At 41.6% G+C, this 108,118-nt stretch overlaps 1 protein-coding gene and 1 long non-coding RNA gene across 2 annotated transcripts; one reads left to right on the top strand and one right to left on the bottom strand.

Annotated features, from left to right (window-relative positions):
- Nucleotides 1-13,500: 13,500 nt before the first annotated feature.
- On the bottom strand, nt 13,501-98,614 carry NIPAL2 (NIPA like domain containing 2). The gene is made up of 12 exons (XM_086695164.1): nt 98,594-98,614; nt 97,389-98,024; nt 73,181-73,249; nt 71,760-71,931; nt 53,373-53,432; nt 39,777-39,898; nt 32,756-32,852; nt 25,319-25,454; nt 23,346-23,434; nt 18,923-18,986; nt 17,662-17,756; nt 13,501-16,273 (listed from the first exon to the last, which is right to left on the bottom strand). Exons 1-12 carry the CDS (start codon nt 98,612-98,614, stop codon nt 16,161-16,163), a joined length of 1,674 nt encoding a protein of 557 aa, XP_086551290.1. The 3' UTR covers nt 13,501-16,160.
- Nucleotides 98,615-101,768: 3,154 nt separating this feature from the next.
- LOC147571967 (uncharacterized) lies at nt 101,769-106,765 on the top strand. Its single transcript, XR_015246551.1, has 3 exons — nt 101,769-101,920; nt 102,925-103,019; nt 106,622-106,765. It is a non-coding gene; the product is annotated as an uncharacterized LOC147571967 (long non-coding RNA).
- Nucleotides 106,766-108,118: the final 1,353 nt, after the last annotated feature.

Below are 108,118 nucleotides of genomic sequence, written 5' to 3'. Positions count from 1 at the left end.
CCTCAGAATGACAACTCCCTTACTGACACCTTGATTTGGGACCTCTCGTCTCCAGAACCATACGAAATACATTTCTGTTGTTTAAGTCACCCCGTCTATGGCATTTTGTTATGGCAGTCAGAGCAGACTAAGACAGTCACCTCGCTTAATCCTTAAATCCCCACGTCAGTGCCATTAGACCCATTTTCTAGATGAAAAACTGAGGCAAAGAGCATTTCGGGGGCATGACCTGGGCAAGACAGCTGCACAAGCTCCAGTTCTAACCCCGGCTCGGAACCGCACCTCCCTGAGGCAGATGGGAGCGTGGCTGCCAGGGTTCAAGTCTCTTGAGCCCTGACTCTTTATTGCCCATGACAAGTTCCCTTTCCTCAGCTCAACTCAGGAGTCTCATCTGTGAGAGGAGCAGAGTTTGGAAAGGTTAATTATGACAGCGACATTGAGTACAAGCAAGTGCAGGTTCTCTGTCGGGATCTGAGCCCAGATCCATGAGTTACATGAGAAAGACCTGGGGGTGCTGATAGGGCTTTGCAGCGTGGTTGCTTTCGCTAATCCTTCTACTGCTATTAGCTGTTACATAATAACTGGTTCAGAAAATGGTATGGTGCTTTCTCACAAAAGTAAAAATAGAATTACCACATGAGGGGCGCCTGGGTGGCTCAGTCAGGCAAGCGTCTGAGTCTTGATTTCAGCTCAGGTCATGACCTCGAGGTTTGTGAGTTCGAGCCCCACATCATGCTCTGTGCTGACAGCATGGAACCTGCTGGGGATTCTGTCTCTCCCTCTCTCTGCCCTTCCTCTCTGCTCTCTCACTCTCTCTCAGAATAAGTAAATAAACGTAAAAAAAAAAAAAAGACAATTATCATATGATTCAGCAATGTTATACTTCTGATATAAATCCGAAAGAATTGAAAGCAGATACTTGACTATGAGGAGGGACTCGTATATATATTCATGTTCACAGCAGCCTTATTGACAACAGCCAAGACGGAGAAGCAATTCATGGATCAATCAACAGATGAATGGATAAACAAAATGCGGTATACGCATACAATGAGATATTACTCAGCCTTAAAAAAGAAGGAAATTCTGACACGCTGCACCATGAATGAACCCCGAGGCCATTTTGCTAAGTGAAATACGTCAGCGCAAAAAGGCAAACACCTTGCAGTGACTGTGACAATTCTCATGGTAAGAACTAGCGTAAACATCCAGCCAGAGAGGCTGGCACTGGGCCTTTGGAAGACCGTCCCCTGGGCGAGGGCGGTTTGCCCAGATGGGACTGGGTGAAGATGGCTACCGAGGTTTGCCTCTCCGGTTCTGGAGGTGACAGGACGGACAGCCGCCAGCCTGTGGTCCCGCCTGGGCTTCATGTTGGTAAGCGGCAGTGGTGTCTCTGCCTGCTCCCGGCCATCTGCCAGCCTGTGGTTCCAGGCTCACCTCCCTGCGACGGCCAGAGAGCCGTGTCCCGCGTGAGTCGGCCAATGTGCTGTTTGGTGGCCGGAGGTTAGAAAACTTGGCTGTGACTTCCTTTGACAGGGCATGAGATGCTCAGCCTTTTCTGCTTATTTCTCCATCTGTATAAAGACTGGGAAAGCTCACTTTGATGCCTCCTCTATGAAGCCCTCCTGGTCTCCCCCACCGCAGACTCCATGCAGTTCTTCCTCTGTGCTCCTGTTGGACCTTGATACCCACATGGGAACAGAAGTCACCTGGAACTCTAAACTTGGATGGGAGGGCTGGGTCACTGCAGGGCCCCTAACACACCATGGTGCAATCCCTGTTTGTTCTAGAGGCGAATGAATGAGCAGGGGAGCCCTGGGCATGCAGGAGAGAAGACCCTTGTTCAGCTTTTCCCTGTTTCCTTTGGATCTCACTTCCTTTCCCACGTCTCCCACCACCCCCCCCCCCCATTCACTGTCATGTTTGTTTAGCCTCCCCTTAGACTTTCCCTCATGTCTGGGGAAATAAAACCCAGTTAGAAGTCAGTTCCAATAGGGTAAGAATTGGGTTGACATGATTTAATTACTGCCTTTCCCAGAGGCCCTTGTGGGCAATGACTGGATGTCACAGAAGACAGGGTGGTGGGGCACCTGGTGACTCAGTTGGTTAAGCGTCCGACTCTTGTTTTCAGCTCAGGTTATGATCTCACAGTTTGTCAGTTCAAGCCCTGCTTCTGTCAGCACAGAGCCTGCATGGGATTATCTCTCCCTGTCCCTCTCCTCTCCTCTCCTACTCATACTCCCTACTTCTCTCAAAAAAAAAAAAAAAAAAAAAAAAAAAGACCGGTGGTAACTGGCTTCCAAGGGAGCTCCCAGGGCACTCACCTCTGGGTATCCCTCTCCACATTGAATTGGGGCTGGCCTGCATGATGAATAGACTATGATAGAAGTGATGGGGGGTGACTTCCAAGATCAGGTCAAAAAGGCACCGCACCCTTGGTCCTCAGATCACTTGCTCTGGAGAGAACCAGCCGCTATGACATGGGGAGACTCAAGCTGTCAGTCCTGGGGAGAGCCCCACGTGGGCGGGAGCACAGGCCCCACGTCCACAGCCAGCAGCAATTTGCCAGTCACATGTGGGCTATTTTAGAAGTGCATCCTCCAGCCCCGCCACGTCTTCAAACGATGGCTGCCTTCCCTGGTATCCACCTGCAACTTCATGACCGTCCCCTGAGCCAGAAATGCCCACCTAAGCTGTTCTTGAATTCCCGACCCACAGAAATGATTAGAGATAATCAATGGGTATTGGTGTTTACGTCTCTTAAGTTTTGGAAGGACTTGTTATGCAGCAGTAGCTAATTAATACACATAGGACTCAAAGGGTAGAATTTCAGACATGAAGACCCTTCCTGTAATTGAACTGCCCACTTCTGCAGTGCAGTCTGGGAGTGTTTTATTTTGTATTTTTAAAATTTTTTTTAGTGTTTATTTATTTTTGACAGAGAGAGAGACAGAGCATGAGCAGGGGAGGGGCAGACAGAGAGAGGGAGACTCAGAATCTGAAACAGGCTCCAGGCTCTGAGCTGTCAGCACAGAGCCTGACTCAGGGCTCGAAACCACAGACGGTGAGATCATGACCTGAGCTGAAGTTGGACGCTCAACCGACTGAGCCACCCAGGCGCCCCTGGGAGTGTTTTAAAGTCACAAGTTCCACGTTGTGGCCCCACCACCAGGCGTCCCGTTCAGCAGCCGTGGATTCCCGCCCTCATCTGCTGACCTTCAACCCTTCCCTCCTAAGGGGGCCCCGGGAGTATTACACGCGAAGCCCTTGGCTGGGATTGCAGGGACACAGGGGCTCCCCGCTCCCATCCTGGACACACGCTCTCCCAGGAGCCATGAGGAGCCTCGCTATTGCTTGTCCACTGGAGCCCCACATGTGAGCACCAGGCTGGATGCACCATGCACTCCGGGAGCTGGTGGAGTGCAGGTTCTGTGCAGGGGCAGAGAAGAGGCCATCTTCCCCTGCCTGTGTCGCCTAGGGGAACTGCACAGCCACACTCTTGGGGCTCCAGGGACCTTAGTCTCTCCACCAAGCAGCATCTACGGCTTGCCTCTCAGCTATCTGAAAGCTCACACGCAGAACCTCGGACCTTCCTCTGCTCAGTTTGGCATTCTTTTGCCCAATAGGACTCTGTCCTACTCCTTCTGACACCAAATGGCCAGATTCTGGCAGGGACTGGAGGTGATGGAGTGCCGTCAATACCAGCAGTGTCTGAGGGCCCAGGCCAGCCAGCCAAATGCCCTGGGATGCTCACACGGGGCCGCTGGCATTACTGCCCTGAGATCCTGTCCACTCTCCTCTTTGCTTGTCACACTCCATTTCCTGTGACCGCCTTGCAGCTCCTGGAAGGTGGCTGCGGGCTCCTATTCTGCCCTGCAGACCCTTCTTGTTTCTTCAGCACCTACCAGGTTGTGCTGGTGGCGGACTTTCATCGTACTACTTAATATCTGACTCACGGAATCGGTGCTTGAGACCAACTTTGCTTGATAACCCTGGACACATTAGGTGTTCTCTCTGTGTGCTTCTGACTCCCACACTTTGCATGCCGTGTGGGTGCCCACAGCACAGCGTCCTCGTCCCTTTGCCCAGCAGCATTCAAGCCGGGCTGTTATCCTTGCTGCTCCAACACGGTCTCCTTGCCATTGTTTTCTTCTTCATTCCTCAGACCTCATCTGAGATAAATCTTCAAGCCCTCCACTCCTCCCCGAGCTGGTCTATGACTCACGAAGCCCCATACTTCAGAACAAACAGGCCGTCCCCAGCCTCCCCGCTCTGCCCTCCCTGACCCAGTGCTCTCTCTCCAGCGATGATGGACTTTATTGCAGCGCCGGGTTAGGGTTTGGTCCTGGATTGGTGATGTTATTAAAAACAGATTTAGTAATGCTCCAAGCAGTCAGTCCGCCTGTCCAGTAATGGTTCATCATTGTCATAAAGCTGAGGGGTCAGCTCATCTCTGCTTTTAGGCACGACCACACATACGTCATGCCAGAGAGAAGGGCTGATCTTTTATTTGTTGTTAGTTTTCAAAGACCTCCGGAGAGAGTTCGGCCTCCCTCGGAAACCTACTCCGGTGAGAGCCAGCGGCCCCCAGGCCGTGCCGCTGAGCCGTGTGAGTGCATGTGTGCGATGTGCACGCTCCAGGGGTGCTGCAGAGACAGGGACCTTCTGCCCCCACCGCTTGCCCCCTGCCCCCTTCTGCAGATGCAAGGGTGGGAGACAGCTGCAGCAGAGGGAAGCAAGCAAGGAGGGCGGGAGCAGTGCGCCGAGGACTGCGCCGTGCCTTGGGTCCCCACACCACTGAACTCTGTGACCTAAGGCATGCTGATCAGTTTCCTTGCGCCTTAGGCCCTCAACTGTGGTGGGGGAATGATAATGGTTACTTTGCAGTGTTCTGAGGCTTGCAGATGATACACGCGAAGTGCCTTGTCCTTAGAAAGTGCATCATAAATGTCTGCTATTATTGGGAATAGAGAAAAAAAAAATGATGCCTGGGGGAGGCAATGGGAACTTTTGGACTTGAGAATCTCCTGAGAACAGAATGTGTGGTCTGTGTGGGCAGACGTCAGCCGGGGGTGAATCCTCCAGGGAGACTCCTCTGCTCACTGCACCGGGTCACGGAGAAAGCCTGAGGCCGCTCCAGCCGGTAGAGGGGCCTGTCCCTCTCTTGTTTGCATCCTGGATACTTCCAGCTGACTGGCCATGGCATCATGTCCTCAGGCCGTGGGGGGCACGGGCACACTGCTGTGTGTTCTGTAGGGGGGGGCAGTGGGGGGGGCGATACACATTGCCTGACTTGATGAGAAGCAACTTGTCCCTGGGCTGTTGGTTACCATGGCAGCACCAGGAAGAGCAGCCAAGCAACCAGGCAGTTATGCTTGAAAAAAAAAAAAGTAGTATGATTTGGGAACCTAGTGACTGTCATAGCCCTGTGTATGCAGAATACAGAAATTCATTTATGTAACAAATATTTGATGAGCATCTACCACATTCGAGGCATCGGAGGGCATAACAAAGATCCCTGTTCTTGGGGAGTTCCCACTGTGGCAGGCGAGGGTGAAGAGGCAGACAGCAAACAATAAACATAATAAAGACACAAATTATACAGTATTTTAGGAGGTAAGTGATGCTATGGAGAAAAAGAGGAGGAAGAGAAAAAGCTCATGGGAACTAAGAGTGCTGGGTGAAGGTGGGATGGGTTGCAGCATTAAATACGGTGGTCAGTGACATTTGAGCAAAGATTTAGACAACTTTCAGGGTTAGCATGGTTGCGAGAACAGCATGTGCAAAGGCCCTGAGGCAGAAGTAGGTGTGGTATGTTCAAGGACCAGGGAGAAGGCAGTGAGGCTGGAGGGGAATTGGAGAAGGAGGTAGGAGGGGGCCTTCAGGGCAGAGAGGTCATGGAGGTCAGATCACATAAGGTCTTTGGACTTGGGCCTTTCTACATGAATGACCAGTCAGAGGCTATAGCAATAATCCAGTGGGAGATGATAGTTATGACAGTGGAGGTGGTGACAAGTCCAGGGCAAATCCTGTTCCACAAAGAGTTATAATTAGATACCAGGAATCAGATGAGCTTGTAGATGACTAACTCTAAGTGGAATAACCTAAGAGTTGCACCAAAACAACAGCAAAAGAAAGAAGGGATTCTCAAGAGGGAAGGAGCACATCTGGCTGATAAAATCATTAAATCTTCAAGTGTTAGAGATGGGCTTTGAAGGGTGGAGGGTTCCAACGGGGAACAGATGTGGGAAGTCAGTTAGGGCAGGAGATGCAGCCTGGGAAAAGCAGGAAGGGCAGAGAGGCCGGGACAGGCTGAGGCCTTTCTCTCTCCATCTCTACTCTGCTGCCACAGCCTGAATCTGAGGGAACAGATTGGGGCAGACTGGTGGGGGAGCTGGGGAGCTGTTTCAGGTAGGAGGTCAGGAGGACCTAAAATGAGGGCAGCAGCTAGGGGTCTAGGAAGAAGGGGAAGCATGGGCAGGATGCTTGGGAGAGAGGTCTAATGTGATCTGTGCGGTGATTGGCTGGCAGACAAGGGAGGAGTCAGAGATGGCCCTGAGGCCCAGCTTGGGCCTAGGGAGCATAGGGGTGCCCCTAAAAGAAGTAGCTGGGTGGCAGGGGTGCAGAAGAGAGGAGAGGTGGTTGGGCGATGACTTTGCTTTTGGACATACTGACATCAAGATGTCCAGGGGGGCCGTGGTCAAGCAGGGGTTGGGAATGCCGGTCAAAGCTCCACGGCCACACTCCGCTCTCTGCTGATCTGCGCCGATTTGTTGAGGAGATCACAGAAGCGGCGGGAAGTCTGCAGGACTAGGCTGGGAAAAGGGGCAGGAGCCAGGTGAAACCAACTGGCTGGCTTCGGCAAGCACTGAGTGGTGTCACCCGCACGGGCGCACTGGCGTGACAACTGAACGTCGGATGCCGACCCCTGCCGGTGACAAATGAATACAATCTTACCCGTCTCGTGCTTCAGACTCCGTGTTCCGGGAGAGAGCGTGAACTTCCGGGGGTTGGGGACAGGGGGTCTTGCCTTACGGCTTTCAGAGTGGGAGGAGGGGGGAGTTTCCGCTTCCCAGCAAGGTCTGTGCCATGGAGGTTCCCCAAACAGGAGGGGTCACGTGCTGGAAGCCACAGGAGACACAAGCCCCTAGGTTACTTGGTTAGTTCTGCTGTGACCACAGATTGGGGTGCATAAATACAGAAGTGTATTAGCTCATAGTTCTGGGGTCTGGAAGTCCAAGACCAAGGTGGGAACAGGATCGGTCGCTTCGGAGGGCGGTAGGGCAGAATCTTTCTATGCCTCCCTCCTAGCTTCTGGGAGCCTCAGGTGTTCTTGGGGTCATAGATGGCTGTCTCCTCCCTGCATCTTCACATTGTTTTCCCTCTGTGGACCTCTGTGTCTAAATTTCCCAGTTTTTTCCACAAGGACACCAGCGGTAACTGGATCAGGGCCTGCCCTAACTGATCTCATTTTTAACTTGATTACCTCTGTAAAGACCCTCTTTCCATATAAAGTCACATTCTGAGGTAGTGGGGGTTAGGACTTCAGCGCCTACTTTGAGTGGGGGGTGGGGGGTGGGGGACACAATTCAGCCCATAACCGTCCCCTACAGTGGCACGTTGGTTTGGCTCTTTTTTGTCACTTCATTTCTCTTCCTCTCAAGAACAGGATGGTTTTCATCCTGATGACTTTAGAAAGCTATTTATGTAATTGTCAATTGCTAAATTATGGAAATGAAATAAATCTGCTTTGCTGCTTCAATCATTCATAAAAATCAGTTAATAAGCTTTGGTTTGCTCTCAGCAACTTCTGTTGATAGAGTGTGGATCCAACACTCTGGTAGTGGAGAGTGTCCCTAGCCACGGGATAAATGTTTTTTCCATTATTAACTTTATTGTTGTGGTGCAAAAGTCAGTCGGCAAAGTGAGGCTGTTCTCATTGCTTTTGGACGGGAAAACATGTTCGGCACGTGGGCCATGCACAGGGGCCATATACCAATTTGCAGCGAGGGCCCGTCACCCCCAGCCCACCCAGGCACCGCTGGTTCGCCACTCAGACCTTTTCTCCAAACCTGTCTGACGTCCCCACGGTTGTCAGAAAGGACTTAAAGTCACACATGTGTCCTTAGGCCCGATATATTCGGCGCCTCTGCTTAGTCCTTTTGAATAAACTTTTTCTGTCTTGTCACCTTGGGCCTTTGCTGGGGACCCCGGGCTCTGCCTGCATTATTCTGAAGGAGGACGTGAGGTCTTTGTTCCAGCCCTCAAGCCCCCTCTTTCTAGCAGTCACCCAGTCCCTCCTGTATCTTCTCTGAGGTCCAGCAGGCCAGAAATAATGAGCTCTGCTGTATAAGTGGGGAAACGGGGTCACCAGAGGCAGACAGGCACCCAGAAATCTGTTTCCCTCTAAATAGAGCTAGAAAAAGGAGATTTGGGGATTCATCCAGCAGACCCCCCAAGATAAACCTACAAGCAACCAAAGAAAAGGAAGTGGGAACACGGAAGAGAAGAAATCATCACTTTTATGTTCTTTGGAGGGGGTGTTCTCTCCAGATGTCCAGAGAAGCCCCTGGCCTACAGAGAGCAGCGGCGCTGAGTAAACAGGAAACGCCAGGAATCTATTTTTATTTGGTGCTGTCTTTACTTTCCCTTGTTTCAGTGGAAAATGAGTCTGGATTCCACAAAACTCCTTAGTGAACAACAAATATAAGCGGAGGCAATGCCAAGGCTCTCGATCCTCAGCGGTGGTTTGGATCAGTTTCTTCTTTGCGGAGACCTTGGAGGCTGGGGCTGGCTGTGCAGGAAGCAGGTGGCTTGCTTTAGAGGGGGCCCGTGGAAAGGCAATCGAGGGGAGCACTTGGGCCCCTGTAGCAGATTTCGGTCCTCCTCCTCAGAAGCCTGCCCTCCCCACCCCGCTCCACGGCAGCAGCGGAGAAGGGGGGCGCTCCTGCTCATGTCCCCTCCTGATCACGTCCCCATCAGAGTCAGCCCCTGGGGCTGGAGGCTGGAGACCTCTGCGCCATGGGGAGAGCGTGGCCATGGCTCTGAGGTCTGCAGGGATGTCCGACTGGTCCCGAAGCAGGGCAAACTCCGCAGGAGGAACTCCTCGTTTGGCCAAAGGGCTGCATTGCTTGGAGATGCCTTCCTCCACCCCTGCCCTGTTCATTTCTCTGGTGTTGCTGTGGGGCCACCTGTAGGGAGCTGGTGGATAGTCAAGGAATGAGGTTATCATAAGCCTCTTTTGCTACTGAACTCGGGACTTTTTCTTGTCTGTATGTTTAGGTGTGACTGATGTTTCCCTCTTCATTGGGAAGGTTTCCCATTATGTCTGCTGCTCCCCTCGGAACACCTGTCTTCATCCCACTGCCCTCCTCCAGCATCGCCCCCCCCCCCCCCCCCCCCCGCCAAGCAGATGCCTTGGCTATTCTTAAATTGCCATATATCAGGTTTACTACACTTTTAAAAAAGAACAAGGATATGATGTTCATTAAGATTAAACGTAGGAGCCACCAGAAACTTGTGGTCATTTTCTTGGGCCCACCTTCTCCTGTCTCCTATCTGAAGACCGCCCCCTACTGGTTACGGACTGTCATTGAACAGTGCTGCCCTGTAATTTGAATGCTGGGAAGAGCTTCTTCCTGAATTTCATGAAGCGATTCTCAAATGGGCTCATCTTTTCCCCTTATGTGCTAGCAGCAGCCACATCTAACTAATGTTTTCTGTTAACCCCATGAGTGTTGGGAAAAATCAGACCCTTCCTGTGGCCAGGAACGCAGTCTCTCCAGCCAGCTGGAGAAGGGGTTGGCTGTTATTTTTTTTAATGCTTATTTTGAGACGGCAAGTGCAGGAGGGGCAGAGAGATGGAGAAAGAGAGAGAGAATCCCAAGCAGGCCCTGTGCTGTCAGAGAAGAGCCCAATGTGGGGTTCGATCCCACGAACTGTGAGATCATGACCTGAGCCGAAATCAAGAGTGGCACGCTAAACCCACTGAGCCCCCCAGGGCGCCCTGGCGGTTGGCTGTTTATTATAAACATGCCTCTGAGTGGAAGGAGGTGAGCTTCACTCACCTGGACCTTGCCATGTTGGGCCTGGGCCTTGGCTATCTGTCACCGAAACTCGCTGGTCAACCCCACTCTGGATCTACTTCTCTTATAGTATTGCTTACTGCCTCTCTTGCTTTGCCAACAGATTTGGTTCTTCTATGCTCACAATTCCTTCTTCTCTGTAACTTCAGTCTCCTACTGACCATGGCTTGCTATGGCCCTTGCTGTCCCTTCTGCCTTCACACCTCCCCAGGAGGGCTCCCAGCCTCAGCTCCCCGCCTAACCCCTTGACGCTCTCCACATCTCCCAATTCAGGTTCTGGGGAGTGCAGTTCTGGCTGGCCCGGCACATCCTTCTCTGGGCCCAGCTTTTCTGCCCAAGGCCATTTCAGGGGTCACCACCCAGCCTTTATGGCCTGGCTACACTGGTCATTTCTGGTAGGATGTGATGTGCCACAAATGCAAAGCCTGAATTCAGTCCTTGCTTCTTGAATGTTTAATATGCCATGTAATATCGATGGTGAATGACTAAGAAAGATAAAGGGGAATGTCATGAAATTCTGAGAGGCGAGTTTCTTATTATGTCCTTAGGTCCACCCTGCACCCCCAGAACTGAAGTTAATGCCATCATTTCCTTCACAAATTAAACCCAAGCCCTTAATTCTGTGTCAGAGCTGGCCACTCAAGGCCTTCTAACCTGCCTTTCTTGTCCTATCAATTGCCTTCCTCTTCGCGTGACTCCATGTTGCAGACATTTCCAAGCTTACTCTGAGCTATTCAGCTTCTCTTTTGCTCACGGGCTTCCATCTAGGTCTAAATTCTATATGGACTTTGAAGGCCAGCTCAATACCTGCGTGAGTTTCCTAGGGTACCGCAGCAAAGTACCACAGACTGGGCTGCTTTAAATAATAGAAAGGTATCCTCTGATCAATCAAGGTGTTGGCAGGCTGTGCTCCTTCCCAGGGATCTAGGAGAGAATCTGTCCTTGCCTCTTCTCATTTCATGGTTGAATGAATGGGTTGGGACTCATTAACTCTCAATAAGGACCAGGCTCCTGGCATTCCTTGGCTTACGGCTTCGTGACTCCAATCTCTGTCTCTATCTTCATGTGTCTGTTATCTTTTCCTGTTCCATCTCTTATAAGGACCCTATTATTGGATTGAGTAGTCCAGAATGTAATCTAGGATGACATTGTCTCAAGATCCTTAATTTAATTACATCTATAACCCTTTGGCCAAAGAGGTCAAATTCATACGTTCTGGGTGTTAGGAGGTAGACAAATCTTTGGGGGGGGGCACCATTTAACCCACCATAATCCCCAATTTCTTTTTGAAGACTGCCTCCTAGTAAAAAATGACCGCTTTCCCCTCTGGGCTCCCATAGCCTTTATTCAAGTCTTTTAAGGAACTGTTGATGTTGTCTTGTGCAGTGTAGGTATAGCGATACTAGTGATAAGAGTGTGGATTGCAGAGTTAGATGTCCTGGGTTCAAATCCCAGCTCTGCCAGTCGCCAGCTGAATGACACTGGTTGAACCACTTCACTTTTTTTGCTAGAGCTAGGATGCAAGGAGGTGCTTAGGGCACAGCATTTAAGGAGCTACTCACTCTCAGGGCCCCGCAGGTGCTGGGTCAGCCCTGTCACCATACTGAGAGTAAGATTTCCGTGATCTTTCTTCAATTTCATGCCCCAGGTGCCTCTCTTGACTTACCCTAGTCCCTGCCCTGCCTCTTGCCCTGTTTTTTTAATCTCTAAGATAGGGATAATGACCTCCCTGGTACAGAAATGATAAGGGTTAAGTGAGTAGCACAAGTGAAAGACTTAGCACAGCGCCTGGCACATCATAGGGGCTCAAGAAATGAAAGCTGTTGTTTACCAGACAGAAGTTCCTGCAGAGCTGGTCTTCATGTCGAATTCATTTTTATACTCCTAATAACCTTAAACACACTGCATCGAAAATAGTATGTGATCAATTATGTTTAAGCGAATTAATCAGTCTTTGGGAAGTTTGAGGCATGTGGTGATTGGGTCTATAATCAGGCAAACAACTCAAACTTCAAGACCCTGGATCAAGAGGGCTTGAGTTGGGTCATTTCCTTGTTCGTGTTTAGCGTTTTAGAAGGTTTAGGTGAGGAACTTTGGACGGAAGGAGTAGAGCCCAAACCTCAGAAAATTGCTGAGGTTGGTTTTCAAATTAGAACCATGAAGGAAAAGTCTCCCAAAGTGGGATGTGTGCACACTGGAAGGATTAGCTTGCGTCTGGGTAGCAGCAGCTCAAATGTGCAAAGTGGCTTTGGTTCACGCGTGCTGGTCACGTCAGGAGTGGAGGGGCTCCTTCTCTGGCACTTGCCAGCTCCCTGGGAAGGAGATTCTTTCCTGGAACACGGGGGCTGTCTTGCACCTTGCCTGGAACTCTGTGAAACTGTTGGCAACATCTGGCTCAGCTGGGTGCACCCCAAAACACCACATTTATTTGATACTGGAGTTGATATGCCTCTCTTACATTGTGGTTGGGACTCATTAACTCTCAATAAGGACCAACACTGAGGGAGGAGTTTCCTCTCTTTCTTGCAAAAAATGTTTCCTTGGACGGGTCGTAGCTCCTGTAACTGATTTGCTCTCCTGGCACAGGGCTGCATGTTGTGTGGTACCCTGAGGCTGGTAAGAAAGGGGACAGACTCAAGAATTCCCGGGTGGGAAGGCTTTTCCCTGCACTTACCACAACTGCTAAAAACGCGACGTTGAATAGCCCAAGATTGGTCTGTATTTGCATGGAAACCATGTTTGTGTGGATTTTTTTCTTTTTTAATTCCAAGACAGCCATAATAAGAGCCAGACTGTTGATGAGTCCAACGATTAGAAGCAGCTCCTAAATTTCCCACACAATCACGTTAGGCTCAATTCTGAGATCTTCTTCTAAAAGTTCAACACGTGTGGTGTTTATCTAGCAACTTCACTAAAGCACTCAGATTCACTAGCGCCAGACATGTGAATTAGGTAGGCAGTGGCCAGCGCAAGGATTATCTCCATAACCAGCCCTGGAATTTAAGGAAAGCAGTCTGGCGGGGGGGGTGGGGGGTGGGAAGGTTCATTTTAATTACTGCTACGTTTATGTCCATAACATCACTATTAAATTGGCAAGTATGAAGCAGCCTTTAGCGTGGCCGAGCGCAGACGGTTACCATCCCTGGATGAGCTGTGCGCTTGGAAACAAGGAGCATAGAGAGGGTTCTTGGCTTCCAGGAACTTGGCTCAGTGTTTCAATCCATTTAAGTCATACCCACCATTTACACCTGCTTCTTTTGGAGCCAAACTTGCACATTATCACCATTACTCTTCACTAGCACTGACATTGCAATAATCTACGAAATCTGCCTTTTCCTGTTCTTTCTTTGCCACAAAATAGAATTTCCAGGAGCTTGTGGGGGTGGGATGGGGGTGTTGAAAAATACATTCTGAGTCACTGCTTGAGAAGTTTTTATTGTATTTTTTTCCCAAGTGATTCTGGTAGTGAAAGTATTATGGTTATAGACTAAGCAAACACTTAAAGTGAAAACAATCAGATGGTAAAGTCCTCTGCTTTGATGAAAGGTAGCTCATACGCGCTTCTGAGGCTATTATCAACTTGGACTATGGGACTGGAAAGGCTCTTCCCGTTCAGGTAGTGGTGCTCACAAAAGAACCACTGCTTTCAAGAGAAACTTGGGCACCCATAATGAACTCACCACTTCCATCTGTATCTTATATAAGCAACAAGATCCTAATGTAAATATCAAGACATGGCTCCACCATGCCATAGCATCCTAGTTTGTCATGGACCATGAAGTGCCACTTTTTCAACTCCTGAATGTCCAAGGAACAAGAAAGACACTGCATAGCAAGGGCAAGGGAGTCTGGATTAGGGCTTGGCAAACTACAGGCCTAGGGCTGACCACCTGTTTTGTAAATAAAGTTTTACTGGCATACAGACGTGCTCATTCATTAAGTATCATCTATGATTGCTTTCATGCTATCATGGCTGAGCTGAGTGGCTGCGACAAGCAACATTGGCCAACAGACCCAAAAATATTTACTCTGTGTGTCTTTACAGGAAAATTTTGCAGGCCCCTCGTCTAGACAAACAGTCAAATGAGTCAAGTGTTGGCTAAAGGTCCCCAATTCACAATGCCAAGAGAAGGACTGGGTTGGCTTTGGTTGTTGTCATGCACTTTGTAATTTAAAAAATCTTATGAGCCAATACAACTAAAACTCCTATTCACCTGGCTTTGAAGAAGCAATGTGGAAAGTAAAATTAGGTCTCGATATATTTTGTACGTTGCCTGGACTTCTAAAGCGTTGCTGGATTGCTCAAATGTGCATAAGTCAATGTCATTTCACAAAATTTTTAAAAGATGCGAATGTTGGCAACTACTAAAGTATTGGCATCATGCTTGTGTCTGTGCAAAATTCTGCAGTGCTCAAAACCACGTGCTGTAGCTATAAATGGAGTCCCACTTCAAGTACAACTCTTTAGTCTAAATATTTTCGCAATCTTTGAAACCAGTTTTAAGAGTCATCAGAAATCTGTAGTTTAAGACACCAGACACATTTCTTAGCTGAGCCTTCAAGTGCCAACATGTTGGACCGATTCAGTAAAACATGCCATAAATTATAGGACTGTTTTATTTGAATTAGGGGGATACTTTCCACAATAGCAGGAATTCTTACCAGGAGTTCAAAAGCCAGACATGGGCTCTAGGCTATTATTCATACGTGGGTGATAGATTCGGATCTTGCCTTTGTGGCCAGGTTTGGTCAGGAGCATAGGTTACGACAAGGAACGAGGCTGAAAGACCCAAAGCAGTTCAGACGACAGTCTCAAGAGCTCCGGGATAAACAACCTTTACAAATGCCAGACAACTGGCCTGAACAATTTTGGACTGGCATGTCAGACGTGATCTGAAGGTTTTGAAATGTCATTAGGGATAGGGCTTATTACTTGATTTTGGTTACAGTGAAGGCTAGCTTTTTTCTTCTCATTTAAATATATTAGCAGTTCATAAATAACAGATATGACTATGGACTCTCCCTACAAATATATCTAGTAGGTATCTGACTAGTCACAGCAGTGGAGCCAGGCAGGGTACAGCGGCACATGGCCTTCCTCTCTGGTCTCAGCTTGGGCCACCTGGCTATGTCTACAGACTTCAATGGCTAAAATCCAGGTCTCTAATCATAGCTGTCCTTTTGCCTAGAAGAATTTATAAAGCTCGAGATAATAACTTGGGGAAGACATGGTATGCTAGTGAAGGTAACACTAAGAACTTAAGTATGAATTTTGACCCTTGTGTCAGGAGTTAAAATATACCTAGTAGATAAGTCATAAGAACTAAACAAATACAGGCATAGGATATGAAGTTTTCAATTTCAACTCAAGTATAATAGGATCATACAGCTGAAGAAAATGTTCATCATTCTATGTTTTTTGAAAAATTGGTCCTAATTCTGAGTTGGTTCCTTTCTTAATCTGAAAAAGTTCACCAGCCAAGGTACACACCATCACAGAATGCCACTTACAAACTCTAATTTTAAAGATAAAAGGATGGTTATAATAGGGCTCATTTTCAGGAAAGATGATTCACCATTCTAACTTAGGAATAGAAAGGTGAGATCTTTATGGGGGAGGCTCATAAAAGATGTCGTAGGAGAAATGAATGTTCTCAAACCTTTGGTACCAGAATGAGGTTGTGGGATTAACATGTCTCTTTAAAGCAAAGCAGCTGACGCTCTAAGTCGAGTGGGAAGAGCAGCCTATGTGCTCTGTAGCCAAATCGTGAACGCACATTTTTGTGTGACAGTCCTGCTTGAGTAGCCAGGCCCTAATTAAGATCTAGCCAGTTAGAAGTTCACTAGGGGCAAGTCCAGGGTGTGGGGAACACTTCAAATTACATTCCATGAAGACATGAGGCTGTCAAGGCTTAGGAAGGCCCCGCTGTCCGCACAAATGGAGACACGGTGAAGGACCGGTAATGCTAGCTAGCACATGTCAGCACAGAAAAGCTGTGGACACAAATGGAACATGTGCAGTTTTTTTCAAAGGTGATATCGAATAACAGGCCAGAAGCCATCCCTCTCGGCATTTTAGACCTCTTTCTTCTCTCCACTTTGGCTCTTCGTTGAGTCACTTCCATCAGGCAAAGTTCCATAGGATAAGCCATTTGAATCTGGTTGTATTTTGTCCAGTGTTTGTTTCCCTGTGGAGATAGTAATCACAGAAAATCTTTTGTGCTCATACAAAAGGATAAGTCTTAATAATTTCTCCTCTCTCCAAGCCACATTTTATTCCCCCCCACCTTTTTTTTATAATATGTGGTCACCCTCTAAACAAGAGATAAACACCGGGAAGAAAAGGCCTCAGAACTCCATGTCTCTTGACTGTGAGCATGCGCCGTCCACAGGAGAGAGCTGTCTCCCCACCGCACAGGGCCTACTGTGCTGGGCATGGAAACCAGGTTGGATCAGTCACGGGGGGGACATGAAGCATCCACTCATCTCCACACCTTCCTGCCCGGTGTCCTTCCCCCTTTTCCATGTTTGTTCTAAGTATATAACAACAGAGAAAACAGACTTTCATAGCAGATTCTGGAAGCTGCTACGGATCCTATGTATGGGGCTTTGTGAAATGAAAACTCGGGTTAAAAATATGAAAACTTTATTTTCCACCCAAGAACTTCTAACCATACACGTCATTTATAATGCACACCCTTGCTGTGAATGCCAATTCTTGCCCTGAATGCTCTTAGCTGATCAGGGGACTCAAGAGGGAAAGAGAACACAGAACTTCTTGGGCCATATTTTCCCAGTCATAGGGAGAAGGCTTTAATGAATTTTGCTTCGAAGGTTTGGGCCTAACAGAATGGTAAAGGAAGCTGTCAGATCACCATTACTTCCGTCTAGAAACCTATAGGTCACCCCAAATCCCTAGCAAAGCTGGAGATACTGGGTGGGCAGGAGAGGGGGTGAGGACACAGCAAACTTTGCTTTGTTCTGAACATTGCTTCTGTTGTCTACGTGACTAAAGCAAGTTATTTCCCAGTGAGAGTGGGGGGCTGGGAAGACGGTGCATGTTATGTGGATCAGGATGAAGGCAAATGTGGGGGAGGGGAAGAAGCTATTCATGTTCAGGTGACTGTGAAGAACATCCCTTTTGGCCCCACAGTGCAGAGGCCACTGCAGTCTTTCCAGGAACTATATTCCTTAGCAGCCCAACCTCCTGCCCTTAGATGTTCCTTCAAAGGCTCCCCAAGCAGCAGGGGTCTGCTGTTGGCAGCCATTCCCCACTCCTACCCCTCACCCTTTTTCAGTTTAAGGAAATCCAAAAAGGAAATTTGTGACATCACCCAAATCAAGAAAACAGGGCCAGTTCTTTTATATCCCCAGTGTTCTGTGCGAAATTGACATTCAAATAAATGATTACTAACACTTACAGTTACAACATCACTCCTGGTTTCATCGCTAAATGTACATTTTTTAAGGATAAGAATTATGTTTTATATTAATTTTAACAACCCAAATAATAGCAGCGACTACTAATTTATATGGATAAAGTTTTCCATCATAAATTAAAGAATAGACAGTTTACCAGGAATATTTCCAAAATCAATGTAAGACTGTGGCAGATGTTCCTTATCTCGATTTCTTGTGATCAGAAACACACCAAGGAATGACAGAAAACACCTGTAAGAGTAATATTAATAAGGAACACAAGAACATGAAACAACTCAGGGTGTTAAATAACCGAGCTCCATATTCTACATGATGACACAAATTCCGTTGGTCTTGTTTTTTCTGTTTTTCATGGTAAGCCTTCTAGAACTTGTCTTAATTGCTGCAGCCAATAATACTTTCCCCCAGAACCAAGACCTGGGCAGCTTCCAATAAATCTCTGCCCCAGGTTTTTACCATCTGGAGGCTAAATCAGGCTCTAAACCCTTTGGGTAGACACTAGGTCTCATTTTCTATCCATGCATGCCCAGACCCATTACTGGCATGCAACACAAGCAAAAAAAAAAACAAAAACAAAAAAAAAAAACAAAGTTCTTTAATTTTCTAAGAAATTTAATTGTCCTTGGCCATAAGAATAGTCATAGTTTCCAGATCCTAGAAGTTTAGGCTCGCCCAAGCATCTTATGAAATTGAATTTTCAAGCTAGATGGTTTTCTACACTGAAAATAGTCTGGGCTCAAGTCTGCGTAACAATGGTCATGCAGAACACCAGATCAAGAAACAGCTAAAGTGCTAAGGGAGTGCCAGCTGGAACCAACAGAGGATCTTAGACATTGGTGACATTCTGTCAACATTCTGCCCTCTGTTTGCAAGAATGTCAGCAATCATGCCCACCAAATCTCCAGGAAGGGGGAATGATGGGCGTCCAGATACAAGGAAGGGGTACCACCAATCTGATGTTATTAGGTCCAAAGCTAATAATCTGTCCTAGACTTGGCCTTTTATTCTAGATAATCCCAGAGGCATCTGTGGTTCCTGAGTGAGATCTAACCTAGAATTTTCCAAGAGTGAGGTAAATCTGATTTAGTACAAAAAGGTCATGGAGTAGCTACAACAACCAGTGGATTTATCGAGACTTTGGCTGGACCTGAACATCCCCAGTTTTAGAACCCTCAGAGAGATACCCAAATCACCAAGTCAAAGACACGGAGTCCTGTGTAGGGTCATATAACACCCTGTGTAGGGTGTTAAATTGAAAAATATGTTTCTTTTAAGAGCTCAGGAAACTCATTTTTCTTATATTACCTTCCAATTTTCTATACCTGAGGTACAATGCCAAAAATCCTACATAAAAGTAACAGGATTTCACATTCCTTACTTCTGAGACACTTACTCACCCAAAAATATATATAAATATGGTAAGAAAAGCTGCACCAAGGAATTCCTGATAAAATATGATACCTATAAAGGGAACGAAAGACAAACTTAATTTTAGGGTAAGAATATATATAAAAGCTACACACTGTTTTTTAAATTATGTTAATGTATTATTTTTTCTAGGCATAGGTACCCTTAAAATGCACATCCAGTAGCTTAGTTTGAAAATATTTGCAAGCCACACTCAGATTTTCAGTGATTTCAAAAAGAACATAGATTCGTAGGCTCTATGTAATGTATTCTTATTATACAATCAACACAATTAACATAACTTTTGCAAATAGAAATTTCTTATCCAGTTTAGGATTTAGCCCACTGGAACACGCAAGAAAACAAAACTCTAGTGCCATTTCCTACCTACAGTTTTAGGCCAGGGGTCAGCAAGCCTGACCTGAGAGCCTGCGTGGACTCTGGGGCCTCTGACACAGCATTCCCTTCAGGGCAGTTGTTGGCCGCCCAGGCTGTCACTCTTGGCAATGCCCCGTGTGCACTCAGCCACTGGAGGGCACCGTAGTCGTTCCACCCAGCCCCATTTCTCACTGTCAACCCCCTCTCCCTTCTCTTTCTTCTGGTCGCCCTTTTGGGGGAAGGAAAACTTGGATGCGTTGTTTACTATGAGGAACTTTTCTTCTCTCCTTGTTGGTCTCAAGAATTTCTTCTTGGTCTAAGGTCCCAAAGCCTTCATAGAACTGTTTTTTTTCTTAAAGCCATCTTTAAATTATGTATTACTTGGAATTGGATTTTTGTGTGTGTGGTGTTATCCTTGCTGGTTAGCCAACGAATATTTACTGAGTCCTTTGGGCCAGCTACTGTTCGGGGTGCTACAGACACCACGATGAACAAGACAGAGCCCTATATGAAAGGAGTGCTCTCAGAAGCCCATCTCCTCACCTGGAGAATAAACTTCATACAGGAAGGAACCACGTTCAGTCCTAATACATATCTGTTGAATGGATGAGCAGGTTTGGAAGCATTTTTCCATGTTATTGCACACTTTTGTGTAATCATTTCAATGTTTCCATGTTATTCTAAGTAACTGCCCTATAATATTCATTTCTTTTAAGGGCATTTTCAGCTGTTTTGAAATTTTTTTGCTGTAGAAAATTAGTGATAAACTTCTTCATACGTATTTTTTTCTCAGCGTTTTAGGATTTTTCATTTATTTATTTGTTAATTTGCTTGTTTGTTTATTTGTTTAGAGAGCTCGCACATGTGCAGATGGGGGGAGGGAGAGGCGGGTGGAGAGAATCCCAAGCAGGTTCCACGCTGTCAGTGCAGAGCCTGATGCAGGGCTCGATCTCACAAACTGTGAGATCATGACCTGGGCTGAAATCAAGAGTTGGTTGCTGAACTGACTGAGCTACTCAGGCACCCCAGGATTTTTCTTGTTACTGCTGCTTAACGCAGAATTTCTGCTTCAAAGAGTAGAAACATCTTTTTTAAAATCCATAGTAAAATACAAATGACAAAAAGTTCACCATCATAACCATTTTTAAGTTTGTAGTTGTGTTAAGTATATTCACATTATTGTACACCTAACGTCCAGACCCCTCTCACCTTGCAAAACTGGAAGTCTCTACCCATTATATGACACGTCCCCATTTCCCCCTCCTCTAGCCTCTAACAATCACCATGCTACTTTCCGTACCTGTAAGTTTGACTACTCCGATACCTAATATAGGTGGGATCATACAGCATTTGTCTTTTTGTGACTGGCTTATCTCATAATGTCCTCAAGGTTCATCCATGTTGTAGCATGTCTCAGCATGTCCTACCTTTTTAAGGCTGGATAATAATATTTCATTGTATGACATACTATTCCACTCATCTGTTGATGGACATTTGAGTTTCTTCCACCTTTTGGCTGTTGTGAATAATGCTGCTGTAATCCAAGCATACAAATATCTGTTCAAGTCCCTGCTTTCAATTCTTTTGGATATGGACCTAGAGGTGGAATTTCTGGACTGTATGGTAATTCTATGTTTAATTTTTTGAGGAATAGTGTTTTCCAGAGTGGCTACTCCATTTTATATCCCCATCAACAATGCACAGAGTTCAAATTTTTCCACATCCTCACTGACACTTGTTAATTCTTTTTTCTTTTTTCTTTTTTGCTAGTAGCCATCCTAATGGGTAAAAGGTGGTGTGTCCTTGTGGTTTTGATTTACATTTCCCTAATGATTAGTGATGTTGAGCATCTTCTCGTGTGCTTATTGGTCATTCATACATCTTCTTTGGAGAAATGTCTGTTCAAGTCCTTTGCCCATTTTTAAATTGGGTTATTTTTGTTGTTGTTGTTGTTAAGTTGTGGGATCAAAGATTAGAAACATTTTTAAGGCTCTTGATGAAGACAATGAAACCCAGTTCTCGGAGGGTAGTGCCATGCTACCCAACTCCATGAGAGTGCCAGTAATACTGCAGCCTTCTTGGTGTTAGTTATTGCGATAAAAAGAACAAAACAAAAACTTCACTAGTTCGTAGGCAAAATATGATATCACATTGTAATTTTAAGCTAGACTTTTTGATGGGGGCAAAAAAGGAAAATTAGTCAAGAAGCTTCATCTCCATTCCATACTTCAGTAATAGCAGATGAACCATTATCACTTCCAGAAAGTTCCAGCCTCTCTGACTCATCAATTACTTGGCGTGCTAAATATTGAGATTCCAGCCCTGTTGGTCCTACTACAGAAATGTTCTTTTCAAGGGAAGTACATTTTTTACACGTCTTTACAACATTAACTATTAGGCTGTATGTCATGCCTGTACCTCTTTTGGGGCCCTATTATTTTTGTTTCTAACAATTCTAGGGCACACTAATGTGCCATCTTTTCATACTTTCTTTTGTCAGCAAGCATAAAATTCTAAAAAAAAAAATCAGATGTCTTGGTATATGATCTTTCTCTTTAAACGTAAGGTTCAGTTTTGGGAAATAAAAAATGCATCGATTACTTTTAGAAACTGCCCACTGGCAGTCACATTGCCATGAAATAAGAAAGGTGTGTCAATTAGGAAACATAATCCCTAATTGCTTCCAAAATACATAAACTTTGCTTTGGGAAATGAACTTCCAATATAAGAAGGTAGTAAATATATCCAACAAGCCAATAAACTAGGGCATAACAGTACTAACCTTAGGAGTGATATACTGGAATCTATTATATTTTGGTTTGGACCAAGTTTCAAATTTATGCTTTTTTTTTTTTTTTGATCTCTTCTTTTTTTTTAAAATTTAATTTATTTTTTAAATTTACATCCAAGTTAGTTAGCATACAGTGCAACAATGATTTCAGGAGTAGATTCCTTCATGCCCCTTACCCATTTAGCCCACCCCTCCTCCCACAACCCCTCCAGTAACCCTCTGTTTGTTTTCCATATTTAAGAGTCTCTTACGTTTTTGTCTCCCTCACTGTTTTTATATTGTTTTTGCTTCCCTTCCCTTATATTCATCTGTCTTGTATCTTAAAGTCCTCATATGAGTGAAGTCAAATTTATGCTTAAAAAAAAAATGCTATTGTGTCTCACATATATATGTTTCTGAATTGTCAATAAATACAAAAGGACTGTAATAGTAGAAAAATAGAGGCCAGAGCAGTGAAGATAGTAGCTTCTATTCTCATCTGCCTGCCTTTCCCTGGAACACTGGATTCAGTTTTGGACCCCAGTCTTTGATCTAGGTGATCAGTGGTAAGGGGCAAGGAAGGAGGAGTTAATGGAAAGAGGAATGTTTGGCCCAGAGACAAGACACAAGAGGACCCTTCAGCTGCTTTGATTATCAGAAGGGCTGGCAAGGAGGGGCGCCTGGGTGGCTCAGTTGGACTTCGGCTCAGGTCATGATCTCGCGGTCTGCGAGTTCGAGCCCCGTGTCGGGCTCTGTGCTGACAGCTCAGGGCCTGGAGCCTGCTTCAGATTCTGTGTCTCCCTCTCTCTCTGACCCTCCCCCGCTTGTGCTCTCTCTCTCTCTCTCTCTCTCTGTCAAAAATAAACATTAAAAAAAAATTAAAAGAAGGGCTGGCAAGGAGAAGACTCCAGAAAGCAGAACTAAGATGAGAGTCTTGAATTTACAGGGAGGCTAGTTTCAACCCCACTATAAGGAAACACTTTCTAATAATTAGAGCACTCCAAATAATTAGGGGGATCCAAAACAGGACCGAGCTGTCTCGGGAGACAGAGAGCACTGGGAAGCCTTCCCACAAAGCAGAATAACCTGTCTGCGAGGATGTTATGGAGCAAATTCAGATCCGGGTGGAGGTGAGCAGGGTATGATACCGGCTACATAGGTCCTTTTAACTGAAGATTGCTTGGCTGTCTTGTTTACTCCGAGAGAAACTTTATTTATGCTTCTGTGGGGGTCGAATCACCCGAGCAGAGAAAACCCAAGCTCACCTGCGATAATGGCGCTGGTCGTGAAGAAAACATGGTTAATGGGCACCACCATCGCTGTGTTGTAGAGCTTCGTGGCATGATTCAGGAACCTAGAGCAGAAGGCACTTACTGAAGCTCTGGCTTTAAGAGACGTTCAGCAACAAGTTAACAGTAACCTCAAGAAATGCATGTCCTTAAGCTACAACTACAAAGGGAAAGGAAGTGCAGTAAAAGGGCATTTCCAATCAGCAGTCATAGCTTATATGCATCTGATGTATGAGATCAGATGTCAGGTTTTATGGTCTGTTTAAACCAACAACAGTAACAATGAAAAGCAATTAATCATATTCTGAGGCCACAGAAGTTTGAGTTGGAAGTGAGTCAAGCTGCTGGACCAGTATCACACTGGAGCTGATTCATTAGGATAGACCCTAGAATCTGTTAAATATCATATCTGGGGAATAGTGTAGCTATCCATTGACATGCCACATGCCAAGAAGGAAGATGGAGAAGTAAAGGAATGTTTAATGTTTCAAAAACAATGCTCCGTGCTCCAGCTGCACAGCACATGTGGGGAGCTCAGTTTCGCACTCTGGCCACCAGCGCGACTCAGGTTCCCACAGTGAAGCCGTGCTGCCCTGTCATTGACGTCAACTGAGCAATTTTAAAAAGCACTGACGTTTAGGTCCTGTCTTAGCACAATTAAAAAGAAATGCTTTGTGGGTAGATCCCAGGTGTGCCTGAGCACATGTGTGTGTACATGCATGCATGTATATGTGTGTGTGTATATGTACCTATCTATGAACAAACAAGACCACTCCTCAGGCGGTTTTGATGGGTGGCCAGTTCTACAGTTCTAGTGCATTCACGGGGCACCAGTGTGGAAGAGGCAGGGACTGGGACAAGGGTGGTGGGAATGCAGGGTGCCTTGGGTTGGACCTGCCTCTTAAATTCATAAAGCTGAGTTTAAAGATAACGATGCTAATCACCAAATTCCAAAAAGATGTTATAGCCATGCTGATGAATTCGGAAGAAGAAAGGGAGATGAAACAAAGTGGCAAGTCTCAAGCATTAGAAACACACTCATTCTCATAAGGAAATGACAAATGAAACAGTGACAAAACACTGGGTTTTTCCAGTCACTCTCCACCTTCTTTGCAACAGGCCCATGTCCGACCCAGAACTATTAGGCTTTGCTGCTAGCATCTATGGAGGGAACTCTTCCCTAAACTCTTCCCAAGTTTAGGCCCTGATTTCCCAGCTGGCTCCGGGATGGAGCTTTTGCACAGCATTTTGGGATAAACAGAAAACTTCCTGGCTGGCTAAAGACAGCCTCGCAGGCAAAGGCATAATCATGATGTGAAACGGAGGGGAAGTGACTGGAGCAGAAGGAGGTGGCGGAGGGTGGGGGGGAGAGAAGAACAGAAATTTAAAATGTTCCATGTCACCACTCTTAGGCCCCAAGAGAAACATAAAACAATCATTCCGCGATCCCATGGGTACAAAGAAAATTCTGGCCAAGGATGCAAAGTTCTGGGGAAAGGATTTCCCTCCCGGCCAAACGTCTGGTTTTGTCCATCCCTGGGCAATTAATGAGCATGAGCTAAGAATGAAGGTGAAGGGTTCATGTATTTCCTATATTTAGAATGAAATCCTGGATGTGGACCTTCCCCTTTGATTTATTGCTAATGACAACCTGCGTACGATGGATATTAATTACAAGCGGAAGAGCATCAGGAAAGTATCAAAGTGCACTTAGCTAGATTGCGGCCATACTTTAGAACTCACAAGACATGAAGGCAAAGCTTAGCAAAAACTTATTATTGGACGCGAAGGAGAAAGCAAGGCGTGCTGGCTGAGGACAAGCTGAAGGCCCTTCACCCTCAGAAATCAGTTACACCTCATTTTAATTATCCACGGATGCCAATAAAGATTAATGCTCAGAGAAGCACGGGAATGTTGAAAGATTAGTGAATAGGTAGAAGCTAACTTACTTGACTTGGAAAACACAAGACGCTATCATGATGACAAACATGATATAGAAGATGGGATAAGTTAGTTGCATTTTATCCGTCACAGAAAAAGTGATCATGCCTGAGACTGCTTTTACTGAAATGACAGTCAACGAGGCTGAAAAAGAAAACAGGAGACACAAATAAAATACATTTTTGAGACAGAATTACCAACAAATATCTGAAGCTTACACAGTAGAGTGGTCAATACTCCAGTCACGCTTTCAGGACGCAGGCTCGTGAGAGGCGGGGGTAGGACGTGGCTCCGGACAAGGGGTAGCCCGGCCGCTCAAGCCGCGCGGCACTTTGAATTTGCCTAAATCAGCTAAAGATCTGCTACGCGACTGGGTGCTTTTTATCTTGGGAGCAAGATGCTTATTTTCCAGCCCTCACTGCTGAAAGGATGTCGCAGAGGTTATAATTACTAGGAGATGGGAGAGGAGAAAACAATGAAGGTGGGGGAGAGAAGCAAAGTCAGACGGTCCATGTGACGTGAGTGGGAAAATAACTATTAAACGATACTGAAAAATCGAAAGCCAAATAGATGAGAAAACTGGCGAGTGGAAAGCGACTCCCTCTGTGAGTTTACTAAGAATTGTACTGAGTCTATGTCTGAGCCTTTTTGTTCATAAATGTCTAGAAGTCTCATGAAAAAAAAATTTTTTTGAAGACAGTAATAGGAAGCAGGACCAGAGCTGAGTATCCATCTCTCAGAGTCAACCATAAATCTAAGGGTCACATAAGCACTTTCTATTTATACTCTTATGCTAAAGAGGAACCTGGCCTTAGGCAAACCAATTTTTCATAGGTTCCCAACAGCAATGAAGAAGTGACTTGATAAGGTTATAATATGAAAGCAATGAGGCATTTTCTAGAAACACCATGTCTCTGTAGGAAGAAAATAGCGTTTTCTTTTGGTTTTAGGTTGCTTAAATTTAATGTCGCATCTAATTCCGTAACTAAGCTGAAACCTACAGAAAGTGAAAAAAATCATTTTTACGTGAAATCAAATAACTCTAAGTCAAAGGCAATGCGAACAAGAAACATTTTCTTTGTGCTGTTGGTCTACCTGGTCATGATATATCTGAGCTTTATCCCTTTTAGCTTTTGAAAAGGCATTATATATAGAGAATGTTTAAAATAGCAGCTGATGGCCAACCAGGGAAAGCCTCCCATAACCTCCTTTTCCAAAAACTGAAAATATACTTCAACTTGAAGAGTACCAGGGCACACTTCCAAATCAGGCATTTTCCTTTCCACTAAAAATCGTAGCAGAGAACAGGTGACAAATTCTAAAAACAAACCCCCAATCTGAACAAAGAGGCCCTTACAACTGGGTCCCTCTTCATCTTTAAATAGCTTTTGACCTGATCATCTTACATGTTTTCTACCGATTATGACAATAGTCCTATCTCAGCTAATCTAGGAATTTTATCTGCAGTGATGTGCGCCACTTGATGGTTTAAGTTTGTAAGGTTAGCTCTTGAGGGACCTTGATTTCCTCTTCAAAATTTTGCTTGAAATTAGAGTACAATGTGGTTATGGCCTTGTGGTCTGAACAACCAGGTTTCCCAAAGGGATCATTAATGGGGAAGGAGTTGAACACACTATTCCATTAGCCTCAGAACCTCAGGATTGCAAAGGCCCTTCAAGGTCATCTAATGCAACTACCATCTGATGTTAAATTATACTTGACCGCAAAACAAAAACAAAACTAGACTTTTTATTAAATAGCTAAACCAACTATTGGTTTGCTAATATAATCACTGTATTTCCAAAGCATGTACAATCACCAACCAATTAATCACTCTTTATTGTAACTCTGCAAGTTATTTCTAGGCTGGTGACAAGTACTTCTGTTTTATTTTTGGGTGGGAATGTGGTTGGTGAGGACAGGTGAAAATACAAAATTTAATATGCTATCATTCTAATGTATACATAAAAAATATAAAGTGCTTATATATTTTCTCTTTTTATATACAGAAAAAAAAAAAGCTAGGAAAAAATGCCAGAAGAAACAACGTCAAGATCCTATTGGTAGTTATCTCTAGGCACTGGGATTATGAAGAGCCTTTAAACTCATTTTTTAAAACTATAAAAGTTTATATGTTCCTTTAAGAAAATTTGGAAAAATGCAGAAAAGCCTGGAAAGAAAAATGAAAATCACCTGTAATCTCAACACTCATCCCCAAGTCATTTTTAACATTTGGGGATATTTCTTTGTAGCTATTTTCCTGTCTCTGGATATGAATACATTATAACATATGTATATACATATGTTATATATATATAACAAATAGTATATACTATTTAGGAACCTAGTTTCAACTGCCATCAAGTATTTTCTATGCCATTAAATATTCTTCTGAGCATGATTTTCATCAGCTGTGAAGTATGCCTTTGCATGAATTATACTTCATCTTGGTAATTCCCTATTTTTTGCATATTTAGGTTATTTAGGTACATCCTTTTTTTCCCTGGAATTAAAAATGAGGTTGTGATGAATATCCCTGAACATATATCTTTGCAAAGCACTCTGCCAATTGCCCTAGGAAAATGAGCTATGGGGCGGGGGAGCGGGGTGGGGCTCTGGTGACAGATGCTGTTCTTCTGAAATATACTGGCAAGCTGCCTTCTACAGACTATCAGTCACATTCCCATAGTACTGTGAGGCAGTGCTCAGTTACATGGATTTTTACCTTTTTCTTGATGGCCCTCTCTGTTTTTCTTATTTCTCAACAATAGACATGTATTACTTTCGTCATCACAGTGGTACTGCTTTTGCCTGACATAGCTGACCTGTGTTTGAAATCTGGCCTTCTCGGTTTCCTCCGACTTCATCAACTGTTCCTTCCAGAGACTTTCCCAAATTGCTACGAATGTCTCCTTATTAGAGCCACAAATATTTCACTTATTAATTTGGCTTCCATAATCTGAGTATGCTAAGCATAGAGAAGGACTTCCTAGCTTTCTCAGCTTCCTGATCAGTTGAAAGCATCTTTTTAAAAAAATTTTATTTATTTATTTTGAGAGAGAGAGCGGGAGAGGGGCAGAGAGAGAGGGAGAGACCGAGACTCTCAAGTAGGTTCGGTACCATCAGTGTGGAACCTGATGTGGGTCTCGAACCCACAAACCGTGAGACCATGACCTGAGCTGAAACCAAGAGTCGGACGCTTAACCAACTGAGCCACCCAGGTGCCCCTAGTTGGAAGTATTCGGTTGGGAGTTTTAAGACTTAAGAAAGACTGCAGCCACAGGCCTGGGGAGCCCCTCACCAGAAGCCAGTTTCCTTTCTTCCTGGTTGCCCTCACTTTCTATTTTCTTTTTAGTTCATTTTTTTTTATCTATCACATAAACAATATTAACAATAAAGTAAAAACAAATCCACCTGCATACTACTGTTACCTCTCACTCATCTCCAGCGTCTGCTTCATGCGCCCTTTTAATCACAACGAAGGTAGGTACCATGTTGTGTGCTACATTTTCCATTTAATTTGACACTATAACTATTTTTCAAAGCTGCTACATGGTTTCCATAATCATTTTTTCTTGTAGAAGTCATTAGTGATCATTGTAAAATGCCTAACCAGCACAGGTAAGTATAAAGGGAAGAGTGGGCAATCTTTTTCTCATTTCTTAGTATGATGACAGCACTTGTGCTATTTCTCCAGCATGTAGGCTTCAGCTTTTGGTTTAAGAGAAATATATTTTTCCAATTTCACAGAAACAGAGACTAGAATGGTGGTTCTGAGGGGCAGGGAGTAGGGGGAAGGGAGTGATGTAGGTCAAAGGGTCTAAATGTTTAGTTTAAGAACAGTAAATTCTGAGGATCTAAGACACAGCATGGTGACTACAGTTAATAATGCGGTATTGTATACTTCAGAGTTGCTCAGAGATCTTAAGCATTCTCATTACACACACACACACACACACACACACACACACACACAGTTCACTATGTTAACTATAGGGGGTGATAAATGCGTTCATTATCATGAGCTCGGTAATCATTCTGTGATGTATATGCGCATCAAATTACCACGTGGCATACTTAAATACATACACTCTATGTGTCAATAATTTCCCAATAAAGTGAAAATTATTAAAAAGAGAGAAATATGTTTTTAACACAGATATCTTTCTATTCTGATTACATTTCAAATTCTTTATTAGGAACGGATATTAAATTTTAACATGTCTTTTCAGCATCTGGATATTTACATGATATTTCCCTTTTTGAGCCATTAACATGATGAACTATATCAATGGATTTCTTTTTTTTTTTTTAAATGTGTATTTATTTTTGAGACAGAGAGAGACGGAGCATGAACAGGGGAGGGTCAGAGAGAGAGGGAGACACAGAATCCAAGGCAGGCTCCAGGCTCTGAGCTGTCAGCACAGAGCCTGATGCGGGGCTTGAACTCACGGATGGTGAGATCATGACCTGAGCTGAAGTCCGACGCTAACTGACTAAGCCACCCAGGCGCCCCATATCAATGGATTTCTTAAAGAACCATGCTTTCATTCCCATAATTAATTTAGTTAATTCAAATGTTTTCTCTGTGCTCACCGTCCTCAGTTCTAGGTAATTATATACAGTGTAACTAGAACAGACATGGCTGTGTCCTCATAGAACTGATTAGGTGGAGAAGATGAGCAATATCAGAATGTAAATATGTAAGTAGGATATGTAAGTATAAATTGTAAGCGTTACAGAGAAAAAGAACCGGTTTCATTAAGACCACTTGGTCATGAAGTATGTCGGGTTTTTTTTTTTTTTCTGGATTCTACTTGCTAATTTTTTGAGACTTTTACATTAATATTGAGTGGGGAAATTAGTACAGGGTATTCTTACTGTGTGCTACTTGGGATCAGTATTGATAATCATTATGTAAACAAAACGGGAAAGCTTTCTTATGTCCTCAAATAGTGTGAACAACAACAACAACAAAACAGAATCTGTTTCTTAAAGATTTAACCTTCTAGGTTGAAAGTAAAGATGGGGGGTGGGAGGGAGGGGAGGGTGGGTGATGGGTATTGAAGAGGGCATCTTTTGGGATGAGCACTGGGTGTTGTATGGAAACTAATTTGACAATGAATTTCATATAATAAAAAAAAAAGAAAGTCAAGTATGTAGGCCTGGTTCTTTTCAGGATGTAGCATTTTAAACCGTTCTTCCATGTCCTCCATATCTATTTTCCTTTAAAAAATAATCAATTTAATCAAATTTTCATCTTTGTTGTCGCTTTTATTTCTAATTTTGTATATTTGAGATTTTTCCTTTTTTTTTTGTCTTATGAAGGATATATTTTAATGTCTTTTAAGAATAGATTCTTGGGTTTATTTATCAATCCATTGTTTTTCTGTGCTTTATTTCATTAATTTTTACCTTTATTAATCACTCCTTTCTGCTTGCTTCAGCTTTATTTCAGTGTTTTTTTCCCTCCCGTTTTGAGCTGAGTGCTTGACTTACATTTAATGTAATGAATTTCCTTCTGAATACAGCATTAGTCATAAACTACAGGTTTAATACTAAGTGTTTTCATAATAATTTAAAAATATATGCTGCAATGAAAGCTTGGTTTCTACTTGGGCCCAGCTGCAGTTTAAAAGTAGTGTCAGCATTTCCAGATGTTACAGTTTTACTGGTTTCTGTTATTTTTGTTATTATTTTCTGTTTTTATTTCACTGTGATCTGAGAATGTGGTCCATACTTCAACTTCCTGGAATTTATCAAGGATTTCTTTGTGGGCAATTACACAATTAACTTCTGTAAATGTCACACAGGCACTTGAAGGCAGGTGTATGGTCTGTTTTCAGGATTTAGAGTTCAACGTTAGAGCAACGTTGAGGACTCATTCTTCTGTCCTTATAGATCTTTCTGTCTACCTACCTTCCATGAACTAAGAGAAGTCTTCTACTCCTCTCATATTTCTATTAACATCGTTTTCAAAAGAGCTGCTGCCTGAATCTCCTGAGGGCCCCTGGCCTTGGTGTCTCCCCCTCCCAACCCTCAATTCTGCTACGATGAGCAGCTAAATACTAATATGGGGCCTCCAGGAGCCTTTGCTTCTGCCTGGATTTTAACTTAGATAGTAATAGTATGCCCTTTTGCTTTCTTTTCCTTTCAGTCTGAGTTAACTTGTTTTAGATGACATTTATGTATGAAGTCAGAGTATTTCACAACCAGCAAGGGCCGGTTAGAAAGGTCACCATTTCTACAACTCTTGTGGAGCTAAACCAGAGAACTGTGGATGAATCCAATTTCAGAATCTTTGTTCAAAATCAATCTGGGAATTTTTCTGAAGCCCAATATGGGAATCTTTCTTTATTATTAGGTGAATTTACCCTATTTACATTTATGATCATAACTGCTATGTATGATCTTAATTCTGTTATCTTATTTTCCTATTTAAAATGTCCTTTATTTTCAATATTTTCCTATATAATGTGCATTTTATCTCTTAGTTGTTTGCTTTTGTTCTCCCTATCTGGCAATTTGGAAAGAAGCAACAATAAAGTTTTTCTTCTATTCTTTTCATCAACAGCATACCTGACTGTGGTATAAATTCATTTCTACAAGTAATTATCACAGGTACAATTCTTCCAATTCAAAGGAGAGAACTAGTTTGTGAAATGAAGATGGACAAATGAAACTCAGCCCCTCCTTAGCATGAAGGTTGCTGCCTGTCCCAGTGGTATAGGTATAATCTACAGAATCATAGCAAACAACACACGACGTATGGTTCATTTTATTGGCAAGGAAGAGGAAAAAAAAATTATAAATAACTTTTTAAAAGGCAATTTTCCAAGTGATTACTGAGAGCTCCTGAGAGAGTGTTGATTTATATGAAGATGTGTGTGTGTGTGTGTGTGTGTGTGTGCGTGTGTGTGTGTGTAAGAGAAGGGGAAAGGGCAGATTTAAAAATACACAGTGGGCTTACGGAACCATCAGTTTTCAAATCCTGGGGAAAAAAAGGAAATGGGTAGATAAACAATGAATGAAAGAAATGTTGTATTTAAGAAAATCACACTGCTTACATTTACATTTCATATTAGCTATATTTTGGTAAGTAATTCCTGATGAAAAAAGTTTCAATTGGGATCATTCTTTTGTTCCTCTTTTAATATTTTTCAATTACATCCTAAGAAACAAAATCCTCCAACTGTCAGAGAGCAAATAAAATTACTCAGAAGTAAAAACGCTGACATGTTTTTAAAGGAACTAAACAGACACCACTTGTAGATATGGATGTGCAAAATACAGTTTGCGTGATTGAGCCTGGGTTTCTTTCTGCAGATCAGAGTTGAAAAGTAGAAACAATGAGAAAGGAACAGAATGCTTAAGTGTTCTCCTTCAAACCTCTTTTCTCACTTAGCATGGTTAGATTGGAGAATGAGAGAACAGTACGTTCTTACCTAGAAGTGCCACCAGGCTTAGCAGGATCACCATGTGCTTCATTGCTTTTCTTTTATGGAAATAGAGGAGGGTGCAGAAAATTAATATTTCGAAAATCTAGAAGTGAAAAAGATGCAAAAGAGTAGAGTATCAATTATTTTACACACAGTCTTCTGAATGCCACATTTCTCTTTCTGGTTTTGCAACAGTTCGTTCCCCTGTGAGAATTGAGGGTGCCTGGCGTTCCTGAGGACAATTACAAACATATGCGGACAATATATGGAACTTCAGCCATCCAGACCCAGAGCTCTAACCTCACCTATATGCCAACGATGCCGAGATCGGCAACCCTGATCTCATTTACCCAACTATCTTCTAGACATCTCCACGCGTACATTTAATAGCATAGCACACAAACGCGGGCAGTAAATTCCTGAAGGCCTTCCTTCCCCACCTATCCCTCGTGGGGCCTTCACCCCTGCAATGAATGGCCTCACCACACACCTTTTGCACCAGCCAGCAACTCCTTCCTTTCCATCACTCCCTGCCGCCCTCTCTCTGACCACTGCAACAGCTTCCAATTCGTCTCGGATTCTACTCTTGCCTCTACAACCCAGCCATTCAGCGGCCAGAGGAATCATTTAAAAGCACAATTTGAATAATGAACTAGGTCATTCATAGAGAGTGTATATGATACATATATAAGGTATTTACATAATATGACAAGTAGTCATGTGCCCTGCACCTAGCCAGAGAAAAAGAACCTACCCATACTTTGAGGTCTCCTGTGCACCCCACCCCAATTGCACCCCCCTCCTCCTCGGCTCTCCCCAGCAACCACTACACTGAATTCTGTGTTTACTCTTCATTTTCTTTATGGTTTACCACCTTTCATGTGTCTCCCAACAGCGCCTTGTTTATTTTTGCACATGTCTGGACTTTATACATGTAGAATCATACTTGGTTTTGATTACTTGCTTTTTTCCCCCACTGTGCATTGTTTATGAGATTTATCCAGGATGATATATGTAATAGAATTATATATTATATCCAGTCATTCCTTTGCTTAAATCTCCTATGGTTTTCTATCACATTAGGAATAAAATCCTGGATGGCCCACTTCTGCCAGGCACAGATCCCCCACCCCCTGCCAGTTCTCTGCAATGCTCAGATTGCTCTGGCCTTTGCACTAACTGCACTAACTGCTGGAGTTGCCTGGAATACTCCTTCCCTGATCTCCCTACAATGGCTCCTTCTAGTCACTCTAGTCACCCAAAGGAGTCACTCAGCTTACACATCACTTCCTCCAAGATGTCTTCTCTGACTGCTCTAACAGAGCCACCCCTCATTTACTGTGGAGTGTAGAATATTTCCTGTTCATGCATTTGTATGTTTCTTGTCTGTCTCCCCAACTAGCACATCACTTCTATGAGAACAGGGGCTTTATCTGTCCTGTTTGCTACTGTCTTTCGTGCCTGGGCACAGTCGGTTACTCAATGAGTATTTATGGAATTAATGAATAAATTACACCTCAAATTTATTATGAACACCTTGCCAAAGACCAAGACTTAATGTCTAATAAACTGAGTGTTCAATAAATATTAATTGACTGAATGTCTAAAATTTTCCTGCCCATAAGAAAACTCTAATGTCACTTGGAGTTCTCAGTTTTATTTTTGTTTTCACTTTTTTCTTTTTTGAAGTCCTTAAGATAGCCTGATGCAAGTTATTTTTTTTCAAAGAGGTAGTATCCCTGGCCTGAAATCGTAAATATGAATGTTTACTTTTCTGACATAAAAACACCACCACTGGGGCGCCTGGGTGGCGCAGTCGGTTAAGCGTCCGACTTCAGCCAGGTCACGATCTCGCGGTCCGTGAGTTCGAGCCCCGCGTCAGGCGCTGGGCTGATGGCTCAGAGCCTGGAGCCTGTTTCCGATTCTGTGTCTCCCTCTCTCTCTGCCCCTCCCCCGTTCATGCTCTGTCTCTCTCTGTCCCAAAAATAAATAAACGTTGAAAAAAAAAATTAAAAAAAAAAAGAAAAAAGAAAAAAGAAAAAAAAAACACCACCACTAATTTTTTCCTTAAAAATTACTAGAGTTACGGACTTCAGTACATTCAGGACTATATTTTACTTATGGAGCCATCTCTAAATCAACATGAATCTCTACTGTTTCAGTTCAAGGTTTGCTTTTTTCTTTTTTTAATCCTCTGTGGGCATGGAAAGCAGCAAGACCATATCTTCCTCATTTAAAAACCTTTCATCTCATGTGGAAGATTAAGTCATCCCTCAGCTTTTTCCTGGTAAATTAAACCAATTACTTTAACTTTTTCTTAAAGGACTTTTTGCCAGGTCTTTAATTGAATCAAGCCATGCTACAAAGGCTATTAAACTCCTATCACTTTGTCTTCCCCCAAACTGCCATCACAACATGGGTTGGGTGTCCCCACCTCTGTGCAGCTCATCAATCGTTAGCAGAAATACCCCTGTCGGCTTCACTCCCCTCTCAACCACAGGCTTCCATTTCTCACACTGACATAAACAACTCACGGCAGCATTTGGGACCACTGTATTTGTTGCTGGAAAGAAGGTGGCTCAGCCTGCATTAATGCACAGAGTGTCTTAGCTAAATCTGTTAGCGGGAGGATTATTAATTGGGGGGAAGGGAGAAATGAGGGTAGTTATCAGTTCTAAATATCAAATATGACTTTCTTTCTTTCTTTCTTTCTTTCTTTCTTTCTTTCTTTCTTTCTTTCTTCCTTCCTTCCTTCCTTCCTTCCTTCCTTCCTTCCTTTCTTTCTTTCCTTTCTTTCTCTTCCAAATTCCATCTCTACGGTTAACACGAGCTCCTATGACTCACAGAATGGCTGTCACGTCATTGCCCTGCATTCTGCCTTGTGGCAAGAGGTCACGGAGCTCCCAGGAATAAAATATTCAAGCAGCATGAATTAATGTTCATTTTTTTTCCTAGCAACATTTCTCCCCCTCTCTGAAAATATCACTGTTAAAGCGGCTGTGATTTCTACAGGTTGCTGAGACCCAGGGAGAGGCTGCTTTGCTGCTTGCTGTCTCAGAGGTCAGAAATAATAACAGCACTTAACTGCAGGCTCACCACCCGCTCTACTTGTACCAATTCACTCAATCCTCACAACCTGAGGAAGCAGGCACTATTTTACAGATGAAGAAACCAAGGCTCAGAGGGGTTAAATGACGTAGGTCTGGTAGGCAGAATAATGGCCTCCCAAAGATGCCCATGTCCTAATCTCTGTAACTTGTGTGTATGTTACTTTACATGGCAGAGGGGCTTTGGAGATGCAATTAAGGCTATGGACCTTGAGATGGGGAGATTATCCTGGATTATCCAAGAGGGTTCAAAGTAATCATACGAGTCCTAAAAAGCAGAGAACCATCCCAGGCATGGTCAGAGAGAGATGGAACATGAGAAAGAACAGCGTCAAGGAAGGCTGGCGGCCTCTAGAAGGTGGAAAAGGCAAGGAAATGGATTCTCCTCCAGAGGCACAGGCAAGGAATATAACCCTGCCAATACCTTGATTTTAGCCCTGTGAGACCCGTGTTGGACTTCTGACCTTTAAAACTGTAAGATAATAAATCTGTATTGCTTTAAGTCACTAAGTCTGTGGCAATTCGTTATGGAAGTAATTGGAAGCTAACTTAGGTTCTGGTATCTGAAGTCCTTCCAGAAGAACAGAATCTTCAGGATGAGTTTTCTGAATTGACTCTGGGTTTTTCTGGATTGGTTCTCTCATCTAATTAGATTTAAAGGCACTCATCACCCTGTTTTTGGTGGTGAGGAGTACTGGCGGGCCATGGGATGATGTGACAAAAGAGATACAGGCTCCTGGGCCTTGTTTCTGAGGCTTCTACTTCACGCAAGCCTTAAACGTAACACGAACATGGACGTTCCATGGACATCCATCTGGTGCTGGTAAACACCCGAGACAGGGAGATGCTGTTAGCCAGCCTGGGATACAATTTTACAATCCTTTTTTGAGAAATGTACAGCTTATTCAGACTCTAAAATGCTTTCTTATTCATTTTAGTAGTTATTTGATCAGTCCTAAAAAGCAATTCAGGTACTGCATTTCTATTCAGTGTAATACAAGAGTAGCTAGATGAATGATCCTTCAAAGAATAGCCTTAATTGCTGTAATTATGATCTCTGCAGTCATGGTTTGCAGAAAAAGCATGGAAATCTCCATCTCTAAGGATTAAATATTAATTACCTCGATGTTTAAGCCAAACTTAAACATCGATGTCAGATTTAAGCCAAACTTCAGCTCAAGAGCTTAGCATGTAATTGGTAACATCTAGAGTCTTTAGAGAGGTAACATAAAATGGATTAAATTCCAAACTAAGATAATGTAGATATATTCCCTTTAGAGTCTAAAGCCAATAGTGTTATTAAAAAAATATTTTTTTAAGGTTTATTCAGTTTTCAGAGACAGAGACAGAGCGTGAGAGGGGGAGGGGCAGAGAGAGAGAGAGAGAGAGAGAGAGAGAGAGACATAGAATCTGAAGCAGCCTCCAGGCTCTGGGCCGTCAGCACAGAGCCTGACACGAGTTTCGAACTCACAGACCGTGAGAGGCGCTCCCCCATAGTGTTATTCAAATGTGACTTTATTAAAGATTTATTTTATGCTATCTTATAATATCTGGAATTAGTTACATTTTTGGATGACATTTACTTTCAAACATACTTTCATTATTTTATGGGAATATGGGTCTCTCCCAGGGCTGTAAAATTCCTGTTACAGGACTTCTTCTCTATACCCTGGATGTCCAGTCTGTTGAATGAACTAGTGAATAAATGAATGAATGAATTTAAGAGTTGACTTTGGAAAACAGCAAAATACAAGTAATGTCAGAGTTTCTTTTGTGGAAATAGAAGGTTTAAGAATGAGTAGTTTCGTTCTTTTAAATGTTTTCTCTGGTGTTAAAATAATATAAGACACGTCATCATCAAACACTGCTGCTTATTCCAAGAAATCAAACCTTGCTGCATATTTAATCTCCCAAGGATTCAACTCGGGCTATTCATTTTCTGGTCGCCGACTGGGTGACCCTTTTCTTACTGGATGAAGAATCTGTTTTGCCTGTAGGCAAATAATAATAATACGTTGGTAGGACTTCAAGTCTCAGCTATCATGAAAATGGATTTGATTGATAAAATCTGTGATTCTTAACGGGCTGGGTCTGCTGGACAAGCAGGAAGTTACAATGGGGCAGAGGAGAGACACAAAGAATGACAGACCTGAAGAAGGCTAATCTGCATTAGGCAGTCCAATCCTAAAGTCTGATGTACAGGGGAAGGGGAGCCTTCCAATATAAAAAGGAGGAGAGTTCAGGAGAGAAGACACTGAGTTCAATTTTTGAGACGTTACATTCGAGGAACCCATGACACGTCCAAGACAGGGATGAGCAATCAGTGGACAGATGAGAACACAGAACTGCAGCTCAGAAGACGCCTGGGAGAGAGATGTAGACTGGATTTAGAAGTCTTTCTAAAGGATGATGGGGGTTGTCAATGAGATCACACTAGAAAACCTTGGAAGAATATGTAGCATGAAGAGATCAAGAGTGGTTGGCATGAGAGAAGGATGCGCCCACAAAGAGTATTGGATGGCCTAGTCCGAGAGGAAGAGGAGAAATCGGGAAAATAAATTGAGAAAGCCACGGAAGAGAGGGGTTCAAGGAGAAGATGGTGGGTTATGAGTAAATGCTGCACAAGGTTCAAAAACAGCAGGACCAAAAAAGCAATTCCATTTGGCAATTTGTTGGGGGGGGGGCACGGATCTATCAGATGATAAAGAGTGAGGAGTGAATAGGAGTTGGGAAAGTAGAGGGGAGAGTAGAGTGGAAGGGAAATAGGACAGTTGATTGAAGAGTGTGTATGGATGAGGATTTAAAAACAAAAACAAAAACAGAGAAACCTAATTTGTTTAAGTAAAAGAAAGCAGTATAGAGGGAGACTAGAAAGAGATAACACCTGTAAGCATTTGTGTTCTGGTGGTCGGAATTATATATCAGAGATGGCGAGATATATAGAATTCCTGTCACAAAGATTAAGGACTGCCAGATAATAATGTAATATCACATAGTTCCCACGGTAATATCCTGGGTTACACTTAAAGCAAAGTTCACCAGTAAACATGTCCCTGCAAATGCCAATGGCACAGTTTTGAATAACAGGTATATGAAGTAGGGTCATACTATTTTACCTATTTCAATAGCAGAGGACTAGATCAGATAGTTTTTCAAAATCATTTCTGATGCTAAATATGTATGATTCTCTGTGCTTTGATTCTTCTTGTTGAATTCACAATTATTTTACTAATATAGTTCTCGGTTAAAGGTCACGTAGTCTATCCCAGTTTTCTTCTTACCACCTGCCCCTCCTGGAATACTCTTTTTCTTCAATATAAACTGACTTCTGAAACAAGTTACACATCAACCACCACAAGCACGTTCTCTCTATACTCACGGGGTACAGCCACTACATCAAATAAAGCATCCCAGTTAGTGGCTTCAAATTTCTGTATCAGCTCATTCCATTCTTTCTTTTACGCATCTCTCAGCATTATCCTTCTGCTGTCTACTTCTCCCCAGACAATCTGGTACATGTTCTCAGTGAACACTTTTTTGAAGAAAATATCTATCTTGAATTAAAGCCAATGAATTAAAATGTGTCTTCAGGTATTTCCCTTTGACCTGGGAAGAGAGGTTTTTGGGGTTTGTGTTTTTACTTTGAGTTGTCCTAAAACACATTGCTTTGGAATTTGTTGGATTAAATATTGTGGAAATTGTTCCAGTGACAGGTCAAGAATAGGATACTTGGGAAACTGGGGGTGCTCTATTGCTGATTTAGTGTTTCAAATACTTTGGTATTAGTCAAATATATTTATGGTTTAATGAGAGATTAATGTTGAGAGGCAAAGATTATATTCATTCTCTAACATCTGTAGGTACAAGTGGTCTAGATAATATAGTTTATGGGATAGTAAAAAATTTTTTTAAATTCTTACCACATAGATCAGGAACTGCCAGCCAACAAAGTAATACTGTACTGTTCTTGCAGAGATAGACTGAGTTCTATTTGGAGCAAAGTTCACCAATAAATAGGTTCCTGCAAATCCCAGTGTCATACCTTTAAATAAAATTGAAAAGACAAACCAAGTTGAAAAGGGATATTTAAGCCTTTTTGTCAATGCAAACATTACCTATAGACGGAGTACTGCTTGTAAAAATGCCTACAGCCCCTCCCTGTTAAAATACAATTCATCAAACCATCCCTAGATAGCATCCTGCATTCACATGATAGCATTATCTTTAAAAGGGGGATAAGGGCCAGGGAAAGGATGGGGTAGGACATGACTTCTGATTTTTCTTGTTGTTTCAGATGAATCCTTGCCTCCTCAGAAAACCTTTCCCCAAAGATGGGAAAGATCAGAACACGTGCATTTGGAGACATGAAAACACATCCAAGCTGGCTGTTTGTTTCCACATGGACCACTAAGAGAATGATAGATCCATCAGAGCCCAGAGAGTGGGGAAGTTCAACACCTGATGATCTACTCACTCATCTTTGCAGCTTGTACACACACACACACACACACACACACACACACACACACACACACACACGTGATTTTACACTTTGAAACTCTGGTAAAAGAGCACCTTAATCATTGCCATTTATTAGAGACCTTTTAACAGAAATGACAAAGGTGAATGCTGACTTTGCTGTAAGATTTATTTAATCCAATTTAGAATCTAGAATTCTAGGAGTAACTTAGTAAAATATCACATTATAAACCTATGTAAGCCATGTGTTACTGTCATGCCTTTCACATTACTTAAAATAATGGAGGAAACCTCATCAGAGAAATACAAATCAAAACCACACTGAGATACCACCTCATGCCAGTCAGAGTGGCCAAAATGAACAAATCAGGAGACTATAGATGCTGGAGAGGATGTGGAGAAACGGGAACCCTCTTGCACTGTTGGTGGGAATGCAAATTGGTGCAGCCACTCTGGAAAACTGTGGAGGTTCCTCAAAAAATTAAAAATAGACCTACCCTATGACCCAGCAATAGCACTGCTAGGAATTTACCCAAGGGATACAGGAATACTGATGCATAGGGGCACTTGTACCCCAATGTTTATAGCAGCACTCTCAACAATAGCCAAATTATGGAAAGAGCCTAAATGTCCATCAACTGATGAATGGATAAAAAAATTGTGGTTTACATACACAATGGAGTACTACGTGGCAATGAGAAAGAATGAAATATGGCCCTTTGTAGCAACATGGATGGAACTGGACAGTGTTATGCTAAGTGAAATAAGCCATACAGAGAAAGACAGATACCATATGTTTTCACTCTTATGTGGATCCTGAGAAGCTTAACAGAAGACCATGGGGTAGGGGAAGGGGAAAAAAAAGTTAGAGAGGGAGGAAGCCAAAACATAAGAGACTCTTAAAAACTGAGAATAAACTGAGCGTTGATGGGAGGTGGGAGGGAGGGGAAAGTGGGTGATGGGCATTGAGGAGGGCACCTGTTGGGGATGAGCACTGGGTATCGTATGGAAACCAATTTGACAATAAATTTCATATTAAAAAAATAATGGAGGAAAGAAATGTGTATGGGAAGAGGGGCCACATAAGGAGGAGTAGAGGGAGGCCTTGACCTTGCAAATAACACTGAAGACTACTTATTTATTAATAATCAGCAAAGAAAAATGATATAGGTAGCATTTTTCAGATAGCACCCTTGAAAACATAATTCAACTTGTTTCATAACTGAGGTCAGTGTTGTTGTGTACATAATTTACAACCAGCACTGACTCCAACCTGAAGCAATTTGGTTTGTCTATAAAATCTCACAAATTCAAAGACACCAATTTCCTGTTCCTCTTAATCAAATGATTTAGGGTTTTGAACTCTAGTTTTTGAGAACAAATAGCATTTGACTTTTCACACAAGCAAGACAATAGCTATTCAAGGTATTTGTAGAAGCTATAAAACAAGCTTCTTCTAATGTAAGAACTTACTCTGTAATACTTTGTGAAGGCAGAAATTACATACAAAATTGTAAAAGCTATTTCTAATGAGAATTTTAAAAATGAAAAAACAATATACATTATTAAGCATTGCAATAAAGAGAAAATAATAAAAATCGTACATAAGAACTTGGGCAAAATTATTGTTCAGCCCTGTCCTTTCTCTGGAAAAGAAAAAAAGATCTTGTAAGAAAATTGTTCAATATTAGGTTCCTAGGAGGATGGAATGAAAACACACACACAAACAGTTTTCTAAACTTGGTATACTGAAGTAGAATAAATCCATTGAATACAACTTAAAAATCTCAGAGACTTCCAACTTCCTTTTGTGAAGTCCAAATTTCTTATTTTTATTGAATTCCTCTGCCAGTAATTTTTTTTATCTCCTATAACTGTATCTAGTGTCAATTAAATTTTTTTTTAATTTTTTAAATTTTTATTTATTTATTTATTTTTTAATATATGAAATTTATTGTCAAATTGGTTTCCATACAACACCCAGCGCTCATCCCAAAAGATGCCCTCTTCAATGACCATCACCCACCCTCGCCTTAAATTTCTTTTTTTAAAGTTAGTTTTGAATGGGTAACGTAAGGTGAAAAAAATCTGAAAGACACACAAGGGTGGTGAGTGAAAAGTTAAATCTTTCTCACACCCTTATGGCACACTAGTTCCCCTCCTGGAAGTTAATACTGCCACCAAATCTTAGATTTCCTTTTCCAGGTATGTTTTATGCAGGTGTGTGAGAGACTGCATAAGTTTTGGTTTTCTACACAAATGATAGCATATTATACACACTTGCTTTTGTTCTACTTAACAGAATATCTTGGAGAACATTTCACATCAGTGTATGTAGGACAGCCTCATTCTTTTCAAGTCTGCATAATATCTCATTTTTGGATGTTGCATTATTTCACTTAACTTTCCAAAAGGGTCCCTGGTTCACATCCTGACATCTCCTTTCTTGCCTCACATCTGCTTCCTCATTTGCATACTGTGCCCATTTTCACCAAGGTAGATCTTCGCTTCATTTCAAAACTCCTTGAACACAAATGAAATGACTGATGATTTTGCAATTGTACTTTCAAAGTACTTTTGTACATACATTATTTCACTTGAGCCCCATATCAGTGGGAATCTAGTAAAGAACTCTATGGCAGCTCAGTAGGTCGCACATTCTTTCTTTTTATAATCTTAATTTCAGCTTCCTGTGACAATTACAAAGGCAGTTCTAGAGAGCTGCTACCTGTTATATGCTTGTCTACTTGGTATCATTTGTATTTGTGTGATTCACTGTCTCCTGTATGGATCATTTGCACATTTTCCATAAGTGTGTAAAAGTGTTGAAGATAGTCATTAGCAGCTCCTTAAATAAATTTCCTTAAAATGTATTTATAGCCCATCTTTTTCTAAAAGTGGCATCTAAAATATGTCATTTCCTGATATTTTTTTTCTCAGTGAAGCCACACATATTCTTTCATTTGAAAGACACAGATTTCTAAGTTAGAAACTTGCTAATTTACCTTCTGCTGGCCCACTTGCCCAAGGGAGTAATCTGGTAGCATAAGATACTCCAGGAAGGGAAGCAGCCCTTGGCATGCCCTTTGCCCATGGAAATGATAAAATTACAGATCAAAACTTGGATCATGAAAGGCTAATCCATGCTGAAACTGCCCCCACAGATTTCAAATTTCGCTGCTACTTGCTGGCTGGAAGAGCTTAGGCATGTTATTTATCCCTCTGTGACCTAGTCTCCTCATCTCTGGGTACAATGAACTTATCACACCTGCTAGACTCCAGAATTTGGCTGAGCAAGAGGCCAAATTCAGCTCTGGAGAGCTGAATAGATTTGAAACCTCACCCGGAAGCCTGATGTGACAGAGGACCCTGGAACAGATCTACCTCAGGATACAGACCACTGGGAGTCAAAAGCTATCTCAGAAAAGCTTAAAAATTAATCCCAAACTGGCAGCTCTTTCTGCCCCTGGGTCCTGTCCCTGGGCTATAATAAAAGCGCCTTTTTGCACTGAAAGTATCTTAAGAATTCTTTCTTGACTGTTCACTCAGCAGCCCCACAACATTTCTGGTGCCCAACCTAGGGCTGTTCTTCTTTCTAGACTTCGAGCCTTGGTACAAACTTAAGTTACTCCCTCTTTTCTTTAACTCCAGGGGCTTTTCAAGAAATATGGTCTTATTGGAACAATCTCATGTTGACTGCTCTGGCTGCAACCTTCGAGCCTGTGACTACTCTCCAGGGAGGATAAAGGCCTACCTTTTGACTGGAAGCTAGTACCCTGGCCAGAATGGTAACAAGACCCAGAACTTGATGCCCTTTCTTTATCCACCCCTTCTTTTTTTTTTTAGACAGAGAAAGAGAGAGCGAGTGTCGCAGGGGAGAGGAGCAGAGGGAGACAGAGAGAATCTTAAGCAGGCTCCACACTCAGCACGGAGCCTGACACAGGATTTGATCCCACAACTCTGGGATCATGAACTGAGCCAAAATCGAGAGCAGATGCTCAAACGACTAAGCCACCCAGGCACTCTTATCCCTGTTCTTATACAAAGCATGGGACAGACACCTGTCACTAGGATTGCTGACAACCTTAAGACTTCCATGCGAGGTTTCCTCCTCATTGGTCCAATGTGATCCCCTCCACATCCCCGGTCTAGCCACTTCTGGCCATGAGACCACTGGGAACCAGCCAAAACCAATGTCAATATCAATTGAATTAAAACCCAACTGGGGACCATTTCCTGGGAAGTTGTCTGTAAAGACTACATGTATTGGAATGTCACTTAGACCCATGATGGATTTCTATCTTTACTATTCTTCATCAATGTCCCCTACTAACTACTTGAATTACAGTATTAGGTAATTTCGCCTTGTAGAACTTTTTTAGTGCCTCCCTTGGTTAAAAATGGCAGGTTCTCCATGGTATTTCAGTCTATTCACTGGCACCAATATGTAGTCTAGAATGCAATGGGGGAATTGCAGGGATATTGACATCTCTTCAGTAGACAGGCTGGTATTCATTAACAACTTTTTGAGGGAAGCTCTGGTTGCTCTGAACACTAGGAACCCTTGATATGACCCTGAGTGGAATGCCATCCAACAGTCAGGGGGATTATGGTAATGGACTTTTCTTCTTCATTCCCCAAAAACTCCCCCTTGGGATGTCTCTTAACCCACTGGAGACAATTTGGATTGCAAGATTTAATGAAGAAAGGACTCATCTTCTTCTGCAATAACACATACCCTCAGTACTCCATAGGAGACAAAGAAAAATGGCCCATTAACAGATACTTAAACTTCAATACTATTTATCAATTAGAATTTTTTTGTAAATGTCAGGGAAAATGGACCGAAATCCCATATGGCCAGGCCTTTATGGTGCTGTACCCAAACTCTGATCTGCCCATATTCTTTTACAGGGCTTGAGGACCCCCCTCTCCTCACCCTCGACCCTCAACCCACCAGCTCAGCTGCCTTGGGCCCCTCTACCACCTTACCTGTGTCTTGTCCTGTTCTCTATGTGCCAATCCTTTGTCTCCCCTGTAAACAGGTTGCTGCCAGGATCCTGTACATGCCTCTCTCTTTTTCCCGAATTACTCATCTTTGTTTACTTCTTCTCAAAATATATCTTGAGAGGACGAAACAAATGAGGCTTCTTATTGCATGTGGGGGCTTCTGCCTGAATTATTAATGGCTATGATAATTGGAGCCAATTGTCTGTGGTAGTCGCTAAACCTCAGGACAGGGGCTTAAAGAATATTCCTAAGCAGAGGCCAGAACTCCTTTTGTTTCAGGGAGATTCCCTGTCTTCTCTGGCCTGACATGGACTGGCTGTTTTCACCTTTTGTCGGTGGAAAGAAAATATGTGTCTGTTCATCTGTCCGAGCTTGGTCTTTAGGACCAGGGATCCTCTTTCTCTGCCCTCAGGGCTGTTACCTGCCTCCAGCCTTGCTAGCAGCACCTCACCTATTCTGCTTCCCCTGCCCTCCTCCTGTTTCTGCACAGCCCGAATAACCTGCTCCTATACCATCCTCCGTGCCTCTGGTGTTACTGGCTCCTGCTCCTCCTACCCTGCTATCAAAGAGCAAAGAGTACCCCCTTGGACTTAAACCACCCACTTCAGATTTCCCCAGGTAAAAAACTGACAGCGGGGAACAAATTGATTGGCTTTTAAGTGGACCTAGGTGCAACATATTCGGTAAACTAATTTAAGTTTGTTGGATTAATTAAGATAGACATGTCCTTAGAGTTATCAGCATGAAATAGAAAACTTTTATTCTACCAAGGATTACTGAAAGTTAAATAAGCCTGTGTTATCTTTGTTGCAATTTGTCAGCAAAAAGATGACTTAAAATGACGGTTAATTTTGTCTTAAAGTTCTCATGGGTAATTGTTAAAAAAAACCCAACTAGGTTGAATAAATGAAAATGTTTATAACTTTCAAAGTCTTTGATAATCTGAAACCTTAAAGTTTTGCTTGTATGATAAATTGGATTGGATTCATTGGCTATCTAAGTCTTTTCCAACAAAGATAAAATACTAACACATTAATTACTAAACATACGTTTGTGCTTTTGGTTTCTTACAGCAGAGAAACTGAGGATACTTGGGTCTGTTGGTAAACATGCTTTATGCTTTGTTGAAATAGTGGACGGCTCCACTTTCCTTATGATCTCGTTAAAAAAAATGTATTCAAAATTGTATCTTTAATCTTATGATCCAGGGAAGATCATAGACTGTCACTGGGGCTGTCTCTAAAAGGGTAAAAATCCAGTTTGAGAATGGAAGGACTGAACAGGAAGGAACTGGTTGGTGTTTTCTGACTGCCTGGTGAAGACTTCTCCCCACTGGTCTTAAGAAGACAGAAGAAAGGAAATAACGCACTTAACAGAACACAGAGAATGCTAGTGGGACTATGTTTGCTACCCACTGCTAATCTCAGCAGACTAGTGCACAAAGCACCAAGAGCTGAGCCTCAGAGGGAACCAAAGACGGAGCAGTCAGGCAGCTGTGGGTGAGCGGCAGGTGGGGTCAGTGAATGGGTGCTGGACATGATGCATCTGCCACCCTCATGGCCAGTCCTGTATAAAATATACTTTCTCATCAAATACAAACTCAAGTCACTTAAATTTCTACAGTGATCTTGTGGGAGTTTCAGATTTAGCTTGACACAATACACAGATGTTAATAAAATTTCTTCCTATGAACTTGTCACATATGCACAACAGGGAAACAAGCTCATCTCTGCTCTTTATAGTAAACGGACTAGGTATGGTGGGAAGGTACATGCCAAGTGAGGGTAATCTTTTTTTTTTTGGAAGTAGTGTTCTTAAAACTGTTAATTTCATTGACAAGTATGGCTGACATGAGAGTTACATTACATCACCATCATACTAAAATGTGATGATAATAATAATAGTAATACCTAATACTTCTAAGCACAATTCTAAATGCTTTATATATAATTAACTTAATGCTTACAACAAATCTGTGAAAAATAACTATACTGTTAAAATATTATACTATATATGTGCTATATAATGATCTTGTTTGGGATGTTCTTGCTAAGTGGAGAGCTTGGATGAAAACCTAGGTAGTCCATTTGCTTAACGATTACACTCTCCCACCTCTTGTATCCATAAAGAGCCAGGGCTGATGAACGGACAACTCAGGGCTGTCATTCATGTTGTAGGCTCAGTGGGTGGTGCCCCAGCCTAGGTATACAGGCCAGAAGCTGTACAAAGCATAACCTAAAGACAGATGCAACATCCCCACTGGGGATACACAGAATCAACTCTCCCTGGCAGTGGTCCCTGGGCTTCATGACTAGCCCTGAGGTTCCTTTAGAAAAACATCTTCAAACTGGTATTCCCTGGAACCAGCTTCATAAGGCAGATGCTCCACCAAAAAGAGTCTCAAGTCAAATCTATTTGGGAAGAGATGAGTTAGACAAACTTGAATAGTTCTTTTACTAGAAGACCCCCTCAGATCCTCAATGTGCTAGTGTTCACTGTGAATCTCCTAGAAGAGGATATGATTGTAATATTTTCTAAACATATCTGACCATTTATATCATCCTGAAGGAGTGTTTTGAGGAATATTTTATACTTCGGGAAATGCCTTACATTTAACTGGATCCAGCTGTGAGAACGCAGCCTCTGTTTCAAGAGGCTACTGATCTTCTGTTGTAAAAGTCTCTCTCCTATGGATACTTGTGGGCTAAGAATGAAGTATAAAAGTGGTCAAAGGGAAAACAGCCTGGAATCAGGTTCCTCTGATGCTTCTGTTCACTGGCACCTAGAAGCTGACTTCCTCACGTACGGAAGCCTTGGGTTCTAAGATCTTTTTGTACAGTTCTTCAGCTGACATCTGGTTTCCCAACCCACCCTTCCCCTTAGGTAAAACCTGAAATACCCCACTCCCCAACTGGATGCCAGCTAGTGTTAATTAACTAGTGTCTAGCTTCTGGACTCTGGCTTGACCTGACTTCTGGTAGCCTTAAGAGTTTTTTAATGTTCAGCTAACCTGATTCCAACACAAATATTGCGTCTAATTCTCTTGGTCCTTATAGTATGTCTCCTGATCAATGGGGGTCTCGCTGTTGCTTTTGTAACCAGGAGTCACAGAATAAACTGGTTCCCTTAACACCAAACCATTTGGGATGTCTTCCCCTCAGAACAATCTCTCCAGATTCCTCAGGCTCATAGTAGCTATATATATATATATATATTATATATATATATATATATTTATTATATTTATATATATAATATATATAATATATATTTATAATAAATATATTATATTTATTTATATAGTAGCTATTTATTTATTATATTTATTTATATATTTATTTATATTATATTTATTTATTATATTTATATTTATATATTTATATTATATTTATATTATTATAGTATTTATTTATTATATTTATATATAATATATAATATATATTTATAATAAATATATTATATTTATTTATATAGTAGCTATATATATATATATATATATTTTTTTTTTTTTTTTTTTTTTTAGAAAGAGAGAGAGCAAGCATGTACTTGCTGTGACTGGGGGAGGGGCAGAGGGGGAGAGAATCCCTAAGCAGGTCCCTTGCCCAGTGTGGAGCCCAGCACAGGTCTCAATCTCATGACCTTAAGATCATGACTGTGAGATCATGACCTGAGCTGAAATCCAGAGTTGGACGCTTAAGCCACTGAGCCATCCAGGCGCTCCATAATACATAAGTCTTAAAGCAGCCCTGGATTGGGAAGTCTCAATAATGTAGTGAGTCCAAATAGTCCTGAACCTACCACCAGAAAGTCTCCCATTCTTGAGGCAACCCTGAAACCAAAATAGCCAATCTGTTCCCTCAACCAGAAATGATGGTTTGTTTGGCTACATTAGTATTCTAGATACTAGCCCTAAATCAAGCCGACCATTTGGTGTGGAAGAAAGAAGGAAAGAGATGGTCTTCATGTCATTTTTAATCTCTTGACATCCTAGCCAGGGAAGCCATTTATAGGTGACTTAAAATAATCAAGTTACTGGTCTCTGAAGAGTACTGATGAATTGACTGTCATTTTTTTTTTTTTTTTCTTATGATGATACTATCTGGACTTAAGTCAACTAGGTTCTCACAGCCTATTAGATTTAGTACTTTTGATGACTAAGGGAGGAGAGAGGGGGAAATACTATAGGTTTTGGCTGAATGAAGGGGAGAGAAATCTGGTGCTTTTTAAAGGAAAAATAATCATTAAAATAATTTAAAGTTATTAATCCACTAAGAATCAGAGCACAGTCCAAACCCTGTCATTGAGTTAATAATAGTTGGCAATTCCTTTCAGACATAGCTTTTGTGAGGTCATTTTTTGAGGCTAGTGGTGAAAAGCTTCATAGCCACAGAGCAACATTTGGCAATAAATTAGTTCAGCTTGTTTCCACATGGCCCAAAAAATCTTCATTTGTTCCATCATGAAAAACAAACTTTCATTTGCTTGAGGCAGGGAAAAATAAATGATTTTCTTTTGCACATTTTGACAATTTAATTTTTAGCATGCTTATATGCTAATCTTTTTTTTTTTTTTTTTTAAGCCACTAACTACTCTTTTCTCTGTTTGGTTTTAGTCCCTGTAAAGAAAAAAAAGGCATTTTTAGCTTTTAACAGAAAGAGCTAAATTTTCCCAAGGCAACAACAATACAGACACAAAGAAAATACATGTGATTTAACACATTACTGAGTGAGGTTGGGGAAAAATCCTTCTCCGTAAGTATGAAATGGGTTATTACATTTCAGATCAAGATAATTTTATGACTTGCTCTTGGAGGCATGGGTATGGGATAGGTGGCTACAATTTTTCTTATTCCTATGACAACAGATTAAAGTTAAGAATTGATCACTTTTAACTATAGTCCAAAACAAATATGGGATCAGCTACAGAGCCCTACTCACAAAGCATTAAATTAGGAAGGCAAAAATACCCAATTAGAATTGTGGAAAATATTAGCTGAATTATTAAAGTTTGCAAAAATATCCTAATCAATGTTTCCTTTGATGAACCATTAGAGTGTAGGGATGTGTGACTGTGGTAGCAGCAATAATGATCAAAGCTGGGGGTTCCTAGGTGGCTCAGTCAGTTAACCATCTGTCTTTGGCTCAGGTCATTATCTTAGTGGTCCCTGAGTTTGAGCCCCACATCGGGTTCTGTGTTGACAGCTCAGAGCCTGGAGCTTCCTTCAGATTCTGCGTCTCTCTCTCTCTGCCCCTCCCCTGCTCACACTCTCTCTCTCTCCCTCTCTCAAAAATAAATAAACATTAAAAAAAATCATGATCATAGCTAACATGGAAGATTTATTACATGACAGGCCCTGTTCTAAGACTTCTACCTCTAGGAACTCACTTAATCCTACAAGATAGGTAATATTATCTTCATTTGAAACGTGAGGAAAATGAAGCTTAAGGAGAGTAAGTAACTTTGAAAGGTCACACAGTTCTCTGTCACTAGAGACTCACCCTCAACCATTACGCTATGCTTATATCAGGCTGCCATTATTAGAATACTGGTCCACCATTTACTAGTTATATGACCTTGGACAAGCTATTTAACCTAAGTATCAGTTCTGTAAATAGGTTGTTCCTACATTTAAATGAGATAGTTCATGTAAAACACTGATAGTACCTGGAAAGAGGAAATGTTTAATAAATATTAGCTATTATTAAAATAAGAGAAATTAGCAAAGAATCAAAGAATTAATAGAGGTTTAATTTACTATTATTACTTTTTGGTGTGTGTGTGTATATGTCTGTTTCTTATTCCCTATATTACATTTTTAATATTACCTTTCAGGAATGAAGCTGATTGTAGAAATGACAATTACATCAACAGGGCTTTATATTTCTCAGAGTACTTATATGAATTATCCAGTTTGATCCTTAGAACAGTCTTCTATGTTTGTCAACAAACTGAGGCTTAGAGAAGTTAGGTAATATCATGTCAGCCACACAGCTGACAGCGAAAGTTGAATCCAGATTTGAACCTATGAAAGTGAGTTTAATTTACATCCTTTGACATTGAGCTAGTTTCTTGCTTTTAGTAATGTTCTGTTGATCTCGGATTTTCCAAGTATATAATCAAATCATCTGCATACACTGATATTTCTATTTCTTCCCTTTCCATAATTGTGACTTTCATTAATTTTTCCCGATCCTAACTGGCAGCAGTTGAGTGCCATATTAAATAGAAAACTTACCCTGCCTTTTTGCACCTTTGTGCAAAACGAACACACTTCTTGTGTTCGTCCCTCTGTACACCCTCCTCCAAATGCTTGGGTATTGCCTGTGCCTGTCCTATCCAGCTATCAGAACTGATTCGAATGTTACCTCTGCTATAAAAAAAATCTCTCTGAGCTTCTCAACTAGAGTAACCTCTCTTTATTCTAAACCAGTGGTTCTCAACTGGGGGTGGTTTTGTCCCTCGGGGGACATTTGGCAATATCTGAAGTTGTTTTTGGTTGTCATTACTAGGGCGGAGGGTGCTCCTGTCATCTAATGGGTAAAAGCCAGGCAGGACGCTGGTAAGCAGCCTACAACACACAGGACAGCTCCCCGCAGAGAAGAATTCTCCAGCCTAAAATGTCAGCAGTGCTGAGGTTAAGAGATCCTGTTCTTAACTAAAGCCTCAAGGCATTAGGATACATACTGCTTTCTGCTTTTAAAAAACTTATTTATGTATATATTTTATCACCAACTGTATTATTTGAGGGCAGAGATTCCGTCTTCGCCATCTTTTTATCACCAGTATTCACAATCGTTAGCAAGTCTCCCTATATATCCATCTGTATTTCTTCATCAAATACTTTTGATTAATTTAAACATTAATCAACCATTAACTATAAAAGATGGCATATGTTAGATAAAATGATTTAGAGTTTCCTTAAGGCATTTGACAAATGAGAAAAATAATGTAAGATGTAATTTGTTTTTAATTTATAAAATTCAGGCATTGCTCATTCTTATTTCTAATTCTGTACATCTTCCCCAAATGATTCCACAAACCAAGATATATTAAAAAAAGTATAGAAAAATAATATATTTGAAAAGATACAATGCATATATGAGTGCATTTGGAAAAACATTTCAACCATGACAAATTTGATGATGTGGACTAAAAACTCTACTAGCAGAATCAAACCAAGGAGGAAAAAGAAAAAGTGAAAACACTTTCAAGACAACAGGCTCAAGGGAAACACAATCAGGGAAAACAAATGCTCAACATACCAACACTGGCGTCACATTTAAAGCTCAAATTTTTTTAAAAATGTGATCTCCTTGGAAGTGAGCAGACACTCTATTTAAAGTGCCTAAAGTATCATATTCGTTATCATATGTCAGCAGCAATTCAGAGAAGACTTTGTCAAGGAAGAAAATATGAACCTCCAGAATTCTTCTCACAAATGATATTTCTAGTAAAACGTAGAAGATATAATCAATAACATGATGGCTCTGCTATATAATAGCAACCCTTCTTATAGCCAGGAAGGCTGTTATTATTTTCTACTAACAGCTGTATTTCTAAATGAAAATCTGAAGGGGAATGTTCTCTGTTGTTTTTGGAAAGAGCAAAATACAAATTAGGTGGTTAATTGGTGCATCTAATTTTTGTGTGGTTTTCATTTTTATGCAGAACTCGCACTTGACAATGTAACAAATACATCCTTTGAAGTGGAAGACTCTATTAGGTAATACAGATGTTTTCTTGGATTTTATTATGCTCATGAAAATTTCATAACATTCATAATAATAGTATAAAATAATAATTCGCTGTGGTCAATAGCATGGGCAGTGGGCACAATGAAAACAGAAATACTTCACATGAAAGTGCAGATGGCAACTCCAAGAAAGAATCCTGGTCACCTCTAAATGAGATTTATCCATTTCAGCAATTTGTTCCCTGTTTTTAAAGCACATATTTTTTTTATGGATAATATTATTTATTTCCTGATCAAGCAGTGCTATAATTACATGACTTAAATAATTACTTACCTAGTAAATCTGAAGCTCTTAAATTTTCTTTCAGAAACATAACAGAAATAATGGCACTACCTAGAAAGGAAATGGCCATCAGTGGTGTTTCCAATATAAAAAACATACATTACACGGTACCATCTGAAAGAAATTAAGCTCTTTGTGTCTTATACCTGATTAGCTATGTCCTGGTCAGAGACACCCAGCAGCTGTGGCTGTGAAAACAACTCCCTCTCGCCCCCTCATGGTTGAGGATACATAAAAACTGGCCTGGTTTACAATGGACCTAGGACAGTGGCTGGGATAATGCCCCATGGACAGCAAGGGCAAAATAAAGGTTACTAAATAACTAAATGAATAGATGAATAGATAGATAGGTGATAGATAGGTAGATAGAGCAGGAAGGGATGGAAAGGCAGAAAGAGAAAGAAGGGAAGGAAAGAAAGAATGGAAAGAAGGAAGTTTTAATTTTCGATATATGCCAGACTGAAACTCATTATTTCCCTTCATCTCCTCCTGTAATTCCTATTCCAAGGGGCACCTGGATGGCTCAGTTGGTAAAGTCTATTCCAATGACACCTCTAAGGAGCCCCAGAATCCTAGGACTCCTGCCAGTCTCCACTCTCCTTCACGCGACACATCCAACAGCATCCTGGGTCTGTCAGGTCCAGATTTTACCAACTGTCCAGTTCACCCTCCTCTTCAGTCCACTGTCACTGGGCTTCATCTCAGGCGTAGACCTCAAGCTCCTGCCACTTTCCTCACACATTTGTCCTCGATCTCTTTTATATTCTATGCCCACCCTTACTAAAATCATCATAATTCCCAGAACCATCATTTAGTTTCATCCTAATTTTTTTTCAATTTTTTTTATTTTTTGAGAGACAGAGACAGATAGAGCACTAGTTGGGGAGGGGCAGAGAGAGAGGGAGACACAGAATCTGAAGCAGGCTCCAGGCTCTGAGCTGTCAGCACACAGCCCAACGCAGGGCTCGAACCCACAAACTGTGAGATCATGATCTGAGCTGAAGTCAGGCTCTTAACTGACTGAGCCACCCAGGCACCCCTCATTTAGTTTCATTCTAAAGGACTTTTATTCATGTTACTCCCTTTGCAACTCTGCCTCCATTTTTGAGACCAACTCTAGACTCAAGTATCACCTCTGGATTCCCCCAGACCCAGTCGACCAATCCACTCTTTGGTGTGATTGATTACCCCTTGTCATATAGCTTTCATGTTACACGGAAGATTTATTTGCCTATCCCCCACCCCCAACAAAGACTATCAGTTCCTTTTACTCTGAGATGTCTTATTTTTCTAAGATCTCCCAGGTGTAGCTAGCACATAGATAACAGAGTTGGTGGGATCTCTGCCCTGCATTTACTGGCCCTCATAGTATAAGACCCTCTTTCCCATTACTGAGGCTACTGAATCCTCAGCCTCTAACTGAGCCTTGACCTGTTTCTATGGCCTCAGGTTGTGTAGGGTAAGTTGAATCTCTCTGAGTTGTTCCTCTTATGGAGCCATTCCTCTATGAGTAGAGGCATGGGAAAACCCAAACTTGCAATACTACAAAATAATACACATCATAATTTGAATTTTAAATTTTTAACAGAAATTATTAGCAAGGCTTTTAAGTTTGTTTTTTAAAGTAAAACTATACAGAAGAAAATAGGGAAGAAAAGTCATCATAAAAATAACTCATCACCTAGAGAAAATTGTAGTTAGTATGTTGGCACGTTTATTTTACCTTAGCAGCGTTGAAACTATAATGCAATTTTTTTTTCAGTTTCCTTAGCTACCATATTACAAACAATTTGCAACATCATTAAAATTTTTTCATAGATAAAAATTTTAATAAGCCTGTATAATAATCCATTAAATCAATTAAATTTGAATATAACTATATCTGTTATTCTGGCAATTGATTTAAAACAAAATAAATCCATACCAGAAACCCTCATTCAAGATAAGCTGGGATTTTCATATGTTTTCTCCATCTTTTTCTCAACCTCGCTCTCTCTTATTCAAGTTGAGCTATTATTCAAGTCCTTGCAAAATTCTCCTGGGCAGGTTATTTATCGGAATGGACATTTCACACAGAATAAACGGAGTGTGAAAAATGTCCACCAAGCATGAACTTAATTGGGTGATATGACTTTAAAACATTAAAGCAATGTTTCCTGTACAGATACATAGCCCATTAGGTTAAGAATTGAGTTCAGGACAGGGGTAAAAATGTACGAAAATTTTCCATTTCATATTTGCACCAAAACAATTCAGGGAAACTAATTTAACATTTCAGAGAATTAGAAAAAGTATAAAAAACAAGACCCCATTCCCATCCCATCACTGACCTCCTGTGTAATTACATAAGGAATGTTTTCGAGTGGAGGGAGATCGATCAATAAAAAATAGGTGAATTATCACTACTAATGCGTACCAAATCCAAATGTATTCCATTATAACAATCCTTAAGATGACTATTTCACAGCAAAGGAGTCTAGTAAGAAGGCAGACATTGCTTACATGGAATGAGGAAACCTTAGAGCTGATAGGAGATACAAAGACAATGTACTTCAGGTTCTAAACTTTATATCTGGGAGACAGGTCCAGAGGAGTTGTTTGTTCATTCGTTGATCCATTCACTTAATAAACATTTATATTACAGGGCACCTGGGTGGCTCAGTCAGCTAAGCGTCTGACTTCGGCTCAGGTCATGGTCTCATGGTTTGTGAGTTCGAGCCCCACGTGGGGCTCTGTGCTGACAACTCAGAGCCTGGAGCCTGCTTGGGATTCTGTGTCTCCTTCTCTCTCCGCCGCCCCCCCTCAAAAATAAATAATCACTAACAAACATTTATATTACAGCAGAATCAGAACCAAAGCCCACATTTCCTTATCCCCAGTCCAGAGCTCTTTCTTGTACACTACACTCCATTGCCTCCCTTGAAGGTAGAAAGGCATCATTTTCCTTCTTTTCTTGTTGCTCAACCAGTTTCAAAAATAATTTCATTTTTAGAACCCATGGGGGCCACCTGGGTGGCTCAGTCAGTTAAGCATCCAACTTTGGCTCAGGTCATGATGTTGTGGTTCGCGGGTTCAAGCCCCACATCGAGCTCTGTGCTGACAGCTCAGGGCCTGGAGCCTGCTTCGGATTCTGTGTCTCCCTTTCTCTCTGACCCTCCCCCTCTTGCTCTCTGTCTCTCTCTCTCAAAAATACATAAACATAAAAAAAAAAAAAAAAGAACGGATAGGGGAAAAGAGGTAGGTGACAATTTCATTGCTAAAAGAAAAATGGGACATGATTGGTAACAATAAGCTTGACATATACTTATATGCATCAAATTATATCAATCGGCTACAAAATATTTATCAGAGTTTTAAGAACATTAATATGCTTTTACTTTCTTTTTTTTTTTTTTTAATTTTTTTTTTCAATGTTTATTTATTTTTGGGACAGAGAGAGACAGAGCATGAACGGGGGAGGGGCAGAGAGAGAGGGAGACACAGAATCGGAAACAGGCTCCAGGCTCTGAGCCATCAGCCCAGAGCCTGACGCGGGGCTCGAACTCCCGGACCGCGAGATCGTGACCTGGCTGAAGTCGGACGCTTAACCGACTGCGCCACCCAGGCGCCCCGCTTTTACTTTCTAAAAGAACTTATATCTAATGCATTTCCATACACATTTTTTTTCTGTTTTAAGAGAATATGAGGTTTTCTACAAAACTGTTAGATAAGAGAATAAGATTTTTTAGTTTTATTTATCTAGCAAACGAAGCAATAAAAAAGAACATTCTGTTAAGGAACATTTACTTGTAATTCATTTATCTTTCAAAATATGGTTAAAATGAGAGCTGTGCTGAGCAAAAAGACAGTATCTGAGCAACAGCTAATAACATAACTTCTAAGTAGAACAGTAAATTTTTAAAATGAGAAAAAATAAACTGAAGTGCCTCATATATAGTTGCAATCAGAGATTTGTCAAACTCAACCCTGTCTAGTTGTTGCTATAATCACCACCACTGCCTGATGAACATCTAGGAAGAGGAAAGAACCACTATGCTTTTGCTCCTGTAGTGAAACTTAATATTCAAAAATAGAGCATTTCAAGATGAATAGTTTTTTTGGTTTTTGCTTTTTTTTTTTTAAATTTGAGAGAGAGGGCATGTAAGAGGGGGAGGGACAGAGGGAGAAGGAGAGAGAATCTTAAGCAGGCCCCACGCTCAACGCAGAGCCTGAGGTGGGGCTCAATCCTCCTGGGATCATGACCTGAACCCAAATCAAGAGTCAGACGCTCAACTGACTGAGCCACCCAGGCACCCCAAGATCAATAGTTTAAAAAGCATTAAAACAGGACACAGTTGTAAACTAAACAGATTTGGACTAGGTATGATCAACCTATAGTTACTACTGAGCATTTATGTCAGCACTCACATTTTGTGTGCATTTTTGACTTGAGGCATATTTGGGCAAGAGGTTCAAGAACGCTTTTCCATTCTAGCCTTCATACGGACACAGATGGATACAGAGTGCTCACAGACATGGGTCTACACAGAGAGTACTTGTGGATGCTGGATTAAATTCATTACACAGTGTCATATGGTGACCCCAGAGGCAGACACTGAACCACAATGACCACAATGCATTAAAAAAGAAAAGGTGAAAGGTAGCATATGAAAGATAATGTTCCAAAATATAATCAGTGGTTATGTAGAAGTTGGGTGGCGGGGGGAAGATAGCAGGAATATTTTCTGTTAGGAGAAAAAAACAAAAAAAGCTTCTACAGTGTTCCTATGGAGCCATTTATTAATGTATTCATTTGGCCCTAAAGTTGTAATGCTTCATTATCAGGAAGACTCTCAACAACAATTATTATGGGTGAGTCAACTGCTCTGTTTTTGGCCATTAAATGTCACTCAGATTAGTAATCAGAACAGAGTATCCTGTCCAGTCAAGGTTGATATAAAGAAATGTACATGTGGGAATTCTGATTTGGATTTCCAGAAGAAATTAGATAAAGGCCAACCAAGATTCTGGTGGCTTCAGCTAAACCAAGTCTAGATGTGGGCGAGAGTGCCAGGTCCAGGGGTCGGCTGTGACCTGGTATTGAGCTTCCTAACGCTCCCTGAAATGAATCCCACATTTGTCCCTGATTTGCCTCCTTTGACATCATTCAGATTTAGTCCAAGGACTGGCTGTTATAAGAGTTGATGCTCTAAAATCCATAGCAGGCCTCAGGTGAAAGGGAAAAAAAAAAAAACTATAAATTAATCTGGTGCATGAGAATTCAGAAAGACTGTACAAACTTGATTTGGATTTTCTTCTGTAATAGCTACTAATGGGGATCAGTAAAACAGAAGTTAAGCATCAAACTTCTAGATGTTAACAATCAAACTCAAGGGTAGATTTTTACAGGTGAGTTTAGATCTTTGTGTCTGTAGAATAGATAAGTGAGGATTCCCTTTTTACATTAAGATATATGTGCACTTTACTAAACTCTCTTTACCCCCCAAATAATGATTTTTTACTAAAGGTTTAATGGCACAGAAGAGCTCAATAACTATTTAATGCATTATACTATGGCCATTGAAAAATATCTTGCTCACATTTATTTACTACTTTTCATTTTTTACCCTTTATGACAACTTAATTTTTTATTTTATTAAAATAATTTCTTAATGTTTATTTATTTTTGAGAGAGGCAAAGACAGAGCATAAGTGGGGGAGGGGAAGAGAGAGAGGGAGACAGAATCAGAAGCAGGCTCCAGGCTCTGAGCTGTCAGCACAGAGCCCGATGCAGGGCTCGAACTCACGGACGGTCAGATCATGACCTGAGCCCAGGTCAGACACTTAATTGACTGAGCCACCCAGGTGACCTGACAACTTAATATTTTAAATCCTTTTTAAAATTTGGGGTATAATTGACATACAACATTATATTAGTTTCAGTTATACAACATAATGATTTTATATTTGTATTTCTGTTTTATTTTTTAAGATTCTTTCACTTAATTATATGCAATACTATATTAGTTTCAGGTATACAACATTCAACAATTCTATACATTTCTCAGTTCTCCTCAAGATTAGTGCACTCTTTTTAAACTTAATTTTTTATTTTAGTATAGTTGACACACAATCTTATATTAATTTTAGGTGTATAATTTAGTGATTTGACAGGGTTATACATGATGCTGTGTTCACCACAAGTGTAGCTACCATCTGCCCCGTTACATCACTATTCCAATACCATTGACTGTATTCCTTATGCTGTTGCCTTTTATTCTCATGACTTACTCATTTCATAACTGGAAGCCTGTATCTTCCTCTCTCCTCCACCCATGTTGCCCAAACCCCCATCCCTTCTCCTCTGGCGACCATCAGTTTGTTCTCTATAATTATAGGTCTGATTTTGCTTTTAGCTTGTTTATTCAATTTTTTTTTAAATTTTTTTTCAACATTTATTTATTTTTGGGACAGAGAGAGACAGAGCATGAACGGGGGAGGGGCAGAGAGAGAGGGAGACACAGAATCGGAAACAGGCTCCAGGCTCTGAGCCATCAGCCCAGAGCCCGACGCGGGGCTCGAACTCACGGACCGCGAGATCGTGACCTGGCTGAAGTCGGACGCTTAACCGACTGTGCCACCCAGGCGCCCCATGTTTATTCAATTTTTTAAGATCATTTTTTTAAAGATTCTACCATTAGGGATTGCCTTAAGAATTCTGAGTATTCCCTAAGCATACTGAGCATCTCTTCATTTATCTGTTGGCCATTTATGTCTTCTTTGGAAAAATATCTATTCAGGTCCTCTGCCCATTTTTTAATTGGATTTTGTTTTTGGTTGAGTTGAATAAGATCTCTATGTATTTTGGATATTAACCCCTTATTGGATATATTATTTGAAAACATCTTCTCCCACTCAGTAGTATGCTGTTTTGTTTTGTTGATGGTTTCTTTCACTGTACAAAAGTTTTTTATTTTGATGTAGTCCCAACGGTTTATTTTTACTTTTGTTTCCCTTGCCTTAGGAGACATAACCAGAAAGATTTTTCTGTAGCTCATGTCAGAGAAATTACTGCCTATGTTTTCTTCTAGGAGTTTCATGGTTTTAGGTTTCACGCTTAGGTCTTTAATCCATTTTGAGTTTATTTTTGTGTAAGGTGTAAGAAAGGGATCCAGTTTCATTCTTTTGCATGTTGGCTGCCCAGTTTTCCCAGCACAATTTGTTGAAGAGACTGTCTTTTTCCCATTGTATATTCTTGCGTCCTCTGTCATGGATTAATTGACCATATAAGTGTGGGTTTATTTCTGGACCCTGTATTCTGTTCCATTGATTTCTGTGTCTATTTTTTGCCAGTGCTGTACTGTTCTGATTACTACAGCTTTGTAACATGTCTTGAAATCTGGCATTGTGACACCTCCAGCTTTGTTCTTTCTCAAGACGGCTTTGGTTATTCGATTCTTTTGTGGTTCCATACGAATTTTAGGGTTATTTGTTCTAGTTCTGTGAAAAACATTGTTGGTATTTTGATAGGGATTGCATTAAATCTGCCGATGTTTGTATACATTGCAAAATGGTCACCATATTAAGTCTAGTTAACATTGCTCACATATATAGTTACAGAATGTCTTTTCTTATAATGAGAACTTTTAAAATTTACTTTTAGCAACTTTTGAATATGCAACACAGTACTATTAGCTATGGTTGCCATGCAGTGTATGACATCCCATGACTTATTTATTTTCTAACTGGAAGTTTGTACCTTCTGACTCTCTTCAGTCATTTCACCCACCTCCCATTTCCTGCCTCTGACAACCACCAATCTGTCCTCTGTATCTATAAGCTTGATTTTTTTGTTTGTTTTTCAGATTTCACATATAGGTGAGATAATATGGTATTAGTCTTTCTCTGAATTACTTCACTTAGTGGAATGCCCTTAAGGTCCATCCATGTCATAAGTGATAAGATTTCATTCTTTTTTGTGGCTGAATAATATTCCATCATGAATATACACCATTTAAAAAAATTAATCCATTGATAGATACTTAGGTTGTCTCCATATCTTGGCTATTGTAAATAATGCTGCAATGAACACAGGGATGCATATTATCTTTTCAAGTCACTGTTTTGTTTCTTTGGATAAATACCCAGAAGTGGAATTTCTGGATCACATGGTAATTTTATTTTTAATTTTTTGAGGAACTTCCATATTGTTTTCCATAGTGGCTGCACCAATTTACATTCCTAACAGTGCACAAGGGTTCCCTTTTCTCCACATCCTCGCCAACACGTGTTACTTCTTATCTTTTGATAATAACCAAACAGGTATAAGGTGATATCTCATTGTGGTTTTGATTTGCAATTCCCTATTGATTAATGAAGTTGGACATCTTTAATGTACTTGTTGGTAATCTGTATGTCTTCTTAAAAAAAAGTCTATGCAGATCCTGTGACTATTTTAAAATTGGATCATTTGTTGTTTCTGCTATTATGTGAGTTCTTTATATATTTTGGATGTTAACTCCTCATTTGATATATGATTTACAAATATTTTCTCCCATTTAGTAGTTTGTCTTTTCATTTCGTTGATAGTTTCTTTTGCTGTACAGAGCTTTTTAATTTGGTGTAGTCCCACTGTAGTTTATTTTTGCTTTTGTTGTCTTTGCTCTTGGTGTCAAATCCAAAAACATCATTGCCAAGAATAGTGTCAAGGGGCTTACTGCCTATGTTTTCTTCTAGGAGTTTCATGGTTTCAGGTCTTACATTCAGGCCTTTAATCCATTTTGAGTCAATTTCTGTGTATGATGTAAGAGACTGGTCGAGTTTCATTCTTTTGCATGTGACTATGCAGTTTCCCGGCACCATTTATTGAAGAGACTGATCTTTCCCATTGCATATTCTTGGTTCCTTTGTAGAAAATTAATTAAACACATAGGCATAGATGTGTTTCTGGGCTTTCTGTTTTGGTCCATTGATCTGTGTCTGTTTTTATGCCAATACCAAAGAGTTTTGATTACTATAGTTTTGTAATATCATTTGAAGCCGGGGAGCGTAATGCCTCCAGTTTTGTTCTTCTTTCTTAAGATTCCTTTGGCTATTTTGTGGCTCTATACAAATTTTATAGCTGTCTTTTCTAGTTTTGTGAAAAATGCTGTCGGAATTTTAATAGGGATTGCACTGAATCTATAGATTGCTTTGGGTTGTATGGGCATTTTAACAATATGAAGTCTCCCAATCCTTGAGCACAGACTATCTTTCCATTTATTTGCATCATCTTCCATTTCTTTCATCAATGTCTTACACTTACAGTGTACAGGTTTTCCACCTCCTTGGTTAAATTTACTCCTAGGTATTTTATTCTTTTTCATGCAACTGTGACCACTTCTTAAAAGACACATTTAACCCCAAATTAAAACAATTACACTTTACTCATCTGTGATTATGGATATAATATTCATATCTGATTCAGTTATAAAAAAACAAAACAAAACAAAACAAACAAACAAACCCTTGGTCCATGGGTTACAAATTCAAATGCATACAGGGGCCAAGTAGGCAATCCTCTATAGAGGAAAAAAGTAATGAAGATGGTGGGCTGGGGCAATGAAGGGTGGTAGGGTGTGATGATGAGGTTGAGGGGCTGGTGTGATGAGGGCGGGGAGCTGTAGCTATGGGGAGCAGTAGGGCCGTGGTGACTTGGAATATACAAGATCAGTGAAAAGTGGCAGCCATGATTCAGCTCTAGCCACATGCAAGTCCAGGGTTACCAAATCTGATTCTTTAAGGCAAACCACTTTTTGTGTTTCATGGTCCAGTTTTTAAACTGGAAAATTAGTTTGTATTCTTTAAAAGCATTGCTTAAGCCAAACAAAACACAGCAAAGATCTGATCTACAAGACACCGGTTTTTGGAATCTCACCTAGTCTGCAACGAAAATGTCATCAATTTTCATTTAGTGTACATTCCATTCATTGGTTAGCCTCTGTGATCTGAAGGGAAACCAGGCTATATCTTTATAATATAGTCAAGTAGAAGACAAAGTAGTAAAGGAAACCATTTCATAAAAAATAACCCATGACATGAAAAGAACATATTTATATAACGATGCTACAAACAGATCCTCACATGTAAATATCTGGCTTGTGGTTTCTGACCACTTACAATGGCAACTTTATTGTACTGCTAAAAAGCAAACCACGAAAGCACTTTCCTGTCACTCACCATCAAGCTTCAAACATGTGGACACATTGAGCGTGCTCCCAGGCTCAATCAACTCTAACTGTATGGAGGTACTGAGTGACCCAAAATTATCATTCCCTGTTGTAGAACTGTAGGGGAAAAGTAGGTCAATTACCACATACTCTATGGAGTTAGGATTTGAAAATCTGAAAATGTGAGAGTTTGAAAAGTGTTTCTTGATAGAGAAAAAAAGTCCTACCACCCATACCGGCAGGAATGCAGCGGTCAAGTTGTTCATATTAATATAAAATTTGCTTGTGTCACTTATTGAAGATACTGGAGAAATTATTCAAAGGTAATTTGTATAATTTCAAACAAGGAAATGTACCTGGATTAAGAACAACAGTCCTTTCTTTTCTGCATTTGTCTTGACACACATTAGTGATTAAGCTTGAAAAGACTCTGAAAAAGTAAAAACTCTGTCGCTGAGATTAACTCTGTATTATAAATTCAATAGCACATTACTTCGTCAGTAGCAACTTCTCTAGAAACACATCCTCAAAAAGTCAGGATGGGTGGAAAAGACCTTTCAAATAGAGTTTTTTAGGTTTTAGGAATGCTCTCAGCTAAGTGCATGAGCAGACATAAAATGAGAACTTCAGAGTTTAATTCTGCGCATTTTATTTAGGCTGGTCTGGGGACAAATCTGCTGGAGCAGACAACCCAAAGCCACTGAGAAAGGGATATTTTCTGCATATTTCCAACATGAAAATAAACGTCTGCGTGAAGTGCCCACAGGCAGCCCATGCGGTTTAGAGCTCTCGTGATTTCATCCAGGCTGGCACTAAGCACGGGGCTCCAAAGGACAGAGAGAATTCGTAGCATCTAGGTCTGTGGAATGTTACAGGTCACTTGCTTATTGGTCTGTTTATGCTTCCTTTCATTTGTTTCTAATAAAAATCTTGGAGACCAAAGTTTCTGCTTGAGATGACTTCTTTAGAGTTCCAAAAAGGCCTCACCAGGGCTTTCTGGCTACACTATGACCATCGTCTAATGGGTTACAGACACACTTCAGCTTACAGCTCTATCACGGCACAACAGAAATACACGAAACAACATATATCCCACATCATGAATTTCCATTTGGGCCACAGCCAGCATGTTAGGGAAAACTGGAGATGGAAAAGACTTAAGAGTCACATGTCTCATTCTCTCCTCATTTTCTCAGGGCATTTGGCTCTCTAACTTTCATCCAAATTAGCCCATCACACAGTGACTACTTCTCTTAGGAAATTATTTGAGGGCCAAGGAAATCTCGTTGCTATCGATGTTATCATTCCACGTAAAATGCCAAGTGTTTGATCTCATACAATTCATCTCAAATTTCATCTACTCATTACTCACTTCTATACATCTGGGCATTAATGAAGTAAAATAGCAAGTTTGTGTGTCTCATACATTACCTGACATAGTGGATGCTCATTCAATATTTGTTTCTTGCCTTTATTTCTAAATTACTGCCTGAATTTAACTTGGAAAAGGCTGATATAGTCTGTGAACTCTCTTCAAATTACTTTAAATCAATATACTCTCAGAGGTACGGAACTGAGAAATGTCATTGGTGCTTCTATTATGTCCTATTTCTCCCACCCTCCCTGGCCCTACAACAACCTTCCTTCATATTCCACTCCCTTACCACCCCTACACAAATTAATTTTTTGTTGTTGTTTTGGTTTTTTTGTTTGTTTTTAAAAGGATTTTTTAATGGATATTATTTTTGAGAGAGACAAAGAGACAGAGCATGAGTGGGCAAGGGGCAGAGAAAGAGGCAGACACAGAATCCGAAGCAGGCTCCAGGCTCTGAACTGTCAGCACAGAGCCCGATGTGGGGTTTGAACTCATGAACCGCGAGATAATGACCCAAGCTGAAGTCAGGCGCTCAACCAACTGAGCCACCCAGGTGCCCCCACAAATTAATTTTATATCGAGTAAGGTCTACCATGAATCTCCTTAATTCCATGTGACTTCAACTCTTTCGGTTGTTGATGGCTTCATGATTTTTAGCCATCTCTCAATGCTTCAGCACAGCATAGATCAGTCATGAGGATGAACAAAAAAAGGAAAATGTGAAATGAAAGCCTGTACTTTGTAGATGCACAAATAATCTAACTTAACCCCCAAAGGACAGGCTTAAAGACTTTTAAGTATTTACAAAAGTAAATATCCACGAGTTCCTTGCAATGAAATGCTTAACCATTATGCTTTTAAGCAAATGTTTTTCTCTTCCAACACCCAAGAACAGAACATCCTATCCTCATTTTATCAAACTTCAAATTCAAACCAGCTCTACAAAGCTGTATTGTGTGATTTTCCTGTACTACGCTTTCCTGGAGGAAGCAGACGGAAAGCAAGCAGACACACGCAGTCACATCTCCTAGGTCTCAGTTAAATGGTAAGGACAGGTATTAAACAGGTCATTGTGAGCATGATGAAAGCTGCTGAAGGGGAAATGCAGGATCAGGGCTGCTGTGTGTGGCTAAGCAGGTTGTACAGTGCACAAAGACACAAAATCTGAGGAAGCACCACCCACATCTCACATCTTGCTGAGTTGTATATCTCTCAGGACAATTCTATGACAGATGGTGCCCAGGCATGCTGTACTAATGAAATCACTGTATCACAGTAATTTGCAGACAAACAGAAATAACGTATCACAAGAAAGGCTGCCTTTTTCTAATTCACAAAAAGACACCATGTAGACAAGAAAAGGGTCCTGTAGGGTGCTAAGGGAACAGAGAGAATAAGCCTGTTTAATTTAGTCTAGAAGCCAAGAAAGACCTTCTGGGGAGGGAAGGATTAGTAGTAGTTTAAAATTGTACTACAAACTCCACAGAATATCCAACTTATTTCTTTTTACTAGATTTTTGGTATAACATTTTCTCTAAAAACACATTCTCATATTGCAGTTAGACCTTGAAAGAAATCTGCCCTTCAGCCTCTCTGAAGTTAATTAGCAAGTAAACAGAAGTGATAGGAAGCCAGAGCAAGAAGACAGAAAGTTACACACACATCTTAGGCTGCTATGCTTTTCCTAGGACAAATTTCTGTGTCTGTTTTTTTTTTTTAATATTTTTTAACATTTATTCATTTTTAAGAGACAGAGACAGAATGTGAGTGGGGGAGAGGCAGAGAGAGAGGGAGACACAGAATCCAAAACAGGCTCAAGGTTCTGAGCTGCCTGCACAGAGCCTGATGGGCGGCTTGAACCCACAAACCGTGAAATCATGACCTGAGCTGAGGCTGGACACTTAACCGACTGAGCCACCCAGGTGCCCCTGTTTTTGTTTTTGTGTGTGTGTGTTTTTAAATGTATTTTGTCTTGGTAGGTTATCTGGAAATTCTGGTATTTTCCAACACATTTCAGTAGGAAACATGTGGAACGGTCAAGGGGTAATTGCTGCTCCATGGCTGGACAAATGAGCTGTGAGGATCCTACTTTTCTGCTCCCTGAAAATGAGCCATTACATGGATGAGAACAATGGAAAGCATTTCTTAAACTGGTTCCTCCATTTTAGAGAATTTAATCATCAGCCGTCTTCTGGGGGCGTGGGAAGGGATGCCTTACGAAGAATGAGCTTTGTTTCTAAGTAATACTAATAATTATAAATCACAGTGACAGTAGCTAGTGTTGCCTACATGTCAAACTCTGCAGTTCGTATCCAACACTGTTCTTAGCCATTTGCGTTTACTCTGCTTTTCCCCAGGACAACTTCTGAGGTAAGAACTCTTCTTTATTTTTTATTTTTAAGGAATCTCGACACACAGCATGGGGCCTGAACCTACAACCCTGAGATCGAGGGTTGCACACTCCTCCCCCGACTGAGTGAGCCAGGCGCCCCCTGAGGTAAGAAGTCTTTGTATCTCCACTTTACAGGTTAGGGATCTGAGGCATGAACCTGTTTACATAACTTGTATGAGGCCACAGAGCTTTCCAGCGGCAGAGCTGGGATTTGAACCCTGGCAGTGTGGCCCCAAAGCTCATGTTCTGGACCATTCAACTGCCCTGTCTGGTTGGGACAAACATCCAGCCTAGGCTAGAGACGAAATTGAGAAATAACCACTAAGCTTTCTTAATTAATGGAAACACAAACACAAGTCAACATCTAGAACTAACCACACTGCCAGTGTAACTAGCCTATCAGTCAGAATGAGCGTTTGGACGTATTCTCCAGTGAGAAAGACCTTCAGGGAGAAAGCGTAAGGTGACGCAAGAATACTAGGGCTCTGACATTCTCAGAAAGCTGGACCCAGGCCTGGGCATTCAGATCTGCCAGGATTATTTCCCATTATCCAATCCTTAAGAGTCAGACAGGCTAGATCACTCGCTCGTGCCGGGCAGTGGAGATTAGAGAATTATTAATGTGAGCACTGCCTTAAGAATTCCCTAAAGGGTTTTTTGCAGAATTGCTGTCCTTTTTCTTTTCTTCTCTTTTTTTTTGGGGGGGGGGGCAGACAGAAGGAGGGAGGGAGAGAATCCCAAGCAGGCTTTTTTTTTTTTTTTTCCCCCGCTGAGTGTGGAACAGAGCTGGCGCTGAGTGAGCCTTACATGGGGCTCGTCCCACGGCCCTGGGATCATGACCTGAGCCAAAACCAAGAGTCAGATGCTCAACTGACTGAGTCGCCCAGCGCCCCAGAACTGCTGTCCTTTGAGGATGCTTCATATAAAAACGTTTTGTGGTCGGTAGGTTCCAAAAACCTGGCCGACTGTACCTGCCTCTGAAAGACTGACAGTGTGCCCAGAAACCCGACACTAATGAAACCTGGCTGACATTTAAGACCCAATATCACAGGGGCGCCTGGGTGGCTCAGTCGGTTGAGCTTCCGACTTCGGCTCAGGTCATGATCTCACCATCTGTGAGTTCGAGCCCCGCGTCGGGCTCTGAGCTGTCAGCACAGAGGGGCCTGCTTCGGATTCTGTGTCTCCCTCTCTCTCTAACCCTCCCCCGCCCATGCTCTGTCTCTCTCTGTCTCAAAAATAAAATAAAAAACATTAAAAAAAAATAAAAAAAATAAATAAAACCCAATATCACAGAACTCTGATTATGGAGCTCTTTGCCTCCTTTGGAACCACCAGTAAAACCAGGGCCTGAGGAGCGCAGCTGCAAGGTGAGCCTGTCAGCAAGGAGCGGCAGAACACATGGAGAAGGGGAAAGCAAGGAGAAAGGAAGAGGCTCTGAGGCAGGACTGTGAGAAGAGCACAAACTGAGATAGCCATACTGCTTACCATGGTGTTTCTTACATACTAGTCCTAAAAACAATTTGTTCAGTTAAACTTACAAAGGGAAAAGGAATTTTGATTATGTAACGCAAAACAGCGGGTCTGACATATTAGGGGGCCTGCCACGCTGTGGGTAGCGAGATTAGGACACATGATTACCCACACGGTATCTCCCCTCACTTCCGGAAAGGAAAAAAGGAGCATGGTGTTGTTGGTGTGAACCAGATCACCTCAGCAGAGGGAGAAAGAGGGCAGAAAGTACCTACCCTTTGGTTGGACTTCAGAGCTCAAGCTTTTTTTTAAAATTTTCGATTTTAATTTTCTTTTGTTCTTTTTTTTTTTTTTTTTAATTTTAAAAGTAACAAAAGATAGAAGACAGACCAGGCAAGAATATGCACTCTCCCATCCCATGCAACACTGCAATATATACTATCTATCTTTTTTTTTTTTTTAACTCAGAAGGAAATTTTGATTTCTTTCATGAATTTCTCAAGACATAACAGTGGGGGGAAAGTTCCAGCACAGAAAAGTGTGGACGCTTTTCTGCCTCATCTGTAGACAGAGCCATATGATATGGCTATTTTAAAAATACTCTCCTTTTTGTTTCAGCTCCTTTAGAGTTTCTAGAATCTTTATAAGGAACCTCAGGGTGGTAGGGGTTTGTGCTGGGGGCTATTCTCAATCACCACTGGTCCACAACCCACCTACGACACTTCACAACCTAAATGCAGCTCAGGAATGCTGTGGGAATATTTACTTGTGAGCATATACTAGTTTGCAAAGATTGTAAAGTAGGAAATGGCTTGTATTTGAGGCTGTAAGTTTACTTCTTTGAACCATTTTATGGGCAGAGAGGGAGGCTGTTAAAAAGATTGTAACGTTGGGGCGCCTGGGTGGTGCAGTCGGTTAAGCGTCCGACTTCAGCCAGGTCACGATCTCGCGGTCCGTGATTTCGAGCCCCGCGTCGGGCTCTGGGCTGATGGCTCAGAGCCTGGAGCCTGTTTCTGATTCTGTGTCTCCCTCTCTCTCTGCCCCTCCCCCGTTCATGCTCTGTCTCTCTCTGTCCCAAAAATAAATAAGAAACGTTGAAAAAAAATTAAAAAAAAAAAAAGATTGTAACGTTGAAATATCAACTGGGGCTAAAAGCACACAAAGAATGTAGCATTAAGAAAGGTCCACCTGTTAAACCAGTGAGCTCAGAGTGTGAACATGAGTGGACTGGCCCCACAGGGGGCTTGGGGAGGACAGGGCACTGTCTAAGGTGAGTGGGAAAACTTAAGCTTCCTATTACTAATGAGAGCTTTGAGCAATTCAGGCCAAGAGGAGCAGCCTCGCAGGCAGCTCAGCTGAAGGGCTGTGAAGGGTATCAAGGTGACCTTAATCTCTGGCGACTTCCAAATTCTCACTTTAGGTCCCACAGAGCTTGGCTATATTTCATTTCTGTGAAATCTCTGATCATTACAACAAGTCCAGCCACACTGCCCTTCCTTTGAGCTAGTTGGACCAGCTCTCTTTTTCTTGTTCCCAGAGGAAACGATTCCCAGTGCTGAGTGACTCGAGATAACTGCAGAATTTCAACTGAGTGTACCAACCCTCCTCCAGGTGTCTGTTTATATTCCTGGACACTGTTTTGTCTACTTCCTGGAAATGAAGCATAAAGCAAAACAAGAAGCAAAAATAAAAGCCAGCTCTAAATATACAGTCATTATGAAGAAAAACACAACATTTTCAGAATAACTGGGGCCTGTAGAAGTCCCAAGGTGACAATATAACGAGATCTTTTATCTATTATTTGTCAGATCTTGAGAAGAAAAAAAGAAATCCACAATGTCCACATACATAGTATGTGTGGCAAAAAGAAGATACACTAAAATTGCTCATTTTATTGGGATGTTAAAAATGGTAAATGATTATATAAATTGTGTGCCTATTCAGAGAAGTAACAGTATGGTAATTTTAACTGAACAATTTCTAGAAAGCTACAAAAGTGTTCTTTGCTAAATATTCTACCCTAGTACACCACGGAAGTATTTTAAGTAAGATATTTTGAATGATTAAGAAGGAGAAACTACTTTCAACATAAAATAAAATTCTCTTTGAATATACATTATTTTGGTTTAAACTCTGCTTTCTTTAAGAATATCATACTCTTAGGAGAAATATTAAAATCGGGACACGTGAGCACATCTTATGCTTGATCTAGTTGTTACCAGACAATAATCATCAACTTGTTTCTATTTCAGTGAAGATTTCAAATGCACAGACATTTAGAAACATGCTGTTTCCATAGCAGCAAATAAAGAGTAAAAATAAAAGGATTTTTATTGATTTTAACAAGTCTTGGAAAATTTATTCATCTTTTTAGCAGTGATTTTGCTCTTTTTTTTAGTCTTTAGCAACATCTCATATTCTCTTTATATATATTTAGTACATCATGTAAGTTTTGAAAAATAGGTTAATTGTGACATTACCGTAAATGTACACATTCTTATAGTAATGGAGAATAACCAATATTTGATCCTTAGTGTAAAAGAGATACTGAACTATGCAGTCAAGATGAGGCATCAAATGCTCTAACTACAAGCAACATCAGCTTAACATCTGAATAAAATACAACACTGTGCAAATATTTTTAGATAATTCATTAACGATTTAAAAAGCATGGTATAACATTTGCTGTTACTATTAATTTATTAAGACACACACACTGGAAATAAGGCTTTCAAACATCAATACTACAGCTACAAAATGCAAGTTTCTTTCTGGTTAATGTGGCAGCATGATGGCAGATAAGTGAAACCAGCAATATAATCGTTCCAAGTTAACCTGCTAAGAAAATAGGACTTCATTCCTTTGTTCGCATGTTGTTTAAGTTGTATGTTTTTCTGCCAATTATTCTGATGTCTCAAACTTTCTATTTGTCAAAACACAGAGAAATGGCTCACCTGTAACAGACACACAGCCTAACGGAGCGATGAGAGTAATGGGGGCAAATCCGTAGGCTGCAAAGTTGCCCATCTCCCCAACGGCCATGAGCACGGCCCCAGCCCACCACAACATACTCTTGAAGTATGGCCTTGGGTGTTCCTGGTGTGCCAACTGGACATGAGAATATTTCTGGAAGGAAATCAGGATGCATATAAGAAAATATCTCTACCACAAATTAAAACTTGCCCTGAAAAGTTTTGGTCCTATGCATTTGCATCATGGCTTTTATTTGCAGGTTATTACAGAGCAATTGCTATGGCTTTCTGCTTGTTCCAAACATATTAACTGCAGAAGTGACTCCCACTGATGGAGAATTTTGTGGAGGAAAGGGCCTTCTCACATAGGAATGTTGCTTAATTCTGATAACTGTAAAGTTAGTACCAGTCTTCCTCTCCAAAGATGAGGAGTATGTTAAGGAGTTAAGTGTCTTAACACTACTTTCAGAATGTCGAAAAAGTTCAGATGCCAAAATAAACATTCGGGAAATAAAAATAATAAGTTACTAAAGGAAAATCCTTTGAAAATGGATTCAAATGTATGAGTCAAAGTAGCTACCACAATAAACATAGCAAGGCAGAATGCTTTGATAGTTGGGGGTTGGGGTGATAGATGCTTATTTACATCTGGTTTGAGTATTTTTTGTATTTGAAACATATATATTCATGGCCATTACATAAAGCCCAATTTCCTTATTGATTTTATGACAACTGAACTTACTTTCTTATAAGAAGTATATACAATTCTAGATTATGTTTGAAAACTTAAAAAAATAATAAAAGTACTAGGGGCGCCTGGGTGGCGCAGTCGGTTAAGCGTCCGACTTCAGCCAGGTCACGATCTCGCGGTCCGTGAGTTCGAGCCCCGCGTCGGGCTCTGGGCTGATGGCTCAGAGCCTGGAGCCTGTTTCCGATTCTGTGTCTCCCTCTCTCTGCCCCTCCCCCGCTCATGCTCTGTCTCTCTCTGTCCCAAAAATAAATAAACGTTGAAAAAAAAATTAAAAAAAAAAATAATAATAAAAGTACTAGAAGAAAACACAGAACATTAAAAATAAATCTTGGTTTACGCCAAGATTATGAACAACTTTGGTACAAATTTGTGGTACCAATTTACAAACTACTGAGGCACCTTGCCTAGGATATGCAATACTATTAAGATGCCCACAAAAATATTTAATTCCTTTTAAAATTAGAAGAAGAAAAAAGTGAACGCAATCCAGCCTAAGATATATTTGTTTTTATGTCAGTGAGGTCATAAAATATAATTGTTTAGATTTTTTTGTGGAGGAAGGATCCCAGGAGGGCAAAAGTGCCTGAGACCCCTTCAAGCCATAATGTGTCCCTAGATCAAACTACACTTAGAAAAACAAGTTACTTCTTACCTGAATATTTAGGGAAATACTGATTACCAAGTTTCCTAGAATGGCCAGCAAAACTCCAAAAAGGTGAATCTGTAAAAGAAAATGTTTTCTTTTTTCAGTAACACTTGTAAGATATTTACTAAAAATCCCCTCCCCCCCCCCAAAAAACAATAAAATTTAAGTTGATACATTCATTCATTTGTTCATTCATTAGGCAAATATTTACATAGCACCCATTTGCCAGGATCATTTGGATTATGAATAGTGGTTTTGTCAGGATTTGTTTTTTTTCACTTTAGTCAAATATTATCCTTTAGAACTAGCTCAATGCTTTACTGAATTCTCTAGATATTTGTTTAATTCACTAAAATAAAGAAAATAGTTAGCAGGTTCTTTTTCTAAGGTGCTTCTTATTTATCCTTTCTGTCAATTTTCCTCAGCAACCCCCCTGATTGCAGTGTTCATTGCCTCAAGTATGGACCATAAAATTGTTTCCCATCTGGTCTCCCTCTCTCCTTTCTCTTAACATATTCTGGAGGACTGTAGTATGAAAGAAAGATCACTGGCCTTGGAGATAAAGGATGAATCTGAGATTCAGATCTATTTTCTTTTTTTTTTTTTTTAACATTTTTTTTATTTGAGAGAGAGAGAGCACAAGCAGGGGAGGGGGGCAGAGAGAGAGAGAGAGAGAGAGAGAATCTCAAACAGGATCCATGCCCAGTACAGAGCCTGATATGGGGCTTGATCCCACAACCCTGAGATCATGACCTGAACTGAAATCAAGGGTCGACCATTCAACTGACTGAGCACCCAGGCGCCCCAGATCTGCTATTTTCTAACAGGTAACTTTGAGCAAATTATTTCAGCTCCCTGGCCTCAGTAAACAAGAAGATGTTGAATAAGATGTTTCCAAAATCCCTTTCCCTCTAAAGTTCTATGATCTCCATCGGGGGTAGACTACATTTTCCTACTACTCCATTAAATATGCTGTGGTATGGTCCAGATGAGGACGGCTTATGGGGAACTGGTAAAGTAGTTTTATATTCCATGTAGTTGACTGTAGAGAAACACTGTGGCTTTCTCTGATCTTGCTTTCTCAGACTCTACATGGTAAGTGCCTTTATTCCTTCTTCTTCTTTTTTTAAAAATTTATTTATTTTTGGGGACAGAGAGACAGAGTGCAAGCAGGGGAGGGGCAGAGAGAGAGGGAGACACAGAATCTGAAGCAGGCTCCAGGCTTCAAGCTGTCAGCACAGAGCCCAATGTGGGGCTCGAACCCATGAAGTGCAGGATCATGACCTAGGCCGAAGTCAGATGCCTAACTGTCTGAGCCACCCAGGCACCCCTATTTCTTCTTTTAGATTGTCATGTGCATCACTAGGTTCTATGAAGAGATGGCAAACTGTCTGAGGGAAGAGAACCATGTCTTAGGCTTCTCTTGGATCTCCTACATCACCTACTTTATAAAATTAGGGGCTCTTGAAAAATACGTGCTGGAAAAAGTATATAATGGTTTAAAACAAGAACTAAAAAGAGATTAAAAAATAAGTGCTTGGGGAGCCTGGGTGGCTCAGTCAGTTAAACATCCAACTTCACCTCAGGTCATGATCTTGCAGTTTGTGAGTTCGAGCCCCACATTGGGCTCTCTGCTGTCAGCCCAGAACCCACTTTGGATCTCTGTCTCCTTCTCTCTCTGCTCTTCCCCCACCGGTTCTCTCTTTGTCTCTCTCTTAAAATAAATAAATTTTAAAAAAATAAGTTTTTACACAATGATGAACATGTTTACTTCAAAAGATGCATTTACTGCTCCTATCAAGGCACAAAAGCATCATATCTTTCTAGCAGGATAAATTAGCAGTGATATCAGGGATCTTCCCCCTTCTTTTTCTACAGTACACAACTCCTAGCTAGCTTCAAATTCCAAGGAGTTATTTGAATTTCAAAAGAATATTATAATCACAAGGAGCTCTTTTCAGAATGCAAAATGCCTTTGAAGTTTTAAAACTTTATTATATGTGCTGAAGTGAAATTCAGTGTTTTTAAAAAATGAAGCAGAAAAGTTGAAAACCCATTTAATAGCTGATATATAATATCCATAGCCTTTAATCAGTTAAGAATGTTCTTTTCCTAATAAAGGCACTTGGCAATAATTTTGATCACTATTCCTCATGGGGAAAAATCGTATCATAATTGTGCTATTTCCATGCTTTCAATTTATAATCGAATGCGTTTGGCAGTAATCACGAAAATAAAGTTTCATAAGAAGTTTGGGATTGAATGGATAATTTTGAAATCTTCCACAATTACAACAGTAAATTATAGAATAGAAATAACTTACTTCAGTACTTTAAATCACTCACTGAATAGTTTGAATTGAACTCACTACCAGGCTGAGTGTTTAGAAATTGGTAGCAAGATTTGGCAATGATTTCTTGGATGTGAGACCAAAAGCACAGGCCAAAAAAAAAAAAAAACAAAAAAAACAAAAAAAACAAAAAAACAAGACTAGATAAGCTGGACTCCATCACAATTAAAATCTTTTGTGCAACAAAGGACACTATTAATGGAGTGAAAGGTGACTTACACGGTGGGAGAAAATATTTGCAAATCATATATCTGACAAAGATTGATATCCAAGATACATAAAGAACTCTTACAATTCAACAATAAAATTGATAACCCAATTAAAAATGGGCAAAGGACATAAGAGACTCTTAAAAACTGAGAATAAACTGAGGGTTGATGGAGGGTAGGAGGGAAGGGAAAGTGGGTGATGGGCATTGAGGAGGGCACCTGTTGGGATGAGCACTGGGTGTTGTATGGAAACCAATTCGACAATAAATTTCATATTAAAAAAAATTAAAGCCACAAATGACTGAAAAAATAAAAATGGGCAAAGGACTTGAATAGACATTCTCCAAAGAAATTACACAAATGGCCAATACGCACATGAAAAGATGTTCAACAGCACTAATCACTAGGGAAATGCAAATCAAAATCACAATGAGCTACCACCTCACACCCACTGGGAGGGCTATAATAAAAACAAACAAACAAACAAACAGGGGCGCCTGGGTGACTTGGTCTGTTGAGCGGCCAACTCTGACTTTGGCTCAGGTCATGATCACAGGGTTGTGGGATTGAGCCCCATCCCATGTTGGGCTCCGCACTGAGTGTGGAGCCTACTTAAGAGTCTCTCTCTCCCCTTCTCCCTCTCTCCCTCACTCAAGCCCTCTCTCTAAAACAAACCAGAAAATAACAAGTGTTGGAAAGGATGTGGAGAAACTGGAACCCTTGTGCACTGCTGAAAAGAATGTAAAATAGTACAGCTGCTGATCATACAACACATACAGGAATTAACTCAAAATCAAAGACTTAAGAGCTAAAACTCTAAAATTCTCAGACGAAAGCAGGAATAAATCTTTATAATCTTGGATTTGGCTATGGATTCTTACAGGTAAGATATCAAAGTCACAAGCAACAAAAGAAAAAATAATTAGACCTTATTAATATGAAAAAGTTTTATGTTTCAAAGGACACTAATAATAAAGTGAAAAGACAATCCATAAAGTGGGAGAAAATATTTGGAAATCATATATCTGATATAGGACTTGTACCTAGAATATATAAAAAAAAAAAACTCTTACAACTCAATGACAAAAAGAAAAATATCCCAATTAAAAATGGGCAAAGGGGGGCGCCTGGGTGGCTCAGTCGGTTGAGCGTCCGACTTTGGCTCAGGTCACGATCTCACCGTCTGTGAGTTCGAGCCCCGCGTCGGGCTCTGTGCTGACAGCTCAGAGCCTGGAGCCTGCTTCGGATTCTGTGTCTCCCTCTCTCTCTCTGTTCCTCCCCCGTTCATGCTCTGTCTCTCTCTGTCTCAAAAATAAATAAGAATTTAAAAAATAAATAAATAAAAATGGGCGAAGGACTTAAATAGCCATTTCTCCAATGAAGACAAATGCCTGACAAGCACATGAAAGGATGTCAACATCATTAGTCACCAGGTAATGCAAATGAAAAACACAGTGCTATACCGCTTCACACCAAATAAGGTGGCTATAATCAAAAAGTCAGATAATAACAAGTGTTGGTGAGGATGTAGATCAATCAGTAGCCTCATACACTGCTGATGGAAATACTAAATACTGCAACCACTTTGGAAAAACAGTCTGGCAGTTCCTCAACATTTTAAGCGTGGAATTTCCACTTGGCTCAGCAATTCCACTCCTAGGTATATATCCAAGAGAAATGAAAACATATCTACACAAATACTTGTACACAAGTGTCCAGAGCAGTATTATTCATAATATAGCCAAAAGTGAAAATGACTTAAATGTTTATCAACAAATGAATACACAAAACATAGTATATATTCATACAGTGGAATATTATTTATCCACAAAAAGGAATGCAGCATAGGTATATGCTACAACCTGGATGAACCTTGAAAATGTTATGCTATGTAAAAGAACCTAGTCACAGAAGACCATGTGTTAAAGGATTCCTTTTATATGAAAGGTCCAGAGTAGGCAAATCTATTAATAGAGAAAGCAGATTAGTGGTTGCTTAGGGATGGGGAGGATGCAGGGCTTGGGGATGACAGCCACAGTGTGGAAGGTTTCTTTCATTTGCTTTTTTTTTTTCTTAATAATTTATTGTCAAGTTAGCTAACATACAGTGTAGTTTTGGCTTCAGGAGCAGATTCCCAAGATTTATCACTTACATACAACACCCAGTGCTCATCCCAACAAGTGCCCTCCTCAATGCCCATCACCCATTTTCCCTGCACCTCCCAACCCCATCAACCCTCAGTTTGTTCTCTGTATTTAAGAGTCTCTTATGGTTTGCCTCCCTGTTTGTAACTAATTTTCCTTCCCTTTCCCCATGGTCTTCTGTTAAGTTTCTCAAATTCCACCTATGATGGACATAGAGACAAGACAAGACAACATATGATACCTGTCTGCCTCTGACTGACTTATTTCACTTAGCATAATACCCTCCAGTTCCATCCATGTTGTTGCAGTGACAAGATTTCGTTCTTTTTCATCACCAAGTAGTATTCCAGTGTGTGTGTGTGTGTGTGTGTGTGTGTGTGTGTGTGTGTGTGTGTACACATCTTCTTTATCCATTCATCAGGTGATGGACATTTGGGCTCTTTCCATAATTTGGCTATTGTTGAAAGCACTGCTATAAACATTGGGGTACAAGTGCCCCTATGAATCGGCACTCTATCCTTTGGATAAATTCTTAGTAGTGCTATTGCTGTGTCATAGGGTAATTCTACTTACACTTTTTTGAGGAACCTCCATACTGTTTTCTAGAGTGGTTGCACCAGTTTGCATTCAAGGGTGGAAGGTTTCTTTTTGAGGTGATGAAAATATTTTAAAGTTGATTGTGGTGATGGTCACACAACTCTGTAAAGGTACTAAAAACCAGTGTTTTTACAGCATTCGGCGCTGTATGCTATATGAATTACATTTTAATGAAGTTGTTGCAAACAATAAAATAATTTTTAGTACAGAAAGTATTTACTTTTTTTTTTTTGGCCCAGAGAAATAAAACGTTCCCAATGTAGCTAGCTCTCTTACAGTCTCTTCTCACTTCTAGAAGAGAAGTTAACTTTTTTCTGAAGTTGATTTAGATCAATTTCTTTCCTTCCTATATTTGCTTTTATTATCTTTCTTTAGTGAGTTTTTCATCTTCATTTAGACTCTCAACTCATTAGCTTTTCCTCTTTCTGCCTATATAATAACATATGCAAGTGCAGCTATATATGTTCCTTTAAAATTTTTTTTAACGTTTATTTATTTTTGAGACAGAGAGAGACAGAGCATGAATGGCGGAGGGGCAGAGAGAGAGGGAGACACAGAATCCGAAGCAGGCTCCAGGCTCTGAGCCATCAGCCCAGAGCCCGACGTGGGGCTCGAACTCACGGACCACGAGATCGTGACCTGAGCTGAAGTCGGACGCTTAACCGACTGAGCCACCCAAGTGCCCCTATGTTCCTTTAAGTACACCCTCTGTTTTGGTTCCATGCATACTTTTGGCATGCACAGTTTCCATTGGCATTTAGTTCTAAATATTTCATAAATATTGTATTATTTTTATCTGAACCTTATATTATTCAGAGGTCTGTATTTTAATATTTCTAAATGAATGGTGATGTTGGTCATTGCTTTCTTACCAATTTCTAATTTTATTGAGTTGTGGACAGAAAATATGCTGTGTGTAAATTAACATTTGCTTTTTCACCTAGTGTATGGTGGAAAGTGAAATTTGTTTTGTGACCTAATAGTGTATGGTCAAGTTTTATAAGTATTCCATGTATGCTTGAAAATATTCTTTAAAAATTGTTTATTTGTTTTGAGAAAGAGAGTGAGAGAGTGTGCAGGGGAGGGGCAGAGAGAAAGGGAGAGAGAATCCCAAGCAGGCTCTACACTGTCAGTACACAGCCCGATGTGGGGCTCAAACTCATGAACTGTGAGATCATGAGCTGAGTAGAAATCAAGAGTCGGATGCTTAACTCACTGAACCACCCAGGAACGCCTGAAAAGAAAGTATTTTTAATTGTTGGGTTAACATATTATATATGTATTTTTTTTCTATCCATCTATCTACCTATCTCCATTAATTCATTGCTCAAATCTTTGATAATAAATTTCGGACTGCTTTGCCTATCAATTGCTAATATAGGTATATTAAAAATCTAACTAAACATGGATGTATCCACTTTCCTTTTAAATATATTGAATTTTGCTTTACATATTTTAAGGCTATGGAGTTAGGCAGGTATATAAAAGTTCAGGATTGTCTTATCTTTCCAGTTAATTATTGCTTTTATCATTATATATTGACTCTTTTAATCTCAATAACCTTTTCCCTTTAAAGTTTATTTTATATGATATTAATATAATGTAGCTGCTTTCTTTGGATATTTGCCACTTTCCTTATCACTTTACTTTCAACATTTCTGTGTCATTATATTTAGTCAGTTCTCTTATACACTGAAAACAACTGAATTAAAAAAAAAAACCTGAGACTTTCTGTTAAACGGGAAGTTTAGTCCATTTTATTTATTGTGAGTAAAAATATATTTTCACTTGTTTCTACCATCTTTTTTTGTATTTGCAGTTATTTTGCTTTTTCTTTGCTTTCTAATTTCTCCTTTCCAGAGTCTTCTTGGATTGATTGAGCACTCTTTTTTCTTCCCCTTAATCTTTTGGCTAGGAAGTTATACACCTTATTTATATTCTTTTAGTAATTCTTGTGTTTTTTCCACTTTTATTTATTTATTTATTTTTTTTTTTTTTAAGTTTTTTTAATGCTTATTTATTTTTGAGACAGAGAGAGACAGAGCATGAACGGGGGAGGGTCAGAGAGAGGGAGACACAGAATTTGAAACAGGCTCCAGGCTCCGAGCTGTCAGCACAGAGCCCGACGCGGGGCTCGAACTCACAGAGTGTGAGATAGCGACCTGAGCCGAAGTCGGCTGCTCAACCGACTGAGCCACCCAGGCGCCCCCCACTTTTATTTTGAAATAATTATTGACTCACAGTAGGCCTCAAATAAATGTAAAGATAGGTCCCAAACACTCTTTTTTGTTTGTATTTTTTTTTTAATTTTCTTTTTTTGAACGTTTATTTATTTTTGAGACAGAGAGAGACAGAGCATGAACGGGGGAGGGGCAGAGAGAGAGGGAGACACAGAATCGGAAACAGGCTCCAGGCTCTGAGCCATCAGCCCAGAGCCTGACGCGGGGCTCGAACTCACGGACCGCGAGATCGTAACCTGGCTGAAGTCAGACGCTTAACCGACTGCGCCACCCAGGCGCCCCATTGTTTGTATTTTTTTTAATGTTTATTTTATTTTTGAAAGAGAGAGAGCATGAGCAGGGGAGGGACAGAGAGAGGGACACAGAGGATCTGAAGCAGACTCTGCACTGACAGCAGAGAGCCCGATGTGGGGCTTGAACTCCAGAACCGTGAGATCACGACCTGAGCCGGAATGAAGAGTTGGACGCTTAACCAACTGAGCCACCCAGGCACCCCCCAAGCACATTTCCCCCAGCCTCCCCTCACAGTTCACATTTTACACTACTATACTAAAACATCAAAATCAAGAAATCAGAATTGGTAAAGATCTTGTTCAGATTTTACCAGCTATACTAGCACTTGTGTGTGTGTGTGCGCGCACGTGTGCGCGTGACAAGATCCTCATCTGTACCATCACCATAAGATTCCCTTGTTACCCCTTTACTGATACACCCATCTTCTTCCCCTCCCCAACCCTAACCTGTAGCAACCACTAATCTGTTCTCCATCTCTAGAATTATATTAATTCACAAATGCTACATAAATGGAACCATGCAGTTCATAAATATTTTGCAATCGGCATCAGCCTTGAGGTTCATCCAAGTTGGATCAATAATCCTTGATCCTTTTGATTTCTGAGTAGTATTCCATGGTATGGATGTACCACAACATATTTAACCATTCACCCACTGAATGACACTTGAGTTGTTTCCAGTTTCTGGCTGTATGAATAAAGCTGCTATGAACACTGTGTACAAATTCTGCATGAAAATAAGTTCATTTCTCTGGGATAAATGCCAAAGGTGTAATTCCTGGATTGTGTGGTAAGCCTATTTTAAGTTTTGAAAAGAACTGCCAAACTACTTTCCAGAGTGGCTGTACCATTTACACTCCCAACAGCAATATGTATGAGTCATACAGTTGCTCTAATATTAAATCTATCATGCATTTTTGACATAAATTCCACTGTTAATAAACATTCTATCCTCCTGAACATTATAAAAACTTTGTTTTAGCTACAGTCTCTTCCCTCCTATGTTCTTGTTCCACCTTGCTTTTATATCCCCAAACGAGTCGTTGTTATGATTCCTTCATACAATCAATATTTGCTTATTTGTTCACGTTCATCTACTTCTTTGCTCATCACTGTTCTTTTAAAAAACATAGCTTTATGGAGATATAATTCACGTACTATTATGTTCACCCTTTTAAAGTGTACAATTCAACACTCTTTTAGAACATTCAGAGTTCTGCAACTATCACCACTGTCTTGATTTCAGAACATTTTCCTCACCCCCAAAACAACTTCCACACCCATGAGCAGTCACTGCCCATTCTCTCGTCCCCTCAGTCCCTGGCAACCACCAATTTACTTTCTGTCTGTACGGATTTGCCTGCTGTGGACCTTGTATATACATAGACTCGTACAATATGTGACTTCTTGTGTCTGTTTTCTTTCACTTAGCATGTTGCTTTCAAGGCTTACTATGCTGTAGCATGCATCAGCATGTATCAGGTATGTAGAATGTATCATTCCTTTGTACGGCTAGGAAATATTCCATTGTAAGAATATACCACATTTTACTTATGTATTCATCAGGTGGTGGGCATTTCGGTTGTTTCTACTTTTTGGATATCACATTCTCATATCTTAGTTTTTCTTTTGGGTTCAATGTCCTTCCTGAATAAAACTTTAGTAGCTCTTTCTTGAGAGAGAGAGAGAGAGAGAGAGAGAGAGAGAGAGAGAGAGATGGAGAGAGAGAGTGCATGCTGGAGGGCCAGAGAGAGAATCTTAAGCAGTCCCCATGCCCAGCACAGATCCCAACACGAGACTCCATCTATAACTGTGAGATAGATCATGACCTGAGTCAAAATCAAGAGTTAGACACTTAACCAACTGAGCCACCCAGGAGCCCCAATTAGCTCTTTCAGTCAAAGCTTTGAATTCCAGTTCTCTCTTGTTCTGCAAAAATCTTTATGTCATCTTTCCCTTTGAGTACAGGAATACAGGCTGACAGTTACTTCATTCAGTGCTCTGGTAATATCATTCCGTTGTCTCCCGGCCCTTGCTGTTGAGGAGTAGGTTGTCAACCTAATTGCCGCTCCTTTGCAGGTAGTCTGGTATTTTTCTCAGGATGCTTTTAAGATTGTCTTTGTCATTGGTTTTCAGCAGCTTCACTACCATTTTTCAGCATGTGAATTACTTTCTGCTTAGAACTCATGCTTCCTCAATTTGAGGACTCCTGTCTTTCACCAGTTGAGTTAAGTTCTTAACACTCCTCTCTTTGAATGTCATCCCCCTTTTGTTCTATTCCCTCCACATGGAAACTCCTGTTACCAGCATGTGAGACTCTTAAATTCTATCCTCCTTGTTTCCTAAAATATCATGTTTTCCAACTCTTTATGTCTGTAAACTGAATTCTGGATAATTTCCTCAGATCTGACTTCCCTCCTCTGATTTGAGTAGTCTTTATACACTTCTATGTCTACATATACTAGGCTGTACTGTGATGATTTTGTACAAGCTCATTTCCTCTCTAGACTCTAAGTTCCTTGAGGGCAGAGCTGTGACTTACTTATCAACTCATTTCTGTAACCCTAATGACTAGTATAGGAACTGGCACAAAGAAGTTGTTTATTAAATGCTGTTTGAACTGATTATAAACTGTCTAGAAAGAGTACATTTTGGCCTTTGATCCTAGAAAGATCTCAAAGGGAATATTTTGTAATCAACTGGAGTTTGAATACACCATGCTCTCAGTTTTTGTGAGAACACAAGCTTGCCCGGGAACTCAGATTTCAACAATTAAGAGTTTCTACCAGTGTACAATAAAAAGCTGCTTGCTGACTTTAAAAATCTAGTGAATGCATATTATGCAAAGAATAAGAAATATGTAGGTATAAAGCAGGTGTCAGAAACAGAAACAGAAAACTGGCATATCTTATTCTTCATTTTTCAGAAACTTTACCTAATTATTTAAGGTTAATTGCATACTCATTAAGTTCATTTCACACATAATTATAAATAATAGTAATGCAGTAAATCCTCATTAATGTCCCTAATTGAAAGGAGGGAAACTTCAAATCTGCAGTGTTTTTAAAATAAGATGATTTAATTACCTTCAAGAACATACAGTAACTTGAAGTAACCAAAATTAAATGCTGTTTGCAATTAGAGGCTCTGGTAAATGTGCTTTAATGGCTATAAAATCCTCATCTTCAGGGCGCCTGGGTGGCTCAGTCGGTTAAGTGTCCGACTTCAGCTCAGGTCATGATCTCACGGTTCGTGAGTTCCAGTCCTGCATCAGGCTCTGTGCTGACAGCTCAGAGCCTGGAGCCTGCTTCGGATTCTGTGTCTCCCTCTCTCTCTGCCCTTCCCCTGCTTGCTCTCTCTCAAAATGAAGAAAAAATGTTAAAAAATTAAAAAAAAATCCTCATCTGCAAACAGGAGTATCATTTGCATATAGTGAGCAGGCCCTTATAAACTTGCCATTTAAATTACAGGTGTCTAGTTTACATCATTACTTTATTCAGAGTGTTATGTTTTGCAGCATTTTAGAATTACTGGAAGTTGACATCTCCTCTCCTTCCCCGGCCCCCTTTCTCCCCTCACTGATTTGGAGACTGGTCAGGAAAGAGAACAGAGGGCCCGAGAAGGAAAGTGTCTTGTGCAAAGTCACACAGCTAGAAGCAGGCAAACTTTGGCAGCAAGGCACCCAGCTCATGTCTGAATCACTATTTCTGACTGCAATAGGTAACCTTCTGGCTAGTCAGTGTCAATTTACTACACTTTTAAAATCAGAGTCTGCTTCTTTCTCTCAGTGCAAGTAAAATAAAGCAAAGATAATAGTCAAAGGGAGAGGTTGCTCCGCCCCTTAATAATGCAGTTAGAAGCACGGGCTGGACACACAGAAACATGCCCTCAATTCGTTCAGTGCTGACTCTTGTCACCACCGTAGCTTAATTCCTGACTTTTCCAGGATGTCTTGGTAAACAGATGGTGGGAGCCACAGCTAGGAATTTATCTGGAATGAGATTCAAAATACCAGCACTGAGAAGGATCAGTGATGTTTTTGTGTTATCTGGAAGAACTATCTTCTATCCTACCTTTTGTGCCAGAAGGTTCTTCAGATATTTTGCATAAAGTTGTTGACCTCTAATCCATGGGTGGGGGTGGTTTGGCCAGATGGAGGTGGGATATAACAGGGGTGTATGGACTTGGTAACAGTCTGTCTCAGTTCCGGCTTTGAACTCAAACATATTCCTGGCTTTGCCTTCAAACATAAATTTAGAATCAGAACCCAGTGGAGCTAGTGCGTGGTTCAAAAGAACCACAGATTCAGGGCTAGTTTTGAACACTGCAATAGTCATATTCACCTTGCAGCTGGAGTAAGGCTGTCTCTCCCGTTCCAGGCAGTAAAATATGCCTGAACACGCAAATGACAGATTCAGTTTCTAGTACTGGAAATACCACAGGTTGAGTGATTTAGGTCAACTAATCCCTGTAGGAATGACCGTTAAGAGCCCAAATTGACAAAGGGATGACACGTCTGAGAAATGGGTGTTCAGTTCACCGTGTCTCATGGGAAACGCTCAGGAATGAGCTGGGGCCGTTCTGCATTTGCACATTGTAAACAGGTAGACAACTACCTCATCTCTAGAACAGTTAGAAAGGGACAGGAGGATGCCCACATTCTTCGCAATACTTCGTAATACTTAAGTATTAGGCATCAAGACTCATAATGTGTACAACTTACTTCCAAATGGCATATCATAACATAAAGTACAAAACATACACACAGAGAAGAAATGTTTCACAATGCTAACAACTGGTGAATCTCCAGGTGAAGGACATGTGGTGTTTATTATCCACTCTTCTTAATTTTCTAGAAGTTGGAAAATTTTCAAACTAAGAAGTTTAAAAAAATCACTGCTTTACAGACTCAATGAAATTAAAGGGAATATGGATTCATTTAAAAAGAGTTAAAAGAAGACATGTTAGCAAGAATAGCAAGAAACACAAAGCAAGCTGGCTGAACCAAGGAAAGATATTATGGAGAAAAAAAAAAACATCACTTAACTTAAAACCACGTGTAGACACTGCCTGGGAAAAACGCACAATGTAGAGGGAAAGGACATGCCATGCAAGTGATTGGAGAGAAGCTGCTAGATATGGGAGACAGACAGCTTGAGGAAGCTCACCTGTGGTGCTATTCATTCAGTCATGCGTCTGTTTGGTATTTATTTAACAACTGCTGAACATTAGGTTCTGTGTCAGGAACTGAGGATGCAAAGTACCCTCGAGGAGCTCAGAAGAAGTAGAAAGAGCACCAATTACAAACAGGCTACCACCTGTGAAATCTGTACTAGAGATAGATGCTATGGAAACAGAAGGGACAGAGAGTGCAAATCTGCCTAGTTTGGAGATTATTTTAGCCACAGAAGTGGCTGCTATGACAAATTACCACAAACCTGGTAGTGGCTTAAAACAAGAGAAATTCATTCTCTTACAGTTTTGGAGGCCAGAAGCCCAGAGTCTATTTCACTGGGCTGAAACCAAGATGGCAGAGCTACATTCGCTCTGAAGGCTCTAGAGGAAAATTCCTATCTTGCCTTTCCCAGTTTCTGATGGCTGCTGACATATCATTGCTTTATGGTTCTATCACTCCAACCTCTGTGGCCACCTCATCTCTTTTTTTTTTTTGTATGAAATCTCCCTATGCCTCCCTCTTACACAAAGATGGCATTAGGGTCCATCTAGATAATCCAGGACAGTCTCCCTATCTCGAAATCTTTAACTTAATTATGTCTGCAGTAAACAGGGTGCTTGAAGGGCCCTGCAGCAGAAGATGCCAGCAGAGTTGGACGGGAGAGGCAGGCAGGAGACGCTGTGTGCCATGAATCTGTAGGTGGTGTTATGCATGGCACAAAAGACTCTAAACTAGAGGATAGGTCCAGATTTTCCTTTTTTTTAAGTTTATTTATTTTGAGAGAGAGAGGGAGAGCCAGAGCACAAGTGGGGGAGGGGCAGAGAGCGAGGGAGACACAGAATCCAAAGCAGGCTCCAGGCTCTGAGCTGTCAGCACAGAGCCTGACGTGGGGCTCGAACTCACACACCGTGAGATCATGACCTAGGCTGAAGTTGGACGTTTAACTGACTGAGCCACCCAGGCATCCCCAGATTTTACTTTTAAGAAGACTCATCTTGGGGCACCTGGGTGGCTCAGTCGGGTTAAGCGTCTGACTTCAGCTCATGTCATGATCTCACGGTGCATGGGTTTGAGCCCCATGTCAGGCTCTGTGCGGATAGCTCAGAGCCTGGAGACTGCTTTGAATTCCGTGTGTGTCTCTCTCTGTCCCTCCTCCTCTCACACTCTCTGTCTCTCTCTCAGAACAAATACATAAACATTAAAAAAAAAAAAAAAGCAGAAGACTTATTCTGGCTGCAGTGTGGAGGATGGACTGGCACAGAGCAAGACCAGAGAACAGGAAGGCCATTCAGGAGACTACTTCAGGAATTCAGAGAAGAAGTAGGGGCAATGGGGCAATGGGAGAGTTAATCACAATAGGGCCAGGAAGAAACAATCTTCATATTCATAGTGGTAAACACTGGAGACAACCTGAAATATGTAATGCTTTTTGGATTACTGAATGGGTTAGACTGTTCTTACCACTAATTTCCTTTGCCCTTGTAGATAATTGAGTTGTCTGCAATACTCCAAACTGAGTTAAAACTATAATCCCATATGTGAAAAAAAAAAGAGAGAAAGAAAAATGTTCAGGCATGAACAGATTTTTAATTTGTTACCTTGGTTATTGTATGCTATAAGGTTATTACCTTCCTATCCTGAAAAAGTCTCATGATATTGGATCCAAATCTGGTGATTTAAAGCCAAAAGAATAGATGTGCATTACATAACACAGTATATTGTTGCTCTCCTACAAGCAGTTCCATGCCAATTTGTAATCAACCTTAAACCTAGGCAGAAAAAGCCCAACATATTGCCTTCTCATACAATTAAGAACTATTACATTTTGTCTTTTCCTTGGGAACACATTTACTTACATAATTGTACATTCATTATTTTTAAAAACCAAACTCCATTAAGGATAAGCCTTCCTAAGCTTACCAAGAAGCCATCATGTTTTTTGCCTTAGAGAAATTTAAGCTACAGTAGAAAAAATTTACAGGAAAAGTAATATATTTAATAATATGTCCTTTGGGTGCTTTTAACACTTTCTTAAAAGGAGAGCAACAATAGTCAAGAGAGGTGAGATACGAATTCAGGAAGTCTTAAACTTGGTTCCATTATAAGACAAATCAACCTCCTATAAGGTTGGGAAGGGAATCTTTGAAACAAAGTCAGACATGCTGAACACAAAGAATGCTACTGTTTCCATCCAGACAGATATAAGGTCCCATAACTTTCAAATTTTGCAAGGACACATTCATAATAATAATTTTAAAACTCTGTAATCCCTTGTCTTCAAAGCAGCAAGATTGCAGTCTGCCTTTTGCGGGGCCAGCCTAGGGTGTGGAAGAGGCTTTCCACACTAAAGCTGGGGACCTGAGAGCTCTCATAGTTATAACTCCTTCCTGCACACCTGTCTGAGTTTCTGGGGTACCTGTCCTTCTGAAGAGCAAAAGGCCTCTGGCTTGCCTCAAACTCTGTGTTTGGTCAGCTCCATCCGCCTGGAGACTGAACTCTGTCGTCTAGTCAGGCATCAGCCACCAGGGGAATTTCTGCCTCAATATGAGGGAGAAATAACGACATTGCCATTCTCTGACAGACTTCTGCCAGAGACTTCTGTGGCCCTTACCACCCACCACACCAGATCTTCCTGACAGAAGGCAGGAATCAAGTTCAAATTTTCTACACCTCTTAGGCACCGTGACTTGCACGTTTCATCACCTCTAAAGGGCCACTCCTCACAGCCAAGATAATTTCCCCTATCCCCAAGCTCCTCATTCCGGGCCAATAATAGTGACTATGATTTGGGTCTGCAAATGTAGTTCCAAAGATTAATAAAACATTCTACATGTAACTCACAATTCTTCTCTACTTTATGGCTGTGGCAGCTGCTTATAATATGAGGTCTGTTTGTACCTTGCTCACAAAGAACCACTCAACTTCTCCACTGCTGTGACTCAGAGAGCCATATCTAAAGGTATATGATAGTATTTCCTCTTCTGTTTGGCTCTTTTATTTACAAATACATACCTGTACTATGTTAGTCTGGAAACTTAATGTAAACAGTCCATCAGATAGTATAAGCAAGGGGTAGCTTCACACCAGCCTTCAAATGTTGTTTATCAAGTAATTATAAAACAGTCTCTCCCTCTCCCTGACCCTCTCCCTCCTTCTTTCTCATAAACACACACACACACACACACACACACACACAATACACACACACACACATACATACATACATACACACACACATATATATATGATACATCATATATATGTCTACATTTTGAGGACATGGTCCATGTTTTCTGATTTCTTTGACATCACTGTCCAACACTGCTTTGTTAAGAAGGGCTCTCTGCATGTGATTTTTATTGAGTGGAATACTGACTGCATTTTAGGCTCTCATTTGTTGATTAGCTGATCAAGCTCAATATGGGCCGTGACAACAGGGAACACATAGTTATGTCCCTAACAGCCCTGGAATAATCAGACATCTATAAGTCCAGAGACTGAAGAAGAAATAAAAAAAACCCAGAATTCACAGGATTAACACCAAACTCAAATGAGATATTAGAAATGCTAACCTGGCTTCTAGGATTGCACACAGTATTGCATTCATATACCATACCTTTTTTCACCTAAATCCACTAAACTTTTAGGAGTTTCCAACTTACTGAAGAGGTGATTGCTGATGGTAAAGAAATTTCTAAGCAGGTAGAGTCAAGATAGAGACTAAGCAAGGTATACTACCTTTGCCAAATGATTCCCCTTGACTTTTCCATCAATGGGAAAGAGAGGGGGCCTTTGTAGATTTTTTTTTTGAAGGTGTGTGAGGGGTGAAGTAAGTCACCACTTAGAGACCTTATGCTAATAAAAATATTTTAGAAATTCATCTTATAATCTAAGCTTCTAAGGAGATTATACTAGTCAGGTCTCACCCACAAAGACAAGCAGGCTAAATAGGAGGCAACTTTTTGGGGGCTGCTCATGTGAGACAGGATACAGAAAAGGAAGGTCCTAGATGAGTTGCAAAGGGTGTTAGCTTGAGAGTTGCCCAAGAAGACCATAATCCGCAGGAGGACGGACACTGTTGTTAGGGACATATAGTAACTCTTTTTCTTGGTTATAGGATCCCTCTTGCAGCCAGCCCTTCCCACATTCTTCGGGGACACCAAGCCCAGTAACTCTAGCTTTGGTGACTGGCATGGGAAAGGCCATGGACCTAACCTCATCCAGTCAGACTAAAGCCCATTTATTTTCATCGGTTGAGAAAGTCAAGCTTCCCCTCCTGGAAGTGGAAGGGAGAATGTGGGCTAGTGGGGCAAATCTTCTAAAAGTGGAACCAACAAACTCCAGGAACAAAAGTTGAACAAAAGGAACAAAGGAACAAAAGTTGAAGAGTACAGTGAGCTACTGAGCCTTCACCATGTTTTTAGAGCCTCTGGGTCAAGGCTTAGGTGGACCCAGAGTTCTTCTGGACTTTCATGTTAAGCTGATCAATTTTCCTTTACTTAAGCAGTTAATGTCAGGTTTTCTGTGACTTGCAAACTAAGGTCTCTTAATTACAAAACATTCTTGGTAGGGAAGCTAAGCTAAGCTAGAAGACAGAACTAAAGGCCAGTGGTCCAAGTTACTCCAAGAAGAAACCAGTTGGAGGGGTACACAGAAGGAGAGGTGGGTGATTTAGGAAACCAGTGTGAGACTGCAGGCAAGCAGCAGGACTCTCATTGTAGGAATGACCTGTCAAGGCCAGGGTCTCTGAAGGGGTCAGGCCAGGACAAACACAATCCTTGGTGAGGTGCGGCGCTCAGGACGAAGCATATGTTAGCTTGTATTTATATAATGGAATAGTCTGTACCTCCTGACATGTGCCAAAGATGACAGGAGGCCGTGCCAAGAATGACCAAGGGCCAGGCAAGTGACAAGAGAAGGTACAGGCAGGGAACTATGTGAGGGGACGTGGACTATTACCTTCCAGCTTCCAGGCAGTCAGGACATTCTGTGAAGCAGGAAAGACTGGGCAATGAGCTTTACTTCATGGAAAAGGTAGGTTTATCTGGAACACAGTGGGAGATGAATTATCAAGAGGTGCAAACGGAATAGAGTAATGTTGGGTCTTTGGGAGAAAACAAATAAACAAGCACACCCAAGCTAAAATAAATGGCACGGAAGTCTCAACATTAACAGTCCCTCCCAGGTTGGGAGTGCTGGTCCTTCTGCTTAAACTACGATCAGTGTCTGGTATTGTGACCACATTGCTGCCACCAAACACGTCTGTCACTGTTCCCAGTGCTACACAGCCATCTGCCCGGCCCAGGAGTCTGGAAAGTGGCCGAAGCCATAGGAAGAATCCTTGCCTTAGTGCTTCAAGATACCAAGCGTTCCAGTTAGGAAATTACTGCAATTAGAAAGTGTTCTGGAATGTGAATACGTTTGGAGAGTGAAGGGGCAGCAAACACCAGAGGGAATGAGGAAGGCACTGGATAGAGAAGTCAGTGGTTTTAGATTAAAGAAAGAAAAGTTACCTCAAACACCTAGTATGATTTCTCTTATTTCTTTCCATTTACAAGGAACTAAGTCCAACAACTACTAATTATTAGAAATATATATTTCATGGCATTTCCTATAATATAGGTTGACTGCAATACGACTAGTAATAATAGCCAGTATTTGAGTACTTTCTCTGTGCCTGGCACTTTGCTAACTTCTGGACATTCACTAGCTTTTCTTTTTAAAAAAAATTTTTTTTTAGTGTTTATTTTTGAGACAGAGAGAGACAGAGCATGAGCAGGGGAGGGGCAGAGAGCGAAGGAGACACAGAATCCGAAGCAGGCTGCAGGCTCTGAGCTGTCAGCACAGAGCCTGACATGGGGCTCGAACTCACGAACCGTGAGATCATGACCTGAACCGAAGTCAGGTGCTTAACTGACTGACCCACTCAGGCGCCCCCATACATCATCATTTCTTATTCCTCTGTCAACCATAGAAAGTATGTGGCATACTGTTATTACCATTCCAACAGAGAAAGCCAAGATTTGGAGAAATTAGGAAACTTGCCAACACCTCTGGTGAAAAGACTGAGCTTTTAAAACTGCACTATACAAAACCAAAAAGGATAGTTTAGGGGAATATCATCCCTTCCATGGTAAGCTCTCAAATGCCAACTTGAACAATCATCAACATCTTAAAAAGAAACTGTCTAAATAATTCTCAGTTGTTTGTTTAAGCAAAGTGACAATGGCATACCACTTCCCACCGGGTGTATATGGTATACCATTGTCTACCTGGGTAAAAAGCATGTAAGTTGAACAGCTGTAGCAATGCTAATATTATTTTTTAAACTTAAAAAATTGTAGGATACAGACAACCGCAGAGAGAATGACAGAGATGAATAAATTACTTAAATGAATTATTATAAGGTAAACACTCTTATAACACCATCCAGATCAAAACACAGAAATTGGGCACACACCCAGAGCCCTCCCTTTGCCTCACCCCATCGCAACCCTTTCCCTTCCCACAAGGAACCAATGGCCTGACTTGACTGCAATCATTTTCTTGCCTTCCCTTTAGTTTTATCACCCAAGTGTGCATCCTTTTTCAGATATGGTTTTTAGGCCTATTTAATTTAATTTAATTTTTATTTTTTATTTTTTTAGGTCTATTCTAATCTACAGCTCCTCTGTCCATTCTCTCCCTTTTTTGTTGTTGTAAAAATGATTTTTGAAGAAATGGAACCATTTAAACCTATAAAATGACAAAGTTTCCCATAGCCTGAATTTTGTTGATTGCATCAATACAAATATTATAACTAGTTAGTATAAATCAAGCCATAAGGAGGATATCAGGTAGATTGAAATGCAAACATCTTGTCTGCCAAATTCACGGAGGCATTAAGACTCTTCCTCTAACAAAACCATGGGATGATGATGATGATGATGATTTTTTTTTTTTTTTTTTTTTTTACGAAAGCTTTGATATAGTTGCTTTGAGGTAATCTGTTTCTTCCTTCCTCTTGCTGCCTCATAATACATACATCTCACAGAAAACCTGGTAATGGGAAAATGCCACGTTGGATATATAAGGAAGGCAAAAAAAAACAAAAAACAAAAAACAAACCCCAATAAACATAAACTAAACAAAAAAGGGATTTTTCTTGGGAAGGAAATGGAAAGGACCAGCAACCTCTACCCAGTCCTTTGGTTATTTATAAGTTTGGGCACTTTTCTTTCTTTAAGAGATAGCCAGGTGAGCTACCAGCAGAAAAGAAATAGATGGTAGCAAAGCAAAATTAATAAAAGGGCAACATAAAACTCAATGTGATTCTTCTTTGGTGCAATGAAACAAGCCCTATTCATTCCCCCCTCATTTTTCCTCTTACCACCACATACTTTTCAAGCCTTAGTTTCTAAGCAATGGCCTTCAGGCAAGGAATAAGAATAGCTTGTAGTTAGACCTACTTGTTATAAGATCTAGAGGCAAATTATTTAACACAAGTTTCCTTACATGAACAAAGAAGATAATCTGTACCTTACGAGGTTGTTGGGGGGTCTCCACTGAGATAACAGCTATAAAGTGTCACATAGTAAATGCATAACAAATGTCAGTCTCTTGGTTTTGCCTCTTCTCTTCCAAGTCGTATCAATTTTCCTTTAAATATGTTGACTTTAAAAATTCAAGCCATTGAAAATTAAAAGTGCAAATAAAGGACATAAAAAATTCTGAATTTTCATTTCACCCTATGCAGAATAAACCTTTTTGACAATGTCCTTGTGAATTTAGATACTTAGCAACATGCTTAAACTTGAAGAACCAGGGTCAAAACCCCTCCTTCACAATATTTCCTACATTCATCCTTTCTGTCCATTCCTTCCACAACCTTGCTGGTTTGGCACTACTTAATCAATCAGATAGCAAAAGGGAGACTGGAGATCTTTTATTCCAACCCTCGTTTTACTGGAAAGGAAACTGAAGCCCAGAGTTACTTGCCTAACCACACTCTCTAGTTCACAGCAGAGGCTAGACTACAGCCTCTAACACTGGTTGCAAAATAAATGCCTATGGGGGCCAGTAGGTAAAAGAGATGAGAGCAAAGGGAGGGTCTTAGGTGGGGAGCACAGCTGCTCTAAACTGTGAACTTCAACGCGCAGTTAGCTTGTGGGACAGGTGGGGAAGAGGGCCAAGTGCTGCTAGAACTTCTAACATTTAAAGAGATAGTTGAAACTTGAAACTTCATATACAATCGACTTGCTTTTAAGGCTGGCAATGTATTAAACATTTTTTAAAGCCTCTCTGCCGGTCAAACAAGACACATCTGTGGGCTGGATTTAGCCAATTTGAGGCCTCTGCATCCTGCTAACCTTAAGTTCCTTTTATTTAATTTGCTTTGATTCTCACACTCCTTGCTCAAAAAGCCTTCGATGGCTCCCCATTGTCTACAAAGTCCAGATTTCTTAACCAGTCCTTCAAGGCAATCCATGGCCATATTTAAGACCCCAAATTGTATTTCCACCTTACAGTCTCCATCCTCCACTGCAACCAGAATGGCTAGTGACCTGTACACCAGGTACAAAAATATTCAAAAAGACACCTGACCCGGCCTCACGGTCTGTTCTTGGTCCCCAGACTTTCCCTCTCTTGGAATGACTTCCACCTGTGCACTCCCATCAGTGAAACTCTGTCCACCCTTAAGTGCCCAGCTTAAATACCACCCTTCCACAAAATACCCCTGATGGCCCCTACAAAAAGCCACCTTGCTCCGAATTTCTTTAGGACTTTATATCACTCACGTGACACTTAAAGCATGCTGCCTGCTTTTGGAGTTACCTGCATAGTTCATTTCTCCAAGCACCTAGCAACACTCCTAGAAGGAAGGGTCTGGATCTGAAGACTACGGTGTTTTGTACAAAGCAGGGGGCTCAATAACCATCTTAGAAATATTACCTTTTATACTGAAAACTTGTGGGTCGAACAGGAAGAAAATACTTCTACAGAATTCTATTGCATCTGTACTTTCATAGGTAGACTCCTGAGTGACCAAAAAAGGGGCAAAGACCTCTCTTCTCTGGTTCCCCAAAACATTTTCCCCACTGAACTACTACTTTCTACCTGCTTTGAGATTTCCTCCTCTAGAAGCACTCACGTTTTTGCCTTGGACAACACTGATGCTAAGAGACCACTGTTAAATATTCATCTGTTATGTGAAAGTGTTGGTCTTTTTCTATGAGGAAGGTAAACTTATCAGTCTGATGGTTATCACTTGGAAAGACAGAGAGAGACTGAGCTGTTGGCGAACAGACACTGTCATCAAATAGTTTAGTTGTGGTAAAATTGATTAAACCCTGACTATCCAGCAACCAAAGCTAATTCTGAGCGGGAGCGTCTTAAACTTGTATCTCACACTTTGTTTTTCTGGAACCACCCCCATTTCCAGTCATCTACATTCAACTATGTCAAGAAAGAAAAGAAAAAAAAAAAAAAAAAAAGGACTCCATTTTATCTTTACTTGACCTGGCCAGCACTGGAGGCACTCAATAATATGTTTGCTGAATGGATTTTAAAAAATCAATTTTCACAGTCCTGTAAGTCTTAAAAGATGGCCTAAATTTATACAATAATGGGAAAAGTTGATACAATCTTACCTCAAAAGAGCTATAGTTTAGATGTCAGCTGAGTAATTTCAACGAACATATCCTAGATACACCCTTTTAAACCTGTACAAATATATACTGTCAATGGCAAGTTAGACCTTGCAAACATAAAGTTAAGGCCTCACATTTATGTCACGTGGTAACGTGGTTGATGTTAGAGAGCCAAGACAATATTGAATTCCAGGAAACATCAAAGAAAACGGATTACAGGGGTTTCCACTGTGAAAACAATGTTTTTTTCCTGTTCTGGATGATGCCATTGTAGGTCACAACTACTGACCCTCTAATTTCTTTACCAAAAGAAAAACAGTCCATTCTTAAACCTTTACTGGGAGTACTTCTAGCATAAGCACATTGTAACATGCTTATAATCTATAGCAGCATAAGCATCCTTTAACAGACTCAAAGAGCTTCCCATAAAAAGCAATTCTTTTCTTTGTAACTCCTGTGAAGGAAGAGGTCCAATAGGTTACATACAAAGAGGCTCAAAGTCCCCTCATTTTTCCTACTTTAGGATGTTTTGTGGTAAAACAGATTTAAAGCAAATAACTCTCCTCTTTGTTGAAAACTAGTAGGGTGAACACGCTTATTTTGTCTTTATATAAGTAATCGTCTGTGTTAAATCTCTGAAAACAAAATTTTAACATTTTAGAAATGTATATTCAAAACGCTTTTCGAGCATAAAAGGAATGCTAGGCCTATTATTATTGATGAAAACATGATTTAGACCAAGAGTAACAACCAGTTTGATTACATTGTTGTAAAATAAGGCAGCCCACGGATTTGTTAAAGAACAAGACAAAACACACTTATGATCACAGGTGGAAGCCTGGGATCCACTACATCAAGATCACTGGCCCCCACTTGAAAGACTATGAACACGGCTAGAGGATGGGCTCCCAGAACTGTGTTTCTGATCTTAAACCAAGCCAGAAAGAAAGGGAAAGCTCCAATCCCTTTTGATCTCGTTCAATGTAGGTTTCCAGCATAAACTGGCCTTGTTTAGGCCGACGATGTTTTCCCAATAATACTCCGGTGAGACTGGAGGGAGTCTTGCAACTGCAACCCGAGTATAGCGGTGTTCTTCGCACGGAAATGGAAAAGCTGTGTGCTGAGACTGTGGGGACACACACGCACGCAGAGCATCTGCACGGCGGTGACATTTGGTTGCCCTTCATGAGCTCCCTGCTTCTGAGAATGGAGTGTCATTTATTATTTATTTTAACTGTAAAATGATCCTGGGAGGGGGGTGGATTATGGGTGGAACGAGATTCACCCCACACTCCTAGAATCCTTCCGGGAGAAGGCGGATTCAGGCTGGAGGGGCGGGAGTGTTCGGGACCGAGAGGCTCAGGAGTGACCCCGCGGAGGTCACAGCCGCGGACCTTTGCGCCCCCGTCCCAGGGACCGACGCCCGGGGGACGAAGGCGGGGGCGCCCGCGCTCTCCCCAATCAGGGGCAGTTAAGTGAACCGCTGGCAACATCACAGCCCGGTGTCCTTTGAGAGCCGGCAGGCGGGCGGCCCCGCCCGTGTCCCCACCGGGCGACGGGCCCGGCCGGCCCTTACCTGGTTCCTGCGGTACCACGCACCCGACAGGGAGCCGTTGCCGGCGCCCAGCGCCCCGTACGTGAAGTTCCGGGACAGCTCGTCCACGGCAGCCGAGGCGGCGGCCATTGGGGCTCGCTCCCGGCGCTCGGGCTCGGGCTCCGGCCGCTCCCGGCCCCGCCGCTCCGCCAGGCGCCGCGGAGGGGGCGCGCCCTGCCGAGGCCGCGCCCGGGCCGCGCCGGAGCCACTTCCTGCTCGGCGCCGGGCCACCTGGCTCCCGCCCCCCTGCGCGGCGGCAGGTGCGGCTCCCGCCCCGCGCGGCCTCAGTCTTCCCGCGCCAGGTACCCGCGGGGATCCCGGCCGGCCGCGGCCTCCCGGGACGGCTCGCGGCGCACTAGACCGCGCAGGGCGGATCCCCCGAGCGCGCGGGGGGGACAGCACCTGCAGGGCCGGGAGGGAGGTGTCTCGCTGCCAGCCCCGGCCAGCGCTCGGGCAGCAACGCACGGAAGTGGATGGGAGACAAACGCACCCAACCCAGCGCGGCCAGCCACCTTCCTCCCTTCGCCCCGTCTGTACCTGGCAACTCCAGCTATGACTTTTCTCACTTGCTTTTTCAAAGTTGTTTGTATGTGGGAAAGTCACGAGTTCCCGGAAATACTGTAAGCAACACGAGAATAAAGGTTGGATCGATTACATCTCGATGCCAACAATTGATAGGTCCTCAGTAAATATCCCTGCAAGGAAGGAAGGAATCTGCGGAGCTGGAGGATGGAGGACCCCAACGTTTCTTTCAGAAATGGGTTTTCCTTCCGATGAAACCAGAAGGAGTTGCGGAAACTTTGCCAGCTACTGGATATAAGAAGTTAGAATCGGGGGCGCCTGGGTGTCCTCAGTCGGTTAACCACCCAACTTCAGCTCAGGCCATGATCTGCGGTCTGCGAGTTCGAGCCCTACATGGGAGCTCTGTGCTGACAGCTCAGAGCCTGGAGCCTGCTTCAGATTCTGTGTCTCCCTCTCTCTCTCTGCCCCACCCCTGCTCAGGCTCTGTGTGTGTGTGTGTGTGTCTCAAAAATAAATAAAACGTAAAAAAAAAATTTTTTTTTAACTCTACTGGGTTTACTACAAAGGTTTGTAAGATATCTTGAGATTTTTAGGATTCTATATTGTTGCCTGAAGCACTGGAACTTACAATTCTTTTGTTCACAAAATGCTGAGGTTCTTCTTACATAACGTGTTTTGACTGCCATGACTTCATTACAGAGAGACCTTCATGAAGAGAGAATAGTTGCCTAGTGGAAAAACTGGGAGAAAGTTTTCAGTGTTTGTTAGGGGAAGTGCACGGGTGAGAGAAGGAAATGAGAAAAAAAATCATTTTAGGTAGAGAAGTATGAAGACAAGTAATCACCAAGTTCTGCAGTTTTTTGCTTGAGCACCCAAAACGTTCAAGGAACAGTTAATATGGTAGCTAACTACTTGCAATTTTAAGAGGCTCATTTATTTCATATTAATATCTGAAGGAAGAATGTTTTTTTAAATATCTTCTGTAATATCACATTGTGTTGGCGATTTATTAATGCTTCTGTCAGTTGAGATGCTTTAGGGTACAAGTCACAGAATATCCCAATGCAAGTGGCTTAGAGAAAAAACACCTGTTATCTCTGGAGGGAATGTGGTTCTGTGTGGCTCTGTGATGTCATCACTTGCATCTTTGTGCTCTACTATGCCTCATGTATCAGGCTTTTCCCTTTGCGCAGTGGCAGCTGCAGGCATCGCATGCAAACATGACCGCATTTAGAGAAAAGTCAAGGCATTTCTTCTGATGCATCTTTTTACTGGAGAGGAAAACCTTTTCAAACTCTCCCAGCAGACTCCCCTTCAGGTCCCATTAGCTAGGATTAGGGTCACATGTCCATCCACGTTCTACCAGCAAGGGAGGCTGGGAAAGTGATTCTTGAGCATTTCCAGTCTCCAAAGTGGGAGGCGAGCTCTGTCAGCAAGGAAGAAACCAGGATGGGGTGGGAGGGTACTATCAGCAGAGCCTGGCACAACCACTGCTTAATATATTCTATCAGCCAGATTGTAACTAGTCATACAGTCTCTAACAAGCAAGATAATAAATGGATCGTGTTACTTTGCTGTTTAAAATGCTACCAAACCTCTCCATTGACACAATAACGTTCACACTTCTTAAGCTTGGCATATGAGACACTTTATAATCTGACCCCCATACTCTGCTACACTCAATTCACTCCCATTTTATTTTTTATTTCTTTTAAAAAAATTTTTTTAATATTTATTTATTGTTGAGAGACAGAGAGAGACAAGTGTGAGCAGGGAAGGGGCAGAGAGAGAGAGGGAGACACAGAATCTAAAGCAGGGTCCAGGCTCCGAGCTGTCAGCACAGAGCCCGATGTGGGGCTTGAACCCACAAACTGGAGATCACGACCCGAGCTGAAGTCAGACGCTCAACCGACTGAGCCACCCAGGCGCCCCCATCTTATTTTTTAATTAAAAAAAAAATCATTTTCTGTTTCTTTGCATTTATTTAAACAACTTCTAATTGTGGAGGAAGACAGCACTTGGTACGGACTAGGTCTGTGTGATGTGTAGCCGGTGACACGCTGTTCTCCAGATTCCAAGATGCCCCTGAAGTTGCTGTGGCTGTCCTGGTGTGTGGGGGTGGTTGGAACAAAGAATTCGTGACCAATGTTCTTTTCCACACAGTTCACAAGGAGGCGGCAGGAATGCTGTGTGAGCTATTTTGGTCCCGGCTGCGGCTGCGTAGGAGTTGCTGGAGGCTGCTCTGGGGTTTGTGACGGCCTCTACCTCTTAGGAGGTTTCTTCAGGGGATGTCCTGTTCACTTTACAGGACACCAAAAGCCTTTAATCAACTGCCTATTTTTAGTGCTGAAATGGTGGAGGTCTGTTCCTCAGTTAACTCAAGGAATTCTATTCAGATGCCACATCATTTGAAGCTAAAACCTGACTCCACGGCTGATTTGCTGTGGAGTTGCTTGACTTCTCTGTGCTTTGCATTCATCATCTGTAAAAGGGGGATAATGAGTACTGAAACATAGAGAGTACTCAGTAAATGCTATCTTTTACTATTGATGACCTTGGGGGAGGGAAGAATTCCTTAAACAAACAAATACACACACACACACACACACACAAAATACAAACCACAGAGGTTAAGATTGATACACGCAATTGCAATAAAAGTTAAGAACTTTCATAAATCAAGACCATAAAATATAAAGAGATAAGTCATAAAGTGAGAACATTATTTGTCACGACACATAACTGACAGGGGCTCACATCCAGAATATATAAATAACTCCCATGGGTCAATAAGAAAATGCCAGATAACCCAGTGGAAAAATGGGCAAACACATAAACAGGCATTTTTCATAAGGGAAAGTAAAATGACTGATAACTATATAAAATGGTTCCATCTCACCGATAATCAGGAAAGCAAAAAAATTTTTTAAAATTTATATTGTCTCAGTTCATTGGGGCTGCTATAACAAAATACTACTGACTGGATAGCTTACAAACGACAGAAATTCTTGGCTCACAGCTTTGAGGATGGGAAGTCTAAGATCAAGGCATCAGCATGGTCACATTCAGGAAGACCCTCTTCTTGGTTCATAGCCAGCACCTTCTTGCCATGTTCTCACATGGTAGAACGGGCTAGAGATTTCTCTGGAGCCTCTTTTATAAGGTGCTAATCCCATTTATAAAGGCTCCACTTCCTAAGGCCTCACCTACAATTACTATTAATCTTTGGGGAGGCTCGGATTTTAACACATGAATTTTGAGGGGGGGGGGGACATAAACATTCAGACCACAGCACATACCAAACATTGGTAAGGATGTGGAGTAACAGAAACTCCTTTTCATTGCTGATGCTATTGACATTGGGCAAATTTGGCATTATTTGGTAAAGGTGAAGGTGCATATATGAATTTCACTCTTAGGTGTATACCTCAGAGAAACTTCTGCACACTGATAGTAGGAGAGGTGCACCAGGATAACAGAGCTCTTTATAGAAATTTTTATTTATTTTTTTATTTTATTATTACTACAAAAGATACACATTTATGTCTTGTGACATAACTTTCATAACTGTGATATATTTTATAACTAATACAATGGATTAATCAAGAAAAAAAAAAGCAAGGTTTTGTGGTCAAAATTTCCCAACAGTTCAAGGTCGGTAGACCTGGATTTAAGTTCAGTCTTCTATTCCTTATCAGCGGCATGGCTTTGGGCAAATTCTCTTAAAGTCAGTTTCCTAATTCATAAGGTTGGGAATGATATTTCAAAGGCTGTTGTAAACATTCAGTACTTGGTAATATGAGCGAGAAACACCTTACAGTCAGCTCTGTTCACCAAACACTTGGTTCCAGGAGCCAGAGGCACAGGGATGAATAAAGCATGGGCTCTGTGCCCCAGGGGCTGACAGCGACGTGAGCAGACAGGTAAACAGGTAACTTTAGGGTGAGAGCTGGGAGACAAGAAAAAAGTTGTTCACAGCTCAGCTTGGGAAGGTAAGTGGTACCTGAGAGGGTCATCTAGAAGGGGGTGATGAGTGTTCTGAATCCTGAAGGATGAGTTAGCCAGTGCAGAAGAGGGGTGGGGGTGAGGAGGGCTGACAGCAGGGACAGGCATAAACCAAGACCAGAGGCCAGAGACAGCATAGTGTGCATATTTCCACATTAGTCTTGGGTGAGAGGAGATCTACCCTAGAATAGGGACAGGAGGACCAGCAGGGCCAGGAAATTTAGGTTTCGTGTGCTGGGGTATCAAGGTTGGACTTGACTCCTAATGGAAGCCACTGAGTAAGTTTACAACAGGTCAGGATTGGTGCTTTAAAAGATTCCCTGCCGCAAGGGCAGTGATGGTTTAGGTGGAAAACACCAGAGACAGAGAGACAAGTTAAGAGGCTGCAATGACTCAAGTGAGGATACATGAGGACGGCTGGAGAGTGGAGAGATTTCAGAAATGTTTCCAAGCAAAACCAGCACAACCTGTTGATGGGGCAGGGGAGGGAGAGAGAAGAAGGGAAGGAGGGGGAGGAGATGGAAGAAGAGAGAGTCTACGATGTGTTCTAGTTTGGGCTACTGGCTGCTAAGGCAGCACAACTTGCCCACACTGGGGACTAGGAAAGAGGATTCTGTTTAGGGGGAGAGGGTGAGCTCAGCTGGAGTTGAAGGCTCCTTGAATTTGAGGAGCTTGTGGGGCATCTGAGCAGAAAACGATGTGCACGATTATCCTAAGATGCAGGGGTGAGGTCTGGGGCCAGAGAGATTTGGGAGTCACCAGTGTGCAGGTGGATGAGACTGGCCAGGGAAACCACATGGCCTCCATCTTTTGGAGTAGGACCAGGCAAACTTTTTCTATAAAGGGCCAAATAGTAAATAGGTTTTGTGGACCATATGGTCTCTTACCATAACTATCCAACTCTCCCAGTGCAGTGTAGAAACAGCTACAGGCAGTATGTAAATTAATGTGCATGGCTGTGTTCCAATAAAGCTTTGTTTACAAAAAACAGGTGGCTGGCACAAACCAGAGTTTGCTGACTCCTTCCTTTTCTAGAGAGAGAAGAGCCGAGTGCAGAACACAAGGCCAACAAGGACCACTTGAGAGGTAAGAGAAGAAACTTGCCGGTCCTCTTGGCGAGTGAATGACAGAATCTCAAACCAAAGGGAAGTTCAGTAACTGATAACTAAAACCTGGGACGGCAGGGATGGAGCCGGACCACTAGATCCAGGAACTGATTTTTGGGCACGGGCTTCATCCTCAGGCCAGCCCCACATGGTGGGGGCATGGCCAGAGCAACTCCTAATGTCCATCCACTCCTAATGTCTGAGCCTGTGTTCAGAAAGGTAAAGGGAGTGTGACAGGTTGGTTACTGTTCCCGGTTCTTTGTGCCCCACTCCCATGCAGGGATATTTGTATTATCCACTCCCACTCCTACCCCCCCCTCCCCTCCAATTACCAAGTGACTGCAATTCCTCCCACTTACAGGCAGCTTCTCAGTGATGCTGGGTTTGGCCACACGGTCTGCTTTGGAAATGTGGATAGTGACAATGTGACAGTTCTGGGTCAAGGCCATCTGAGGCATCCTGTGTTTCATCTTGCTCTGTATTCCTGGGCTCTCTTCTGAGAAGAGTAGGCCCTAAGTAGCCGCTGGTCCAGAGGGAATGAAGCCTGGGAAGCACACCTGAGGCCACTCCTGGCCACATCGGGCCTACAGACTCATGGATGAGAAAATAAATATTGGTTGTTATAAGCCACTGAGATTTTGGGAGTATTTGTTATACAGCAACACAGATCCATTAAAGGTGTGCCCCAACCAGCTTCATTTAGAAAGTCCTGGTGGAAAACTGGCCTGATTTGGGACGTGTGACCCATCTCTGGCTCAATTACTGAGGGCAGAGAGATTTGGTTTTATGCTTGGCCCACAGGGGTTGTTGCTCACTCTCTTCAGGGAGGTGGGGGCAGTTACCAAGGTGAGGAGAGGGAGGCTGAGTGGACAAAGGCTACAGCCAGTGCCGTGAAGAAGTGGCATACAGTCATGCCAGGGAGACGGGCAGGGGAGAGTAACAAAAATGAAAGTATGTTGAATTATGCCACAGGTGGCAAAGAGAAGGGCAAGACAATAAATGAAAGGTATTCATTGGCTTTGGCAATAATGACCAATAGAAGCCTAAGTGGTCTTTGCCTGGGTGGTTTCCGTGTTGGGGGTGCCAGCCAGGTTATAGTTGATGGCAATATTTCCATAAACTGTAATTCACTATACGAGTGTTAGCTATTCCTAAAAAGGACCTTAGGTAGGGAGCAGGTTAGGAGTCCGTTAAGGGAGAGTCAGGAGTTTCACTTACTAGCGCGTGTCTTTGAAGTCACAGGTGGCCCCGGGGAGAAGGGAGTGTTGGGATCACCCACATGAGAGGGAGGTGATTTTTGAAGTGGGAGATATATCCCGCAAGGATGGAACCAGGATGAAGGGTGGAACACAGTCCTGGTGTGACCCTCAGGGCCGACAGCAGCAGAATTGTATCTGGGAACCAGACATGAAGGCAGGATCCAAGCGACATGGAATTGAAAACAGCAGGATTTAGTGAGAGATCACGAGGGAGGTGAGAGAGGCCAAGGGAGGAGAGAGCTGATAAGAGTATCTGGGCTCAGGCCTGGAGAAACGGTACCAGAGCCAGTCAGTCCTAACACAAGTGTCCAACTGGCAAAATATTAGTCTAGTGCCCTCCCCCTTTTGGGACTCTGACCTTCTCTTGATTTCTTTCCAGGCCTCTTTCCTTAGCCCCTGTCCTCCTTCTGCATCCTGTCTCTCTTGCCTTTACTGACATCTGACTGTGTGGGACTTCCCAAGGCTGTGTCCCACCCAAGCTGGTCCTCCCCAGCCAGTCCCCCAACATCTTTCCCTCTGCCTTCTCTGAAACTGTACTGTGTTGTGTCTCATTCCTTTGGTCTCCACTCTCAAGGGGGCATCTAGGAATGGGTGCATGCCAAGATACTAACGTTAATAGGTCTTCTTCCATGGCTATTTGCATTCTAAACGGACTCTCCTGGTAACATGACATCTTAACCCAAAGGATTTTTTCTGTCAAAGGAATAAGAATTGGGCAGATGGAGGTGGGGCATGCAAAGTTGCCTCTCAGCTCTTACCATATAATAGGTTTGTCACTGATGGGGCTTGTCATGAACTGGAGAAGACATTAAGAGAAAAATAAGAACCTTAGTTTTAGGTGACAACACAACAGATTTTAGATGTAATTGCCAAATGAAGACGCCTTGATGTGGGAAATATAGGGCTAGACAAATGGCCACAAACCCGAGGTCAAGATGTAGTTACCCATATCTTGGTATTATCCTTTTCTTCCAGTTTATATCTTCTGTGCTGTGGCGGAGTCCGGACTTCTGCTGCTCAGTTAAGAAGGCCAGCTAGGTGGGCGAATTAGTGAAGGTTCTCCAGAGAGAAAGAATCAATAGGAGATGCAGATATAAATATAGAGATATGGATACAGATCTCATGTGATTATGGAGACTGAGAAGTCCCAAGATCTGCAGTGAGCAAGCTGGAGATCCAGGAGAGCTGATGGTGTTAGTTCTAGTCTAAACAGAAGGTTTGAGACCCAAGAAGAGTCAAATTTTCAGTTCAATAATGAAGGCTGAAAAAGACTGATGTTCCAGCTCATCAATCAGGCAGAAGGAGATCTGTCTTACTCAATCTTTCTTTTTTAAATTCAGGCCTTCAACTGATTGGAGGAGGCCCACCCACATCAGGGAGGGCAATCCGTTTACCAGTCTACTGACACAAATCCTAATCTCATCCAGCAACACCCTCACATTACACCTAGAATAATGTTTGACCCAACGTCTGTGTGCCCTGTGGCCCGGTCAAGTTGACATTAAAATTAACCGTGATAGTGAGCTCCTCAAGGAGGGAAATAAGATGATCCTGTGTTGCATTGAATACCAATGAAATGGCCTGTGGAACCAGGTGTGACAAATGTGGCAGGCATAAGTCTCACAGACATAAATTTGATCATTTGTACCACTTTTCTTTGGCCTGGAGCTTGGTTTCTGTAGTAATCCAATTTGTCCTGTAGGTTTTCTATGACCGTTTTACTTGAACAGGATTTACTTTCTATCTTTCTCTGCCTCTCCTTTTCCTTCTCCTGCATCAACATTATCATCATACTGTCATCAGCAGTAGCCGAGGTTTATTGAATGCCTGCTGCTCTCATAGCTCTGTGCCAGGAAGGAATCTGGGATTCATGGGGAGAACTAGATCTATCCCTTGCTTTGAGTGGCTTAATTACAGTTCAGGAGACAGAACATACACGTAAAGAGACGGGTAAATGCAAACCAACTATGAACTAGTTAACTAGGTGCTAAGTGCAGTGGGACCTTCGTCTTAAGACTGCTGAAAAGGAGTGATTAGCAGCTGAAAGTGGTCTGGAAAAGCTTCAAGACATTTCTGACCTTTGAGCAAGGCCTGAGGGAAGAGTGCGTCCAAAATAAGTGTCAGGAAGGAGAGAGACGGCAGGAAGGGAGAACGCCCTGGACAAAAGTGAAAAGTGTCAGTGTGTGCAGGGATAGACAGCAAGTCCCGGTTTGATGGGCTCCTGAGCCATCGAACAGCTTGATGCCTGGTGAGTAGCATCCAGGAACAGCTTTAGGTCCAGGTTGCTAATTAAAATTTTGTCACTGTGTGTGAAATTTTCCAGGATCAGCAACGGAGAGTCATCTGCGTCTCATGGAGGCGTCTCCTCCTCAACACAACTTCCTAAACCTGTCCAGCCGGTCAAGAATCACTGCTGCTCTACCCAGTGACACACACTCCCTCTGAAAAATCCTGGAATTGCACATGATTAAAAGAAAAAAAAAAAGCAACTAAAGAAAAAGCCTCTGTTTTCACGTGCACAGTTAATGCTGTTTTTCTATGGTTTGTCCTGTTTGCCTGTCACAGCAGTGGTGTGCTGTGGATTTTAAAGCAAGCATGGACTGGTCTAGTGGTTCTCCCGCAGGACCCTGCTCAGTGCTGTGCTCAATTTGCTTTGGGGACGGCATAGAAACTGTGCGTGCGACGAGACAGTGTTAGCTTTGCTTCCTGTCAGCCAATAGTGCAGCTCACTTCCTCCCTCCAATTTCCCCAGACCTCCTCAGACCTCGGGAGGCTGTGTAGGTTATGGAGAGAGTCAAACACTGTGAGAAACTACACATGCTCCAGTCCTGCTCTGCTACAAACCAGTTGTGTGGCCTCAGGCAAGTCCCTTTATCTCTCATTTGCTCATCTGTGAAATGAGAGGTTTGGACTGATGACCATGCAGAATGTTTCCAACTCTGAAGGATGAGTTTAGGAGGATTTGTACCTTCTTTGAATTGCATCAGACAGTGTTTTTCTCCTCTGGCTGCTTAAGGGAGGAGAGAGTAGCTCTAGAAAGTCCTCATTCCTCTCTCTAAAATGGCTTGAGATATTAGTCCCTAATCAAAGAGAGTTGGCTTTTACCTACCAAACACATTTTTTTTAATGCTTATTTATTTTTGAGAGAGAGAGAGAGAGAGAGAGAGAGTGTACGCATGAGTGGGGGAGGAGCAGAGAGAGGGAGACACAGAGTTGGAAGCAGGCTCCAGGCTCTGAGCTGCCAGCACAGAGCCCCAAGCGGGGTTCAAACTGGAGAACAGTTAGATCATGCCCTGAGCCAAAGTCAGACGCTTAACCGACTGAGCCACCCACGCACCCCCTACCAGATACATTAAAAAAAATATCTTTTATGGGTATTTTCAAAAGATGAAATCTTTAGAGAACTCTAAATGTAGGAGGACTAACATTCAAATAATGCCACAATTTAGTAGCTGTATGATCTTGAACCTGTTCCTTCAATTTCTGGGACTCAGTTTCCTCATTTGTATAATAATAATGATAATGACAAGAACCACAGTCCTGAAGGGAATTGTGAGGAGTAAATATGTAAGCATCAAGCCCTTAGGACAGTGCCTACACATAGTAAATATCCATGAACTGGAGCCATTAGTATGAGTGTCGCCGGTGTATTGAGGAGGAAATGAAGTGTAGGGTTATAGCACTTGCCAGAGGGAACGGGATTAAGGCAGATCTGAGTTTCAATCTGGGCTTTGTCTCTAACCAGCTGTGTGGCTTGGGCAAGTCATTTTACTTCTTCATGCCTCAGTTTCTTGCTATTTATGGGAATAATAATAATTCC

This window comes from Puma concolor, chromosome F2, assembly GCF_028749965.1.
Source record: "Puma concolor isolate L17-30 chromosome F2, mPumCon1.1.hap2, whole genome shotgun sequence".
Taxonomy (NCBI): Eukaryota; Metazoa; Chordata; class Mammalia; order Carnivora; family Felidae; genus Puma; species Puma concolor.
Note: the sequence above shows the minus strand (reverse complement) of the source record. Positions and strands in the feature narration are given on the sequence as shown.

Coding starts and splice junctions, on each gene's coding strand:
- NIPAL2 (XM_086695164.1), bottom strand. CDS start 98,614: ATGGCAGTCAAAACACGTTAT. Junction 25,455..32,755: donor AAGCCTGGTGGCACTTCTAG/GTAAGAACGTAC, acceptor TTTCTTTTTCAG/CCTCGTTGACTGTCATTTCA. Junction 16,274..17,661: donor TGATTTTGGAAATATTCCTG/GTAAACTGTCTA, acceptor CTATCTCCACAG/GGAAACAAACACTGGACAAA.